Source organism: Tyto alba, unplaced genomic scaffold, assembly GCF_018691265.1.
Source record: "Tyto alba isolate M040663 unplaced genomic scaffold, T.alba_DEE_v4.0 Super-Scaffold_23, whole genome shotgun sequence".
NCBI lineage: Eukaryota > Metazoa > Chordata > Aves > Strigiformes > Tytonidae > Tyto > Tyto alba.
Window position 1 is genome coordinate 7718716 of NW_024881297.1, and position 125292 is coordinate 7844007.

At 45.8% G+C, this 125292-nt stretch overlaps 2 protein-coding genes across 3 annotated transcripts; one reads left to right on the forward strand and one right to left on the reverse strand.

The window, feature by feature from the left end:
* Positions 1–57873: 57873 nt before the first annotated feature.
* NKX6-1 (NK6 homeobox 1) lies at positions 57874–61996 on the reverse strand. The gene is made up of 3 exons (XM_042796796.1): positions 60947–61996; positions 60104–60276; positions 57874–59060 (listed from the first exon to the last, which is right to left on the reverse strand). The coding sequence occupies exons 1-3, from the start codon at positions 61545–61547 to the stop codon at positions 58809–58811; spliced, it is 1026 nt and encodes a 341-aa protein (XP_042652730.1). The 5' UTR covers positions 61548–61996; the 3' UTR covers positions 57874–58808.
* Positions 61997–78331: 16335 nt separating this feature from the next.
* On the forward strand, positions 78332–114422 carry CDS1 (CDP-diacylglycerol synthase 1). 2 transcript variants are annotated; one of them, XM_042797079.1, is made up of 13 exons: positions 78332–78726; positions 86803–86930; positions 90470–90566; positions 94634–94731; positions 97062–97201; positions 99803–99861; positions 102009–102091; positions 103588–103675; positions 104729–104797; positions 105615–105767; positions 108323–108442; positions 110442–110545; positions 111662–114422. In XM_042797079.1, the coding sequence occupies exons 1-13, from the start codon at positions 78616–78618 to the stop codon at positions 111789–111791; spliced, it is 1380 nt and encodes a 459-aa protein (XP_042653013.1). In that variant the 5' UTR covers positions 78332–78615; the 3' UTR covers positions 111792–114422. The 2 variants fall into 2 exon arrangements, with proteins under 2 accessions (XP_042653013.1, XP_032844802.1); XM_032988911.2 differs by lacking the exon at positions 78332–78726 and adding an exon at positions 83508–83559.
* Positions 114423–125292: the final 10870 nt, after the last annotated feature.

Genomic DNA, 125292 nt, shown 5'->3' on the forward strand with positions numbered 1-125292 from the left:
GAGAGGTGTCTGGATGATCGGTCCTTGGCAGCACATGGAGCCAGAACTCCAGTCAGAGTCTGGTTGAATCAAATGATAGGAAAACCTTCAGTGAGAGGCAATCTCTGCCCCCAGAAACTGAGGTCTGGCTCTGTGCTTGTGTTTGGAGGCCCTTGAGGAGGCAAAACCTCATCTAGAGAGGGAGTTGTTTTCAGCCATTCCAAGGATGCAAGTGTATGGCTTTGAATGTATGAAAGTACAGGGCTGGCTGGATAGGGGTTCCACGAGGGTTTGTGCAGGCTGGGGCCTCAAACACGGCTGACCCCTGAGACCAGAGCTTCCCACCCTTGGGAGATGTATACCAGCCTACCTTCTAGGCCAGGGGCGTGCTGCCCCCTCTTGTTGCCTGACCCTGTTCTCTTGGGCTCAGTGTCAGCGGTTTTGGGGCACGAAAGGAGTCTGGCCAGGGTGGGGAAGGAAGCTGAGAAATGGAATGAGGCAGGAAGGCTGCACGGAGAGTCTTTTATCAGGTACATCTTCGTTTTTCAAGTGCCTATCATATCACGCAAACTGCTCTTGAAGAGCCCTCCATTTACCCTCTCCCCTAATTAAATGTGCACTTCATTAATGTAAATTGGGGGTTTAATGCTCTTGTTGAAATTCTGAAGAAAGTGCTATGGCCTTGCGAAATGCTTAAGCATCATTGCAAATTAGATTAGGGACCAAGAAAGGCAGTAAAATTAGAATGATAATGGTTGATGTGGCTTCCTGACAGGCGTGACTATTCAGGGATCAATGGGATGGAGAACAGTTTCCCCCCAGCCTAAAGCGAAAGGCAGGGACAGACGTCAGCCTACAGATGTGGCTTTTGGAAGCTCTTTCAATTAGTTTAATTTGGTAAATGGTGGGGATTTAGAGGCTCTTAGCCAGTCATACAAGACAAGAATACATTGAAATGTTTTTCGCTTTTTAACATAAAATAGGATTGGCCACATTTGCATTTCTTAACGCCAGGGTGGGGAGGCGGAGGGGGAGGAGAGGAGGGTGGTGGTGGGGTGTTTAACCAACTTGGGGCTTTAAAATGGAAATATTGGGGCTGGAGCTTGTCTGGGAGCCGTCCTGGCCGCAGCACTCCGAGCGCTGCCCTGTTAGGGGCTCTCACTGTGGGGGGGACAGACCCCGAAACACAGCTTGGGAAGCGTTGAGGTGGGAGTTGGGGGGAGAAAGACAGGTCTTTAAACACGGGGGTCGATGAGGGCCTGCTCCAGGGCCCGCCGAGTGCCCCCCATCTCTTTCGAGGAGGGTCTGAATGCAAACGATGTGCCTGCATCTCGCCACTGCGCTTTCCTCCTCGTATTTCTTTAATTGTACACTTTAGCTCTGCGAAGTCGGTAAGGAAAAGGCAGCTGGAATATGCAAATAGCTCTCCTTTTTGTGGCTCTGCCGGAGCCAGAAGTTGGAGCTTGTTTTTTAATCCCCTTGCTGCATAGGTAATTGTACTTAATGATGTGGAAAACAAGTTCAACAGATATCAAGTGGCGCTGAGACTTGGCTGAGTTTGTGCAAGGAAGAGGTAAGAGGAGGGCACTCCTGACTGAGGATTTCTTTACTATAAATGTGCAAATAAAAGAACAGGAACATAAGCTTTTATGGAAAGCTAATGCCTCAGAAACAAATCAAATCGTGCAAAGATGTGCAGCGGCGCGTAGCGTGCCTCCGAGCGTGCTAACGGCCCAGTGCATGCACCAGCCCTCCAAGTAGGGACGACCTAACCCACAAAGCTGAGCTTTCACTGGGAGTCTGGCCAGTTAACTTGTCTCAAATAATATTCCCTAATCCTCCCTTGACAGAAAATAATTCACGTGCCATGAGGGTGTTTGCCAGAGGGAGAGATGCCTCTCGCCGGGAGAGTGCTGGTTGGGCTCAGGTGGGTTTGGCTTGGCTCGGGGTGCTGCCTGCTGCCCCCGAGCAGCTCCTGGGTTGGGTGAGCCTTGCCCAGGGCCACGGGAGGAGTGGAGCAGCACTGTAAATGGCATGGCTTCCCCTGTGGCTTCAGGTACTTGCTCAGCCTCAGGAAGGCATCCCTGTTGAGCCTTAGCCGTTCATGAGTTTTGGATGTTGACTGAACCCTTGCCGATGGGCTCACCTCCATCTCTTTTCAGGTAGTATTGCAGAAATGCAATACCAGATGGCAAGACCTCTAGCTGTCAAACACCCAAGTGGCAGGTTAAAGTATTGACACGTTTGGGAACTCTTCCTCTATGGTTACTCCAAACAGTGCAATGGGTAACTTTGCTCAGTGCTGAGCCTTCAGTAGCCTGCTAAATGACTGGCTTTCTCTCACTGTGCATTCAAAAAGCGATCCCAGCCAATGGTCCTAGAGAGGGTGAGGCCTGGGACTTGAGCAACCAGTTTTATACAGCTCGGGATCTAGATGCCCTGTCAGCAGCAGAAGGGAAGCTCCTGCAGAGCCTGGCAGGCCAGTGCCTTGTGCAAGCTATTGCTACTGGTCTTTCAATTTCATTAGCACTAAATTCACCTTTACAAAAATTTAATTTTTAAAAACTGCTCGACTTGGCAAGGGCACCAGCTGAAAGATCAAGTTACTGTTTGTAAATGCCAGACATGAATTAATTTAGCAGTGCGCTCATCCTGACTTTATGAAAACATATCCCAAATATTGACTTTTTCTTTCTTCAGTAAAACCTCTTTTCCTTTGACGGGTGAGGCCCCTGTCTGATACAGTGAGATGCTATTAAGTCACTCTGAAGCCTTTTCAGTGTGCCGCTCATTTGGAAATGTGGACACGAAGTTGCAAGGTCTCTGCTGCTGCCTGGAGAGTTAGGTGAGAGAATTTAATAGCTGCTTTTGGGAGCTGGATACTTCCAGTACACTTAGGGCAAGCCTGCAAATGTGAGAGCTACATTACCTTTTAAATAGAAAGAGGGAGTAGCATCATCAACTTTGAAATAAACCTTGGAATCAAGTCTGGCTGCCAGTTAGCCCAAAATGTTTTGTTGTGGAAGAGGGGAATGGCCAGTTGTGCTTTGTTAACCTTAAATGGGGGGGAAAAAAAAAAAAAAAAAAGTGGCTAAAAAAAAGTGTGTCATTTTCAAAAAACAAGAAAGGCAGATGAACTCCTTGCAGGTCAGAGGAGGGAAGTATCCAAGGGAGTTTTTCCTCTATACCAGTTCATGTCTGGCAACCTACAAACCTTACAGAGCCAGCAAGAGGCCTGACAAGCCAAACAAGCATGAAATAGGTGAAGGTAAAAGAGCAACCAGCAGGCAGAGCAGATGGAAGAATTTCAGGGAAGAGGCTAGTTAACCTCAAGTTGTCTTTAGGCAATCGGTAAGTAATTTGGTGTTGTAGGTCTCCCTGCACCCCATGGACAGCCAGCTCTGGGAAGCAGAGGCCTTCCCTGCTGTAAGGGCATGATTAGGTGTGGCCCTGTGGATCACTCTCACTTATTCAGCTGTTAAAGCAGCTTAAACCCTTATAAGAACATTAACATTTGGGTGCCAATACCAGCTTGACCTTTATTCATAAAGTGCAAAGAGTTGGAAGTAGAACAGATTGGTTGCCAGCGATTGCCTTTTATGTGCAGTTTAGAGGCTTTGATTTCTCTCCCCTTTCTTCCTTTAATCTGACATGGCTGGCTTGAATATGTTTGTGCTCTAAGTAAACAGGGCCAGTGCAGGCCTTTCTTTTTGAAGAACTGTGTGTGTGTGAGTGTGAGGTGGGGGGTGAGGTGACCTTAAAAAAAGAAAAGTTTGCCTTTGGAATTAGAGGGCTTAAGAATAGATGGAGGACACCAGGGCTGAATGGAGCTGTGCACAGATCTCCAGGCTGAGCTCCACATCAGTCCTTAGAAGCCCCAGCTATTGATTCCAAATAGCCGTGTACACGGGGAATGAAAATGTAAGGATTTATATTAACTCTCCTGGACTTTTGACTTCATGACATACACAAGGGAGAAACTCAGAGTGAAGCACAACAAAGGTGAAGTGTCTGAAGCAGTCACGCTGCCTTGTCTGAAAGCCATCTGGGAGCCCCTTGTGTTCTTGCATTAACCCTGAGGTAGAAGAGACGCCCAAGACTGGGCATGGTTTCTTACTTTTGGTGGCATATTTATGCCTGTGATCTGCGACTTTCTGTTCATTACCCATTCTGCGTACAGATAGAGTCCAATCATGGCTGATCCTTTTCCAGAAGCATAGAGGGGAACCTGAGAGGAGGAGGGTAACTGCAGAATAGAGGGAAATTAGTGTAATGTCTCAGCACAACCAACAGCGTTATTGGCTGACAGTGTTGAATCCATCATACAATTGGGGCACCCTGGCCCTAATTTCTGAGAGGTATCTGCTTCCTAATAGCTTTGGTAAAGGTAGAGCTCAGTGCCTACAGGTTTCAGTGTTATTTGGGCACTTGGCTCTGTCTTTGACACTCCTTTTAAGCCTTTAATACTGATTAAAATAGCTTTTTGATGTTTTTGTTTATAGGACACTTGTCTTCCATAGATCCCGCAGCCCTTTGTCAAAGTATGTTTTGTCAGGACAGCAGGTTGTTTATGCATAATAAATTACATAGCCTACAAAACTGCATTTAAAAAGAAAAAAAAAAAGGGGGCAAAAAAAAAAAAAACAAACCCAAACATTAGTCATCCAGCTATGTCTGCAGTGAGCCTGACAGATTGCCTTTGATGAAAACATCTTCTAAATCCAGGTTGTCCTTCCATCTTGATGTGAAAGCATCAAGAGCTGGAGACTGCCTTAGTTTACTGTTTCGATTGATACTGCAGCAAAGCAACCTTTTCTACTTTCCCCAGCAATGGGGTGAGTCTTGATTTCCCCAGATATTTGTGTGTCTCAGTTACTTGTGTAACTGTCATCAGACTTTATTCCTAATTTAAACTAAGGCTTCTGCCCAGTCCCCTTGTCCTTCATATCAGCCTACCCCAAGCCTTCTTGCCTTCTTCAGGATTTCAACCAAACCATTGCCCAAAGCATTAATTTCACCGAAAGTGCTTTTTTGTGCTGACAAAATATATCTATATAGCAGAGGGAAGGCTTGAATGAACATTTCTAGTCTTACTGTCACAAGCCATTAGCTGAATTGCTTAAAGAAATCCCCTGACAAGTGTAATTGCTGGGTTTGTGTTACAGAGCTTCATGATACTGCCCACAAGAAGAAATTCTTTTACAAAAGCCCCTTCTGTTTAATAAAGTAATTTGTTCCAGTAACAGTGATAATAAAATTGCTGAAATGAAACAGGATTGTTCAATGAGGACCTGAATCCAATTTGCTCTACTAGTACGATTACACTTTTATCTCAGTGTTTACTCATTTGTAGAATTGCTACCAGACTTTTTATATGCAATTAATAGGATTAATGGTTCCCAGGCCAGGCAAGACAGCACCCAGGAGCATAGCACCTTATTTTGTGTCAATGACACGTCAGCCTTATGTTGGGTGTTGCCTTAGGGTGCAATGCAGCGTAACAGGCTGGTTTCCTCTGTTCTTTGCAAAAGTTGGAGGGATCTCATGATATTTGAGTTGGCCCAAGACAAGGTTAGCTACATTTGTACTGCTGTAAGGTCAGAAGAGTTGCGTCTGGTTTGCTGCTAAGAACAGAAGTTTACCTCTGTTTCCTGTGGTGCATGGGATCCGGGGGGAAACTCTATCCTCAGAGTTGAAAACAACTATGGAACAGTTGTTTATTAATACTTTTTTCCTCTTTGCACATCTGGAAATTACTTATGCAAGGCTTGTGACCCACAGAAAAGCATAAACTTCATGGTGACTGAGGGAGTACCCATGCAGACAGATCTATTCTAAGCTTTCTCTGCTGGAAATCCACAAAGATGAAGATGAAGTGCCATAGTGTGCCAATGTGACCCAGGGCTTATTACACGGGTGCCTCAGGTTGCATGATCTGTCTAACTTCAGCTGAGAAAGATCAAATCTCCCCAGTTCAAGGCTTGCAGGCTAGTTAGCTTCACAGCTCACAAATGCAAGTAACACATGCCAGCTTCTGTTCCTCTGTTTTCTGGCACTCTTTAACAGTTCCAAAGCTATAGGGCTGATATTTGAGCCTCTAAAACTGGTGGTATTTGGGGCTTGAGTGGAGAAAGTGACCAATGATAGAGTAAGTGAGCAGAGAAATGGTGGTTTATTTGTTCCTTAAAGCTTGCCACAAGATGATGTTAGGTGCAAGATTCAAATGCTCCATCGCTCACTTCAATTCAAGCACAAACATATTTAGCTCCTAACAAGGGAATGCAGGCATACTCCATGTAGTTATTAATATTCGCTTGCGTCCTAGTGGCACCAGTGCCCTGCTTGCTGCTGCCCACACACATAGCCAGAGCAAATGCTGCTTCAAAGAGCTGGCCACGTAAGCAAAAACATATATAGTCTCAGGATTTGCAATCCTGGAGACAAACTGAAGGCTCCTCTGACATATTAACTGAGGGATATAAGCATATTTCACTAACATCTTAACACATTAACTTGTTAGGTTTAATTAAATGTCTAGATTGGGAGAAGAACTCACCAGCTTCCTTTTGAGCACCCCAGTCGGGGCAGGACTTTTTGAGGCCCAGCAGGCAGCTCCCAGCTCTGGAGCTGTGAATCTGGTTTCTGTGCTCAGAGTTTACAGCTGATAGTAGCCAAGTGAGCTTGGTGTGTGTGTTGGGCTATTTGGAAGAGCCTGCTTTTCAGAAGGGAGAAGAACCTTGCCCTAGTTAGATGCTTCTGCATTTAGTAAGGGAGCTGGACCTCAGAGTCAAACACTGGCAAGTATTTTATGCTGATTTTAAAAATGCGGTTATAATTAGGCAACTTCTAAAGCATTCATATCTTAACACAGAAACAAAAAAATGTAGAAGTGGCCTGACGGTGCAGTAGTAGAAAATACTAGGGGAGCAGGGAAATCATGTACATGGTGCCTATTTTATTGCAGATTTAATTAGATGAACTTTCAGAGTCTAAGCTGCTGACATTTTACTTGATGGAGATTTGAGGCCCTTTAAAACCAGTAGGAGCCTGTAGCCACAGGGGCTGCCTGGAATGCCTGCTGATGCCCGGGTCGTATTACAAGGGTGTGCTGCAGGAGAAAGATGTTTAGTTCAATGAATAAAAAGATAAGAAGTAATATTAACCGAATGAGGTTGGGAAAATTCAGAAAGTCGTTAGAGGACAGACAGAGGATAAAAGACGGGAGGGAAAGAGACAGAAAATCATTCTTTCCATTTCAGCTCACAAGTATTGCATTCTCAAAGACATTCACTTCTTCCCTTCTAGTTGCAGGTTGATCACTCCGGCTCTACTGATATAAGCAGACTTTTATCATTTGGTCAACCAGTAAAATATAAATGTTTTACTTGCATGAAAGCTAAAAAAATAAAAAGACACTCTGCGGTGGTTGACATAATATTCTGAAACAAACAAAAACTAATGTGCTGGTAAACAAAATATGTAAGATGTTACTTTACCACTAAGAAAAATAATTTCCTCCATATACTTTTAAATATAAGAGGAGAAAATGCATAGGCCTGTGAATTTGAGTGTATGTCTGGAGGTGTAAGATGCTTATGACCTGTTCAGTAGTTGTTCTTTTTAATGTAGAGATAGCATATGCATGAGGAAGAGGACTATGTTTAATACACAGAACTGCAACTCAGAATATCTGTATTAAGTTTTCACATCTCTCGTGTTCCTGTGTGACACTGGTCAGTAGTCTCTGAACATCATTTCTCCATGCAAAAATTAAAATCCTTCAATGCCAGATGGGTTTTCCCTCCATTTTTCATCTGCAAAGACCTTCGCTCAGTCTCCTGTGGGATCTGCGTGTGTTACCGGTGCCACGTGCTCCGAGTTCAGTGGTTAAGCTCTAGGGAATGGGGAGGATTATCCTGCCAGTACAGTAACCCAGTTTCCAATCTGCTAATCGTGGCTTTGGGTTGGGAGCTGATCAGGTTAGTTTTCAGAGCATCACTGGTATTTATTGTGGTAGAACGTTCCTGAGAATGTTGGCCTGAAAGTTTGGGTGACAGATAGAAGAACTGGGTATGTTGTTGCTTATGGCAGAGGCTTTGACCTGCAGATAGGGTACCTGGAGCAGAAATGCTGAGTTTTCTTGTTGCTCCTGTTGTGTTGTGACTCTGGTGAAGTTCAGAGCTGGCTTGTGGCAGGGGATCACTGTCTGCTGGAGAGGACAACTGTGCCTGAAAGGTCAGTGAGCCTGCAGGGGAGAGTCTGGAGGTGGCTTGAGTGACATCTCCTCTGGTCCTACAGAGTTTTCCCCTATTCAGTCATTAGATGAGCTGCATTTATGCCAGGGACAGTCCTGGGATGCTTTTGAGAGTGGACTGCTTGGAGGGGTTTGTCAATTGCCAGATTTCTCAATATTGCTGCTCTGACTATTTGGCAGCATACCACCCACTCCCCCCACACACACCCCTCGCTGCTATCAAGGGCCCTTTCAGCATCTTATGAAATTTGTCATGTGGGCACAAATATCTACTTTCTAGTCCTAAAACCTCAAGTTGCTTTTTCCTCTTGGAGACAAGCTGAGGAGGGTGAACAGTGACTGACTGTGGCTTCTGCTCTCCGCCTCTTCCTGAACCCCAAGGATGCTCTTCTGATGCGTGGAACAGTTTTCCAGTGCAGAGTGTAGGTACCTCTTCTGAACCCCATGGGGATTTCCAGTTTCCACAGCATTATGCTGTTCTGATCTTTACGCGAGAGACCTCTATCTCCCCAAAAGTCCTTACTGTCTTGCAAAGAGCTTTGGGATCTGATTAAGTAAGCTGCTAATAGAATAAGTAATAAATGCTAGCCTAGTCCTCAGCTGCCAGCCTTCTTCAGAGTCTTTGTTGGGCTGCAGTCAACTTATAAACCCTAAAGCAATAGATTATTCACCATGAACTGTAATGTCTTCTGTACCTTGGCATTTTGTAAGGACTCTGACACAGCCTGTCTCAATCACTTTCAGTGTCCCAATCAAAGAAGGTTTCTAACTTATTGGAGCTAACTACCAATATTTTTTCCTTTAGTGCTGTAGCAGTGTCAGCTTTGAGTGTTGATACAATGCTGGTCTATTTGCCAATGTGCTCGTATATCATGCAGCTTCACCATTGAAATAAGGTGAATATAGTCCTGTTGACTGTTGAATTTTATGTATGGCCTAATCCAGAACCCATCAATGCTTTAAAAGAGAGGGGGTCAAGGGGAGGAGAGGTTTTGTGGACTTCTGTGTCCTGTGAATTGAGCCATCCAAAAGGTCGGACTTGTTAGTGATACTGTTGATAATTCTCTTGCAGTTCCCAGACCTCTGTGCCCTATGCTGACAGCTCAAAATGCCCCCAACCCACCAAAAATAGGGACATTTCTGGCAGTGGAGCAAGACCTAGCAGAAGACAGCCACCACCTCCAGGAGGGCCTCTGGGTTTACACTAGTCTTGGAGTTTAGACTAGTCTTTATTAATCTTTGTTTCTGTAGATCTCACCCTCAGCAGGAGCTTGTGTCCTTTTGTAGGTGACAGTAAGAGGTGTTGGCTGTCTCCTCAGCCATTGTGTGGATACATTTATACTTCAGATAGCTTCCTACCCAGAGTTTCTGCACCTATAGAAAGGGTATCTAAGTATCCCCAAAGAGAGGAAAGTGGGTTTGGTCCCAGTTACTGGACAAGGGTGCCAGAGCTGGGAAAAGGCTGCACATTGAAAAGCTTCTGTAAAGCAATATCAGGCCCACTCTTGGGAGAACTGTGTGGTCAGGGCACTAGGCTGGGTGCTTGTTAACTGGTTTATTCTCTCCATGTTCACAATAAAATAAGCTTATGCTGTACCTATTGTTTGTATCAAGTGTCCAGAGGCTCTAACAGACACCAGGGCTCTGCTGCGCTCGGAGCTCTGTTAAAATGTTGTAATATAAGTTTGGAGTTTTTTGAGGAAATTTATACCCTTTTTAAATAAGATCAGACAACTGGTGAGATGAGAAACAACTGAGGAGGATGCATCCCCTGTCAGGCAGCAGCTCAGTGGCAGAAATGTGTATAGCTATGAGCTCTCTTGATCCCAGCCCTAGATTTATACACACTACACCATGCCTCCTTCATGGTGAATGGGATAAACAGGTCTAACACCCTTCTTCAGTGATATTTTTTCTTCACTGGTGTATTCACACTGTCAAAATGACTTTGAGCTTAAAAAGAGATGGAAGCTAGAAGTGACTGGACCTCTGCATATCAAAGCAGGAGGGCTTTGCCTCTGTTAAGCAAGCAAGCTCTGGCTGTACACTGAGCTCCAGCAAGCATGTGTGCTCGTACTTGAGGCCAAATCCCAGTGTCAGAAGTCCCTCCTGCTGCACCCACGCTGGGCTTTCTCTCTGCTGCCTCACACGAAATCCTCTGTTGCCCTTGGAGACTTTGAAGAACACGGCACAGTGGTGCACCCAAAGCCCAGGTATACGGGAGACATGATCAGGCTATTGCGCTGAGCCACATTAGGCCTGTTGCCAAGAATTAAGAGCATTTATTTTGACTATTTTGTTCCTTCATTCGGTTTTCCCCCTAAGGTGTTGGGGACCCTCCTTGGCCCCTTTAAGACCCCCCTCACTGTAGAGCTCCTGGTCCCTTTGGCCAGACGTGGCAGGAATGGATGGGCTGTGTGCGGCAGGATCAATTGTAAAAAGTGGAATTAGTCATTCTAAATCATGCAGCTGTGGTCGAAGGGAGCTCTTCTAAAAATCATTAAACAATCATGTATTCCTATTGATTTATTCAAAATACCTTGAGAGAAAGCAGATTAAACACAAGGTAAAAGTAAACTAATGCAGATTAAATGGATGAAGGATGGGCCGATAGTTCCCTAGGTAGTTTTTGTACTAATGAGAGGAAAATTATATGTACACTATTACCAGGATAAAAGGGTCTATTAGAGGTCTTTTGCTTGACATATTTATGTATTTCAAATACTAAGTAGCACAGTGAATTAGGTTTACTCTGGACATTTGTTATTTTTATTGCATCTCCAAGTGATAAACAGGGCTTTCTGTTGAGGGCAGCATGCTGCTTTGCTCAGAAGGCACAACCCTATCTGCATAGCAAAATGCTGAGATGACGATTGCATTTTAGATGCCATTTATTAGCAAGCCAAGTGCAGTTTTACGCCCATTTCTGAGAATTGCAGCCAGTGTTCAAAATGAGGGGTGCAGGTATATGTCAGTACTTGTAGCCACCATCACCCCATCTTCTTTCCACTTCATCTTCCCATGCTACTTATCTCAAGTGGCATTCATCCAAAAGCCACGTGACGACTGGGGTGATACGTTCACTACGGCATTTCCTCCTGTCTGTCGTGCACTCGCAGCAGTGCCCTGAACACAGCACGCTGCAGGGAAGATGACATTGTTAAATACAATGGTGGTGTCGTCTCAGATGTGCTTGCTCTAACTGCTGCTTGTGTTCAAGTCGATTGTGTTCAGACCTTGGAGATGGGTATATCAAACGCAATTGGAAACAGGGCAATCATATCTGATGCAACCAAATTCCAGATTTAATTTAGGAAAGTATCCTCACTTTTGGTTTATAAAAGTGTCTGAATGTTGTAGTATCAACCACATGGGTAATTGGCAAGGGTATTAAATGTATTAAATCACTTTGTAATTTTGCAGGATCTCTGAGCCGGAAGCCATAAAGGCTGCTACCTCCTGCAGATTCCTCCTGCTGACTACAGCCTCATCGCATTGCACAGGCTGCTTCTGGGTTTTCTGCAGAGTCCAGTAAGTACCACTGCAACAGTTTTAAAAAGAGGTATCTCAAAGGAAATTAATATTGTATAGGAAACAACATTGCCTTGTTGAGACATTCATCTGCAAAACCAAATTAACATTATTAGAACAAAAAAAAAAATACATGACCTTTATTAAAGTGTATAGTAGACCAAGTATTTGCCTATATATATGCAGAATGGTATATGAAGCAATCATAATGTTTAAGTGGATTAGTTGCATACCTCACCTACTCTTGTAATTATTGCTTTTGTTGAATAACGTATCTAAACTAAGCTACAAAACAAAACCTTGTGACAGCTGGATGAAAAGTTCAAAAACCACTCTGATGGGTAATTTCATTATATGTTGCACTTGATTAAAATATAGCATATATTAATTACAGAACTAAAAGTTTAATAAGTAACTTGTAACACGTGCATAAGCCATGAATTGTGGGCATGGTTATGGTCTTGTCAGTACAGAAACATTTGCCTGGCAGTTACTGAAGGAAAAGTACAATACATGGAGGGCTTGAAGATAGGACACACAAGGGTCAACTCACTCAAGAAGTGGAAACGTTTGAGTCAACAAAGATTTCATTAAGTATCAATTACTCAACAGCACTGTTCTGATAATGTGGTGGTACAGACTGTGGCATTCTCGTCTTTGGGAAGGGTCTCTGCCTTGTCCGAGCTGGCTAGCCTGGGTATGGTGTACAAGGAAAACCCTGAGGTGTGAACGTCGGTGGGGAACCCATAAGTATTTCTCTGCCATTGACAAGCATTGTCCTGTGTAGTTGGACAGGTGGTGTTGTGAGAAAAGTTTATGAATTTGGGTGAGAGACACTGTGGAAAGCTTTCACAGTTCGAACTACGTTTGCACATGTTGTTTCCAGGATTTGTTTTTGTGTTGAAACGTGATTAGATTTTGTAAGGTAGTCTTGAAAGTAAATACCTTTGGCTTTGAACACAAAGTGTCTGCTTCATAGCAAAATATTGTTTTCCTGAATCAAATAGAGACATCAGAATTGAGCATTGCTAAGGATATATAGTAAATTGGTGGGTTCCTAGGAGCGAACGGCAATGGAGAAAGAGATGTTCAAGCCAGCAGCAAGAGAGGAGTCCTCTCTGCATAGCCATACTGGAAGTTGCTGGTTCTGTCGGCGGGTACCTGTGCACCCCTGGCAGTGCAATGAAAGCAGGACACAGCGGCTCTTACTGGTCTCCTGGCTGCTATGGCTTGCATTCTGCCCACATCTGAACGAGTGTGTCTGCAGGTATTTTGAGTATCGCTGCCACGTCCCCGTTCCAGTGCACACAGGTGCCGGCAGGTCTAGCCTGTGCTCAGCCATGTCAGCCAAGGTGCTGGTGCTTCGGTGATCAAGTGCTGTGGGGGTGAAACCCCCAGGCACGTGAGCAGAGAAGGGCTCCTTGCCAGTCCTAGCTGGCTGCACCAGCTGAGTTTAGCTCCACAGCTAAGCCGCAACTTCCTCGTGCCTTTGTGGATAAGAGGGTGTCTGCATGAAGCTGAATTTCTTTTTGGCTGCACAGAGGAATGGGAGAAGAAAAAAAAGTTTTCCATTCTCTTCCATTCTCAGAGCTCTCTGAGAGGGGCTGGGGGAAGAAGTGCTGGCTATTTGCCTGTTAGTCTCCTGGGGCAAGCAGGGAGGAGGTGCTGGGGGCATTGCATGCTGGCAGGGCAGATCCCCAGCTTTGACTTGATTCCTTCGTGATACGGTCTCAGCCATAACCCATTCCCCAGAGGCATGATGCAACATCTTCTGGTTGCAGAGCAGAAGGGAGGCAAGGAGAGCGTGTGATTTGGAGCACTCGTGTGCCTGTGATCCCAGATTAAACTCAGGTGATTCAAATACTGCTACCCACAGGGGAAGGGAGAGGTTGCCACCACATGGCAGGGGTCTGACCTGCCAGAGAAGGGGCTTCTGAGCTGCTGCAGCTTACGTGCCATCATGTTATGCCAAACCCATGCTGACCCCTTGAAGCTGAAACTCATCACTTAGGAGCGGTTTCATGAATGTGAAATCATTTTTGTTGTACAGAGTGATGCTTTGTCAGACAGACAGTCTGACACCCACTTTAAACAACTAATTTTAATCTGTGCATGTGATTTATTTGTTCCTTGCTCGCTTCCAGGACAGCATAGCTGGGTCCTGCCCCTCAATCAGGACAGACTGAAGGGTGAATCTAGATCTCTTTTGTTATTATTTTTTTAGCCTGAAAATACTTTCTTCAAAATCCTGTTATCCATAAGGAGCTCTGTACCTCATTAACCACGTGGAGGTTTCATTTCTGTTAGTTTCCAAGTATCAAGTTTATCTAGCAGCAGTACCTAGAAGCACAGATTGAAAAAACAGGCTTTGTTTATGCATGCAAATGTTTGGTGTTTCTGGGCATTTAGTGGACTGCAAAACATAACGAATGTCTCTTTCCTTGTACCTGTGAGTGCCTGCGGCAAGACTCTCTATGAGAGGGGGAGCCGTAGCAGGAGTGAGATGTAATGCCAAAATACCTCACGGTTTAAAACTAACTTTCAGATAGCTCCAGGTACTGCCAGATGACAGAAACAGAAGGATAACAGCAATACTGTGCAACTGCAAACAGTGAGCTGGCCAATAGGCTCTGGGTCTACCCTGTTTTGAAGGAAAAAAAAACCCAGTTGAGCGCCCGCGTGTAGGTCCAGGTTTTCAGCTGGGTGCAGCCCTCCCTGCCGGCTCACAGAGAATCAGCCCCATTCACCACTGTTCCTTTTCAGAGCTCTACTGTTCACCTTCCCGTGGAAGATCTCGGAGTTGAAGAATGAAGTCTTTCAAATTTCTTTTCTTAGAGTTGACCCAACATTACCTTGAAGGAAAAAAAAAAAAAAAAAAAAGCTTTCTAGGCCCCTGTGTTCAAAACAGCAGAATTTAGTTTGAAACACTTTCAGGTTTTGCTAGCTATCACTTTCCATTGAGTCCTGTCAGTAGGATCTTGACCTCTTAAACTCAATAGATATCACTTGATGTTGGTTTGGGTTTGTTTGTTTTTTTTTCAATTAAGAGCTATGCACAGGGAAATGGAGACAGTGAACTGGAGGAACTCTCTCAGCTACAAGAGGAAATAATTCCCTGAAGAAAGCATGACAAGTGTTGGTGAACATGGGCATCACAATCATCCGTAGTGTAGAGCTCCTGAACCTGGTTCAGGCTGTGCTCAGCCCAGCAAGGAGGAAAAGGAGTGACCTTTCAGAGACATCAACAGCAAGTGAAGTATAGTGGAAGGCAGAAAGAGAAAGGAGGAGTTCAGTGAACAATCTCATCAAATGTGAAAAACCTGTCTTTCCCAATAGCAAGGGAGAGGGTTCCTTGCATTGTAACTCATGGCCAGACAAAAAGCAGTTGCACCTGGCATGGAAAAGTCTGCTCATGAGCCAAAGTAAATAGCAGAATATTTTAAATGATTGACTTAATTACCTCTTGAAAAATATTAATATAGTCTGCTTTTTAAAAAATAATTTATTGGTGTCTCAATAACTGGAGATATGTTTCCCTTGGCTGTTGCAGGGAGCTGTCTTGACTGCCAGTATCAGTGCAGCCTGGGTTTTTGTTCTGCAGGAAGATAAAACTGTAGAAATTGTCAGACTTGATCCAAGCAGGCAGTCCATCTGATCAACTAGCCTGTCACCAGCTTACTTGAAAAATAAAGGAAGGTTGTTTTCTTTTTTTTCTCTTGCTGATCTTTAGCATCTTCAAAGCCTCTCTGATCTACATCTGTTACCTTGCTGTTTAGGCTGTCTCTAGCCTGAGCAAAAGGAGAGAAGTGTCTCCAGAAAACAAGTTCATCCCACCTTTGTTAGATATTTGTTCTTGCATAGGAGTTCAGTCCCAAAACCTGGCTTCAGAAGCATAACTTCAAGTGATGATAGTTCCATTAGAGGAATCCAGGAGTAAATGTCACTGAGAGCTTGCCAAGTAAGACTAAACAGAAAATAAATACCAGTTTGAGGGAGAGGAAGGAAAAAAACTTCTACAGTCAGAGCTTTATATGATGTACAGTGGTCTGTCTTGGATAATTTCTGCATAGGTAGTGTATAGATATGATGAAATATAACCTGTCACTATGTCTGACCCACAAACTATCTTTCCATTTGTACATCCATTTTGGGGAAAAAGACCTGCATTTTTCCCCTTTCCCTACATATACAAGGCACCATTTCTGTTCTTCGTTGGCATTGTGGTAATGCAGCCTGTAAACAAAGCTAGCTATCAGCCTGTGAAGAGATGAAAAACCCTTCTGTAAGTGAAGTTGTTGCAAGGCAGTTCCCAACAGACAGACATCTCTCTACTTAACTTCACAACTGAGGAAGACACAGAAGAGTAGAATGACTTTTTTAATGAGCTGATAGTAATCCATTGGGTTTGTGATGTGCACACTTTCACAATGCACCAACAAAAACTGGGACCCAGCAAACACCTGCTGCCTGGAGAGCCACTGTTGCTAATCCTGTGCTTGCTACATGTGCCCAGAGCATCTTTTTGAATTTCTGAAGGCCTGAGCCCTGCACTTTTTTTAGGCATAAGTTAGTATCTGTTGTATCATAACAAGCTATGATGCAGTGCTGTATCGTACTGAAGTTCTCAGCTCTTGGCTCAGTGATAGAAAAATAATAGGCAGAGTTAGTTGGAGATTGACTGTCCAAGCGCCCCTTTGGACCATTCATTGTCTGCTTGCAAGGCCTGCAGTGAATCAAGATCTGAAGGACTGATGGGTATCCACACAAGAAATAAAATAAACATCTAATGATCAGTATCAGATGTGGGTTTATGCCAAGCACTTCCAAGAGCTACTGCTGGCTTCTCTGGTTTAGTATACAGTCATTGAAAGAAACGTTGCTGCAGGGTGAATTATTAGGGTACCTGGAAAGTGAGACTTGATTTGTGAGGGCTTATGTTATTCAACATTAGGCAAGCAATAATTCTGCGTGCCCATAAGCTGTCAGCCCTGGCCCTTCCCTGGAAAAGTGTCAAGCAAAGCTCAGATTCATGTTTTGATGACATTAAATGTTTTGTGCCTCTTTGCCTGAGGCCCAGGGTTTGTCACGGCCTAGACAGCAGTGACAAAAAAACATGAGGCATGGGATTTTCATAAAGAGTAGTGGTATTTATCAGTCCCTTGGATCCAGAATATTTTTAATGGGTTTAACCCCACTCATCTGATGTGCTAGAGCAGGTTAGTTTGATGCTTTTAAACTATTAAACATAGATGAATAATCTAAAATACAAAATATGATAGGTTTATCTGACTCAGTTTTTCAATTCAGGCTTCTTGATATTAAGCAGAGAGGTGTAGGTCATTGTTTCCCCTATTAGATAAATCTGGAATTGTTGCCTCTTTAGATTTTGTTATGGCCAAACCATGACTTTTTCCTTTTTTATGAGAAACAAGCAGACCTGTAAAATAACCATTGTCAATGGATTATATCATCTGATAACACTGATCATATTCAGTGGATTAAAACTGAAAGGCTGTCACGATCTGTGTGACAACGTCTCACTTCCTTCTCTTGGCTGCTCTATATATGCAAGAAATCCTGGTACTACTGCTGGATCGTGCTTGTAGCTGTGAAACTGTCCCGCAACATCAGTGCTTAAGAGCTGTGTTTGGCAGATACTGTTCAGCACTCCGCCTTCCTTGGGGGCAAAAAAAAAGATGAAAAAATGTAAGACCTATTTAACCACAGAATTTGTGAACTAAAACTCATTGACACAAATCTTGACCCAGAACCATTGAATGTACAAGGATGTTCTCAGCTGATTTCAATGAGTTTTAGATAAGACCATCATGAGCTATATGATTTTAACTGTGCTGCCAGTTATGGTTTATATTTGTGTTTATGTAAGCTTTTTCCCTTCCACACAGTCTGTCTTTCCATCCCAGTCTGACTCGGTAGTCTCTGTTTCAGTATTGACTTCTGAGGTTCCCATTCATTTTATAGCTTAATAATGTTGCCATGTGTGTATAGTTAAGGGTCACACTTGGGTTGTAAGCCACAAAACCAAATCTGACCTGCGTAAAAAACAAAACTCCTATTTAAACACGAACACCTTCAACAATGACAAATAAAATACTGAAAAATTACTGATGAAGCAAATTGCTTCTTGGATGAAGTGCTCTTACTTTAGAATTCATCCTGGCACAAAAATCCCTTTCCAAATTCATCTCATGCCTCATGTCTAAAGCAAGGAGGAGCATGAAAGAGGACTTCCTATTTGACAGAGACAAAATTCTTCATGCTTGCCTTCAGTTCTTATAATATCTTTAATTTTCTGCCTTTCACATTAATTCAGCTTTCAAAATTTGTCATGCAGATGCAATACAAACTACTGCGTCAGAGTCTGAGCTGAGGAAAATCTCCAGCCAGAACCAAGCTACATTCCCAGTACTGAGTAGCAAAACTGTACAGAAAAAACACGCAAAGCCACTCCAGATCTGCTAGGTGAGCTGTGACAGATCTGATTTCATCAGCTGAAGCTGTTACTGCCCTTTCACCAGGAGCATTTGCCCCAGATGAATCGCTAGAAGCAGACCTGAGCCCCAACCCATACTCTGGGGGACAGGATTCATGGGGAGGTGAAGATGAGTTGTGTTAGAATGCCCGACTGAGAAACCGGACTTATGTTGGGCTCTGGCTGAGCTTCCTGTGGAGCTGCAGCCCCTTCCAGAAGGTAGCAACAAATGTTTGCAAGGGCAGCCAAGATCTGCAGCTGTTTGCTCTGTAGACTAGCAGAGCAAGGGGAAGGGCAGAGCAATATTCTGCAAGGTTGGACGTTCCCTGTGTAGAAGGAGATGATACCAGTTTATTTTACCACATAGACAGAGAAAGCTACAGCAAGCTTTTCCTATTAAGAAGGCTATTACATTCGTTTGTTTCCCTTTTGCAGTGGGATTTCTGGAAGTAATAAAAGTTCCTGTGTCTCTTATTCTTATTGAAACTACTGATAAGCCAAGGGAGATAGGGGATTCTGTGAAACTACACTGTTTACAGCCTCATGCAGTCTGAATGTCACACAGGGCCTGGCCCACCTCTCATTGATGGGGGCATGGAAACTTCATGCACTGGCTCTGATTTGGCAGAAAAACTGTCTGGTCTGCATATTCATAGAATTATAGAATATGTCAAGTTGGAAGGGACCCGTGAGGATCATTGAGTCTAACTTCCTGCATGACTACCTAAAAAGAAACCATGTAACTAAGAGCATCGTCCAGGTGCTCTTTGAGCTCTGACAGGCTTGGGGCTGTGACTGCTTTCCTGGGAAGCCTGTTCCAGTGAATGACCATCTTCTAGATGAAGAACCTGTTCCTAAAGTCCAAAGTGAACTTCCGCTGACACAGCTTCATTCCATTTCCTCGCGTCCTATCACTGGTCATCGGTGAGAGGAGCTCAGCACCTGCCTCTCCACCACTCCCCTTGAGGAAGTTGTAGGTTCTGAGGAGGTCTCCCCTCAGCCTTCTCTTCTCCAAACTGAACAAACCAAGCGACCTCAACTGCTCCTCATAAGTCTTGCCCTTGAGACCTTTCACTAATTTTGTCACCCTCCTCTGGACACACTCTAGTAGCTTGATGTGTAGTGTCAGTGCATAATGGGACAATCACCTCCCTCGACAGGCTAGTTATGCTGTTTCTGATGTACCCCAGGGCACTGTTGGCCCTTTTGACAGGCTAGGGCACACTGTTGACTCATACTCAACTTGCCACCAACCCAGACCCCATGTTCTCTTTCCACAGGGCTGCTCTCCAGCCTCTCATCCCCCAGTTTGGATCTATAAGCAGGCTTATTCCCTCCCAGGTGGAGAAACTGTATATTGCTCAGTAAAATATTGGTTGTTGCAACAATGGCTTCTGAAGTTCCACCTGATGACTTTGCCTGATGCTCTGAAGGGCAATAGCCATACAGAGATGTTTAGAGAATCTCAGTGCCTTTCCTGTTTTCTCTCTTCTTACAGTGGAAAAGAATACAAATTTGGCCTAAACTAAGAACAGGCTAATTTATTCCTTCTACTACCACTTTTAGTACAGATTTCCTGGATGATGCAGTGGGGCTAGTGGAGATAATGCTCTGCTCATTCCCTCTTTTCTCTGCCCACATGCAAGCTGTTACCCTGAGCACATAGACAAGGGATACTTGTAGGTCATTTGAAGAGAGAGGCACCTCACATCTCTTTATTCTCATCTGTTTTGGTTTGCTAGCCAACTCTTCTCTTTAAAAGTCAAGAAAAGTAATTGCTGTAAGCTGTCACAGGCTGTTCTCCTCACCTACATCATATTCAAACAGGGGAACAACTTTCATCATCTTTCCAGCACAGGAAAAATAATATGGATGTTTCCAAGTGATTAAAAATCAGAAGAGGGAATGCTGAAGACTCTAGCCAGCTCAAGAAAATTCAGCTCTGTTTAAGCAAGGCTATATGTTTTTATGTTCATTAAGTTTTAACACCTCGCAGTCTCACCTCAACAGATTTCATTTTCTTGGAATAAATTGTTAGCATTTGTATAACTTTGACATGATTATTTTGGAGGCTCCTTGAGAGGGGGTTTTGCTTCAGATCTCAAACAAGAGTGTTTGAGTGAATTTTTGGCCCCAAGCATGGTTGTTTTTTCCTATTGAATGTGACTGTCAAGACCTCTGGCATCCTGTACAAAAACAAAGTGATGAGACAGACTAGCTTTCCAAATCTGCAGTATCCTCACCATCATCCAATAGATACTCCTCAGAAGGAGCATCTGATCACTGTGTATTCACGTCCAGAACAGTCTGAAGAAGAAAATTGGACAAAGCACGGGTAGTTCTTCACTAAAAAGAAGTTGTCTTGTTATTGTTTCTCTCTCTGCCTCTTGCCCTTACCAACCTTTCTTTGTTAGTTTGTCTGGATGTTAGCTTGAATGCTTCATCTGAATGCTCTTCTAGCATGTGGAAGGTGCTTGGCTTTGGAAAACCCCACATGCTACATCAGTTAGGACTTTTTCAAGTAAAATCCACTACAATTTAGCCACAGAAACGACATGGGAGACAGAGGATGGAGTACAGGGATTAATTTTTACTCTGAGAGAAAGAAAAGCCAAGTTCTTTATTACTTGTGAATTTAGTTCCTTGAGTCATAGAAAAAAGAAGTGGCTCTTAGAATCTGTACAGTGGTTCATCAAAATGTACGGCTCTGGGTGATGTTCTAGGAAATGAAATGGCACTTTCTATTTCCTATTGGAAAGGGGCCAACACAAAAAGGATTTTTCCTGGGTGATCACCCTAGAGAGGTCAAAGATGGAAAGAAAACACAAACTCACTCCAGATTGATACCTAAGTGTTGTTCGCATGAAAAAAAAAAAAAAGAATGGAGGAGAGATAAGATGGTATAAGTAAACTGTCATCTTGTGGATGAATGGTAACAAGCTGAAAACACAGTGAAAATGAGTTGGATCCAGCTGGAAATGCAGCAGTACCGCTGACGTTGAGCAGATACCTCTAGAATGAAAGTGTGTCCTGAAATGGCTTGTTGAGCAGTGTTGCTTGAATCCAGTGCGATAGGCGATGCTTTAGGTGCTCCGTGTTGTCAGGGGCTTTGTGGCTTTGTTCTTTTCTGCTTACTCTGATTACCCGCTCCTGCGCTTCCTTATTCTGGAAGTCGTGTGCCCAGCCAGTACTTGCCTCCTGCACTGAGAAACTCTTTCAGACTCCTTTCCTCCAGCCACCACACAAGCCCTTTTCCTGCCTTCTCTCCCCAGCTCAGCTTCCTGCAGGGTCTGGGACAAACTGTTTGCAGACCAAGGTAATACAGTATTTGTGTTGCAAACAAACCTCAAAGCTACACACTTGGCTCTTCCTTGCCTTTCATTTCTCCCTCTGTTTTATATGCGTATAAAAAGGTAGATTCTTAGCTTTCTGTGACAATGATTAGGTGTAATAATGCCTCCTAAGTGTTTAATAGTATACTAGAAGAACAGGGCATAGTGATGGGGTCCTTCAACTACAAGAAGAGGATGCTGATTAATAGTAGGGACCTAACTGACTTAATTTGAGTTTGTGTTTCCTGACACTGGTATATTAAAAATCATTTAAGGGCACTGTGGTGGTTTTATTAGTAGTATTATTTTTATTATATGGCACCAGACTGTTCCATAGGTTTTTTAGATATCTAGCCAAAATCTCGCTGTGCTCTCAGTGGAATCAGAGAGTTCCCCAGCACTTATAATGAGGACAGTTTTCGGTGTGGTGCTGCCAGTTTGGACATTCACAACTTAAAATTTAAAAAGTCGGTAGCGGGTCAAAGTTGGACTTGTCTTCATGAACTGCAGGCCCTAATCCTTCATGTGTGTGAGAGACTGTTTAATGGCCTCAGCCACGTGCAGCGAGTAACTCATTTTGCCTTACCGGCTAAAATGGCAGCAACTCCAACTTCAGGACTAGCCAAAGGAGCACAAAGTAGCAGAGTGCACTTTCAGATGTCGTCTGTGGCTTTTCTAAGCAGCAGCTCTATTGTCCTTGTCTGTGTGTCTAGCTGGAACTGTATCACTAACAGATGGATGCGACGTGAGGTGAAACAAGTCTCAGCGTGCGCTCTGACTGCATGCACCTAAGAAAAACAGAAGAGTAGCGTGACAGAAAGCTGAGCTGCTAATACAGTCATAACTTCCAAATGGAAAACCTATTCTTTAAAATGTTTTCACAGAGGAAAAATGGAAAATATTGTGCAACTATCTGTAGTACTTAGAAATGTGAATGCTTATTGGAGTAAAAGGAGCTTGACAAGATACAAAATTCCTGCTCATGCATTCAGTACAGTTACAGTCCTAGCACACACGCTCACACACGTATCTGCAAGCAAAAAAGATGCAATACGTTAGAGAAGTTCTTGCTGTTTGCCAGAGGTCTTAAGAGGATCTTCTATTTCATTCGGTAGTAATGCCCTTTTTGTTGACAAAAGTAAATTGATGACAGGCAAGAGGGAAGCATTTGGTGGAAAAATTCTGTTGACCCTTCTCAGATTGAATTTGACCACAGAACAGGATACCAGCAGTTGCAGAAATGATAGATTATTGTAATGACCGGCAGAATGGCCTTTTGGCATGTTTAAATGGCAATAAATTTCACTAGGAAGAGGGCAATTTAACTACTTTCAGGCAGTGAGGATACTCTTTGTTTGAGGTGTAAATAAATTGCGGTTCATTAACAGTGCACATGTTATGTTCACGGTGCAACTCTAAAGCAGGGGATGTTAATATTTAATTTAATTTAAGCAGGTATGCTTTGCCTGTTTGAGGTTTGGGTTTGGTGGGGTTTTTTTTACTCCAGACTTCGGTAACTTTGGGCAACAGTTTTTCAGGGGCCCTTTAACCTCCTGAAGCCAATGCGTGCACGGCTCCAGTAATCCCAAATAAACCAGGGGGATAACTGCTTGGGTTGACTTTTCCAGCCAGTATAAATAACTGTGTCAGGTGGTACCACTTTACACCAGCAAAGCCTCCAGCTTTTGGTATGTTGTAAGTACTAATTGAGTAGTCATAAGAAGTGGATGGAGCCAAAGCTTTACTGGTTATGCTGGTGCAAAACCGAAGGAAAGGTATTGAATGAAGCAGGTGGCGGCAGAACCACAGCGATGTTACTGCTGGTAGAATTTATTTCTCATCTTTTACCTTGACTCTGAAATTCCCCCTCTCCCTCGCTCATTGTTTTGGCACGGTTCCTTGCTGAACTCTGCTGTTTGGGGAAGAGAAGGGGGGCAGGGAGGAGATGTACCCAATGCAGTTCGACATTTTCTCAAAAAGATTGTATTAAAATCCACTTACATTGAGAGCACACTCTCATTTTGGAATGCTAATAAGACATCGTTTCATCAAGGTAAAGGGAGCAAAATCTAATCAAGCCAAAGACCAGCTCGCCTCGCTGTTGACTATGTTCCTGAAACATCATTTTAAAAGGTTGCTTTTAAGCGCAGCTAAAGATGACAGACTTAACAAAAGTTTATAAATAACCATATCGCTTGGCTACTTACCTTTACCCACAATAAGTGAGCCTTATTTCTTTACAAAAGATTTTGGGGCTGACTGTGAGCTCATATGCATGCTGCTGTTTACACCAGCAGGCAGTCGTTCCCCCAGGATCACAGTTCAAGTGATGGGAAGGCAAGATGATTTCGCCAGCTCTTGGCCACTATCTCAGATAACAGGAGCTTGGCCATGACTTCTCCTCTGGCTTTTTAAAAACAAACCTCAATGGAGGAGTCATTTAAAAATTTAGTTGTTGTAAAGCCAAACAAATCAAGGAGAAGTGCTCCCTAACAAATGTAATTCCAGATCCAGGTTTATAAAGAAAGGACTAAGGATTTGTTTATGGGGAAAGATGTCTTGAGATAGTGTGGACAGTCCTTTCAGCAACACATGTAAAATAAAAACTGTACATCCAAATTCAAATAATGAAAGTGAAGTATTCAACTCCAGGCAGCTCAGGGATCACCATGGAAGAAATGTGGAGTGTGATGGAAGGCGTGTATGGCAGACGAACTGGCATACTATCATCTTGAGATGGTAATTTAGGGGGGAAATAGGGCAGGGCTAAGCACAGTGCTTGGAAAGTGGAGATAAGTGCTTTAGCCCTGACATAGCAAAAAAAGGATGCAAGAAGGGAAGTGCTGAAAAAGATGTGTAGGACTCACAGCTGATTAAAGCCGGTGCGACTGGGATTTCTGTTCTGCAGAGAATATTTTTTTAACACAGCATCTAGGTGCCTTGTAGCACTGCATGAAACTGTGACTGATGTGCTGCTGGCTGCTTTACCTACTCCTGGCATGGGAAAGCCTGCTAGCAAGGAGGAACAGGGGCACCGTAGCAGAATTGGCTCCTAAGTGGGGCAGTTCTCATCTAAATTCAGTCATGGCTCTGATTAATTGGCTTTGAGCAGCTACTTTAGACAAGGCATCTCCCTGAGAAAGTCTCCATCTGCACTGCAGCCTCTCAACAACCATCTACTGTTCATAGATATGTTCAGATTGGTAGGGGGACCAGAAGATTGGCTAAGATAACAAATGGGTTCAAAGGCCCAGACATAATGGGGTAATTAAGGTATGGCCTTTGGGTGTGACACAGCAGGTTACTTATCTAAGAGAAACCCAGAAGGCTGAGGCATCATGTAAACAGGGAGCAAATGTGAATTCCTTCATGGAAATATTCCACATTTTCCTACATGCAGGCACCTGCACAGTCTTAGGGCAATCATTCAACTTGCTGTAAGCTTCCATCAGTGTCCCGTGAGTTGCTTGTCAAGATGCCCAATTAATACTGAGCCCCAGTTTAAGGAGAGAGCTCCTCCAGAAAATTTCCCAAGGGTGATGCTGGTTTCCATACATGGTAGGCGTGAGAGTTTTCTGGGGGAGGGTGTTAGATCAGTCCCATCAGGTTACAGTGGTGAAGCTGATTTTTGCTGCTGTGATCCAGTACTGTGCTACTGCTGCTGTGCGCAACATTTCTGCTGGGTTTTGCTGTCTTTATCAATGCTAAATTGTTCCTTATTAAAGCTTGTAATGTACAGAGACAAGACAGGAATCGAGAATTTTCTCTTTCTATTATACTACTAGAAAAAGATTTGCAGAGTTGGTTGACTTGTCCTTTCTCTTGTGTAAGACGTACCGAACCCAGAGGGTGCATCTGCACCTCTTATGTCCCCATCCAGCTCAGGCTCTTAGCCGCAGGAACGTTTCTGTCTCTTGTTTTATTTGTTTGTTTCCTCTCTGGAAGATTTCTCACCCTCGCCTCTGCATTTAATGTTTTACATGTACAACCAATAAAACTATTTTAGCTTTTTTTTTTCCCCCAGTGATTAAAATCTGCTGCTGAAGGTTGCATTTAAGCAAACTGCAATTACAGATGGCTCACACAAGTGCCTTCCTTTCAGTTCTAGGGAAGAAAATAACATTATTGGCAATACATTCTTCTGGTTCATTCCTTTTGTGCCCATGGCCCGTTTAAGGCTTGTACCCTCTAAAAGGTCAAGATTGCTATTTTTTATTACAATAGCATATTGTTGAAATGCTATCAGTGCATGTTGAAAGAAAAGGAAGCACAGCACACTGCATTGTTCTGGTTTTGATAGCAGAGAATAATACTATTGGCTCTGAAAGCTTTTTGAGAGACCAAGCAGTAGGAGGGAAAACCATTCAGTCGTTGATTCTATCACATCACCCTCTTGAGCTTATGTTTTATTATTTGTATTAATGATTATTTATATTCACTATCATTTATACTTATTGTTTATTTATGGTTATAACACACTCATCATACAATATTAACCAATCTATAACACTGTCATTGACGTCTGTTTTTTCATTATCCTTCATCAATATTTCAGTATAGTCTGCCCAATTCTTCTATTTTAGAAAAGCGTTCAAAAGTGCAGCACTGTGAAGGCCTATGAATACTAAGATATACATCCAAATGCCATTCATTACATCGCCCCAGGTTGATTTAGATTCATGTTATGACAAACATGTACTGATAGGAAGAATCAGCCGTACTTGTATAATGATGGTGTTATTGAGTAGCCTATGGTATAATTACCTCTTACTTGGGATATTAAAATCTGAGAGTTGAAGTTTGCTCTTTTTTTTTTTTTTTTTTTTAATTTTAGGAAAAAAATGGAGGCTTTGATTTTATAATTGAATTTCCTATATAGTTTCCATATCTTAAATTATCTGGTACTCACTATTACACTTCAGAAGGCAGGCTTTACTGGATCAAACTTAATGGGTGTAGTATCTTGACAATGCAAGAAGACAGGAAAAAACTTTGTGGTGAACAGTTTAGAGATGTGCTAACTCCTTTCTGTTAGAAGCTGGATAGCACCTGAGGCGGGAGAGTTTGTCTCTTCCAGAACTGTTAAACCCTCACCCAGCATCAGGTGCAGAGAGATTTCTGTCCCGGTGCACAGCAGTACGGTGAGATGACTGTAGCAGCCGCAGTTATCTGCAGCGCAATACTGCTTTATCAAACTACAGGTTATCAAAAGAGCTCATTAACCAGAAGGCTGTTAGTCTAGTCAATAGTTGGAGGATAAGGAGGAAAATAGTTGTTAAAAGGTTTCTTCTCCCTCCCTGAAACCACTCCTGTGCCTGTTGCAACATAAAGAACCCTCTAAATTACCTAAACTTCTCCCAGCTAGAAATCCTTTTCCCTGCTGCTCTCACATAGGGCTGTCATCCTACATGGTGTGAGTTTTCGAGCAGGGACCATGGTCAAGACAGGCTCTACTCCTCCTTGGGGGATTTCCAACCCTAAACCCAGGGTATCCTTTTCTGATGCTACTTATCCTGCACGGGAAATTTTTCCTTCTTCTCCTCTGAGAATACCTACCAAGAGCAGTAGCAGCCCTTCTAATGACTAAGCCTCTCTCTCCAGTAAAATACTGCGCTTCCATTATCACGGCACCATAAGCTAACCACTGGGGACAGGATCCTGTGGGGAGCCGGGACTCTGCCCTGCTGTTCACGTCGACGGTCGAGTGGACTTTGCTGGGAGGCTGCTGCAGAAACGAGGGGGAGGAGCACCACACCATTCTCAAGGCCCTTTGAAAACATGCCACGGTCGAAGCGTGCCAGGCGGATCGGCGTGATAGACCAGATGTGTGTTTTGCAAATTAATGAAATGCCTTTTGAAATGCTTTTAAGTAAATGAGAGTTAAATTCACCCTAATTGCATTAGCCTCTGCGGACAGCAGTGTCTATTCAGAGTCACATCGGTCTGGTTTTTCAGACACGTTCGGCACCTTGCAAACCAGGCTCCTCTCTAGGGAGAGGCGGCAGGGCAGGTGCAAGGGTGCCTGAGCAGAGCCCCAATCCCGCAAGGTGCAGAGGGACAGTGCTGGGCACCCACTGGAGTCAATGGGAGGCTCATCTTTTTGCGGGCCGGGAGCTTTGAGTCGTGTGGGCAGTCAAGCAGGGGGCCAAGGCTGGCCCCATGGGATGCTGCGTGTGCTGTTGGGGGCCCGGCAGCGCTGCCCAGCCCTGGGTGGGGGTGGGAGGAGCGGGCACCGGCTGGGCAGTGCTGAGCATCCTCCGGGACCCGGCACCCGCAGATCTCGTGGGGACAGAGGGACAGGCAGGGCGACAGGGAGAGCGAAGGCGAAGTGCTAGACAGCTTCTCCATCACCAGGGCTGCCACCTTCATCTTCGTTGTGGTCTGCTCTCTTTTTTCAGATGGCACTTTGACAGAAGATTAATTCAAGTCAGCTGCTGAAAATAATTATTGCATTATGGGAGCAGTAATCATTATTTAGAACATGATTAAATATGTCTGCGTCTATTGACTCTGCCTATGATTTATGTATTTGTTTAGTCAATAGTCTAATGTAAATGATGTAATTAATTATAGATGGTGGTGTCAGGTCATTGGTAAAAACAATCTGATGAGAACAAGGGCTCTGTTTTTTCCTGACAGATGCAGAGGGAGGGCGGGAGGGACGGGCAGAGTTGAGGGAATTCCAGGGGAACTTTTTCATGTGTGAATGGCGGCTGGGATCTCAATTTGCATGTTGTCTTTCTCTTGTTCAGCATTCGTTTAGAAATTGAAATAACTTGTTAAGCAAAGGGGAAGGGAACACATGATTGCAAAGAGGACACCTGGGAGTAGTGACGGCGAACAGCTAAAGAGCCAGCTGCTCCCTAACACGAGAGAGCGTGCCACTATCATTTACCGCTTCATAAAATTAAATGTTTTCCAAATTAAATCAGTAGGCAGCATGCAGGAAGACCTACTATCTCTAATAACAATTTTTCAATCAATATCGGGGGCCTGGCTGATCTGGAATCGGAGCGGAGGAGTCTGGGATTGGCTGGGGGGAGCAGGGAGACAGGGAGAGGAGGAGGTGGGGGGGGGATGCTTGAATACCGCAGCCTTCAATCAAAGCAAAAGTTAAAAAAAATATATATGCATGGTGGATTCTCCATCACTGTGAGTCTATTCCCCATAGATTTTTCTCTTAACTGATAATTCGGTCAGTCACATTCCTCAGAGGGAGGTCACGGGTCACCCCAGCCCCTGTCAGGCCTCAGAGAAACCATTTCCATTTTAATGCCACAGCTATAATCTATCAAAGATGTGATGTACAAGATACAATGAATTTAAGTGGTCTTCATATATCACTGAGCTTTCATGCCTTCACCTGGGTAATAGTCTGAATTACTCTCCCTACCTCACAATCTGTCACCCCCAGTAAAATAACTGCCACACGGGTGTTAATGGCAGGTTTGTCCAAATTGGGGCCGTAGTAGCCCAAGGCATTACACATCATAAACTTTAGCATTCAGTGCTTAGCCTGGCGGTGTCAGCAATTGAAAATTATTCTGTAAATACTTCCGCAGCACTGTTCTGCTCATGTTTTTATTTATGGCAGCTAAAATAAGCGTAGCAGGACGGCACAGAGCACAGCTGCTGGTGTAATTGCACACCTCCCCGCGCAGCTCCCCGTGCCTGCGCACACACGCACGCACGCAGCCTGTGACAAAGCTATGGTTTCCCAACCCTACTGAAATCTTGCAGCTACACCCGCTAAGCACCGATGGACCTAGGCATAGGTGGGCTGATAGTTTCCATAGCAGTTAGACCATGAGTGCTTCAACTAACGGCAAAGCCGGGTTGTTTATCAGTGCCTAGTGGCAGAGTTGTCTGTGTCCATATCCGCTAATGCCTGCAGGTGAAATGAGACACATCCAATTGCCCTTCCATAAGGAAATACTACAAGTGCGACTCTGGAGCACCTGGGTTGCCCAGTATCCACCATGACTGAGGACAAAGTCGCGAGTCCCAAATCCGCTCTTGTGTTCCCAGGTCTCAGGGAGGTTTCCTGAGCCAGAACTGCAGTAGTGATTGTAGTTGCTGGTGTAATTATGTCTGTAGGAATACGGATTTCTTGCTTTGCTTTGCTTTAAATGAGCTCTTGTGTTAAAGCGTGGTTCCGTCTTAGCAAGCTTGCTTCACCACCCCAGGCTGCACAGTGGGCTGTTTGGCTGAACGTCAGGAGATACCTACTCACTGACAATAAATTTAAAAATAAGAAATCCATTGTCCTGGTTTGGGCTGGAATAGAGTTAATGTTTCTTTTTGGTAACTAGAATAGTGCTGTGTTTTGGATTCAGCATTGGGTTTGGTATGAGAAGAATGCTGATGGCACACAGGATATTTTTGGCTGCTCCTGAGATTTTAAGGACTCTCCAACTCCCCATGTCCTGCCTGTGTGCAGGTGCACAAGAAGCAGAGAGGGAGCATGGCCAGCAAAACAGACCCAAGTTAGACAATGAAATATTCCATATCATGGAACGCCATGCTCACTGCATAGAGGAGGGGTGGTCAGGAAGGAGCTCGCTCTCGCTTCCAGGATTGTGATTGCAGGATCTTGGTATTTCGGGATCGCTGGCCGGGAACGGGCTGGGTGTTGGTCAGCGGGTGGTCAGCAATTGCATTGTGCATTGCCCGTTTATATTTTCCATTGCTGTCATTGTTTTCATTTTATTACCATTATTAAACTGTTTCTATCTCAACCTGTGAGTCTCCCTTTACCCTCCATTCCCTCCCCAGTTCCCAGGTTGGGGGGCAGGGTGGGTGAGCAGGCTGCAGGGGTGGTTGGCTGACAAACAGGCTCAAACCATGACATCCATCCTATTAAATCATATGAGGCCAAACTAGGCCTATAAGTGAGAGCATCCATGGAGGAAGGAATGGGAGAGGAGGTCTGAAGGGCAGAGTCCTAGAGAGGTCTCCCAAAGTTGTACCACTGCTAAAGTCTCCCTGTGTTGAAGGCTGTGATAGTACTTCATTTGGGGAGAATGGTTAGAGGAAGACACTGAGCGCCTGGGACTAGGAAGGGGGTGGTGCAAGGTCCCTGACAGCCAGGGAAATGCCTCTGCCATGTGTCTGCAAAAACACCTTGCTTGATTCACCTCTCTAGTGAAGCCTGGTCCAGACATAAGGTCCCATCGCATAAGAGCATCTACTTTGGAGGATGCAGGTATGAATTTTTTTATCTTGCTTTGTAGCTGTCTATTGTATAATGCTCAGAAACTAGCATAGGGAAGATATTTGCACATTAGATATTGAATTACTGCATTGGTGCTCTCATCTGGTCCAGTATTGGTGAATATGGGTTGTTCTCCTCAAGTGTGCTGCAGGGGAGGATGCAGCTGTGTGTGATCCTTCCTTGCCAATCTAAGCCTGGTGCAGACATTGCCTCTCCTATCCTATTCAGCTCCATGGCTGTCAAGCACTGTTAAGGGGAGAGGGTATATTATTTGAAGGACATCCTCCTGTGATAGGGAGATAGTAGCCAATGGCAATATATTGGTCCAACTTAGCTTGAAAAAGTCAGTGGGTGTGAATCACACCTTTTGCTGCTGCCATAGAGGTGGTAAAAAGATTTGTAGATTTTTTAAATTTTTTTTTTTTTTTTTTTTGTGCTGTGGGAAGCTGCTGCAAGTCAGACATTTTCATTCTTTTTTATCCATTCACCTTTATCTACTGACCATGTTCTCCTGGAAAACACAACCTGTACAGCTCAGAAGGCTGCCTGCCACTTGTTTTGTTTCTTGAAATCTAATGTCAAGTTATGTTCTCTATCCTGGTCTTGGGTACTATGTAGAGCTAGAAGAATTATTTCCTACTTCAGTTATCTTCTTATTGTAAATTAAAATAATGTTTGCTGATAAACTGTTGCGAATTCCCTGTCCTGATGCAGTTATATAAAATACTGTTTGTTTCTATGGCAGACGTAGCTGTTTTGCTATATGCAGTTAGCAATAGACTCCCTTTAAATTACAGCTGCTCTCCACAGGCTTATCATTGTGTTTGTTTACAAATAGCAGGTTAAAAGTTACTGTGTGCTCTTGGTAGCTGTTGTCTTCAGTTGGAGACTTTCACTAAAGTCTTCCATCCCTTCAGTCCCCCAGCAGATATGAAAAATAGCTGAAGTGATACAACACAGTTTGTGAAGATTGTGCTCTGCGTTTTCCGCAGTAAATACCCAGGTTGACAACGACGACAGTGCACAGTGATGAAGTGCGAAACTTCCAGGCGAAATTTTTCCTGTGGGAAAAACCCCTTACCTTGTGAAAGCTAACACAATGACCACGGTTCTTCTGTGACCCCGGTGTTTGCTCACTTCAGAAGGCACAAAGCTCTCCTCAACCTTTCAGGGTCAGATTGGGCAATAAAAACCCGACTACACACTGGGGTTTCAGCCCTGCTCCTTGTGCATGTTGCAGCCCCACAAGCCATCTCCTACTATCCTGATGTTAAGGCAGCCCAGAAAATATTTGCAAAGTTGCATTTTGTCCTAGATATTTCCAGAATATTTTATAAGGGGGATAAAATGCCACGCTGTCTCCATTAGCGTAACATGCGTAGTGATAAGTGCAATGCCAAAGAAGTGTCTAAACAAAAGATATTTTTTGTAATCTTTTTAATGGAAGAAAACAATTACATCCTTTAGCTTCAGTAGAACTTAAGTATATGCTTGATTTTTAAGCACATCCTGGAGTACTTTCCTAAATCAGGATCTTGATTTCTAGCATTGTGCTTTTCTCTAACCTGGATATCATTTACAATAAATCGAACTCTTTTCTCTTCTGACATATTATGCTGATCTATGGCTTGGCTTTCATTTTGTCCTGTTAACTAGAAACCCACTTCATCATGAAATATGTCCCTCATACTTTCTCCTACATAGTGAGAGGAAAACATTGATAAACAACAAGTGCCAGACATTTCTTGAAAGCTTCCTACAGATCGCAGAGAAGGAAAATAAGTACTAAGCAAACACTACTTGTTAAACTATAAGCTGACTATAGGAAGGAGTAAATGGGAGTGGACATTAGAGGGGACAGACTGTGGCAAGCCGTGCCTCTGCCTGTCTTACATCTACCATGTAGGAGGCCGTGGAAGAAAAATCACTTGACTTCAGTTTAGGTGGAGATGGAATAAAGCGCTGATGCCTCTCACATCTAACCATATTATGTTGTTTAAAGTGTGGGGCTTCAGATGAAATGCTACAAGTGGTAGCGACCTTTCCCCAGCGCTCCTCCTGAGGGTAAGCAATGGACGTTTCAGAGTAAATAGTCTCTTGTTGCACTAACATCAAAGTTAAAATTTCCCCCAGAATTTCAGGTGAAACTTGTTTCCTTGGAGGCTTTTAGGAAATAGACCTAAGCCAGCTTTAGTCGAGTTGTAAGTCAGCACATGGTAACGTGGGCTAACAGCCATAACAGTACAGCAAACCAGACCTGGCGGTGTAACCTCTGAGTCCGCTGCAGTTGGCCCCTGCCTAATCCTGATGCATCCCAAACGTTGGGTTCAGAGACACTGAAATCTGCTGCCCATTGCACAATGGAGAAGAGCTGTTTGAGCTAAAGAACAATATTGGCAGAGGAACAAATGGCTTTGAACTGACCATGAATAAATTTAAGCAATTACATTATTTCTAACTGCCAGAGGAACAAGACTCTGGAAGAGTCTTCTAATAGGAAAAGAAAGAGCTGAGCCCTGGACAGCTTTAAGAGGAAGCTTGATGTGTGTTTGAAGATATGACAGAGTCTTCCATAGCCCTCTCAATAACTGCAAGCTGGGTTCATGGGCCCCAATGTCTATTCTACCCCGAAGCATGCCCACGGGGAAAGTTGGTTTTGGTGGGGTCTGTACATGAGGTGTTAAATTCCTGTTGGTGCTCCCAGGGGCTCTCACAGGAGGGCTGCAGGAAAGCTTCACAGGCATCCCCCATTTCTCTCAGCCCGGCTTTCCTTTTCCCCTTTCTTGCTCAGGAGGCACATCTCCTGGAGACATTTTGCACGTAGCCACGGGCATCAGTAGACAAACACATGGGCAGCCGCGGCTGGTGGGCACAGTCCTGATAACTCAGGACCCTCATCTCTGTCATCCTCAGCAGATGGGGAGATGCCTACCGCTCTGGCCATACAAAGTAACCCTGACGCTGTGTTTTCTGACAAATGAGGGCAAAAGCCTCCGGGGGTCCCTTCTCGCGGCGATTAAAAAATCCTGCTGCGGGAGGAGGCGGGTGGGCAGGGATGCTGGAGGTCCTTGCCCAGGCTCCTGCCCCAGGCAGGGCCCAGCGGGGCGGGTTTGTACCACTGGGAGAGGCATGGTTTGCCACTCTGGGACTCGAACTTGAAGTCAAGGTAGCGTTGTTCCCCTCTGTTTTTCTCTGTGCCTGCGTTTTTTGTTGAGCGAGCAGGGTCACTGGTGCTTTCTGAAAGAACGAGAGCTGTACTGGGAGCAGGAGTTTGTAGTTTGGGCTCCCACTTGCAGTTGTGTGCCTGGAGGCTGATGGGCCCCTGCTGTCACCACTGGCAGCAATCGCGAGGGACCAAACTATGCCTTCTTTTTTAACCCTAATTATGGGAACTTCGGTAACTTGGGAGAGATCCGTGAGACAGCATCACTAAAGCAGGGAGTGAATAGGTGGTAGCAGTACTATGACTTACCCCGAGGTATCGAGCAACCCAGATTCCCTGTTCCAGCATTAAATCTGTGCTAGGAAGGACGCTGCATATGCTTATTTACCTTGTGGGTGCTGCAATTCCTGCTCCTCGTCACAACGCGTGTTTTACGGTGCTCGTGCATGACTGTGGGGCTCCAAGGCCCCGTGCTTTCCAAAAGCTCGGTGCCCGCTGCGAGCAGTCAGCATTGCCTTTCTCCTCGCCTTGCTCTGCCGAGATGCATGTCAGCACCACGGGGGAAGCCTGGGAGAGATCAGAAATGATGAGGCAGCAAAAATACGGGTATGGAAAAATTAGACCAAGCTACTGATAAAGAAACAAATTTAGTTTTCCCCAAGTCAAAGACATTTTTATTAGGAGTTTAGTATTTTGTTATGGTGCAGATATACAGCATATATGCTCTTTCCCAGAATTTCACCCTCAGTTCAGATGAGAATTTGCCCATAAAGCTCCAATAATGTTTTTCTTTTAGTAGTGACACTTAACAAAATAATTAGGCAATTAATTGCCTAACTCCACAAGGAGCAGCAATTATTTCTTTTACTTAAAACATGTAAAAAGCTGTGTCATTTATTGATAGAGAGTCGCATAATATTCCATGGCAGAACAGCCCTCTGGAGACATTACTCTATATGCTGCGAATGCATTTTGAGAATAATAAACAAAACTCAGCTAAATCTTAAATGGGCTCATTCCTGTATTTAAAAAATACTGCCATTCATTACAATTATTTATTGTTTATCAGTGCACAGACGACCGCAGCCCGGCAAGAATGACCCAGCCTGTACCCCCAGGAATTTATAGCCACAAGCTCAGTTCTCATACCAATACCTGAGCAGCACTGTGAGCTCAGATTCAGCACGAGCACACCAGCTCGGATTCAGCAAAGGGCACGAGCACGTGCCTGGCTTTCGGGAGGGCAACACACTCCCAGACGCCGAAGCTTAGAGCAGGCACGCATTTCAAGGAGCTTGCTCGGTCGGAGCCTTAAATACTTCTTCCCCAGATACAGGTGAGAGAATATGTGGACAGCAGTTCTCCCAGCCAGTAAAGGTGGTCACAGGTGCCTAACTATTTTGATACAGAGCTTTAATTGCAGGGTTAATGCTTATTTTCAGATCAAGAGTTTGGCAAAGGTAGAAGTGAAGGTGGTGCCGGTAACGTTAGTTTGCTTATCTTCAAGTACTGTCTGACTGCGAGGTAGAGTCAGGTGTGAAGTCCTCATTTATACCGTAGGTGCTCTCCTGGTTTTGTTGTTGCAAGTAGATGGACGTAAATTCCTTGTAAATTACACATACCAATTTAAAGCCCCCGTAAGACTTAATGTTATATTTCAGTGGTACATTTTCTGCTTTTTGCTTCTTAATTTAGTCTATATGGTTTTCACCCTAGCAGTAGCTGAGCAACAAACCTTTTGGGTTAAGGTAATGCCATTGTCAATATATTCAAGATACTGTTTTGATGGGCAAACTCAGCCAAGATCAAAGGAAAACAGTCTGCGATCTGAAAAAGGCTTGGACTTACCGCTTCCCAGAAAGGGAGAAATGCCATCACTGTGAGTCTGCCTGTGCTCCCGAGGTGCCAGACGCACATGTGAGAGAGATAAAATCCCCAACTCGCAGCTGGTGGCAAATCTGAATATTGGAGCTGGGTGGAGGAGGCACTGCAGTTGAAGTGCTGCTGCTGAGCCGTGCAGCTAGCAGGCTTGGAAGCAATTTAATTATCGGCTGATTTTTGCTTTGCAAGAAAACCAGCAGAAAGCCCAGTGTTGCCATAACATGCCGCTGCAACGTTCTTTGCATGCTGCATTTTCAGATTACATTTTGAAACTCTTGGAGTTTTTTTATTTTATTTTAACATGCTTTATAATCTGATACTGAGCTTTTAAAATGCAAGTTGGAACATTACTCAGCATGCTGATCAAAATGTCACTTTGTCAGATATGAAACATTTTGATTAGATCATCCTTAAAATAATTATTCTGGAGCTTTATTTTGCAAAGAATTTGGCAGCGCTTCCTCCTACATTAAAGAAAAACCAAATACTGAAGCCCCAGAGCCTTTACAAACTATACATTTGTCTCCGTACAACTTCGACAGATATACAGCTATTCTTTTTCCTTTCTCCCCAGATAAAGAGGAATTTTATTTTAAGTGTGGGTTTTTTAATGCCTGAGAAAATAGGGCAGTCACAGAGCCATGGCTTTAAACAAACTTTATTTGGGCGCTTGACTGACTGGCAATTGTGGGCAATCATTTTAGCTGTCACAAGGCCCAGAGAAATGTGGGAGAGCTCTTCCATGAAATGTTTATATTTCATAAACAAAATGATGTGCTTAACAGTCAGAGTGATGGGAGGGTTCCGGCTAATGCATTTTCCAATGTGTGAGGCAGATTATTAATGCGCTCCAGTAGCTGTTAATTTCAGTTTGCCGGAATGATTTATGGGGAGGTAAAGGAGAGAGACATAATCTAATTGAGATCAGAATCGCTGTTCTAGTAGAGGAGCACCAGCATGGACCCTGGCCGCAGCAGAATGATTAATATCTAATAAGCAAATAATCCGTTAAATTATTATAAACATTACTTTTGACAACTCTTTTGTTGCCAGGGGAGAAAGCAAAACAAGAAAACAAGATTAACAAAACCCCTGGTAAATTTTGGGGGTATTTCTCTTCCATTATGCAAAGATAAATGTTAGATGCCGAGGAGAAAGAAAACACAGGGTTAGGAGGGAGCGTACGTCCTGATCAATTGTAAGTCAACAGGGGAAGCATTGATGCTGTAATATGAACAACAATTGAGCGATCAGAAGAAAATCAATCTTGAAAAGGAAGAGAAAGACAGGGAAATCTCCCGCGTCGTCGGCGTGATCCACGGCTGGGTTTGCAGCCGGCGGCTCCCTGGTCATTACTGCCCTCGTTAGTATGTCCTGCCCACCCCCCTGCCTGCGCTGCCCTTTGTCTTAGCAACGGGGATGGGAGCACTCCGCGTCTCTTTATGGCACGCTCCCAAAAGGGGTTGATGGCCGTGCTAATCTCACTTCTCTTCAACGCCCTGCCTTAAATTTTGCTCTTATGGGGTTGTTTGCGTTTAGGTTTTTTCACCCAGCAGGTGCCTGGGATTTAGTCCTTTACCAGCCACACACAGGCGAAGCTGCAGGTTATTTTATTATTATGGTGTCAGCGTAAATTATTTTGGCTCTGTGAAGGATGGTGGCGGTGCGTATATGGGTGTGTGCAGGTACCCCTGCAAATAGTTCAAATTCATATTCAAAAATAATTAAAGGAGGCCCAATGAATCTGACATAGTGCAACACAACGCTCTGCGCAAAATACTTCTCTCTTCAGTTTCTCTTCCAGAAGGGCTGTTTGCAGGAATAAATATTGTGGGTAAACTATGCACCTCACCTTTCTTCAATTCCCCTATGCTGTAGAGTATTAAAAGTGTATTTTGGATTAGTCAAAAACAAAGGTACTATCTTTTCAGCAGATGAAAAAAGATCTATAAAAAGTCTTGTGGGACTGAGCAGAAGGTTTTTCTTGACCAAAAATTCATTTCATTTGTTATTAGGCTTTTTGTAATCAGATGAAATATGTTTTAAAGAAATAAATATTTCCAATTTAAAAAAAATGTGAGCATATTGAAAAAAATTAACCAAATGTTAACCAAAACTTTTCTGTGAGTTTGACATGGATTCAGGTAATATTTGTCTGGAATCAGGAAACAATTTACCCAAAAGGATCTTTGGGGTTATACAGTCACATGCTCAGAGCAGGGCTGCCTCATCCTGTCCAGTAGCCTCTCCACGGGTGGAGATCCCACAGCCTCGCTGGGCCCCTCTTCCCACATTTGACCCCGGCCGTTGCGAGTCATTTTCTCCTTATACCAAAGAGGGATTGCCCTTGCTGCTACTCGTGTCTGTCGCCTCTCACCTGTTCACTCTGGGGTCCCCAAAATCTGCTTTGGTCTAGCGAAGGAAATTCCCCTCAGATACCTGTCTGACTCTGGTTTAGGAACTGCCCTGTCTGTGGGAGCCCTTGCTGGGTCATCTCCGCCTGGGGTTGGGTTTCCAGTCCAGGTCCAAGTCCAGGTCCCATCCCAGGTTCCCTAAGGATGTGGTGAGCCAGTGTTGCTTGGCTGTACTCCCCAACGCTGCACCACCTCACCCTAGGGCAGGGACTGGCTCTTTGTTTTCACACTTCCAGGATTCTTCCAATTCATCTAATTCATGATGTTCATTGGTTTCAATGGGATTTGGCTTTATTTTGATATCTTTCCTTTTTCCGCTTCGTCTCGCTCTGCTTTCCCATGGCCTAGCAGGGAGAGAGTAGGTCTGGAGAGCACATGAGCAGAGATAGCAAGGCCATGGCCAGGGCTGTGGATTCTGCTCTCTGACACGAGGCAAGCTCTGGCAGGAGCAGAGGAGGACACAGAATGTGGGTAGTTGAAATCTGTGAAATGTTTCCCCCCGCACTGTATCACAGGTCGGTTTTGAAAAATCAGACATGCTGTCCTGTCAAGTGCTTTCTGTGGAGTCCTTTAAAGTCCTCGTGCAACTCTGCTGGTCACATCACACAGGGCTTTCCATGAGGGTTAGCAAGCCCAAGATAGAAGAAAATACTGTTTGTGCCAAATACGGCCGGGAAAACTATTTAAGATCAGTTTGTCTGTTGAAAGTACAGCCCTGGCAACGCTGCCAAGATCAGGAAGTGCTAGTAGGTGATTGCTCAACTGTCTGAGTGATGGCCACAGAAGTTAAAATTTCTTTCAGGCTGGTAAAATTAATCCACTGGGATTAAATAACCGCTAGTGGAACAGAGGTGTACCTCTCCTCAGTACAAGAAAGGGGATGACTGGAGCAGTTTTACATTTTACCCTAATGTCGTGTACCTGGGAGACTTTCAGCAATGAGCCTTGTGCTACTGTGATTTGTCATTGCTTCCCTACAGAAAAATGGCAGTTTAAGCACCACAGGACTTGTCCAATAAGACCATGCATCCTACCCTAGGTTGAACTTCTGAGAGGAAGCAGTCTTACATCGCATGTTTGTTTGTTTGTTTGTTTGTTTAAATCATGCAAAAACCCCAAAATAGACTCTGGAGTCAGATCAGTAAAGAACCTAAAACAATCTGCAAAAGAGGAAGTAGCTTGATTCCAATACTAGAAAAAATTATGTAATCCTCAAATAAAGGATAACAACACAAGCACTAGAGCTTTTCTTAAAAAAAGTCTGCTTTACATTAACCAGATTAATACATGCAAAGAATGAGCTGCAGGCTTCGAACTGGAGTGTGGGAATTTTTGTTTTGAGTTGATGTTATTAATCTCATTTGCAAGGAACTTCCTTTCCTTTGCTAATCTCCCCATTCTCACTGTTAATGATTATAAAGTAATCATTATTATAATTATTATTAATGATTACAAGATAATTATTATGACATAATTATATTGATAAAAATATCATTGTTGTAATTATTACAACATTAGTAGTAGTAGCAGTAGTAGTATAAAATGCATGCAAAGTCTTCCAGCTGTCTTGGAGAGACAAACCATAGCATATCTCATTTTCTTGCTCGAAAGGAAGCCTCTCTGGGATGAACCCACAAACAGAAGGTGGTTCAGCATTTATCGGATGCAGCAAGAAATCTCCTGTTGACTCAGCATCTCTGCTATCTCTTTGTGTGCCCCACCTCAAGCACCTCTGAAGTGGGTGACAGAAGGATCGGAAAGGGTCTTTATAGACCTGGTTGTTTTTCTGTCCAGCTTCCTCTCCTTGATAGAAAACTTTCATGGCCATGAAAGATAATTTCTTCTCATGTTTTCACTATCGGGCTAGCAGAACTAGGGCTGAAATTTTAGGGCTGTAGATCAAAGCTGAAGGTTAAGGATCCAGTTGCGTCCCTCTCCATTCTCCAGCCAGACCCTGCAGCCTAACAGGTCATCCTGTAATGGTGCCCCTTTCTGGAGGCTGACACTGTAAGCATGGGGCTAGTGAGCAAGCAGCACCTTTTGTCATCAAACCGGGCCGATACAAAGTCCACTGAAGTCAATGGAGAGACGGGCTCTCCCTCTTGGCTCAAGGTTTGAACTCTTTAATGAACAACACTGTTAAACGTGCAAAAATGACATAAATGACAAGGATGTACATATTTTCCCCAGAATAGCAGGGGCATTGAGCTGTAGTCAGACACTGGAAATGTTATTTAAAATCCTACCCCCTTTTTTCTGGGTTAACTCAGCCTGTGACCCAGTGTGCTGCGCATCCTAATATTAACTCTGAGAAACTTTTCTTTTAATCATGTGGAATCTCTGTTTGTTATTCTGGCTGTTGCACTTGGCTCCGTTGGCTGTCCCACAGCCTCACAGATCCTGGCGGTTAGCAGGGGAGAGCACCCCTCCCCAGAGCCAAAGGGATTTTGCAGGGTTCATTCTGCTCCATTTTTTAAAACCTCTGCCTGAGCTGTACCGCAGGCTAAGAGTAACGGAGGAATTTCTCAGTCTGCTGCAGAAACAGTAAATGTGTTGGAGAGAAGTCATTCTTGCAGCGTCTTTTCCTCTGTTGTGGGGCACTGATGCGGTTCAGGCTGCCACCAAAACTTGGCACTGCCTGATAACGGTGTGGTGCCCCATGGCAAAGGCGTTGAGTGCTGTGTGAAGAGTGATCTGTGTTTGTAACAAACAAAGCCAGAACTACCGGCAAGTACAAAACAAGCCCCACTGTTACTAGCTTCATATTTTCTAGTAGATAAAATGTGAGGCTGGGTCCCCCTCCCCGTCCTGCCTTCATCACCGCAAAGCTCAGAGGCAGCATGCGTTCAGAGCCCCAGCTGGCTTGTGGGCAAGCCTTACTGAGTACAAGGGAACTGTAGATGCCTGCAATTTTAATCTGGCCCTAAAGGTTTGGGTCTCATGGATCTTAGCACCACCTACTATAAGCCCCGTATAAGTGATGTTAAGCAGAGATCATAATTCTCCTGTGCAAACCATGGACGTTAGCAAATGCTCTGATCACATCCCCGTGCACCTGGCCAGAACTGCCTGAACTGATGGGAAGTGCTGCAGCCAGTTTAGTACTAAAAACAGCTGATGGTGAGCACAGACAAAAGGGAATGGACATCTCCCCCAACACTGCTAAGCAGTGCTGCCCTTGGAGGCAGCCTGCCCACAGACAAGCCGGACAATGTCCCCTGGGTTCAAACCTAGCTGGGGGGAGCCATGAAGTGCAGATGTTGATCCCAACCTCCCACAAGATTGCCAGTGCTTTTGAATCTACCCCATAAGGCCAAAAATCTTCAGGTGCTCTTCAGTCCTCCTTGGCAGGACTTCATCTTCTTCCCAATCCTCCTCCAGAAATAATGGCACAAAGAAGTTGTTTAAACAACCAGCTGCTTCAGGGAATGCCAAAGCCTGGCCTCAATTCACTTGTGCTTTGGGAGGACACAGCCATCTTATCTTTCACGTTAAAAATCCTGGAATTAAAAGTTGCATAGGAGCAGGCTTTTATGTTATGTAACTTGGGATCACTGGCTTTTCTTTGCCAACCCCTGAAGCTCTCCCAAGTTTCATTTCCTAGGTGTAGGCTATTGACCTTCGGTCCTGTGAAAGGTGCATTCTTCTCTTATCTTCTTTTCAATATTCCCTGCAGTGTGTGTGACACCAGGAAAAAGAATGTGTGAAGTAATGGCACCCTTTGGCTTATCAGACCTCGGAATGGAGGTCAGTTTATTTGCAGTGCAGAGCATTTAACTTTCTAACACTTACGTTTACAGAGGCTGAGGAAATCATGTTCGAAACATACACAAAGTATTAGCACGTGGCCCTTTAGGATGAATTCCTGATACGATGACACATGGAAATAATGTTTTAGCTTCAAGGGCATCAGCGAATTAAACACCGTTTAATATTTGACCCAATATATTGAGGAAGGCTCTGTCAATAAATTAATCTGCCAGTTGCGAAGCTAAGCTGTGTTATATGGATTTATTTCAGCACATACACACAAACAGTATTTAAGCAGAAGCAATACAAAGTATGCATTGTTTTAGCTTAGTAGCCCAGAAGTGACCTGCTGAACGCAGCTTGGTTTAATAGTTGGGAAATGAGTATTTGTTTATGTTGCGCAGACGGCAGAGGAATACCCAGTATTTCCAACAAGGCCTCTGATGCGCTTCCTCCTGTAAGCAGGGCTTGAAGAGAGGGTTTGAAGAGCGTGAAGAGCATGCCCCCACATACACACCTTTGAAAGCACTTAATCTCATTTCATCTACCTGCATCTATCTAAGCCATAATACAATACCGGTTACTCATTGCAGTAGGTAGCTTTACAGTTAATAGCTGATATTTGCAAAGTGCTTTGGAATCTGAGTCTGACCCTGTGTCCTGGTTTGGGATCAGGAGGGCGACACTGAACATGGCACCGTTCTGTGTTCTACCAGCTATTTCTACTGCACTTGCTAATAAGCTTCTGAAATTTTCTCCCTTTGTTTCTCGTGCAAATATGTAGGTAGGCAGGCATATGTGAATGTATATATCATTGTTAGCATATAAAGGTGCGTGCACGGAAGCACACACATACAGCTTCTGCTATACATTAGATACATTTAATTATTTCTTTGCATTTGTGGGAAAATGCATGTAAGAGTAATGAAATGCAGTAATTAGTACTTATGTTTCTTCACAAAAATATAGAACCTATATCACATCTGGGTGGAATTTCAGTTATACCCAAGGATAGATAACTCTAACTGGCCGGTTGCTTTTACAGGGGTCACCTGAGCAGTGCTGGGCAATGAAGCCTCTTCACTGGGGTCCAGCTGGATTTCCCGTGAGCGCCTTTCTGGCCCGTGTGTCCAGTTCCTTCCGATGGAAACGGCTGTGCAGGGAGCAGTGCTGCATCCCGCACCCTCCCGCTCGCTGGCCGGGAGTCCAGAGCTGGGCAGAGGGTTTTCAGTTGCACTGCAGAACTGCGGAGGCTGTAGTTTACATAAAGACTTGGGTGTTCTTAAAAACATTTCCCTTAGCTCCTTAGATCCTGTAGAAGTAAAAGTTAAAAGAAGCAGCTTTGTTTCTTTGCAGTCACTCATTGTCTCCTAACAGAAGGGCACTTATTTAAGTCTCTGCAAGTTTGTCCTTGCAGAAAGTCACGTGTTTGAAACTCAGGTTGGCTAGAGATTGGCACTGCTGAGTTTCCCATTTCCATTCCTCTGGTATGCCCCCAAATGCCCTCCTTGCAGGAAAGCAGAAGCAGCTAAGCAGATGCTGAACTCCAGTAGGATTTAGACATAGGCATCAGGGTTTTTCTGAAAGAAAAATTTGTTAGATTTGGTGCCATGGAAATTCAGACCTATTTCAGGAGCAAAGCTGGAGGCAGGTGCGCAGATTTAACAGTACCACTTCTGATCTGGCCTGGGGAAAAGACCTGTTCCTATGCTAAGGATCACATGTCCCATAAAAGTCATTCTTGCAGGAAGACTTGAAACTCGTGGCTGTGTGCATCAGCACACAGCATCATTTTCAGACCAGTAGGGTCTCTAAGAACCTTAGAGGAAGCTGGATTTGACCTTCAAAATCCAGAAATACAGTTTCTACAAGTATAATTCTTCTTAAACTGTTCCCATTGTAAATTATGGGGCTAACAGCTGGCTTCCAATGAAGTCAACTATTAATTGTATGTTCACTACCCTGCCTTGTGTAAATCAATATGAGAAATGAGCAGTCTCCCACTATGCAGCACAGACATAGACACTCTACACAGGGAAGTAATTTAAGGGTGGATGTCAGCTCGCTTGGAAAGGCTTCTTTACTGCAAACAAGACAATGAAAAAACCTTGCTCTAGGGAAAGCTCTCCTTAGTCCCTGTAGGTGCTGACAGAAAAATCCTGTGGCTCTGGCAGTGAAACACAACTGGTGCCATCATTCGTGCACAAATATCGGTATCAAGATAATTTATTGTCTAAATGAGCTGACTTTGACAGTGGTGACACTATAGATGATGTGCTATATGACTAGGTATGACCTTGAATCATGGATGTAAGTTTTCAAGGATTTTATATCTTGGAGGTTTTTTCCCTCATTTGGACTCACTTCACTATTCGCATTATGCTAACAAAGTTAGAGGGATTATTTCAGTTTTTACCACATGTGCCTCAAATCAGGATGTAAGGCACTTTGTGCCTGAATATGTGCTAGAAAATTGAGATAATTGACTTGGATGTCTGGTAGGGCTGGCAAGTTGAAATCACTGGCCCTACCGCCAGCTGTCTTGCTGAAGAGCTGAGCATCCATTCCTGGGTTGCTAGCGCCCTGTAGTTATTTCCCACCTGCACTAGCAATGAAAGAACTATCCATTAATTGAACAGCAAAAACTATATTGCAGGCCTTTTCCTGAATGAGCAAACACCAAAAGTCACAATTCTGGTTGTGTTCCTTTGGCTTTTCGGTGGGAGCAGACCCTGGCTGTCAGACCCCTGACCCATTCCCAGTCCTGCTCTGGGACCCAGCAATGGGACTTGCTGCCCTGCCCTGCCCTGCCCTCAGGGACATGTGTCAATCTCACAAGCCAACCCCCTGTTTTCCCTAAATTTAATTCACAGCCCCCATGTAAAACCTCAGAGAGTTAATACTCAGAAGTCAACAGTTATTTCCTGTCAGCTAGGACCTGCCCAATCCACTTTTTCAGTTCAAGGAGAAAGAAAATATGAGAAAACTATCAAGTTTTAAGTGAAGCATTGTGAAGTAGCAGAGCATATCTGCACAAACCTTGTTTTCAGCAGTAGATTGGATTATCTGTATATTGTACCATAAATGGGTTAGGAGTACAAGCAGGAGATGCCCTGATCTTTTTTTTTTTATTTTATCTTTCTTTCTCTGCCTTTTTTTTTTTTTTTGGTGGAATTCATGTGTCAGGAAATCTTTGACAAACATTATTTCCATACTTAAATTGAGCAATGAATTGAAACTGGCAAAGGAAAAGGGGAAGAGAATATATTCTATAGCTGTGTCTTTTAAATTGCTTTATCTATTGATAGTTTTGTCCCATGCTAAATGCAATTTCAACAATATAGAAAGCACAGACTGAAAAACTGAGCTCTAATTAAATCAGTAATGTTTCATTATTTCATGTGAACAATGCGAGTCTGAAGTGATCTTTCCACAGAAAAATTAAATCAAGCACCATGTGAAAGTCTGCCATTTCAAATGTATTTCACATCCATCGTTCAGAACAGGTTTGGGTTGCACAGAAGAGGACCGTTAGCTGTGAGAATCCCCCCAGAAACAGCATTCCCACTTCCCCCTTCCCACCTGCACCCACCGTGAGGCTCGGGAGCAACTCGGGCTTTCCAAACACAGTGCCAGAATAACATCTCAAGGATACAGGAGTGATTTCCCTGCAAGAGATGTAATTACAGCCTCTGATAAGATAACGAGTAGGTCTCTTTGGGTGTTTAGTCAGAGTGGAACGTATCTAAAAGCTGCTGGCTTGTTGTGAAATTCAGCAGCAGGCGTGTGTGCTCAGGGAGCGGGCACCGTACCCCAACGTGCTTTGATGGCCGTACTGCTGGAGCGAGTCGGCGCGAGGCAGGAGCCAGTGGGTCCTTTTGCCAACACGTTTCCCCCTCTAACACCACCCGGTTCCCTGTGTGGTTCTCAGGCTCTCATTCCAGTCAGGGTCTCCTGCGTCATTGACATCACACTGCGTACAGGATGCCATAATCATCCTCATCTGACGCAACCCCTCCGTGTGCTCTTACAATGTGGGGTTTTTTTTCCATTACTGTTTTATACAATCCTACAGTGAGGTGGAATAACGTTTCCCATTGCTTCGGGTAACTTTAATTTCAGAGCACATCCCCCGCGTGGCACCCTGACACCCACACAGCGCACGGAGCTCCAAGGAGCCCAGCAGTGGCCCCGTAAAGGCTGCTGCCCTTTCCACAACAGCCACCATCTTTGCAACTGGCCTGTACCTGCCTGCCTGTCAACCTTGAAGGGGGTGGATTTCTCCCAGTAAGCCGACACTGGTTTTGACAGCAGCTTCAGGTATTTGTAGTAGCTGGCAGGGGAGGGGAGGGACACCTTGCTGTGGGAGCGTTCCGCCAATCCTGCTGCAATTTTACGCAGGGCACATTTGCTTTTAAACTGGATGAGAACAGCTCATGCTCTTTAGTACCTTTCATGCAAAGACTGGAACTGCCTGTGCCCGTTGCATTCAATCCTTTTTGCAAGTAACGTGGTTATCACTGTCACTGGTGAGGAAACAGCTGTGGTAGTGAAGCGGGTTGGTCGGGACAGCAGAGCTAGCAATGTTGCGGCTGTCCTGCTTCTCACTCCTCTGCTAACGAAGCACACACACACACAAATGCCAGGCAAGGGAGGAAAATACACAGAAAACCAGAGAGGTACATTAACAAACTTCAGTGGTTGGGTCCCAAAGTCACCCAAGCACACTTGCCTTACTAATCCGCAATTTGTGATTCTGAAGAAAAAGACAGCGACGACAGTGAAGAAGGGGGAGTTCACAATTCACAAACCAATTTGTGTTGTTTCTGCAACACTGCAAAAGTGCGACTCATGAATATGCTAATGAAATTGCAATGAGAGTTTTGGCACCGTTTCATCACCTCAACTAGATTAGGGAGCAATCACACTATGGGTTTACACGTCTTTGGGAACTGCTGGGGTGGGGGTAGGGGAAAATAGATTTGTAATTCAACAAAAATTGCACTGCCTCTACCATAAAATAACAATAATGACTGTGAATTGATAAGACATGGCTTCTGGGTTAGCCGAAGGGCTCGCTGTTAAGACCACTTTCCATGCTGCTACGTCAGTACAAAGGTCTCCTGCCACAGAGGAGAAGTCTGTGCCTGGAGGTGCGTGGTGCTGTACCCTCATGTCGAGTCCCATCCTAGAGCAAGCGAGAGAGAAGGGCACCCGCAAGAGTGCAGAGAGAGCCGAACCACGGGACGGTCCAGCTCTGCTCGTGTCTTTCTCTGGGGCAAAGGAACAGCAAAACAGCAACCGAGGGAAGGTTTTGTGTCCCCTTCAACTGGGGCAGGAGAGAAGCAGCCAGGCTGGGGTGGGGAAGAAGATCCAGTGGAGTATTTTGGATACTGTCGCCTTCGAGAAGTTTTTAAGCTGGACTTCTGCTGGCCCTGATTTGCTTAGGGCAGTACAAGATCTCTGAATTGGGAGAGATCTGGTAAGTTGGCTACCGTCTGTGTTTCAGGAAACAAAATATAGCGATAAACAAAAATTACTTATCTCAGAGTCCAGTTTTGTATGTGGCATGTCCCAAAGGAAGAAGCACACATGTTTTAAGTTCTTTCAGGCAGCTAAAGCTATGAGTCTCAGAAAAAGTAATCTCTTGATAAGTGGTCTACATGGAAGTATACAGCTTCTGCCTTGTTATTACTCAGCCTGTTCAGGACCCTGTATGATTGCATTCATGTAAAAAAAAAACAAAACAAAACAAAAAAACAACAAACAAACAAAGACAAAGATTAGGCTTCAGTATTTGTATTTGGATTTCACAATTAAACCCTAAAATAAACACTGCAGATATTGTAATATACCTCTGACACTTTGCAGCCACACGTAATGTCTGTTTAGCAACTGCAGGTACTAATAATCCTACAGTTGACCTCGGTAGGAGCAAGAAGAGTCACAGAAGGAAGGACAGGTATAGGAATAAGCCTGAAGGTCAGTTCCTCCTTGTTTGCTCCCATGAATAGTCCCACCATGCTAAAATCTTTCCTTGTGCCATTTCAGGTGAAATGTGGAATGCAAAAGTTGCATTTCCCACAGCAACCTTCTGGAGTTTTATGCTAGCTCCTACTCAGCCTTTCTTCTTGCTTTTTTATAGGCAGTTATAAACTCTCAGTAGAGTTGATCCCATCATTAGCTTACCTCTTTTATTTCTGTGGCATGCATGTGCCAGGTAAGAAAGACTTGGACTTTGGACCACCTTTTTAAATCTTAGTGCCTGCAGCTGTCATCATGATTAAAGAATATGCTGAATGAGATGGCACTGATTTATACCAACTGAGGATTTTGTCCCAGAAAGTTCTACAGTGACATTTTCAGAAGTGATGGCTCTTTTAAAAGAAACTTCAGAAATGAGGAGGCACAGAACCCGTGGCCACTCATGGAAATTTGCATCTAATTTTTAAGGTTACACGGATTTGTTTAGGGTTTTACGTGTACAGCCTAGCACTATAAAAACAAATGGCATTGCATCAAACACACGTATATCGTATGGGAAGAGGGGAAAGAAGTTTCTCAAAACTGACATAGAAGAAAGTATCAATGGGTGCAAAAGGGTATAAAGTAGCATTATTCATCCTGAGAGTCACTTACCTGTTTGATACCTGGTAGGTATTACCCTTGCTGGTTTATTTACTAACCATCATAGTTATTCTTTTCATTACCTCCACGGTGTAATGGTTATTTTATGAAGGCTCATTAAATTTAATGAGACACCACCAGATTTTATTGCCTTCTAATAAAATGGGTAGGGGGAGCTGTTTTCTTTCTGATTCATGCAGCTCCAGAGTACCTTAAATAGTCAGGTATTCAGCTGGGTTATGAGCAGGGCCCCTGACATTCTTTCTGGTGGCCTCCTTGGGGAATGTCAGCGATTAACAGCTATTCAAATAAAGATGTGTACAGGGATATGCCTAGATAGGTAAAGGCTTATTTTACATACATGTCTATTTTATACATATTTTTATTTATGTATCTATATACACAAATAAAAGACCTGGGTCTATTTTTTTTCCAATGGAAGACACATTTCTGCCAGAATTAGAAAGACACTGTGGGAGCATCTGGTCAGGAGCTTGTCAGACCCAGAGAGAAGACACTTACCAAGGTCCTCAGCAGGTGACCTGACAGAGCAAGGGTAGTTTCTCCTGTCAGGGAATCAGGTTCACAGCTGCTCAGCTCATTCATTTATTTATTACACAATTGTTAATTACAAGTATTAATTTTATAATTATTATTTTATTTTTAAATATGGGAGTTAGTGAGATTTTGGAAAACCTTGTGCTGTGAAAAAATGCTTAAAACCAAGAGAGAAACCAAGTAAATCTTCTACAAGTACCGCCTCAGGGTGTGAGCAAGAAGATGGTTCACAGAGCTCCTCTTCCAGAGGCCCTTTGCTTAGGATCATCGTATCACTGAAAAAATAAATAGTGCAGTGAGCTTCTTGATAAGCTAAGGCGGCTGGGGAGGAAAAGTCCAGTGAAGGTGCAATCTGTGGCTTGTGCCTGAATCACCTGCGCTATAGGGAGAGGGGAAAGCGTGGCAAGTGCTTGTTTGAATTAGGCCTGATGGAAGTATTGGGGAAGAAGGTGGCTGGCCAGGTCAGAGCTAGCCCTGCTCTGCAAAGGGTCTGCACGCAGGCAGTGGCAGGCTCTGCGGGCAGTCTCGGGGTGAGGTCCAGTGGGCGGCTGTGGGAGGAGAGCATGAGGAATCAGTGCTGTAGCGTGCCGTGGCAGCAGCAGGCCAGCAGCCCGTACCGAGAATAATACCAGTTTTAATAAAGCAATACATTTAAAAATGCAGAGCAAAACCCAAAAGTGCTACAAGAGCAGTTCTTTCTCCTATTGATGTTTTATGCTGTGGTCTGGAAGCCATGAGCGTCTGAAATCACGGTATCGAGACCAAAAAAAAAAAAAAAAAAAAGAGATAAATAGCTTTGAACTTGGTGATTATATTGTAACTTCAGTAGCAGAACAACCAAATTTAGGAATTGAAGGCTCTCTGAAAAATGTGTTGTGATGCAACCTCACTGACTCCCAAGTGAACACCCCAAGCAAATGAAACTCTTCCATATAAAACTGGTTGAATTATTCATTATAAATAAATTATCCAATAAACGTAGACCTTTCACTGACCATACATAGCCCACAACCTCATCCTGATTTCAGTAGATGTCTTTGGTACCCAGAAATATGTGAAGAAGGGGCTGTTTTCAGGCTGTTCCTCTTGTGTGTACTTCACTAGTTATTACTGTGCTGTTCATGCTCCCTGCTGTTAAGCTGAAAATAACATTAGTGACTGGGTGCTGCAAGCCGGGAATTCACATTTTCCATTGTTCTGTCTGGCACCTCAGCTCTCCAGCTCCCTCTTCTTCACTTCTTTCCCTCTGGTGACTTGCCTGGGGTGCCGACACAGTGCTGTGTCTCTGTATCTCTCAGCCCTGGGATGGCTCGCCTTTCCCAGTGACTCCAGTCATGCTCCTGGGGCAAGTCAGACTGGGAGATTTCGAGCGTGTCCAGCCCTGGCTGCCTTAGGCAATTGTTCAGGCGGACTGATACTATTGCAAACGTAAGTCAGACCATTATCCCTGTGTGTCAGTGATTCACCCAATACCCATAGTCTAATAATCAATATGAACCCTTATTTCTAGCCTGATGTTATGGGATGTTTTTAAATGTTAAACTGATTAGGAGTTTTCATTACAAAACAGATTTTTGCTGGAAAAATATCTGTCTGGCCACATCTCTCCTCTAGGAACTGTATTTTGGATTAAGTTTTCCCCTATGAAGTTTCTCCGAAGGAGATTGGAATTGCACATCCAGTTTGGGAAGAGATGAGTGATTAGAGTTGTGCTTAGCTAGAGGCCCAGCAGCAAGGGTATTTACCTAAAAAGAAGGGATGCCCGGCCTCTCTGCTCAGCTCTGATGTAGTCACTGACTCAAAGCTGAACAGCTCCATCCAGAGAGAAGTCCACACCAGAGCAACCTGCAGCCCCGCAGCAGGGTGTTTGCTTGGGAGGAAGGACACACGAGTAGAGGTCCTTGCTTTTCCTCAGAAGTGACAATCAGGCTTGAACCAAGGTCTCTCCTTTCCACGATCTCTGCTATGTGGATTTTTTTTTTTTTTTTCCTGCAAATAAACTCTTTAAAAAAGTTTGGATTTGCCCTGGTGCAGAGTGCAAAGTATTATGAAAGCTCAGTAAAAATTTCCAGATGGGAAACTACTTTCCCGTTTGGTTCAGCACTCATAAGTACAATATTGTGATATTTTTCTAACGTGGAGAGTTGTCTCTGTGAGTTGGCATCTGAGTATCATTCTCAGGCAAGCCCCTCGCCATCCACGGGTTCTGGTGGCTCCGATGATGATGCCTCCACGGTGCACGTTTAGACATTGGGGCCGGTGGTTCTCAAAGCAGAGCAGAGCAACCCTGGGCATTCGGGGGGGGGGGGGGGGGGGGCGGGGACGGGGAAAAGAGTGTTGAGAGACCCAGAGGTCCAAACTCACAAACAAAAAAAGAATTCAAATGGACCAAGCACTGCGTTTATGCCTTACACTGGTGCAAAACCAGAGGAGCTCCTGTAACTCGATTTGTGGGACTGACATCAAGATTTCTTCCCTGATATATACCCTATATCCTTATCATAAAGGGAGCAGTTAAGAGGTATATAAAAAAACCTGTCTGTCCTCATTAGAGTAAAGTTGAGTATAGTCTATTCTTGCTTTAATGCAGTGATCTAATTAACCTTTAGCCAGAATTAAAATGACCTTGAATTGGCCTTGTGACCTCCAATGCTTAATGTTGTTAACTTTAAACAAGCTTTTTGGGGTGGTCAGGAGCAGCATCTGTTATAATGGGCAAAAGGTCAAATCCATTTACTTAAATACACCTACTGCACACATTGCCGGTGGGTGCGCTGCCTGCGTTTTTTAAAGGGGATAGAAGATGGAGCTTTGAAGATAAAGGGCAGCCCCTCTATGAGAAACCACGCGAGGATGGAAAAGCGCTCTGAAGACGTGTTTGCACCTTCTCGTTATGCTTCCTCAGAAGAGAGCCTCTTGGGGTTTTCATTTTAAGTCCCGCTGCGTGCAAAACGTCACAGAGGGTGCAGCGCAACGCGGCGGGGTGGGCTCCGCAGCCCGTGGTACCGGTGTCACGGGTGGGCGCGAGGCCGGCGGCAGCTCCCACGGCTGCCCGCCGCAGCACCAGTGTCACCCCTTGGGCTCAGCTTTTACGTTCCGCAGGCGCCCGGGAAATACGTGCTCGTGTGTGAAAAGAAGGAGATGCCCAGTTGAATTCCTGGATCACAAGGTCACTGATGGAAATTACTTTAAAAATATATATATTTATAGAGGGCCAAGAAAATATATATAAAGAAATATATATACTGTCAGGGCAAAGAAATTCAGAGGCAACCTGTGAGAATTTAGATGCAAACAGTCTGTTCAGACATCTCCGGCTGATGCGGCGGCGCCGGGTTGTTCTGTACAGAAAATCGGTTTTGGCCGTAGCGCCGGGTACCCGGCCCGCGGGGGGGTGAAGGGGGGGACCCGCCGTTGTTGTCACCATCACCCGCGGTGGTGGGGTCGTTAACGTTGTCTGTACCGCGGTTGCGGTCCCGGTTCCCGAAGCGTTTTGCGAGGCTGCTCCTTCCTCCCGCCGCGCAAAGTCGGACCTTAAATGCCGGCTATTTGTAGTACATTAACATAGTGCATTAACATTTGTAATGTGGCGATGATTTTACATAATCGATACCATCAAGTTCCTTTTCTTGGGGAGCCTCGTGTTTATTTACATTTATTCCGCACACGTCAGGTTCCATCAGGAGCAAAACCGATTTTCTTGTCCTACATCTGCTCTCGGGATAACCTTAATTCACCGTAAATCCATTTGGCCGCAGCGAGCCCGGGCTGGCGGTGCCGCCGTGGTGGGGGAGCTGGAAAACTGTCCCCGAGCGCCCGCCGCGGGGCTGTGATATTAATTGTTGTTATTATTAATTAGTATTATTTATTTTTTGCGGCAGTTTCTGTTTATGGCGTGATGCATTTGAGCCCAAACACATTAGGTGCATTATTCATTGGATACATTTGTCAGAACATGCATGTGTATAAAGAACTAATGATCCATATTAAATTAATGACGCTATAAAAAAGAAAAATACCCCATACATGCAGTTTATGACGGCAACTCCCGACTTTGATAAACCATAGAAAAGACCTAATCAGATGAAGCATTGGACTGTTCCGTCTCCAAAATTACATTTCTCGAAATGTGCTTGTACACAATGTTGGTTTTATTAAAACAAATTAATTCAGTCATTAAGGAATCATACGGCAAGTGTCTCATAAGTCAGGACCTCCAGTGTAACAAATTGATTAAATGACTGTGTAATAGTCTCTTTAAACAAATCTAGTGTAACAAGTTAATAGATCTGCTCAATTACCATGCTGGGGTGATGAGGATGTGGGCAACTCTCTCATTAAATCCGGGATAGCGGGGGGGGAGGGGGGGGAGGTTGGGGGGGTGGGCAACGTGGAGGTGCGTGTCGGTGGGTCAGGGGTGCGGTCCCGCAGTCCCCGCGGGGATCCGGGATGCGGGATCCGGGCTGAGGGATCTGGGATCCGGGATCCGGGCTGAGGGATCCGGGATCCGGGCTGAGGGATCTGGGATCCGGGATCCGGGCTGAGGGATCTGGGCTGCAGGTTCTGCCGCCCCGGGATCGCTCCAGCGGGATCCTCCTGACACCCCCAGCGCCGGGGGCGCGGGAGGAAAATCTATTACCCCGCTGCCATTTTGTTAAGTGTTTGCTCCCCGTTGTGACCCTGCCACTTTATCTGTTGATTTTTATTTTCTGAGTGCATGTTGCCCATATGTTACTCTAATAGTTGCTATAATTCTTGAGCAATAGGGCTCGTATTTTACCGAGCTGAATTAAAAAGAATGCACTTTAATAAAAAACCCGAGCAATACACTAATGGCTTGACATTGATGTATTTGCATAAAGATGAATTATATGGGCTCGCTTGACACGACTTTTAATAAATGATCGAGGACGTTATTCCAGGGATGCACTTGGGCGTGCGGCAGCGGGTTCTTGCCGCAGGGCCGGCGCCGGGCGCTCCCCGCAGCCCGGGGGGCACCGACCGGCCCCGCCGAGCCCTCCCGCCGCCCCAGGGGTGCGGAGCGGCGCGGAGCGGTGCGGAGCGGCGCGGAGCGGTGCGGAGCGGCGCGGAGCGGCGCTGCCAGCCCGGGTCGCAGGGGTCTCAATAACTTCTCTCTTCTAAATCACGTTTGCTGGAGCGCGGAGGAGCTGCCGGCCGCCCGGCAGGTGGGGGGGGGGGGGGGGTGGTGTTGCGGGTGGGGGTACGGGGTGCGGGTGGGGATATATCCCAATCCCCGGCAGATGTTTGAGTCCCTCCCGGAGCCTTGCAACCGCTGTTGGAGGCAGCTGGTGCGCGCCGCCAGAAGCATGTCTCTGGAAAATACCTACGGGTGCAGGAGGTAAACGCGGAGCTGCAATTAGGAGGGAGCAGTTCAGCTTACTTTTTTAATTTGCGTGCGGCGACGCCGGCTCTGAACGCGGGAGCAGCCCGCGGGCGCCTGTCTCTCTCTCCCAGCGGCCTCCACACGGGATGGGGAGCTCGGTGGGGTGGGTCTCGGCCGGGAGTGGAAGCCCCACCACCCGCATTTTAAACCCCGGCTCCCCTGGAGTGCGGAACGAGTCCTGTCCGGGTGGAGGGGGTGCCGAAAGCGAAGCCCCGGAGCGGCTGGCACGGGTGGTGTAACGAAAGTCTTGCACGAAACGCCATCACGGCGGGAAAAAGGGGATGGGGGGGGGGGGGGGGGAGTGGGGGTGTGGGGGTGAAAACGGCGTGTGCGTGATATGGGAAACGTTACAAATTAGTATCACTGGGAAGTGACGAACGATAGCGGGATTTCAGGAGTTCATAGAAGGCGAGCACGCGTGAGGGGAAGGGTGGGAGAAGGACGGCGCTCGCTGGAACGGTCGCGCTGCCCCGACGTGGCTGTCGGTCTGGGTGTCCCTCTGGCAGGGGTGCAGGCATTGCCTCGCCTGCTGCCCACACCGGGGGCCACGGTGGGAATCGCTGCCGGGATGAAAGAGCCCGAAGGCCCCGAGGTTGTGACAGCGCTGGTGTGGGGGCCGTCGGGGGCCGGGTGACAGTGGCCTACGGACTGGAAGCTCCCCTCCCCCCCCCCCCCCCCCCCCCCCCCGCACATCATGCCCCGGGGTGAGCGGCCACTTCGTTACCCCGCGGGGGAGAGAGCTCCTTCCATCCTCCCCCGCGGCCGTGGGCTTCCCCATGCCACCCGCGTCCCGCTGCACGGCCTCGGGGCCCTGGGGCACGGCGGTGTGGGTCTTGCCCGCGTCCATATGTCCGGCATCCATATGTATATCTCCTGAGGGCAGCAGTTGCCGGCCGGGAGCGGGGTACCGGGCGACCGGGGCTGCTCCCCGCCCCTCTTTTCCCTTCTCTTTCTTTCCCCCCCCCCCCCAAACCCCCCGGTGCCGGCGGCTGTGGTAAGGCGCGGAGCGGGGACCTGCGCCTGGTACGTTTCTGCGGCCAAAAAAAAAAAAAAAAAAAAAAAAAAAAAAAAAAAAAAAAGTTTCCTCCTCCCGCGGTGATTCGCGTTGGGACTAGAGAGGGACCGCAGAGGGTTCCTCGGCAAAGCCGCGGCGGTGGGAAAGCGGGGAGGATGCTTTCGGCACCTCGTTTCTCCCGCGGTATCTCCGGAGCCCCGGAGAAGGCACATGGCATGGGACCGAGGCAGGGTGAACACCAAACCAGGCGCCTTTATTTCCCCCGAGCCGGGAAATCCCGCGCACGCCCGCGGAAGGGAGCGGGGTTTAAACCCGAGGGCTCTGTCACGGGAATAAAGGAGAACCAAAAGCCCTTTGCGAAGGGAATCCTCAGGCCCGGTCCACGGTGGTCTCTCACCTCTTGGCCAAGAACCCCCCCACCCGCCCCGCTCCGCGGCCGCGCAGCCGGCGCCCGCCGCTCCCCACGCGTGTGTGCGGCTGGTTACTCCCCGCGGAGATTTCGACCCGGACCCGGGCGCCGAGGAGCGGCTCTGGTGCCCCCCCCACCCCCCCCCCACCCCCCGTCTCTGCGGCCACGGCTGTGCAGTACTTTTCTAGCGTCGTTTATCCGTGAGTTTACACGGTCACGCAACAAACTCCTGCGTGTCTGAAGGACTGAACTGAAAGTGCGGCTGATCTCGGCCAGGCCCCACGCACGGGGGGAGCTTCACGCCCCGTGAAGCCTGCTGACATTTTGTCTCCTAATTGTTCGCCGCGATGTCCGTGGCAGCGATCCCGGGATTAGTTATTGGATCCGCTCCTAAAAAGGTCTTCTCCAGGAGGAGCGGGAGGCTGCGCCGGCTCTGCCTTCCAAAACCTGCTCCAAAAAGGGGGGCCAGCGAGCTCATGTGAATAACCTGCTCTTTTCTCCAGCGCCCCAGACAAAACCAGCCTAACCAAGCGATCAGAGCTGGGATGATTTTTTTTTTTTTTTTTTTTTTTTTTTTTTTCCCCCTGCGATTCCGCTTTGACGGTGCCAACTTCAACCGGTGGCCAGCTGGGTCTCTGTGCAGAAGTAAATTAACTGGAAAGCCTCAGTCGGTGCCGCAGTCAACTGGAAACGGGGCCGGGGCGGGCGGTACCGCCGGCAGCCCCCCCGGGCACACGGGCCGGGCCCGGGCCCGGGAGGGGCTGGTACCCGCCGGGCTCTCCGAGCCATCCCCGGTAGCGGAGCGCCGGGACCCCTCCGTGTTTTCATTTCTTTCCCATTGTCCCGCAGAACCCACGGGGAAATCGTAACGGCGAAGAGCCGGCCAAGGCTCGAGTCACTGCTCTGGAAACCCCCCGGCTTTTTCCCTTCCCGCCTTCCCAACGCCTCCGGGAAGGTTCGGGGTTGGGGGGTGGGCGATGGGCAGCCCCCGGCATCCCGGCCCGGGAGAGCTCCCTCCCCCCAGCCCCAGCATTGTCTGAGACGAAGGAGGAATAAAACCCTGCTCCTTTTTCTTTTTTTTTTTTTTTTTTCCCCCGTGTAGAAAATGTTTCACAAATTTACGGAGGAATACTAATTTATTTATTTATTCCTCCAGAATAGTTGGCCCTTTTCTAGTCTCATATAAGCGCTTCTGTTTGCTCTGCTGCAGCCGTAGAGGAAAAAAAAAAAAAAAAAAAAGAAAAAAAAAGCGATTGTTTCTGGTCTGTTTAGATATGGAAATGATCGCGCCTAGATAATGAGTTTCAATTTAAACCAGTTGTTTCGGTATTGAGTCTAACTATTTACTCTAGACTCTTAGCCGGGCTCTTATTTTATTCACCGTTTTCTTCTCGGAAAGCAGTTTCTTTCCCATAATAACGGTAACACTGTGCCCTCGATAACAGCTTGCGTCGCCCGCCGCTTAAAAAATTAATAGAGCCTGATTTAGGCTGAGACGAACCGCTCCGGGGCTCGGGTGGGAACTGCCTGCCCACTCACGGAGGGACCGGCGTGGGCAGGGGCCGCCAGCCCTGTCCCCAAACAAGCCGCCGCTTATTTTGTTTGTATCCTTCTCCAACTCCCACACCAAAGTGGATAACTTCCAGCCTCAAAACAAAACAAACCACAAAAAAAAAAAAAAAAACAACACACCAAACAAAATCGCCCCCCAAAACCTACAACTAATTGAACAAAAGATCCTGAAAATTAGCTTTTCTTTTTTTGTTTTCCTCCTCCTGCACCGTGGGTTTATTTTTAATCTTTGATGAGATCAGATTATCTGTACCCTTTAGTGAAGGCAGCAAACGTCTTTAAACTGGTTTAATTGATTTATCGCTTGTTGGTGGTTTTGTTTGTTTGTTTTTTTAAACAGAAAGTGCATTACATTTAACTGGTCTTGCAAAGGGCTTTTCTTCTCTTTACAAACCGAATTATTTTTAATATAAATTATTAAATGTTATGCTATATCACGATATATCATCGTTATTAGCTTTTTTTTTTAAAAAAAAAAAAAAAACAAAAAACAAACAATTTACATTCTATAGTATTCCGTATGATACAAAAGAAAACACACTTTAAATTCAATTACAGCAACTAAATGAATTTTATATTTTGACGGAAAGTGGTTGTGACAATTACCACCATCTACTTTTTCAACACGTGGTTGATTGGAAACGGTGTAAAGTGAAAGCAAACCCTGTCCCCTTGCCCTCTCCCCCCTCCCTCTGCACGACGACCGCAACGGAAAAGGGGTTTCCAAAAATCCTAATAAATAGCACGCGGGGCCGCTGCAGCTTCGGCCCGAGGGAGGCACCGGTGGCAGCCACTAGTGTTTTTTTTCCTCGGGTGACCCCGCTGCTGCCCGTCTCGGGGGTGCGGGGATGCCCCCGTCGGCGGGGAGCGCGGGGGGGGGGAGCGGCGCCCCCGCTGTACAAAAAAAAAAAAAAAAAAAAAAAAAAAAAAAGAAGGTATTTTACATTTTAAATATTCACAGTAAGGAACGCCTATGGTCGCGGGGACTCGCGGTTTATTTACAAAGAGAACGGGCGGCCGCCGCACCACCGGGAGCGGGACCCGGCCCGGGGCGGCCCCCGCCGCTCCCCGCGACCCTACAATAACACGGGCGCGCCCGCTGGGGTCCTCTCTGCTCCCCCTCCTCCTCCTCCTCCTCCTCCTCCTCCCGGGCGCGTAGAGTCTAGAAAAATAGATCTGTACATCTCCGAAAGCGGCGGCGGGCGGAGCGGGCTAGGCGGAGGCCTCCCCCTCGGGGGGGTGCAGCAGCAGCCCGCCGCCCCCCGGCTTGTGTTTCTTCAGCAGCTGCGTGATCTTCTCGTCGTCTGAGTTGGGGTCCAGGGGTTTGTTGTAGTCGTCGTCCTCCTCCTCGTTCTCCGAGGCGCCCTTCAGCCGCTCCGTCTCCGAGTCCTGCTTCTTCTTCGCCGTCGCCATCTCCGCCGCGTGTTTCTTCCGCCACTTGGTCCGTCGGTTCTGGAACCAGACCTGTCCCCGCCGCCACCGTCACCGCTCGTGTCGTGCCGTGCCGTGTCCCCCCCGTGCCCCCCCCCCCCCCCAAACACACACACACACACTCCCCGCCGCCCCGTCCCCGTTTCTGCGGGACTCACTCCCGCTTCGCCGCCCATCAGACGCCGTTCCCCGACAACGAAAAGCAGCCGAGCCCCGCCGCATCGCGCTCCCTCCTCCCACCCGGCGTGGGCGAACAGCCGCCCCCAGCTCCCCCCTGCCCTCCTCCACGGGTGGAACCGCACATTTCGAGGCTCAATCCTTCCTCAGCCGCCCTTGCCCCGCCAGATGTATGTATTCTCCGGCCAGAGGAGGGGGGGGGGGGGCGGTATTTTCATTGTAGAGGCTGCAATAATTTATTCGCAGCCACCGGGACGTATTTGCGGTGACAAAGGAAAGTCTCCACATCAGTCTGAAAGCGTGGGCACCGCCGAGAGGCCCACCCCGCCTCGCGTCCCCGCGCCCGCGGAGCAAACGCCTCCTCCACGCGTGTCCTCGCAGGGTTCAGCCCGCTCTCCCAATTCCACACACACACACTCCGCTTTGCTCAGAGTTTAAACTAAAACGGGGACTTTGGGGCGGGACAGTGCGAACAGGGTGCACGGTCCCAGCCCAACAGCCGCAGCGCAGCCGGAGCCGAAGGGGCCCACGCAGTTTTTGTGTGGGGTGCAGGCCGGAGAGGCTGCGCCCTGACACACTCCCCACACACCACCACCTCCCCCCGCGCTTTTCTAACACGGCGGCCACCCCCGGGGGCGTTCAGCCTGAACGCCCCGGGTTTCTCAGTCTTGCTTGGGTTCGTTTGTTTTGCTTTTTGGTGTGGATTTTTTGTTTTGTTTTTGTTTTTAAACGAGAGACGCTTTAAAACACCCTTCTCAGCCCCGCCACTAAGGTAACGAAGGGCCGGGGAAGACCCCCCGGCCCGGCCCGCAGCATCCCCGGCCTCTTTCCGCGGCTGCGTTCCCCGGGCCGAGCCGGGGGCTCCGCGCCCCCCTCCAGCCCCGCACCGCTCCGCTCACCTTGACTTGGCTCTCCGTCATCCCCAGCGAATAGGCCAGCCGGGCTCGCTCCGGGCCCGCCAGGTATTTCGTCTGCTCGAAAGTCTTTTCCAAGGCGAAAATCTGCTGGCCAGAAAAAGTGGGTCTGGTATGTTTTCTCTTTCCGTCCTTATCCAGCAAAATTGAGCCTTGATCTGGCGGGGGGGAGAGAAAGGGAAGGCACGGACAGACACGTTAATCTACGGATTTAGGGAAAGCGCTTCGCTCTCGAGCGGCCCTGGGGGACGGGGGTTTTCCCTCCGCGGGGAGGGGGGGTCTGTAACAAAACTGCAGCCTGGACCCCGCGGCGGCGCCAGCCTCCCGACTCCCCCGGATTATTTTTCCCTTTAAGGGTCGGGAATCTGAGCAGGCAAACGATATTGTTTTCTAGAGAAACTGCAGCCGGTACAAGCGGGAGGTAACGGAAAGTCCTGCCCGGGGAAAGTTTATGCGGGCCCCTAAAAGCAGCCCCGGCCCTGCGAGTTCCCCCCTCGGGGATAGGGAAAGGTGGCGGCAGCGCGGCTGCCTTGCCCCGAGTGGGCTCCCTCTTTCCGCCGGCAATAACCGACCATTTTACAGAGTTTCGCGCTGACCGAGGGGGATGGAGAAAGCAAAGCGAACTTAACACAACAACGAAAAAAAAAAAAAAAAACCCACAAACAAAAAAAAGGAAAGCGAGACAAAGCTGCGGGGAGGGCCCGGGTGGGTCACGCCGCGATGCGGGGGCTCCCCAGCCCCGGGAGCGGAAGTCCCGGCGCGGCTCCCCGGGCCCGCTCCCCCCTCCGTCCCACCACCCTCCCACCCCCCCGCGCTGTGGGTACTCACGGGGGGCGCAGGCGAGGCGGGCGTCCCTCCAGGGCGGGCTCTGCATCACCCCCGGCCAGAAGATGGGTGTCCGGCCGGGCAGCTCGGCCAGCGGTTTGGGGTAGCGCCCGGCGGCCACGGCGGCGGCGGCGGCGGCGGCCCCGGGGCTGAAGTAGAGAGCGGGCGGCGGTGGCGGCGGGGGGCTGAGGCTGCCGAAGCGGGGCAGCCCGGCCAGCAGCCCGGCGGGGGCCGCCGAGGAGGCGGAGGGCGAGGCGGAGGCGAGGGCGGCTGCCGGCAAAGGCATGGAGGGCCGGCTGAGGATGTCGTTGATGCCGTGCGGGGTGGCGGCCGAGAGCTGCGGAGGGGCCGAGCCCAGCGCCGAGAGCCCGCCGGAGGCGGCGGCGGGCGGCTTCAGGCCGGGGGAGCCGAGCGGCGGCGAGGGCGAGGCGGAGGCGGGCGAGGCGGAGGCGGAGGAAGAGGAGGCGGGCCCGGCGGGCAGGGGGTACGCGGGGTACAGCGGCGCCTTCATCTCGGCCATGCTGTGCAGGGCGGCCAGCGGCGGGCTGCCCAGCAGGAAGGCGCCTTGCCGGGGCGCGCCGTCCATCTGCCCCAGCGCCAGCATCCCCGCACCGCCGCCGGGCCGGGCCGGGCCGGGGGGCCCCTAGAGCCGCGGGGCCCCGGCGGCCGGCCCAGGGGTGCTGCCCGCACCGGCGCCGCGCATCCAGCCCGCGGGGGCCGCCGCTTTTAACGGGGAGCTGCGCGCCCGAGCGGCGGCCCCGCCGCCCCGCCGGGCATCGGGGCTGCGCCTCGGCGGCCGCTCCCGCGGAGAGAAGCGGCGGCTGCCTCCTCTCTCTCTCTCTCTCTCTAAATAATATCTATAGATATAGAGAGGCGCAGGGGCCGCGCGTATAGCTCCTCTACGCCTGCGAGGGGCCGGGGGCTCACAGCGGCGCGGGGGCCGCCCCTGCCGCCTCCTCCCCGGCGCCGCGCATCCCCCCCGGGCGCGCTGCCCGCTGCCTGCCCGGGGCTGCGGTCGGGGCTGCGGGCGCGGCTCGGGGCGCACTGCCGCGCCGCCCCGCTCCCCGCCGCCTTTAGCGGGGGCCCGGCCGGCAGCGGGCGCGGCGGCGGCGGCGGCGGGGGGGGGGCGGGGCGCCGGGGGGGCCTGCCCACCCGCGGGGGGCCCTGCCCACCCGCGCCGCGCCGCGCCCGCCCTGCCGGCAACTTCGGCCTCGCCGCAGCTTTTCGCCTCTTCTCGCTCTCCTCTTTGCCCTCGCTTTTCTTTCCCCTTTCTATTCTTCCTCTCCTTTTGCCTTGCCCCTTTTCCCTTTCCCTTTTCCTTGACCCTTTTCATTTTCCTTTCCCTTTTCTTTTTTATTTCTCCTCTCATTTTCCTTTCCCTTTTCTACTTTCCCGTTTTCATTTCCTTCCTCCTTTCATTTTTTCCTGACCTTTCTTCTCCTTTTTCCTATCCTTTTTCAATTGTTTTGCCGTTTCCTTTGCTTTTCCTTTCCTACCCTTTCAGTTTTTTTTTTTTTCCGTAATTTTTATTTTTTCATTTTTATTCTTTCTTTTTTTTCCTTTTTCTCTCTCAGTTTCATTTTCTCCTTTCCCCCCTTTCGCTCCCATTTTCTTATTCATTTCCCCCCTCTCTCTCTTTTTAATTTTCGCTTTCTTTCCCTCTCTCCTTTTTCTCCTCGCTCTCTTTCTCTCTATGTCTTCTTTTCTTTTCTCTTTTCTCTTTTCTCTTTTCTCTTTTCTCTTTTCTCTTTCTCTTTTCTTATTTCTTTTATTTCTTTTCTTTTCTTTTCTTTTCTTTTCTTTTCTTTTCTTTTCTTTTCTTTTCTTTTCTTTTCTTTTCTTTTCTTTTCTTTTCTTTTCTTTTCTTTTCTTTTCTTTTCTTTTCTTTTCTTTTCCTTTTTTTTTTTCTTTTTTCCTTTCTCCTTTCTCTCCTCTCTTTCCTTCTCTCTCTCTCTCTCTCTCTCTTTCTTTCCTTCTCCCTTTTCCCTGTCTCTCTCTTCTTTCCTCTGTCCCTGTGCCCCGGGAACGTCTCCGGGGAGCTGAGCCGCTCCACTCCCACCCGGGCCTGCCCCGGCGCCTCCCCCGTGGGGCCGCACTGAGCCGGTGGCGGGCGGCGCGGCCCGACCCGACCCTCCCCGCGGGCTTCCGGACCCGCGTGGGTGCTCCCTGTACCCACCGCACCTCGGATCCCCGTGTTCGCCCCGCCGGGCCCCCGGCCCCTCCTGCCCGGCCACCGGCCGACACTGTGTCCCCGGGGGCCGCCGCAACGAGCTCCCCCGACACTTGTCCCCGGCTGCTCGCGGCTCTTCCCGCCGCCTGGGGCTGGACGGGAAAAAAATCCCGCGTGGCGCCTAAAGAGCGTCCCACGGAGAGAAGAGCCGTGCAAAATCACCCTAAACAATTTTGACCGAGTGAGTGTGCCTGTGGGGAGCACTTATTTCCTCGAGCGTGGAAAAAGGGGGATGGTGTGGAATTTCGATTTTTATTTGATCACAGATCTGAGATAAAGCGGAAGCATGTTGATCCTCGACCTGCGACGGTGTTTCCTTCTATTTCTAAATATCCCCTGTTGCTCGGAATTGGTTTAGTTTAATTTACAAAGCAGCGAAAAAATACAATTGGAGAAAGGGCGCAGAGAGCAGGATCCTGCCTCGCCGTAACTTTTGCACAACCACACAAACTGCGCCTCCCAGAAGCTCGCGTTTAGGTCTCCGGGTTTGATTTTTTTTTTTTTTTAATCTTCCCGTCCCCCCCGCCTTGGGTCATTTCTCCGATATTCTAAAGGAAAAAATAAAACTAAAAATGTCCGTTTCTGACGGTTTCAGTGGAGCCAGGGAGCGCTTGGTCGCGGCAGTCCCGCACCGCCGGGGCTCGGCTCGGTCAGCGGGAGTGGGAAGGGGGGAGCCTGGCTCTGAGAGTGACCGATTTGCATTTTAACTGAAGGCGGGGGGGAAGAGAAAAAATTAAACAGGGTTTGGAAGCACCGAGGCAGGCGTGGGGCGGCCCCGCGGCGTGGGCAGCACCCGGGGGAGCCGCTTTTCCCTCCCGCCTGAGGAGGAGGAGATGCGGGGCCGGGGTCTGCCCCGGCCTGGCTCGAGAGGGGGGGGGACAGGGGCTCCCCAACCTCGCTGCCTTCCTCCTCGGAGCGCCCCGAGGGAGCTTGGCCAGGGGCGGGTGCCGACGGGGAACGGGGGCCTGAGCCCGCAGGGACTGATCCGGCCGCCCTGCAGCCCGGGCTGGGGGCTGCTGCTCAGCATCCCTCCCTTCCTTCCCCTCTTCCCCCCCACACCCCCCCCCCCCTCCCGGCGACTGGCAGGCCCCGGGCCCGGCCGCTTCCTTCCCGGCCAGAGCGGGACTTCACCGCCCAGCACCTCTGGGTTTGTTTTCTAGGGAAAGCAAGACAAACCAAGCCCTCCCACACAAGCTCCTTCTTCTTCCTTCTGTAACGAACGGGCGGGAATCTTGGGAAAGAGCCTTTATATTTGGAGGCCGCCTTGTGCAACTTCTTTCCTAAAATTAGCATCGCAGGTGAGACGGCGCCAATGGGGCTGCCCCGTGCTGGAGAAACCGTTGGGATTCAAAAGCAGCCGTCAGCATTACCTCCTCTCTGTGTCTTTCATAACTGTCACCCTGAAATATTTGAGAATGTCGGTTCCTTTTCCAGAGCCAGGTTTTGCTTTCCCCCGAAGCACAGCCGGCGGCAGGCGAAGCTGCTCAAGTCGGGGGCTGAGCCCGGCAGCTCAGAACCGGGGGGTGGGGGGGGTGGGGGGGCCGGGAGCACCCCGGGTAGCGGTGGGAGTAAAAACCACCCCCGTGACAAACTTCACTGAAGGGTTGAACAAACCGCAGGCCTGAAAACGCCGCAGAAAACTCGAAATTCCTCCTTGAGCACACAGGCGGGTCCCGAGCGGGGCGGCGGCGGCTGGGGCTCTTCGTCAGCGCTTCGCCGCCTCGTTGCGGATAAAGCAACTCCGAGTTTTAAATAATAAAAGAGAGAGAGTAGCCGCCGAGCGCTCGAGGGGGGGCGGGCAGAGGGGAGGAGGGAGCAGCCGGGCTGTGGGCCGGGGCAGTGGGGGGCAGGGGGGCGAGCAGCCCCCCCGGAGGGACCAAATCGAAAAGAGCAGTTTTCGCGAAAACCCCGCTGGGCTTCGGGTGGGGGGGAGGTTGGGGGGGGGAGCCCCGGGGACGGCGGGTGAGGAGGGGTCCCGGGCATCGGGGGGTCAGGGGCTGGAGGGGGTGGGGAGGGGGGTCGGGTTGCGGTGGAGACCTTGGTCACGCAGAGCGGGGTTTGGAGGGGGGAGGGGGTTCGGCGGGGGAGATGTGGATTAAGAAGAGTACAGAAGGAGCGTTGTCAGAAAAAGCTGTAGTTATTCGTTTGCTCGTTCGAGGTGGAGGGAGGACGAGTGCTGGGGCGGCCGCATCTCTGCCACTGGCGTGGGCTGAAGTGGTCCCAGCATGTCTGAAAGGCAGAAAAAAAACCCAAAACCAAACCAACCAACCAAACAAACAAACAAAAAAAAAAAACAACCCAAGCCCCAAAAAAACAAACCATGAGAACACCTAAAATTAGAAGGTCCAAAGTGCTGTGGCATAGCTGGGTCAGATATTCTTCAAGCTGATAAGACGGGGACCCAAACTGTCCAGCTGTGCCCGGGGGGTGCCTCCAAGGCCAGGGTGGCTCCGACTGTGGGGACAGATGCCAGGGACCTCCCCTTGCCCAGCCTTTGCCCCGGGAAGTCATCGTGATGGAGAGAGGGGTCTGCCTCAACTAAATCAAGGAATTGCTTTATTTAGCAAATAAAATGCTTTGCTATTACCGTGTGTTCTTCATTGCAGGCAAGCAAGTCCGTTACTTCCCTAAAGTGATGGATAGGTGTTTAGACACCTTTTTGTTGTAGCAGCACTGTAAAGGCACTGAATCATTTGTTGCCTGCCCTACATGGTGGAAAGGAACTGAGCCAGGAAAGCCTAATGTTCTTCTGGGTGCTAATTCCAACTCTTAATCAAGATCTGATTACCAAAAAGGAAGACAGACCATAAAAATGCTATAAAGATTTAAAATTTTTCTATCTCGCCTATAATTCATGCTGCAAATGTGTCCATTATGGCATTCACTCTAGCAGGAAAATTGTGATGTTGTTGCAAGATTCCCTACAGCAGAGCTCCTGCCAATGATGATGAAAAATCTCGGACCATATGCTAGCTCTATATAGCTCTATAGTACCAGCGTGCTCTCATTCTCTTTCTGCTTCCTCAAAAACATGGAATATCTGAAGAACAGTAAAAGCTAATTAAAAATAGTTAATAGGTTAATCAGACTCGATCTTATATTTATCTAATGCAGAGCACTGATTCTTTAGTGATATAGCTTTGAGGCATTACCACGAGCCAAGAAAATGAATCAGACATTTAATGGAGATGTGGAAACGGAAATTTCTTGTAAGACTACAAAATCACAAGCCAATAATACACTAAAATATAATAAAGTTATCATTAAAATTCCATGCATGAAATGCCATCCTCTGTGTCCTCTCTCTAGGCGATAAACCGAAGCAAAGCTGGCCAGAAAATTTTTCAGGAGCCAGGTCTTTGTGTACACCTCACCTGCTTTTTAGAATTCTTGTCCCAGAGTGTCTGTCTGCCTGCAGCCAAAGGCAGTCGTCCCTTCACGAGAGACCCCACTGCAGACCCTCTGGTTTGCTCTTCAGAGTGCCAAGGGCCATGAAACTCTGCTCGCTGGAGCAGGGGGGTGGACTGGACACATCAGCCTAGGACTGGTATCGCTTTGGTCTGACCGCCCAGGAATGGTTTCTGTGGGTAACAGCTTCCCCGTCGCAGCCGGTGGTGGGTGCTGTGAGTTCTGCCTTCCCCGTCACTTCTGAGGGCACCCTCATGTCATTTTGCTGCTCCAACGCTCTGGTCTCTACATCCTGGCCGAATTTCTGTTACCATTTACACCAAAGCGGATCCAGAATAACTGGGAGAGAAGGCTGAGAATGTGATGAGACTGGGTAGAAACAGGACCCGGTCACTGCCTTTTTAAAACAGCTGCGAGGACAAGGATGGTGTTGCAGGCTGCTGCTTACAGTCACCTCTGTTGCCATTTCAATGTTTCTTTTGCTTTTCTTAAGTATGACAATATTTTCCGTATCCTTGGTAAGGCAAAATATTTTTTCTCCTTTCTGGAGCATTGAAAATACATGATGCTGGAGCAGGGAAGTTACTTTTACTTTTGATTTGTGATCGTTGGTCCAGCCTGACCCCTGCTGGGGGAAAACCAGGAGGAGAGGATTAAAAGTGCAGCGTGTCTGGGATCTGCAGTTTCCCCAGAGACCTTTGCTGGTGCAGTCCTGCTCCGAAGCCCTCTCCCACCCCCAGCCCCGTGCCCCTCACCCCATCCTCCCCTCTAACCGGTACAAGCCTTCCCCGAAGTTTGTTCAACTTACACCTCTGTCGTGTGGCTGATCGGACATAGCCAAGGAATCTCTTTTAGAAACCTGTTGTTAACAGTCACGCTGAATTCGCTGCGTCGTAGGCTGGATGTGTAACAGCAGGGGCAAGAAGCACTGGTGCTCCACCTCCCTTATTTATCTTTACCTAAAGGTTGTGAAGGTGCCACCCTTCCCAAGTTACCTTCCTTTTTCTTTCCACTGCGTACCACTGCGCAGAAAGTTCCCGCTGTGCAGTGCATGCACACATGAGCTGTGGATGAAGATACCAATTTAGACCCAGCAGAGGTTCACCCATCATCCCCTGGCCCCACTTGGCCAGCCGAGCCACCCACACACAAGCAGGGCAGTGGGTGTCCCCACGGCTGCAGTTGTTGGGTACGGGTCCGGGCACTACCCTGGCATTCATGTGAGCCCTTTCTTGATGCAGACAACCAGGTACGCTGTAAGGCTAAAACTAATGTCTGGCTTTACTTTGGTTTCACATTAACAGCAAAAATGTATGGAAATTTAACTGGCATAGCTGGAGCTTTTATACAGTTTCTTTCACTCTGTGAGACAAATATATGTACGGTAGGCCACCGCCGGCTATCGATCTTTAAGCAGCCCCCCATGGAAATCAGTGGAGAGAGCTTTGCTTAGAAATTGTTGGCACAGGGTGGTCCAGTGTCAGGGAACTGGAAATCGTTAAATTGATGATCTAAATGGGGATGGGAGGGAGAAAGTGGCGGCAGTAGCTATCATTATGTGCATATTTTTATGATTTTTAGAAAACCGTATTTCAGCATTTTCCATCATATCAAAAGCTGGCATTGATTAGCAGATTCAGACTAAACGATCGAGAAAATTACTGAGAGCAGTGTACTGCGTAACACGACTTTGTTTAAGAAAAGACCTCGCTCGCTTTGTTTTCGTTTTAGTGTACTAGCACACGGAGGGGCATCGGTGATGTGCGGGCAGAGGGAGCGCAGAGAGACCCGGCGGGGGTACGGTGTGGCATGGGGGTCCCCGGGTGGGTCCCCCGGGGGCGGTGGGTCCCCGGGGCTGCAGCCCGTCACCGGCGCGGTGCTCGCTCCGGCAGCTCCATCTAGCGAGGAGCGCTCTCCTGGCTGGCTGTCCCGGCTCTCCGCTGGCTCTCCAGCGCTGGAAACCACAGCGCTGTGTTCACAGGGCAAGGCAGGTCTTCCCTGTCTTCCCCGTCCTCCCCAGGCCTGGTCTCCCCACCAGCCCAGGCTCTCCTCCAGCCCTGCAGCAGCAAGGAGCACCTCGAGCACCCAGCTCTCCTGGCCAAGCCTCCTGAGGAGCAAGGCTAGAAGAAAAGGGAAGCCCTTCTCAGGGAAGGGCACGAGGAGCTAGGAAGAAGCTTGATGCTTTCAGTCTCAGTCTTGCAGCCCACTGAACAAACAGCTCAACTGGCCTACCGGGGTTTTAGCTCGATAATGAACTTCATCTGAACTGCAATCCTTAAACTCTTTGTGAATCACCGTAACGCACTCAGGTCACACCAAGCTTCCCTTGCGCTGAGCGCCTTGCCTCAGCTCTTCTCTGAACCCCGGCAGGCTCAGCAAGACCCTGCTGTCTTGGCCATGCTGGTCCTGGCCTAGCACAAACCAGTGACAAGAGGACAAGCAGCAAGTTAGTCTCAGCACGCTGGCAAATATTGAGGGGAGTCACTATGCGCTGCCTGGGCCAGTCCCCCTGCCCCAGCGGAGCAGCAGAGCGGACCCTGGGCTCTCCTTCCCACCACCATAAAACCTTACCATGTCACGTCCTGCACAGAGGCCAGCTGCTTGCTTTGTAACTTTATTAAAATATAATAAAGGGGAGATAGAAACCTATTTGTAGAGTTGTGAAGGACACGATGCTTCTGCCTGCCCTGTGCCAGCAGAGGCTGCTGTGCCATCACAGAAGGGGCAAGAGTGTTTCTTCCTGGGGTGGCCAGGGCTGTAAGGTTGCACCGTTGCTTTAGGTGTGCACCACTGCTTTCCTTGGGATTTGCTGGAGCAGAGCAGCCTGCCTGCAGGCCAGGCAGAAGGAATTAGTCCCTTCCCTCCCCTCCATCGACACATGGCACTATCCAGCCTTGCAAACTCCAGGTTTCCTTACTGGCCCCAGCAGCGGTGCGGGGTTTTGTGACAGGAGCGGTGAGCACCGCGCCATCCAGAGCTGATGGGCACCGTCAGAGGCCGCGGGGGATGTGGTGGCCCCTGCCAGGCTCAGCCCCGTTCTCCGGGGGAGAGGACGAAGTGCTTCGCGTGACACAAGTGGCAGGCCCGCAGCCGCTGGCCCTGCAGCCCTAGGGAAGCACAGGATGTCTGGACCCGCTCTCCAGGGGTGTGATGGGGAAGGTGTGAGGGAGAATGCTATGGAGGAACTGCTGAGGGATGCAGGAAGGCTGAGGGTCAGATTTTTCTGTGATAAGCCGGATCCTTAGGAGAGAAGAGTTGTTCAGGGTTTTGGATTTTCCCCTGTGCTTTCCTCTGTCTAGAAAAGGATAGATGCGGACCGCTAAAAAGCCTGTGGCCAGAAGGGGCAATTTCCTACCATGAGAGTTTGAATCCAACTTCCCACCCCAGTTCTCAGTGGCATTGCCAAGTACTCCTGGGGTAAAGCATGCTGCCATTTCTTGCCCCACAGAGGAAACTCATTTTTCTACAGACTTCTCAGCCATCTCTACCGGCTCCTGCTCTGTTCACCCTCATGCTTTCCATCTCATCTGTCATAACCAATGGTGTCAATAGGAGTCATGTTCTTCAGCTTGCATGAACTTCTGGTGGCACTGGTGACAGGGCAGCAGGGAATGCTTGGCTGCAGTAAGATCCCCAGGGTTTTTGTCTCTTCTACCTCCAGGCTTTTCCTTGACGCTTTGCTATTTTGAAACAATTTCCTCCAGTACTAGCTTTGGTTTGCTGTCACGGTGGCATGAATGGTGTTGTTCAGAAAGCACCTTCTGAACAGTTGGTACAGCAGCTGGCTGAAAGTGAGTCTTTTTGTGTTGACGGACAGGGAGTTTCTTTAGTTTGAAATTGCATGAAAAAAACCTGGATTGAAGAGTGACTGAGCCTGAAGATACAGATCTAGACTTCTTTCTCTTGTTTTGACTTTGCACTGTAGGCTTCAGGTAAGCAGGCAGCTGTCTGGCACAACGGTAGAAGCAATTGAAAGCCACTTGCTGTGGTTGCTCTCCATTCCCATTTTGTCTCTTGCTTTTCCATTAGTACCTGACTGAGGACCAGCCAGTTTGGCCAGAGCCCCAGAGGGAGCTAAAAACGCTAAGAAGCAGAACTGGTGCCTCTTTGGGGCAACCAATACCCGATCCTTCTGGTGTTGCAGATCCCTCCTTCACCATGATCTCAGCATAAGGCAGGCAGCCAGCTGAGGGGTTTGGGGGACAGGTAGTAGGTTGATTGACCCCCAGCTTCCTTGGCCCATTTAGCACACAGAGCATGTCTCTAGAAGATGTCTGTTCAGGTCAAGTGCTTTTCCAGTAGATCTGGCAGCTCCAGGTAAGAAAAGGAGGCATAAGAACTTGCTGACAGCTGTCAACACTTCCCGTGTCTGCTGGCAACTTAGGGAGGAGAGAAGTGAGAACTGGAACAGGAGTGCTGAGGCATACATCCAGAAGTCACTAGTCAACATTTGCTGAGGGGCTTTCAACCACAATCCTGAAAACTTAAAAAAGAGGAGGCCTCGAGTGTCTGTCATTTGTAGCTCATGTCTTGGCTGGTTTTAGGTGAGGGGAAGACACTTATCTGAATCTGCTGTACCCCTAGTAAAGAGCTCAGGGTCTCATGCAACACAGTTCTGGTACACAGGGTCTGGAGAAAGATGGCAAATATGCCAAAGGTATAGCCAGTTGGTAATTTCTAGTGCATTTTTATGACTATAGCACTGGAAGATAACTCTCAGAGAATTCACCTGAGTGAATATGTAGGAACAACTTTGTAAAGCACAAGATGTACTTCAATCTGAAGACTGCCACAACAAAATGGCAGCAAACCAGGACTTTACAGGGCAACCTTTCCAGATTGTGACTGTAATACTTGGCTTAATTGCATCCTGCTGACTGCTTGCCACTTATATAAAATACACTTCAAGCATGCCATAATGCTCTGCCTGTCCCTTGAGATAAGATAGTAAGATGGTTTTGCTGGCAAAACAGAGTGATATTTCATAAACTGCTAAAAATCAATGGTGATATGCCTGCTCATACCTTAGATGAACTTTTCTTATGAACTGGAAAGTAATAGGGTGGGTAATACAATAGAGATCAATTAAATGAAATGACATAAAACTTCTTGAAAGCAATATAAAAAGGAGGGGAGCAAATCCAGTGACAGAGAGCAGAGACAAGTGCAAGACACGCTCCAGGCACCACAAATCAAATAAACAGTAAATACTTCACATTGGAAGCGTTACTCTGACCTGAGAACAGGAGAAGATGCTGTTGAAACTGCAGAACAGCTTTTGCCTAGGCATAAGAAGATGGCAAAATACCCACTGATGGGACAGGCTTGGCCTCCTATCTGGCATGGGGGGAGCAAGAGGACAAAATGGGGATTGCTCACAGTGAGGTAGGAAAGCCCTTTCCCTGAGAACCCAGCCATCAGAGACCTTTGTGGTCAGTTACACAGAAAGAACCAGAATGACCTGAGACTGGAGAGGAACTGAAATCTGGGCAGAAGCACAGTTTCCTGGAGATCATACAGAAGGGATTATCTCTTGCAGATGAAGACATCTGGCTGTTAGATGCAGGCGCTTGCAGTGTTAAGGCTGGTGCCAACCATATATATGTTAATATAAATGGTCTCCACCTCCAGTGAGACCACTGGGAAGTGCACTGGGAGCAATGAGTTTGCTTGGCCGGGTTTCTCGTGTCAAGGAGGTTTTGCCAAACAGAGTGGTGCAGACTCCATAGGAGGCAGTAGGTCTCCTCTTCCTCCCTTCCGCCCTGCCCGCTGCAGGCTGTGGGTTAGGCTTCCCACCCTTGTCCTCTGAGGGACCAGGTGTCCCAGCAGCCACTGAGTCTTGGCCAGACTGGTACCACTCTGAAGGTGCTGGTGGGCTGCCGCGCACCAGCCCCAGCTGCGAGGTCACCTGAAGGAACTGTTGCGTATCTAGTGAGGCCTTTTTAGAAGCATCTTATAGAACTTTAGGGAGAGCAGTTTGCTCTTCAGTCTTGCCCAAAACACACAGAGGTAAGCTAATTTCTCCAGACTTTAGACTGAATTCAGTGGAGAACAGCTGGTTCTGTCTGTGCTATGTTTCATCGGACTTGTCTAGAATTGAGCCAGCTCCTCTTTTCTCTCTGGCAGTCACTTGTGCTTTGACAGAACTGGTGCCGTCAATGCCTTTAAATAATCCAGTGATTACCCCTTCAGCCTTACCCAGCTGGAGTTGCAGATCTATAGTCTCTACCCCTGGCATCAGCCAGTCTGTTGCCTCATCAGGCTTGTCCCCACCTTTTTCCATGCCCACACACTCCTTGCAAAAGAGTGCGAGTGAAGTGAAGCAGTGAAGAGTTGCAAGTTGATAAATTATGGTATTCCAAACACAGGTTTGCATTAAAAGAGAGGATCTGCATGGGTAATATAACATACAGTGCATGTGAAATCACACAGAAAGGGTGTGTTGCAGATTGATGGCATGTTCAGACAGCCGCAACAAGTAAGTTCAAGGATTAATTTCACATTTTATATGAAAACAGCAGCAGCTCAACAAACACCTACCACATACGAACCCTTTTTTTGGAAAAAGCAAGAGCATCCCAAGGATTATGGTAGGCAGGAAGGATCAGTAACTCAGCATCTGTGCTGTACTCAGCAGCTTGGACAAAACAGAAGGTGACAACTGCCTGGTGCAAAGGTTCCTGCAGCCAGACCTTTCACAGTGGTCACTAGATTATGTTCCTCAGACTTCGGTGCTTAATTTGGAAATAATGAGGTCAGTTTGTTTTGTTGTTCTGTTTTTTCTGGCATACAAGTGGCCTACTTTATAAAGTTCAAATGTGCAAGTAATAAACAAATAATTTTCGACCACAAATACCATGGACTATGATGTTTTTATGCCAGACTAGCTAATGTAAACAGATTACATGACATGTTAACTAAACACAAAAGAACAACCCAATGCTGTCAGTGGATTTAAATTACTAAAATACAGATATGTAGGCTCTATTCAGGGTGCCTTAGCAAAGCATCATTGGCTTGTGACCCATGTTAAACCCAGACAGACAGTATTAGAGCTCATGCTGTATTCATTTAGAGGGGGTGCCATGGGCCTCTTGATTAACTCATACATTCCCATATCCCAGGGCGGCGTTTCTTTTTTTCAGCATCTGAGTCTAGTGCTTAGAACTGGAGGAAGATTCGTCTCAGAGTGCACAGGTTGTGTAACAGCGAGCTTCTGACCTGGAATTTCAGCTTCAAGCGTATCTGGAGCACCTGGGCTCCAGCGCCCTCCTCCCACACGCCGTCTCGAGGCAGCGCCAGGCAGCGTTTTGCTGCTCTCAGTTTTGTCTGGGGAGCACAGGGTATTAATAGACTGCCTTGTGCTCTAGAGAACAAACACCCAGCATGATCTGAGGCTGCTGTACCACTGTTCTCTCTGCTTCTTTCCGGCTTGGGGTTATCCTCTTTATAATGACCTGGGGATGCAAAAAGTTTATAAATTGATTAAGTGCAGCACATTACAATATTGTTCCTAATTAATATTATCTGAGGGGATACCGAGCCATTGCTGACATCGGTTTGACATTGCTGTCTATGCTGACCAGTAGGTATTGACATTTTCCACGCTTCTCACTTGTTCTGCGCACTAGTAGGAACCCATTAAAAAAAACCCAAAAGCTGCAAACCACTTCTGTTTCCAAGACTGCCAGCAACAGGGCTCCTCAGCATTACGTCTGCAGATGTGCCGCTCTTCCCAGCACATGTTTTGAGCTGGGTACCTTCCATTCCTCAGCTTCCAAATGGCCAGGGGACCAGTTCCTTCCATTTACTTCTGACAGCAGCAGCAAGGAAGCAGTCCCACTTCTGCTTCTCTCCTGCGTAAGGGGGTTTTTGTTGGCCAGCGGAGACCACAGCAGCCCCTAGCTGGCTGCCTTGCTGTCAGGAGGCTGTAAGTGGCTTATGTAAGTGCTTTCATGCAGGGCTTATGTAACTGTTTTAATGTTCAGGGCTTTAGTTTTGCGTCTGCCTGAGAAGAACTCCCCCTTCTGTACATAGGTCGAGGCACACAGCAGAGAGGCAGCTCCCGGCCAAGCGGGGAAGGCAGATCTGTGGCTAACTGGAGCATGGGGCAAGGAGGGGAGTGGCAGTGGCAGGGGATGCATCTTAGCTTTGGGCACCTGGGAGAAGTGCAGGGACGTGCTTGACAGGGGCTCTCCTGCACCACAGAAAATGTTGCGCCAGGTTGCTGCAGTTTGGGTTGTTTGCTGGCAGCTTTGAGCCACTAAATTCATGTGGGAATACAAGGAGAAGGCAAAGCAAGACAGCAACAGAAAACCCCTGAGGCCTCACACATGAAGATATTGAACTCCCATACAAGAGAGGTGATCATATTTGCATATCAGAAAAGTCGGCAGCTGACATGCTAATACCTTTGTGCACAGAGAACTTGGCGGTTTCTGCCACACATTGTGAAACCACGCAGGGTCACAGCAGTTGGGAGAAGTGATGTTACTTGCATTCCAGCCAGTGTAGTTACTTGCCCCAAAGGAACCTGAGTAACAGGGTGTCGGTGGAAAATTCCCATCCGACCAGTCTAACCAGCTGGGACTCAAGAAACACACTGGTCTCCCATGACTACAAGGGACTGCTACGGAGAAGTGGGACAGCCACACTCCCACTCGGCTTGCTCACTGTGCCCCCTGCCCTGCAGCTCTTTGGGGATACCCTTGCTGCTTTCTTCTGGTCTGGAGAGGCTTGAAACCCTTGGCTGTGTTACAGCTATTTCCCGGGCCCTACCTGGCATTTCCAGGTGCTCTGCAGGTGAAAGGTGGGTGGCAGCAGCAGGAGCCCCCAGCCAGGAGAGAGAAGGAGCGAAGCTGAGGCTGGGTGCGAGCCTGGTCCTTGTTTTTAATTCTCTCTCTCCCAGTGGCCCTGCCCAGAAGATTGCTCATTCCCTCACCCCACTGTCACCAGTTGTTCATTGCTTGCTCTCTTTCTTATTCCCCAAATGCAGTGACTCATCTTCTTGCACTCACCTTGCCTCTGCTCATTAACATGTTTTGAGTACTTCACCTTTTCCTTCTTTGCCATTATTGTTACTTTCTTCCATCGCACCATTTCCTAGACAAATATTTTTTTCCTCTGAGCTTTTCTAGATTAATTCTTTTCCCTTTCATGTTTAGGTTAAGGACGGAGCAAAGATGTAGAAGAAATGGCAGCTCCTACTCCTCTCCTGGATGGGAGGTGAAGAACTGCTTAATGATCTTCGTGCAGCTATTGAAGCATTTTCTCTGTTTCGACAACCACAGAAGGGCCTTTTCTGTGACAAAAGTGTAGCATCTAGTCATTCTCAGCCCTGTATTTGTTAGACCAGGTTTACCAGGAAGATCCATAACAAGACATGTACTTCTTGAACAAGACCCAGCTGCTTCGTGGTGGCTGTAGGGCAGTCGGTGTCCACCCCACCCCAGGCTGCTGACCCGCATGTGGGATCTGCGCACAAGGGGGAGCAGCCTGGATGTCTGCTCCACACGCCGCAACCACCACAGGTGGCAAAGCAGCGGGGACCACACAAACCACTTCTGATTTTCTCTGCACGGAGGAAATGAATTTTTATGCTTCCTTATAGACAGCTAGTCCAGTTGCAGGGCCAACAGAGTAGACACGTCTTCCACTTGAAACGAGGGAAACCATGGTTTCTTCTGAAAGTTTGGCTGGAGAAACATTTGCAAGGGGAAACTCAATAGTAGAAACATACTGAAAGAGGAGAGAGAGGAAAGGATGCCTTGTTACTCATTGGGATCTACTCTGCGCCCAGCTTCAACCTGTATAGTTGGGATTTCTTCTCTGTGGGGGAACTGTTTCCCACCCTCACGTATTCTGAGGAAGGAGAGCTGTGTTTTGACTCCATTTCCCCCCATAATATTTCACTTATGGAGAAATACATTTAAAATTGTACTTAGTAAGAGGGAAGTGTTAGAGGATCCAGGCCATGTGGCTGTATCACTGATGTGCAGCGGGCTGCTGCTGTCACCTTTGTGCGTAAAGGGCCCTGATGGCAGAAACTGCCTCTGTGGCCTTTCTGGTCTGGTGTTGGGTCTCTGGTTTGCTCTCTGCTGGAGCAGCCCTTCTCTTTGCACACCAGGTTTTTGCATGTGCTTGGGGACACTGCAGGCATGCTGCCTCCTGACACTGTCAGCAGTGCACGGGTAAAACATTTCACAGAAAAGGCTGTTCTTCCCGAACACCAGAGTGTCCGTGCTTCTTGGCAGCGAGGTCGGAGTCAGTTTATCAACGCTATAATCCATGTCCGCTCACGGCAGCTTGCTCTAGCTTCCTGAATGGCAGCATTGTCATTAAAAACATGCCGAGCATACCTTGTGAGGGACATAGCCATAATGTTGTTTACAGAATAAAACTAAATCACGAAATAAAACCGATTGAGCTCAGCGAAACCGGTCACCATAGGGATAACATAAATGAGCGCAGATGTGGCTAAGCGCTGCCTTGCGAGAGGTGCTGGCCCTGTGTTTGCAGACACAGTAAGGCCAGCTTGTGGACACCAAGGTGACATCTAGATGGAGCTTCTTTGTGGGAATGCTCGGGGGCAGCCGGCTGTTGCCACGGCTGGACCGTCAGCAGCCATGCAAACGTGGTGGAGTGGGGCTGGCACTGTAACAGGGCGGCCGGAGGAATTCAGCGGGCTTTGAAAAGCGAAGGCAGCATTGGCTCTCTTGATCACCCAGCAGCAGTGGGATAGAGCTGAGAGGCACTCTGACATGGGCAGCTGAACTGGGCCGGAATGATGTGAAATCGTAGCAAGTCTCAGCAGACAGGGATGCTTTCCAGACAGCTTGCTGGGTCACAGTGTTCAGCAGGGTCTGCTTGTCCCTGCGCAGGGGATGCGTCTGGCTCCGCGCAGCTCCCGGGGTAGCCAGCCTAAGCAAACTGTGGCTATTTTGAGAGGAAGAGGGAGCTGAAGGGTCAATATCTGTTACAGAGCATGTCTAACTGCCCTCACAGAACGTTTTTCTGGCCTGTGAACTCCTAGGCAGCTGCACTATGTTTCTGTCCGGGCCGGTGGCACCGCGCCTGGCAGGCTGTGGGGCAGGAAGGGGGCAAGCACCAAACCTGCCTTCTTAACTGGATATAGGGCAGGTGGGCAGAAGTATCTCAGAGGAAAGCAAAGCACAGCACTCCGCAGGCAACCATCGACGCCCGAGTGGGCTGCAGCACCGGTGTCCGTGGGCAGGGCTGCGTGGAGATGCCTGCCCCCCATCTCCCTGGGGATGTCACTGGTGGGCTGCAGGCACGCAGCATGACGGGGCCGTTCCGACACGCAGGAGAAAGCGCCTCTGAGGCCCCACGAGCCGGCGTTACCGGGGTTTGCGGGGAGGTACGGAAGGCGGCGCACAAGGGGGGTGGGTTGCGGGTGCCCACCGCACCAGCCATCCATCCCCTGGCCGATGGGAAGCATCCGGCCGGGAGAACCGGGGGGCTGGAGAACCGGGTGTCGGGAGAACCACGGGACCGGGAGAACCGGGTGTCGGGAGAACCGGGGTGTCGGGAGAACCATGGGGGACCGGGAGAACCGGGGTGTCGGGAGAGCCGGGGGGCCGGGCCGGTCGCTCCCCTCCGCGCCACCCGCCGCCGGGCGTGGCCCCGCCCCTCCCCGCCCCCTGCGCCGGTGGGGGGCGAGGCCAGTGGCGGCGGTGAGGGGGCGTGGCCAGAGGCGGGGGCGGGGCTCCGGGCGCACCTGGGCGCCAGCGCCCCGCCCTCTCCCCCCCCCCCCCCGCCCCAGCCGCCGCGGGGACGCGGGCGCTTCTCCGCTCCCGGGGCGGCGGGGTCCGGCCGCGGTCCCAGCCAGAGCGGCCCCCTCCCCGGGGCGGGTGTAGCGCCGGGTTCCTCAGGGGAGGAGGAGAAAGAGAAGGAGAAGGAGGAAGAGGCGGCCGGGCTCCGCGGCGCGGCCTCCGCGCCCTCCCCCGTCCTCGATCGGCCCCGGCCCCGCCTGCGCCCGCTCGCCGCCGGGTGAGCGTTGGGCTCCCGCGGCGCGATGTCGGCGCGGCGGCGGCGGCGGCGGCGGGCGGCCGCCGAAGAGGAGGAGGAGGAGGAGGAGGAGGAGGAAGATGAGGAGGAAGATGAGGCGGCGGCGGGTAGCGACAAGGTGAGAGCGCGCGGCCGGGGGCGGCTGGCTGTCGTTGGGGCAGGTGTGCAGGCGCGCGCCGCTCCCGCCCCGCGCGGCGAGGGGAGGGGCGGGGCGGGGCCTCCCCACCCCCCCCCCCAAAAAAAAATTCCCCACAGGCGTCGGTGGGCCTTCGGGGGCCCACCCGTGTCCTGCGCCGCTGCTTTTACCCCCCCACACCCCCACACACACACACCCCCTCCGCGGCGGCGAGACTGAGATGGGAGCGGCCGGTTTCTCTCCGGGCCTGCAGCTGAAGCCCGACGCTGCTGACCCGCGGGGCCGTGGGCGGTTGTTCGCCCCACGCCGAGGCGGCTGGCCGCGGGACGGGGGATCTGCCCCGGTTAAAGGCTGTGTCAGCACTTCCCCGGCGACTCTTTCTGGTTTTATGGCCTTTTAGGTGATAGGCATTCACCTCTGGCCCGGGAAGGACTTACAGTGTGACATTTCTGCTAAGGCGAGAGGTTTTTGAAATACTACGTCTGTGCATCGGGTTCATTATAGCGGCAAAACGGCCACGCTGCGGTTCTTTTGTTTGTCGTGGAGTTAAGGCTTATCTTCTACAAAAGCTAAGCACATGGTGGTTGCTAATGGTCTGAATAAAATGAAAGAGATGTTGAGATGTTGTCATTTTGGTAACTGGATTTTTTTTTTGTTTTTTTTTTTTTTTTTAAAAAAAGCTTTCTGATTGCTAAATTGAGTTTGCAATACATGGTGGAGGGGTCCCAAACCAGTGACTCTCTCAACCTGCATGGATGGTGGAGTTGCAGAGTGTGTGATCTGCCTTGGCTGTTGTGGCAAGGAATTGGAAAGTGAAACTCGATAGTCAGTTTTTATTCTGCGCTTTGGTTGTCCATAAACGCAAATCCAATGAACTTGCAGATTTGCAGCATTGTGCTGCACTGGGGGCTGTGATCAAATACAGTAGTGTTTAGCTGTGCAGAGCATATGTCTCTGTAGATGAGATTTAACTTTCAAACGTGATTTCTTGTAGCTGTGTACTCAAAAAACTGGTTTTCCGTGGAGTTGTTCAGGTTTGCTTTATTTTGTAGCCTAAGTTCATTTCTGAGTTGTGCAGTGAGCTGCCTTCAAATAATTCTTCCCATTCAAAGCCTGTACTCTGGACCTCAAAAAGGTGCGCCTAAAACATGCTAATATTATTCTTGATTTATCTGCGTGATTTCCAGGGGGGGAAACGCTGTTCTTGCCTGCAGGCCTACTGCGTTTTTACTTTAGCTGCTCAACAGTCCAGTGTTTCACCCAGTTTCAGGTGTTGTTGAACAGAAGGTATGCAGCTAGGATGTTGGTTACAGGAGATGCATCTAAACATGCATACGTTTGTGATAAGTGCCTGAACTGTTAAATATGGAAAGCCTTTTCCACCCCATAGAAGACTTTTTGATGGGTTATTTGGGGGACCCTCCTTGTTCAACCTATCTGTGATGTGCACAGCACTTGTCATGGCTCACAAGTGACATTAAGGATTGATCTTACATATTAAACTGTCTTTAGTGCTGTTGGTAACAGTAAAGATAAAAAAGGCATTTTGTACTGAGTTTTCTATCAGTGGGTCACAGTTAGGGTCTCTGTTTTACATATGAGGATGCAGTAATGTTTGCTGCAGGTGATTTGATGGGAAGTATCTGGTCATCTGGATTCACAGATGCCACATTATACACCTTCTTAGATGGTTATCTCTCTGCCCTACCTCTTGCCTGACCTTTACAAGTGGATAGCTCATTGTCCTTTGGCTATTTTGAGATGACCTATTTGACATGGTAATTGTGTATTTGGACCCAAAACTTGTTCTTCTGTTCCTAAATACTCAGGATGACCATGATGCAGTGGGTTTCCATTGCTTCCTAGGACACAGCTCAGAAACATCATCCTCTTCCTCACTTGTAATGAAGGAAAAAAACTTGGTGTTCTGTTTTCATATGGTAACTGCTTTGTGCTGCTTTTGCTCTGGCTGACCCAATTAATTCAGACTTCCAGATATCTAAAGGTGACATGCTTTAAAGCACCTTGTTTGCCAAAGTAGAGAAGTGCTCTGTTTGCTGAAGAACTCCACCAACACTAAATGTGTCTAGAGAGTTTTATCTTTTATACACTCAGTCCTGTTTTCAGTATGTAATCTGATATTTTCCGTGTTACGCTTACTATGTCCATAGATGCTAATTTCCTATGGAATGTAAGTGAAGCTGTTTTGTTTTTTGTTTGGTTGTTTTCTTTTTTTTCCTTGTTTCCAGTTACGGGTAAAAAACCATGCAAATAACTGGTAGCCATTTCTACATCTATATGAGTTCAAATCAAAGTTAACTTCCTTGGTTTTGTGGGAATATGGTATGCCCTTTGTGAAGCTTCTTCCTGAAGTTGTCAAGATTTGCAAGTCTTGGTGTCTTCACTTGCTCACTAGCTTGTTGAGCCGATGACTTTTTGCAAAATTCCCATGAACACACCTTTGCCCTGTACGGTTTTGGAATTTCATGAGTTTGTTGTTCCTTTGCATTGTCCTGTGGCATGCAGGAGTGATCTTTCAGTTGTCCCTTTCTTATTTGCTGCTGCTTGTTCGGGACATTCTTTTCCTAAGAATGTCTTGTCAAAGTGACTTCATAAAACTCTGCGGCACTTGGGAGCAAAAGGAAGGATTTGGCATTCAAATACTTAATGCGTTTAAGTTAGTTGAAGTTTTACAGATTGATCTGTGTGTTCATGATTCTTGTAAAATTTCAGTTGTTTGCATTCTTTACTAAAAAACAAGTAACACTGCTTTCAAATGCTTAAAAAAAAAAAAAAAAAGTGTATCCTGGAAGTAATCACACAGTCATTCCTCTTTGTACTGTGCAGAGTTGTCAGAGTAGGATGGGGAGAGGGTAGTGGAATCATGTTGCGCTTCCGGCCGTTGGAACAAGTGCCGGTTTGCCTAGGGTCATTGTTAATTATTTGTAACTAAAACAAGCCCAGAATCACGGACCGCTGTTTCTCCTTTGGTATTGAACAAGCAGTTTGTTCCATGGGACAGCCCTTTCAGGGAATCAGTTGTTAGATAAATTGCTTAGATGTGTGAGGCCAGGTTTGGGACTTGGGTGTTTGATGCCCAAAACCTCCCAAACCCACTTGGAGATAAATGAAATTCCTGTTATAGTGGAACAGTAGAGTCTGTCATGGATCACATAGTTACTTCATTTGACTGACTTCTTTTGAAACACCCAAGAAATGGATCTGTTTGGTTTTCACAGAGAAGTCTGACCTCTGTGCTGTCCACTACAAGCGTGGTAATAATAATAAGGGCTGACTACTTCTAAGCCTATGTTTTCTTGGAAGTGGTGGTGAATTAGTACTAATGCAAATGGTAAAGGATCTGTACGTTTCAGTCCTCAATTCAGTGTGTGCAGTTCTCTCACCTGTGTTTCTGCATATACCAGACTTTAACAGTTCGGAAAAAAAAAAAAGGTTTCATTATTCAGGATCTTCCGACACTGTGATATCTTGACTTCAGAGGAAGGTATCAAGGTACATCTAATTAAATATGCTACTGTACTATTGACTTAATTGTAAAACTTGTGAGAGACAGGAAGGTCAAAGCTGGAGGAGAAAACTTACTTTAAGTAACACTTATACAGCTCAATAACAATAATTTAATTCTTTTGCTGGCTAACTTTTTTCACACAAGCTGTTGGAAAACATCTTCATTTTCCCAGTTGCTGTTCATGTAGATGCTGCATTCTCCAAAAAAAACATATTTGCTGTCTACTTGGGTGTTTCTTATTGTGTCATGGAAAAAATGTAGTACAAGCAAAACATTGCAAGTGCCTTTGTAACTAGAATCATTCTTGTGCGTGGTTCACTCGGCATGTGTTAATTGTAGTAGACGGCATATGGTACAAAACAGCAATTCAGATGTGTATGTCCTTTTAGATAATGAAAGGTTGACATGTCTGTTTTTTTCTACGTGACACAGGGTTGTATTCTGCTAGCTGTTGCAAAGTAGCCAGCAAACAGAAATCTGTATGGAAGCTTAATTTGTGACAAGATGTCACGTGTTTTGAACTTCTGTTAGGGATGCTCAGGCCCCTGACTGAGTTCCTCCTTTATATTTGTTTCTCTAAGTATTTGTAGTCTTGTACTGAAGATTTAGCTTGAGGATGAAAGTCTTGTCTTTAAGAACACCAAAATTAAAACAAACCAAAGCTCTACAACTAAATAAGCCTTTTCCTTGGAGTACTTTGGAAATGATGAAAACTGATGAGCATCACAGTGTGTCAGATAGGTGTGTTTATTATGCGCTGAGCTGTTTGTAGTTTGTGGATAACTGTCATGTTTGCCTTCTTCCCTGTATTTGTTAGGCCTGCATCATCTCAGCCTTGTTGAACTTGTATTCTATGAGCTGATCAGATAGGTTCTCTTTAAGGAATGTGCCTTCAAATGAGGAGAAGCAAGGCAGCAACCTCATTGCAACATCTATCTCTTACAGCCACTTGGACCGTGAATCAAGGAGATGGGAGTGGCATGTGTTCTGCATGTAAAAGTCTTTCACCTGCAGTTTGAGAACTCTAAAAAAAATGGAAACACCTCAGATCAAACATTTAGTTTAGAGTTGGAGTTGAAAGGTGTACTTAGGACAGGACAAGTTCTGCTGTTTTCAATTAACCTTTGAAAATCTTGTAAATACCTGCTCTGAAACCTGTATTGTTTTCAATTAATACCCTTTCTTGTTGTTACTGTGTGTTCAGCTTGGCCAAATCCCAAACCTGAAGATCAGGAGAAGCAAGGGCTGCTTGGTTTTATACTGAACTCCAAAACTGCTTCTACAAGGTCAAGCTGAAGTGGGAAGAATCTTGATTTTTATTTTTTTTTTTTTTTTTGGGGGGGGGGGGGGAAGGGCTTTGATAATGGATAACTTAGTGTTTCCTTCCATAATGATTGTTGTTATTCATGCCTATAAATTGAAATGTTTATAATCCATAACGTAAAATAATTAAGAAAACTATTAGCAAGAGAGACTTGTCCCCCAGTGATGGGGGTCATACACTTCATGATGCAGCAGACAATTAAGTAGCTTTTATTGAACAACTTCCTCTTTGGCTTCTGACTTCACAAATTAAATGCCTTATTCAGGAAATGGTTGTGGCCATTCTAGCAATTAACTGGAAAATAAAGTATTCAGGGTCATTTTTAAGTTATGTTTCAAAGGGAAGTTGAAGATAGTTGGAGGTTTACATTCCACTGGTTATTGTAGCAATGTAAAGCTAAAAAAATTATCAAATGCGCCAGGTTCCATGCAACTTGCACCTGGCTGCACCAGCCAAGCTCCCAGTTGCAGCAATATGAAGTACAAGCTACTGAAAACCACATTGGATAAACACAGACCCCTTCAAGGTGTTCAGATACTCTGAAAAATGCCACACAACTGGGAATTCAGATGTTGGAAACAGGAAATCTAAAACATTGCTTCTAGTGGGTTTATGATTGCATAAGTGACAGCTGTGTGCTAAATACCAGAGGAATAAAACTAAGTATGAATTTTTAACTTTTTATATTTTTTTTAATGTTTAAACTCCAGCTGAGTATGGAAACATTTTCTGCAACACCAAAAGCCTAAAAATGGAACAAAATTTTGGGGGTATTCTTAGTTCTGAGTGCTTAAAACAGAGAACATCTCTGCCATGTGCAAGCAGGGATTAATATTAAAGACGCTAAGTCATGGTTTTAGGGCCAGGATTACTGCCCATCATTTGTACAGTGAGTAGCGTCTCTTGAACTGTACAGATAGCTTGCTGCATTCCTGTGCAGGTCACAGTAGTTGGAACACAGCTTTGGGAAAGACCTCTGATTTTCCCTTCCTCACACCTCCTACCCCGCATCACATCTATAGTTGATTTCCTAAGTTATGGTACGACACTGAGAAACACTGTTGAATAACAAGGTTGCAAACACAGTATTTTATTTTATTTATTTTATTTATTTTATTTATTTATTTATTTATTTATTTATTTTATTTTATTTTATTTATTTTATTTTATTTTATTTTATTTTATTTTATTTTATTTTATTTTATTTTATTTTATTTCTGTGCTTTTTCAGGTGTTCTACAGACTTTCTGAAGTCTGGACCACAGTTAGCATATTTGCTCTTTTTACTTGTATTAATTATAGAGAATGTCTGTCTAACAATTATTTAACTGTGGGGCTTCAAGGAATAGGGAAAACATTGATCACCTTTTTCAAATAAGTAAATGATGTAAAATCCATTCAAGAGCTTCATCTTGGGCATGAGTGTGGTACAAAAAGTGAATGAGAAAAACAGGCCTAACACGTTAAAAAAGGCAATTACTCTTCCAGTTATTACCTCTTTCCCTTGCACATATGTGTAATGCCAGCTCACGCTCAGGGGTTCAAAAAAGATAAAACCATTTTTCAAATGAGAAGGGTGGTGTTTTCCCTCGGGCCGGCGTCCTGGGAGAGCATGCGATGGGAGGTGAGTGGGGCTGGGGGGGGTCGGCGGTGAGATCCCGCCTGCAGCACCATGGTCAGCGCCACAACCCCCACCCTGGCCGCCCCGGGGCAGATTTGGGGTGTAGGCTCAGGCCTTGGCTTTGGACAAGGGGGTCTGAAAAGCCTTATCTCTTCCACCCATGCTGTTTACTGAGGTCAGACACTGAGGCAGTCATTACACTGAAGTGTAACTTCCTGGAAAAGGGGAAAGCCATCGCGTGGTTACTCTGTTTAGCAGCTGGCATTGTAGGTCAACTTGATTCTAGGGTGTCTTATGGAGGGGGAGAGAAGAAGGATATACCTCTGCTGTCTTCCAAAATGCCAGAAATACTCGGAACAAGGGAAGAAAATAAAATTAATAAGGAAAAGTGGGAAAGAAAAGCAGTCACATTCATGGAAGTACATTAAGGAGAAAGAAATAAGATCTGCAATGAGGAAGTTAGAAAGAGAGGGAGACTGAGGAATAGCAGTATAGTGGTGGTGAAAAAAGTTTTCAAACACAGTTACATCACAGTCTCCAGAGCTGTTAAGAGCCAATGAACCTGAGGTGGCAGGGCAGGCTGGAAGCTGTTTGGGACTGTGAGTAGGTGAGGTGAGTCAGGGAGGTCGGGATGAAGTTCAGGTCTCAGGAGAGCCAGACACTGAGATAGAGACAGCTCTCTGCCTTGCTGCTGCGCCAGGGCTGAGTGCAGCCTTCTGACTCCCTGGAGCTGTGCTGTTTGTAACATTAGAACGAGTGAAGTAAATCATCAGCACCCTTAGTGTTGGCTTTAACTGAGGGGAGGAATAGTCTTGACAGTCTACTCTGACCATTGGTGACAATTGTCACCAAAACCTGTAATGCCTATTTTGCATTTGGGCTAGACACACAATCTGTCTAGAGGATGTCTTCCTGAGTGGTTGTTAGTGAATACTGAAGAAACTGCAGTGTTGGAGTCATACAAGAAATTATTCTGAGTAATATTGTGTCCATAGGACACTTGGTCACTTCACAGGTCATTTTTGGATCATTCTTTTCAAGACAGAGGGTTCAAGTCCTGACGTATGTATGTATGAGACTGACAGCAACCTCTTTTCATTGTACAAAGGGACTTTTTTCATGCATTCCATTTCCTTTTTTTTCTTAATGTTACATTAAACCACCAGAAGACCCTTATTCCTATTCCATAAAAGGTTAGTTTGAGATGTAGGTGAGGGAATGTTTCAGAGGGTTGGGGATTTCTGTTAAACTTGTGTTCTATGTCAGCCATAGTATTTCTGGAAACATATCCTCATACTTATGTATATGGGTTGAAAAAATGCCTAGAATGTGAAGTTTCTTGAGCACAGCAGGTAATGTCACAACATTTGAGTACTGGCCTTCTTATAAACATTTATTGGGATATATTTGTCTCCTACAACATTTACAGTTTCACTAGTACACCATTGTTATCTTTTTTAGAAGATACTGTAGATATCCGTTCCTAAAGTATTGTTTATGACTGTGAATACTGTTTTCTGAAATAACTAATAACCTTGTGTGTTGTGTTGGTTTTATTTTTTTGTTTGTTTGTTGTTCTTGTAGGAAGTGGATTTGGAAGAAAGATTTGGTGAGTTGGATCTTAGATGTGATTCAGATGTTCCTGATGTCCCTCCACCAACCGACAGCACTCCAGAAATCCTCAAAAAGGCTTTGTCAGGCTTGTCTGTCAGGTATAGTAGAACAAACAGCTCTCAAATTTAATAGCTGCAGGCTAAAATTCTTAACGATTATGTTGCAGTTTTAATTCTTACAGTTCGTACTGCAGTTTTAAATTTCATATGAAACACATAAAAATTCAATGATAATTTTTTACTGGAAATCACTGATTTATTTATGCTTTGATAGGCCTTTCAGTGTGATATTTTTTGCATATACCTGAAGATTGCTCATTGCATGCATTTCTAAGTAAACGACTTAATTGTTTAGCTACAGTGTATGTAAACATTTGTCATTGCTCAGCCTAAGTATTGCAGCAAAATGGGCTAAGGAATAGTCACTGGGTTTGATATCCAGAATAAGTATTTCTTGGGGTTCTAATAAACTGATTTCCTACATCCAAGGTTAAGGCGGGGTGGTATGCATGTAGAAATGAAAAGGGAAGAAGTGTAAATTCTCTGAGTGAGCTTTGCTAGCTTTTTGTGACAGCATTTCCACTTCTAAATAATTTTTTTTACAGTTAAATACAACATAGTTTTTATTTTCATACCTTTTAAAGCAATATTTAAGCTTTTCCTGCTGTCTCTTCAAAATTAGGTTTCTGCCTCCTCTCTTCACAGGAGGTTAAAGACTAGCAAATGTGTGATCGTACGCCCTCTTTCTGAAGTCCTTTCCACAGGACATGTTACATGTCCGGGGGTGTGTATGTGTATAGATATTCATGGAGGCTAACAAATAAAGTTCCTGGTATAATTTTTTTTTATACAGTCCCTTTACAACACTTGATCAGTCAAACCCTTTTGGAAGTAGCAATTCGGATTACATTTTTTTCACTAATTCAATGAAAGAGCATTTAGGTGTGTGATAGGTCGCATACCAAAAAACTACCTAGTAAAATGAATGTGTATATCATATACCTTATGCTCAACATAACAAACGAAAGAATATACAGTGTATATTTTAGACACAATTTAGGACTTGCAGGAGTCAGAAGGACGTCCAATCCAGGCTATAATTAAAAACTTACAAGTCCTTGTAAGAAACCTGATCTCCAGTAGGTATCTCCAATAGCAATGTGAAACTACAGGTTTTTGACTTGCTTCTTTTCTAATCTGTTGTCTGGTTTTGTTGTGATGTCTGGGAGCTACAAACAAATGTATTGTTCCCAGGTTTCAAAAAGCATGTTTCTAAACTGCACCAGCTGTGAGCAGGATGTGATGTTCTCTGCTGCCATCACACTGCAAGGAGTGTCTAGTTCCTATCACTTTCAGAGTTCTCTTACTATGTTAAATATTGTGGAAGTCTTAGATCTCCAAATCAGACTTGTTCCAAAGGACACTTCCATGGCGATACCTCAAAGCCTGCAGCTGAGAGGTGCAGGTGAAACCTTTCCTGTTTCACATGCTTGAAATTATCTATTGGAGTGTTTGCACAAAGGTGCTTTGAGTGCATAATTAAATTCTTGGTGCTTTATGAATGCTAGAATCAAAATTGTCTGTAAGTTTAGTAACTGGCAGTCCCACCAGAACTGTTGTCATAATGTGCAAAATTAGTGAGTGGCACTTCAACTCCCAGAAAAGTGTTTCTCTTTGTATATGGCATTTAGAGGACATAGTATCCATAACTTGCCAGTGGAGATTTAGGAAACAGTAAACTTGTCAAGTGGCTTCCTAGATCATGGAGCTTGTTGTCTTTCTTACTGAAGCTGTCTTTCCAGTGCTGCGCTTGTCAACACTCTCAAGATACTAGGTAGTATTTTAACATTATTCTTAGGGGAAATAGAATTCTTCTAAAGAAGTTTTTCTTACTGTAGGTATGTCACTAAGAGCAAGCTGCTACTCTATAGCCCACGTCACAGAGGAACATAAAGCATCTCTTGCGATAAAGCCTGTCATGCCTTTGTCCTGATGCTTAAAGTAAATCCAATTCATGGCTTTAGTTGCCATTAACCTGCCAATGAATAACATCCTTGAAAATCAAATGAATATAATTGAAGTTTACATTAAAACTGGAGTATGATGAAAAGCTGACAGTGTCAGGTGTATCTCCCAATGCAGCAATGAAACACAAGTGATACAAAACAAAACATTAGAAATACTTTATTTAAGCTATATTAGGGTTTTTTTCTGTCTAGCAGTAACTTGTGATTAGTTGGGTCAGTGTACTTTTAGAAGCAAAATTCTTGGAGAGGAGAAAAACTTACTGAAAAATAATATGAACAGTAAAATACAGGCTATTGATAACTAGAAAAATTTTCATGGCAGAGTGAAGCATGTGATGAGTTTTTTTAACTTTTTTTTAAATGAACTGGGCTCTTGATTTTTTCCCGATAGTGATCTTTGGGGCAGGGAGTTGGGGGTGTAGAGGTTGTGGGAAATAACATTGTGGTTACTCTAGAAATTAAAAACAAACAAAACCAAAACCCACAAAAAACCAAGCACACACTCTCCCCCATCCCCCCCAAAAAACAAACCAGCAAAGACTTCCCAGTTGTTTGGGTGTTTGTAAAACAAACTCTTATTTTTTTCAAAGAAGGCATTCCACACCTCAAATGCTGTGTTCAGTTTTGGGCTCCTCGTTACAAGAAAGACACTGAGGTGCTGGAGTGAATCCAGAGAAGGGCAACAAAGCTGCTGAGAGAACTGGGGTTGTTTAGTCTGGAGAAAAGGGGAGACCTTATTGTTCCCTACAACTACCTGAAATAAGGTTGTAGAGAGGTGGGCGTTGGTCTCTTCTCCCAAGTAACAAGTGATAGAACAAGAAGAAATGGCCTCAAGTTGCACAAGGGGAGGTTTAAATTGGATATAAGGAAAAATTTCTTCACTGAAAGAGTTGTCAAGCTTTGGGACAGGCTGGTCAGGGAAATGGTTGAGTCACCATCCTTGGAGGCATTTAAAAGGCCTGTAGATGTGGCACCTGGGGACGTGGTTTAGTGGTGAATTTGGCAGTGTTAGATTAACAGTTGAACTCAGTGATCTTAAAGGTCTTTTCCAACCTAAATTGTTCTATGGTAACAGGAATTCCTATCTGGCTTTCCTTGGGTAGCCACAAGCAACTACAAAGGTCTACAAGGGCAAAAGAGTACAGCTAGTTTGTCCCATCACCCTTCATTGTCACATGTTTTCCTGTCCTGGTTCTAGTGTTCACAGGAGCACAGGACTGCCTTCAGTAGATACCCTCTACCTGATAAAATAGCTACCTACAGAAAGTTGTCGATTGCCTGGTTTTCTTCTCTGTTACTCCTCAAAGAATTGTATGCTTTTTTTCCTGGTAGCCTGTTTTTCATATGTAACCCTTTACATGGCTGGGCCCCCATCAGTCCTACTGATTGTGTAATGCTTTTTATTGTGTATCCTGTTTAGTTGAATAGTTGGTTGATTCTGTGTTTCTTGCTCTGTGTTTTATAAGCACAAAATTTTCTGTAACTCCCAGTGTTTCTAATACACATTCATCTCTAGTTAGTAAAGGAAGTAGCACTTGTTTTCATTTATAACTGCTTGCTTTTTATTCTCTCTCTCTCTCTCTCTCTCTTTTTTTTTTTTTTTTTTAATAGATGGAAAAATTGGTGGATTCGTGGAATTCTCACTCTAGCTATGATTTCTGGGTTTTTTCTGATCATATACCTGGGATCATTTATGCTGATGCTTCTGGTAAGTTTGTTTAAATACATTCTGTCATGCAAGAGTTACTTGATCTTTTCATTCATCTTGCCTAAGACAGCTGGAAGCAAACTACACAGACAATTCAGAGCAATTTATCTCTTATTTGTGTAAATGTAAATACTTTCGAAAAACGCTGGACAGTTTTACAACTGGGTTTTAGGGATTAAGGACTTCTTATATATTATATTTAATTTTTTTTTTAAGTAAGAGTTAAAGTATCTCTAAGAAGTTAAATGATTGTTGCCTTGAAGTTTACTAAGTTACTGTCATCCATTTCCTTGTCCAGTTTCCATCAACTACTGTTACATTCTTTTAAAAAAACAGACCAACCAACCAACAATCCCATACTCTACCCCAAAACCAAAACCAACCCTAAAAGCCAAAAAAAGACACAGGAGTTTCATTTTTGAGACTGAAGAAAGCAGGCAGCTCTGGTCTGCTGTCTGTGATGGGCACTGAAAGGCTTTCCTCAGGCATGCTTTACTAATTCCCTACTTCTCTACAGGGCTGCCTTGTGGCCTTGTGTTTATGTGTAGAATGGAGCTAAATCCCTTTGCAAGATACAGAGGTAAAATGCATTTTTAGTTCCTGAAGTGAAATGCTACTACTAGTACTACTTATATTCATATACTTTATTGAATAATGGTTTAACTGTCTTTCCCAGTTGTGGCAACAGGCAGGGATGCGGCTTCTAAAAACACTGAAATTTGTACTTCCGGGTAACTGCTTTGATTTTTGACTCTAAGTTTCTTTAACTGCCAAAATGTGCTTTTACTTTTTTCATGGCTTCCTGTGAAACACATTTTGGATTGTATTCATAGAATCATTTAGGTTGTAAAAGACCTTTAAGATCATTGAGTCCAATGGTTAACCTAACTCTGCTAAGTCCACCACTAATCCATGTCCCCAAGTGCCAAATCTACACGTTCGAGGTGCGGCCTCACCAGTGCCGAGTACAGGGGGACGATCGCTGCCCTAGTCCTGCTGGCCACACTATTGCTGACACAAGCCAGGATGCCGTTGGCCGCCTTGGCCACCTGGGCACACTGTTGGCTCGTATTCAGCCGGGTGTCGACCAACCCCCCCCCAGGTCCTTTTCCACCGGGCAGCTTTCCAGCCACTTCTCCCTGAGCCGGCAGCGTTGCCGGGGGCTGTGGTGACCCAGGCGCAGGCCCGGCACTGAGCCTTGTGGAGCCTCATACAACTGGCCTCAGCCCATCGACCCCGCCTGTCCCCATCCCCCTGCAGAGCCTTCCCACCCTCAAGGAGGTTAACACTCCCGCCCAACATGGCGTTGTCTGCAAATTCACTGAGGGTGCACTTGATCCCCTCACCCAGATCACTGATAAAGATATTAAACAGACCTGGCCCCGGTACTGACCCCTGGGGAACACCACTTGTGACCAGCCACCAACTGAGTTTAACTCCGTTCACCATCACTCTTTGGGCCCGGCCATCCAGACAGTTTTTCATCTAGTAAAGAATATACCCGTCCAGGCCACAAGCAACCAGTTTCTCCAGGAGAATGCTGTGGGAAATGGTTTCAAAGGCTTTACTAAAGTCCAGTTAAACAACATCCACAATCTTTCGCTTATCCACTAATTGGGTCATGTTGTCACAGAAGCAGACCAGGTTAGTCAAGCAGGACCTGCCTTTCATAAACCTATGCTGTCTGGGCCTGATCAGCTGGTTGTCCTGTACGAGCTGTGTGATGGCACTCAAGATGATCTGCTCCATAACCTTCCCCAGCACTGAGGTCAGACTGACAGACCTGGAGTTCCCCAGGTCCTCCTTTTGTGTAGATGGGCATCACATTTGCCAGCCTCCAGTCAACTGGAACCTCCCCAGCTAGCCAGGGCTGCTGATAAATGATAGAAAGTGGCTTGGTGAACAATTCTACCACCTCCCTTAGTACCTTTGGGCAGATCCCATCCCACCTCATAGGCTTGTGAGTGTCTTAAGTGGTGTAGCAAGTTGCTAACCATTTACCCTTGGATTGTGGGGGCTTCATTCTCTTCCCCCAGCCCTGTCTTCCAGCTCAGGGGGCTGGGTACCCTGAGAACAACTGGTCTTGCTATTAAAGACTGAGGTAAAGGAAGCCTTAAGTACCTCAGCCTTTTCCTCATCCTTTGTTGCTATGTTTCCCCCTGCATGCAAGAAAGGAAGGAGATTCTCCTTTGCCTGACTTGTGTTGCTAATAAAAAATGTATTTTTTACAAAAATTGTCTTTTACAGCAGTAGCCAGATTAAGTTCTAGCTGGGCTTTGGCCCTTCAAATTTTTTCCCTACATAACCTCATGTCATTCTTGTAGTATTCTTGAGTTTCCTGCTCCTTCTTCCAAAGGTCATATGCTCCCTTGTTTTTCCTGTATTGCCTTGAGAGACTGGCATGCTGTTTCACCAGTATTATGGTCTGCATGACAGTCTCTACATCTGAATTAGTCTGGTTTATATTTCCTATTTTCAGCTGAATGACAAAACAAACTAGTAATTAATTGTTTCATTAATGGAGGATGTTGTTCTTTGTATGTGAAGAAACAACAAAAAAAGCCCCTTTAAAGTATAGGTGTTGTAGGGTGATTTTTTTTTTTTTACAATCCTTCCTTTAGTAGTCTGTTACACTTAAGAATGACGATAATAAACAACAAGGAGCTAGTCAGTTTTCATTGTGAATAGGTATATTCATGGTATACTCTGAGTTTGGAATCATGGTCAAAGCTATCAAGAGATGAACTAAAAAGTAATTAAAGTTAGTATGGAGTTCTTCCTCTGTTGTACCATAAAGCAAAAACTCTGTCTTCTAGTATAGTAAACTGGTCATAAAGTTGACACTTGAGACTACATAAAAAGAAGAAAGGAGGGGAAAAAACAGTTTTGTTCATTAATTATTTAATTTCACTGGAATCAAATAGCTTACATTTAAACAGGAGTTGTCGTGCTACAACCAAATCTTAATACTGAGACTGAAAAGGCCCAGAGAATTGTAGGAAGGGTGTTCCAGTGAAGTTTGGAGGACAACCCCTGAGACTGCTCTAAAAATTTGGGAGGCAAGTTTTATATTTGCCTCCTACTAAGGTAACAGGCAAAAGCTTCCATGCCTTTGGACCCCAGCCTCCTTTTCCACTGTAAGCTGCAATCCTGTAGCGTTGTTCTTGCACGTAGCATTTAAGTTTTATAATGTAGGCGAAGCACAATAAAGAGCACCAGATAGGGGAGCTTCAAAATTGATTCACTGAGGTGGTGTAAGACTGTTTTAAACTGTGTTCACACATTGAGCAACATGAAGTTTATTCATGAATGCAGGTGGTAAGAGAATACTGCAAAGCCTAGCATGCTGACATGCGCAGTTGGCATGGGCAGGTTCTTATTCCTGACCCTGCATGGGATTACTGGTGACCTATGTTTGGCAGTACTTGATATCTGGGCAGGGAAATCTGCTTGGTGACTCTGGATTAGACAAAGCTGGCCAAGAGTCCTTTGGAGCCCAAAGACAGACAGAATGTACTACCGGACTTGCATGGGCAAGCACTGAAGTAGTGAGATCAGCAAAACAAAATGAAGGCTGTGGAGGGTGACATTCAGCCATGGGTTAGATGAGATTTGCTTCTAATCATTAATGTTAATTGCCTTTAATGAGATGTTTGCAAGTGGAAGACCTGGGTGTCCCAAGTTGTGTTGCACAGCTAGTTTTTTCCATTGGGCCTAGAAAATCTTTCTTAAACTAAATTTAAATATAAAACTTAGCCAAAAGAAATAGAAGAGCCTGCTACCAAACTTCTAATGAAGAAAAGATGGGAGCTTTCCCTTCTTTCACAAGCATATTCTTGAAGCTAGCCCAATGTGTTTTTTCTCAGCATGCCTAATGGTTTTGAGTTTTGGGGGAGGGTTTAAATGGAGCCTTAGTTTTCCTTGGACTTGCTTTGAAGTTGTCTGTTTTCTGTGTGGAATTTGAGTTCAGAATAATTTCTCCACATAATGCAAGCTGTAATACTCCTTACTGCATTTAAGAAACAACTGCAGCATATTTACATAGTTTTTTATTTCTCTTACTTCAGGTCTTAAGCATCCAAGTGAAGTGTTACCATGAAATCATTACTATAGGTTACAGAGTCTACCACTCATATGATTTACCATGGTTTAGATCCCTCAGCTGGTGAGTAGCAAGCAAAAACGTCAATAGATAGGGATGTGAAACTTGAATCTTCATGTTCTTCATATCCTGTCATGGTGGAACGGTAGCTTTGTAGGTTATGTGTGGACATAAAACTTAACATCTGTGTCTTAATACAGGATTCTGTAGTTGTCCAAGTTCACAGGTGGAAGACAAGTCAGTTGGCCTTTTACTACTTCATTTTTTTTCCTTGTTATACATACATACGTATGCGCACATATATGTATGCATGCATATACGCTTTAATTCAGAATTGAGCATGTGTAAGCATCTAAAAATGTGCATAGCCAAATAATCACCTGATATGTGTTACCTGAACTGCTTTGATTTTTTTTTTTGGATGTTAACCTTGCACAAGAAATAAATGGAACAGGCACCGTAAAGGCTCCTCTTCACACACACAGAGAATTAATATAATAACATACAAGTTTTAAATCCTTTCCAATTGTGCACTTAATCACAGGACTGCATAAATACAGTGTTGGGGAATCTCCTGGAAGCCAAAAGATGAGATTAATTTTGCTGGCAAATCCCAGATACTTGTGACAATGTCCAGCTTGTATAGGGCTGTATGGAACTGGGGAAATCAACTCTTCCGAGTTCTGGGAGGAAAAATAAAGGCTTTTTGTTAGAGTCAGTGTTATGGGAAGTTGTTGGGCACAAGTAATCTCTAAGGTGCTTAAGGACATAATTCTTCAGACATGACCTATGTTGTGTTGTTTGGGTTTTGTGATGGGTTTGGTTTTTTAAGGAATTGAAATATCTAGGTTATTCCCTGTCTCTTGTCAGATTGCTTCTTCACTTCTAGAAGTAACTTTACTATATAACATGGTGGATTCCTGCAGTGGGCTATTCTGTAAATGCTAATCAGTTCCCCTCTGGTTACTCCTGGATTATCCAGGGGACTGATCTATTGTCTACTTTATTCCGTGGGTCCTAGATCTACAGTTAGAGTAGTCTTATGCATGAATGATTCTGCAGTCTTGCCAAAACTTTTAGAGGAGGTGTGCACTCTACCACTTAGTCTACTTTGGCAGCTGACCACCTTTACTTTCGTATGTGGAGCTCAAAATCAACTTTTCTGCATTGCCATACTAGTTAACATCAAAGCTTCTTTCAGTCCATCTTGACACTGAGACTAAATGTTAAGACACTTTAGTGAGATGAGAGAACCTGTTAGTAGTCTGAATGTCAACTATTTGGCTTATTTAGAGATGTGACACCTCACGAAGTGAGCATTAATGTCTATTGGGGGGAGGAGAATGAGTACTGATTGCTCTGAGACTATCTAAAGATAGTCTTGAATCACAACTTTTTATCTTCTGTGGCTGATTTTGGTAATAAGCCAAAGAGTATGTTGCCTAAAGAGGTCCATCTCTTAGTGGGTTTGGATTTGTTATTTGATTTTATTGATGCCTTGGCATTTGAGGATCCCATTGTGACTTAACTCCAGAAAGCTGAGTAACTGAACTTGTATGAAAACCTGTGACAGAATTACTTGTGTACTGACTGTTTTGCCTGAAAGGAATTTCTTTGCAGATCCTTCAAAAAGAGGTGGCTGAAAGTGACATTTCAGTTCAGCTGAACTTTAGGTGTGCATATACTCCCACAAAATTGTTTTCAAAAAGTTGTAGTAATAGCTGCATTTAATAGTTAGTTGATGGATTTAACCCTGTACAGTTATTGCTTAGTCAAGAAAGCTAAAAGGCAAAGTGTATGGTGGAATGGAGCATGAGATGCAGCAGTAACTCTTTCAGATGAGAATCTTCAGACCAGATGGCAAAGGTATAGTTACGTTCAGATCCTCAAGCCCCATGTCAGATTCAGTCTCCTATAACCTCAGAGGATTCATTATGCAAGTACCTTTTTTCCTGTTTGTAAGGCAGAAATCACAAACTATACTTACTGGGATACAGGGAAGGAATATGCATAATTGCTTGTGACAGTATTGATAGCAGATACTTATTCTGTACTTTTAGAATAACTGAAAAGGAGTTGCATGGGTGTGGAGTATTCAACACTGTAGTTAAGGATGAAATTAATTTTCCAGTTATATCCTGCAAAATGTGTTTGTTTTTCTACTTGCTTTAGAAGAAGTAAATTACAAAAATTGTATTGTCAGAAGAGACACCAACCCAGAAGTATAAGACTGGATTTGTACTTTAATTCCATTTTTATAATGTTTTTTCTACCCTTCTGATTTTTCTTTTGTGTGATGGTGTTTAGTGTGGTTTTTGTTTGTTCTGTTTTTAAGAATGACATTTAATATATATTATTTTGTTAAAATAACTGCTAGTTGTATTATGTTGTAGGTACTTTTTACTCTGTGTGAACTACTTCTTTTATGGAGAGACTGTAGCTGATTACTTCGCTACATTTGTTCAGAGAAGAGAACAGCTTCAGTTCCTAATTCGTTACCACAGGTTTATATCTTTTGCACTCTATTTAACAGGTAAGTGTAGAAAATTGCAAAAATGAAAGAACTTTGTGCTGCATTTGTTTGTGTGCTTATTTATTTAAAAAAAAAAAAAAAACAACCAAACCCAAACAACAACAAAATAATTGCTCACCAGCTTTATGCACTTTCAGTTTATTTTTCCTCTTGATCCGTCACAGAATGGTTTGGGTTGGAAGGGACCTTAAATATCGTTTAATGGGCAGGGCCCCCTTCCCCCAGCCCAGGGTGCTCCCAGCCCCGTCCAACCTGGCCTTGAACCCTTCCAGGGAGGGGGCAGCCACAGCTGCTCTGGGCACCCTGGGCCAGCGCCTCACCCCCCGCACAGGGAAGAATTGCTTCCTCAAATCTGATCTAAATCTATCCTCTTCTAGTTTAAAACCATTACCCCTCATCCTATCCCCACACCCCCTGATCAAGAGTCCCTCCCCACCTTTCCTGTCCCCCCTTTAAGCCCTGGGAGGCCGCTCGAAGGTCTCCCCGGAGCCTTCTCTTCTCCAGGCTGAACCCCCCCAACTCTCTCAGCCCGGCCCCTCCCAGGGGAGCTGCTCCAGCCCCCCCAGCATCTTCGTGGCTCCTCTGGGCCCACTCGAGCAGCTCCGTGTCCTTCTGCTGTTGGGGGCCCCAGAGCTGGACCCAGCACTGCGGGGGGGTCTCCCCAGAGCGGGGCAGAGGGGGAGAATCCCCTCCCTTGACCTGCTGCCACCCTGCTCTTGATGCAGCCCAGGGCACGGTTGTCATTCTGGGCTGCGAGCTCACAGTGCTGGCTCACAGGCAGTTTTCCATCCACTGCTGCCCCCAAGTCCCTCTCCGCAGGGCTGCTCTCCATCCACTCCTCGCCCAGCCTGGGTTTGTGCTTGGGATTGCCCTGACCCACGGGCAGGACCTTGCACTTGGCCTTGGTGAACTCCAGGAGGTTTGCACGGTCCCACCTCTCCAGCCTGCCCAGGTCCCTCTGGATGCCATCCCTGCCCTCCAGCGTGTCCCCGCAGCACACAGCTCGGTGTCACCAGTGAACTTGCTGAGGGTGCATCGATCCCACTGTTTGTGTCACCATCAAAGATGTTAAATAGCGCTGGTCCCAACGCCGACCCCTGAGGAACACCACTCATCACCGTGTTCAAGGAAATTAGGTGTTTGCAGTTCTATTTTTCCTGTGAAAACACAAATATAAATTTTGGGTTCATTGAGAAGAACAGCCTAAACAAGTAGATGATCTTGAGAAAAATTGAGCTAATAGCAGTCAAGAGAAGTTGGCCTGAAGTCATTTTGATTGCTGAAAAACTGTGCATCAGTACCTGAATACATGAGCTCTATTTTGCCTACATATACCTAAATATATGTGTGTGTGTATACATATATATATATATATATTTTGGCATCTGTATTTTGTGGAGATGACTTGTATGTGTAATTGCTGCACTGGTTTGATGCTTTGTTTTGCAAATGTTCTGCTAAGTCTGAAGCAATATGATTTACTAATACGTTTTTAACTGATTATTAAAAATGCCTGAGGCTTTATTTTGTTTGCAAGATATTCAGATGCTTGCCTCATGGGTAGGTTTTCCTCTCTATCCAAAGAAAGAGTTTTTAAAAGTCTCTTCTCTAGGAAGAAGATATATAAGCTGGCAGTCTTGTGAGGCATTGCTTTGTGAACATGTAAATATAGTCCACAGTGTTTTCAGCAATGCAATTAATATTACTTTAGCCTAAAATTAAGTCAGTTGAAGACTCAGATTGACATAAGGGACAGGAGATTGCTATGCTACAAATACTTGTAAAATGTATTAAGAAACCTGATCTTCTTGATGAACTGTCAGTCTCTGTACTGTTATTTTTTTTTCTTTAACCAGATAAAAATTCTACTCAGTGCTTAAATGGCAAACTTGAAACCAGCTTTGCAAGACTTGACCTTTTTCAGCTGGCTTTGGCCTGAGGAATCTAACTTAACTAATGACTCATTACTGTTGAAGGGTGGTGAGGGGAGAGGTGAGACAAGCCAGCCATGGGCAAAAGCAGGAGGCAGAGCAGAGCAGAGCCCCTTGGCAGCTGTTGCATTGGCATCGTGGGGTCACTGTGGGGCTATCCCTGGGGTTAAGGGTCTTTTGAGGGCCTCTGATCCCTGCTGATGCAGGAGGCTGCCTTAGGGGAGGAGAAGTGCCTGTTTGCCACCCAGAACTTTTCTTTCAGCCAGTTGAATTCTCCAATGCCTGCACTTTATGCTTGTGTTGTATGCAGCCTTATGCCAGTCTGGAGGAAAGAGGCAAGCTTGTCTTTTCCATTCAGTTATTTCTGTTAATTAGTCAAAACTAGCTTGTTGACCTGGTTTTTGAGTGTTTTTTGGAGGTGATGGTCACCTCCCCTAGAAATTGATGTCTGTGATGGGACCTTGTAAGTAATGAATGCTCTTTACTGAGATTAACTAAATCTTGTGCTCTAATGAGAATGATTCTGTACGTACACTTAACTGAATATAAGAAAATGCTCCTAGCAGCAGAGGGATCAAAAGCTGCTTCAAGAGAAGAGGATTACTGGTATATCACAGTTCATTGTAATTAAATATAAGATGGTACAAATTACACTTGCTTTGTTTTACAGGCTTCTGCATGTTTGTTTTGAGTTTAGTGAAGAAACATTATCGTCTGCAGTTTTACATGGTGTGTATTACCCACTTTGCTGTGTTCACTCATGTTATGAATGTCACTAGAAGCAGTCATGTCCCTACGTTCATAAAATAGCTTGGAAGAGGGGTGTGGAAAATGTGCTTAAACTGACAGTGACATGAAATCAAGTAGTGTTGGGCTGTTTGGTATCTGATCACGTTGCAGCTTATTATTATATCATGGGATGTGGCCTTTATGTTAATACAAGCTGTCACTGGTGAGGCCTTGTGCATATACGTGATACATTTCCCTTAGTGATAGGCTCATATGAAGGATTCCTGGAGAAAGGGGTGTGTATCTTTCTCCCAGGTCTGAAGCCAAATAGTTCAGCATAGTGTGGGAAGTGGTTCTTGAGTCCCTGCTGAAGTACTATGAAGGGAACTTGAGCTTAACCCTTATGTGGAAGGTTTATTCTGTGACACTTAGCAGCAGTTCTGGTCTTCTGTTCTCCTGTGCCTCAGTAGATCATTAGTCTGTTACAAGATAAGAGAACACTGGTTTATCTGTTCACCTAATAAACAGCATAGTAGTTCATCAAGAGTATGAACCTTTTTCTTATATGTATCTCATAGGTCAAAAACTAATTTTGTAACATTACAGGTAAAAAATAAAAAAGAACAAAAAACCCACTGAAAACCAAACCAAAACAAACCCTCAACAGCCCCCTGAACCCTGCACTTCTATACAGGAATGATTAGCAGCAACAGTAAAACAGTAATGTAGTACAGCTTCTGTCCTTAAAGAACTTGAGCAGTCAAGGCATTGCACAGCCTTCAAGATTTCCTAAAAGTCTGGGGATGCAGTTAACCCCTCTGTTTCTACAGTGCTTTAGGTAGCACTTTTACCATTGAGGATCCCTAATTCTAGACTAGAACTTAGCTGAGCCCTATATGAGCATGTAAAAAAAAAATATTTCACTCAAAAAATTTACCCTGTTTGTGGGAGAACTTGCCTGACAGGGAGATGCAGCTTTTCTAGGAGAGGTGGTCTTTATCTTCTAATCTGCAAAAAGAGTCCTCATCTTCAGATTGGCACAAGGTAAATTCCACACACACCCCCCCCCCCCCCCCCTTTCTGGAAAGAAGGCAGAAAAAATGTGGTGTCAGTCATATGACTTGGTGCCTGCCCAGAAAACATTAAGGTGTGACTACCTAAGAATTGCAGTAAAACAGAGGGAAGCCATGTATCCACTGTGTGGCAATACAGTGTTTGAACAGACGAGGAGAGTAGCCATCTGGTTTTAGGTAGTGTGCGAATATCACTGTACAAATACTAAAAAGTTTGCTACAGAGATGCTTTAATTATCCAGCAGATAATATTTTCAGAAACCTTGAGTCAGTTCTTGCACCCCCCTTTCAGCCTTCTTGAGTTGTCTTAACTGGAAGTAGATGCTGGATGCCATAGGAAAACACATGATAAGAGAATTATAGTAGTAGTACATTCCAAGTGTTAAATCACCCAGATATTTAGAGTGCTTAAATTTGGTGTTTCATGGGAAAACTACCAGTTCTTGATTTAAAAGTCTTTTGAAAATAAAATCTGTTGTTGGATCTTTACTGGTAAGCTGTTTGGAAACCACTCTTGTACACTGGCGCTACAGAATAAACACCAAGTACGTACAGTAATACTGAGGCAAATGACTATTTAAATGGCCATGCACATAAAAACTAACACTTTGTTTCTGCTAATACTAAGAATTTTCATGTTTCCTAAGAGGACTGGTATTCTGTTATGAGAGATATCCACATATGTGTAACATGACTCTTCCATGAGTAGTTCATTGCCATTTTATTGTTACAGTTCTAACATGTGTGTTATATGTATATACAGAATATCACATTGCTTACATTTCTTTGCTGCTTTCATGCTGAAGGTGTATATCTTATTAAATCAGATGTTAAACCTCACATTAAAAAATTCTGGGTGGAGGTAAGTGATGGGGAAACCTGTTAAAGTTTCAGTACTTGCTTCAGAAAGCTAGCTAACTTGTGATATACTGTATGCACACATCTCTTGCATTATCACTAGAACTGGTCTTTCTTGTGAGCTCCTAAGTAGCTCCTCTAGCTGACACACCGGTATTTATCAAGGTGTATGGATTGGTGTTTTCACTAACTGTTGTGTTGTTGCATTGTTAACAGTTCGCATGGACTCATGTCACTTTGCTGATCACTGTAACTCAATCTCATCTTGTCATCCAAAATCTCTTTGAAGGCATGATCTGGTAAGGGGACAGTAATAAACTGATTTGTAATTATTGCATTGGAACGTTGGTTCTTTTATATAGATCTGGTTAGGGAATAACTGTGGGAACAGTTAAAGCATCACAAGTTAAAGGAGCATTCATGTCTAGTTGGGAGTCGAGGGATTGGGAGTGATGAAGTAAAGCAAACAGGAGAGGAAGCAGAAACCTCTGTAACTAGATTGGTAGCCACAAGTATAATTTTGAACAACTACTTCATTTGCTTGCAAGGAACAGGATTGCTTGCATGCTTGCTGAAATAGTTTCCATAGCGTTTTGTCAAATGGATGAATATCCAGCAATTCTTTTTCAATTACTTGAGAGCTTCAGGTTGATCGGAGCTATTGAGGTTGGACCATGTAATTTGAAATGCCCAATCTGGCTGCCTTTCCTGCTGCCTTCCCTGCCATGATATGTTCGGGTTACTTACAATATTTTAAGGGTTTAAATCTTGGGTATTGTTGGGTCATCTTAATGCCCCATTTCTAGCAATATATTAAATTGTGATTATACAGTTAAATTGTTTACTTAAAACTGCTCCTCAAAGAGAGGGTGTGTTTTCCCACCCCTCACTTCTTTAGGGGCAGGGTAAATTGAAAGTTGAGGAAGAAGCGCATGGAAGATGATTTGTGGTCTTCCAAGGACATAATACTGCATGTTCTCCTTTTCCTGGTATATGTACAACTGGGGAGATCATTGCAGAAAAGATGTGCTTATAGTTAGAAAGAAAACCCAAAACCTTTGACAAAGTTTGTATTAACAAATTCCTTTCATAGCAATTGTGTTCATGTGCCAAAAATTGAACATTGTTGCCTACTATATATATCCTACTAATAGCCTACTATTCCTTATTTCCAGTGGTGCTAGGCAATTTGGCAGATGATCACAAAATCTGACTTCTAGCTTATCAATACATCCCTGCTTTGAAAAGGAAAAAAAAAAAAAAAAAAAAAAAGATATACAGGCTGGAGTAACAAATTCAGATGCTGTCTGCATGCAAAGGACACTTAGAAAGCTAACACAGGCTGCTCCAAACTGACAAGAGGAAAAAAAGGAAAACTTTTTTTTTTTTTTTAATTTAGATATCATTAACCTTTACAAGGAATTTGCTTGCTTTGATGCTACCAATAACATTAACATGTTTATAACTGTTGATTTCTTCTTAACTGCGGTACCAGTCTTCAAGCCTGATAGGAAAAAGCCAGCCTGTTCACATTTTAAGCTCATGCGCCAAAATCATATTTTAACTTGAACTAACATGGATCTGTAATGGTCTTGATCAGATGAAGACTAAAACCAGTATAGCTAAATATACTGCTCGGGGGGGAACTAGGTGAACATGTTATGAAACATGATTCCTTCTAAATACTACAGAAAAATTTCCTAGAAAGAAATGCTGCTGTTTCAATTTCTGTCCTGTGTTTAGCTTTGGGAAACTTTTATTTTTTTTCCATTAAACTTTTAATGTCTTTCTCTAGGTTTTTGGTTCCAATTTCAAGTGTTATCTGCAATGATATTACTGCTTACATTTTTGGATTCTTCTTTGGCAGAACTCCATTAATTAAGGTACGTACTTAGGCACTTCCTCACTAACAAGCTTTTACAACTTACCGCATTTTTAATACTTGTTCAGAAACATGTTAATGGAAAAGATACTTTCCAGTGTACTGCATGGCATGCATCTTTGCTGAAAAACAAATTGACTATCCTGTTTTTGAAAATTTGCAACTGGAAACTGAAATTACTGTGAATGTAATATTGATGATACAGTATAATACAGTTCAAGCCTATTGCATCATCATTTATAATCTCTCCCTTTTTGGATTTCATATGCAGGTTTAACTGCATGCTTACTGTACAGAAACTGTAATTTGAAATAAGCACTAGGTCATATATACCTATTCCTCATTTGGTCTCGTTGATGTAGCACTGAGAAGGGCTCAAGTAGTAATCTTCCTATTCTGGTAGAATACATAAGACCCCACAGAACACCATTATTGTTACTTTCATGATGTTGCCATGTTAACTTTTGGGTATTTAGTTGGTTCTGATATTAAAGTGCTCCTAAGTTGAAAACGTAAAGAAGTTGATAAAGGAAATAGCTTGCTATGCTGGTCCTTCTCGGCCTGCAGTTATTTGCTGTATTAGTTTGCCAGTCTGTATGTAGGAAGCTAGTGCCTCCTGAGGAGCATCCTCAGCTGTAGCTGTCCAACACCAGACTTCTGTTGCTATCTAAATGTGCCCTTGCTATCAGAGGTCTCCAACAGAGCCATAGCATGCTCATGCAGGTTTCCAAGCCTTCTGCTTGAAGTTGCTCAGCTGCTCAGTCAGGGTCAGCTTGGCGGGAGGCAGGCAGCAGCCTCCAGAGGCAGCAGCAGACAGGAATGGAGCTCTCCGTTCCCACCAACCAAACTGTGGCACTTTCCCTCCTTGCCTGGGACAGGCCCTAGCTATGCTCCTCTTATTTATCATGTTCAGTGGCTTCAGCTGCTGACATTCAGCATGTCACACATACCTTTGAAAAACCAAGCAGGAGCTTAGTTTTCACAAACAAGGTCCAGAAATAAAGAAGGATTTGGTGATGCAACTGATAAGGCTAACAATCTCTTTTGTGCCTAGCTGTCTCCCAAGAAGACCTGGGAAGGGTTCATTGGAGGCTTCTTTTCCACAGTTGTATTTGGATTTATTGTAAGTAACCACAGGACTTTCCTCGTATAGGTTCAGTGTTCAGCATCCTGTTTTTACCTGAAGTAAAATTACTCACAAATTTGATCATCTCAAACTGTTGAAAGCCTAAGACTTTGAGGGTTTTTGTTTGGCTAGAGAATTCTGCCAATTTGTAACTAGCTGGAAAAGCTGGGCAAGGCTTGTACCTCTTCTGAATAGGTTATATTGACTATTTTTGCCAGTACTGCTACTATATCTGAAATTGTTTTATCTATTAGTTGCATCCCCGTTTTGAAACTGAAGTTTATTGATAGCGTTATGTATGCTTTGTAAAGTGGTACTTTTTTATTGCATATTCTATAATGATATTTGTCATGAGAAGTAGTTTACACTGATGACATGCATAGAAGATAATAATGATATACACTAACTGTTCTGATAAGTAATTTATCACCGAGGTTAGCAGAACTCATAACTGCCAAACTCGGCAGAAGTGATAGTTCAAGTTTTAATGGAGAAGTGAACTGCAAAGAAATGATGAGTGGCTAACATTTGGGGATTTTATAATGCAGAAACATCCAGTAGGTATGCATCTGAGAGATACAAAAAGGAAAACAAGTTGGGAAATCATCACGAAGCACATTGAACGTCCACATTTGTCTGCCTTGTTAAGGCATTCTCTAACTTAAACAGGCCAATTTTAATCCATTCTGGGTCTCTTTGTTATTGAAAAGATTTTCATTTTCCTCAGCTTGTGATGACAAAATCATCCATTAAAGTATGATTTTTGACTGTAACAACCAATGCCTATTTCAGGAATCCTTGTTTTGCTTTTCAGTTTTCCTATTTTCTGGCTCAACATCAGTACTTTGTCTGCCCTGTGGAATATAACAGTGAAACCAACAGATTTGTGACAGAGTGTGAACCTTCAGAGCTCTTTCAGATGAAGAAGTACTCTGTGCCACCATTGCTTCAGGCTGTGTTGGGATGGGTAAGGGAGAAACCAAGACTTTGGTTAAAATTGAAATCATACTTCCCATGTTGAGTGGTTTTCTAAACCTTTTCAGAAAGGTGTATGAATGCTGGTAAGGCTTGAAGGGTAAGAGCTGAATCGATACCATGAGCGTCTCTGTTGTTCAGATGGGGGAGGTACTCACCCAGGCAGAATTGAAATGCGTTGCCAGAGTCACCCGAGGAAACCTGCCTGTGTTCTTGGGGCTTGTATTCACTTTGTGCTGGAAATGGATGCCACTTAAATGTTTTGCAGACAGACCTATTTTTGAAGAGCAGCTTTTAAACTATTGTGGAAGGTGGACAAAGGCTTGTTATGGCCCGAATTAGTAGCAAATTTAAATAATCTCACAGAACTTTATTCCGTTTTCAGCTAGTGTGTAGCTGCTGTTAGGATTGCACTTGTACTTTCTTCACCACATAGCATCTTGTGTGTTAGTGCCGTTATTTCTATGCTGAGTGAAAAAGGAGTAACAGTCATAGTTCCATGTAACGTAGTCACCAACCCTTTTCCTCACGCCCAGCCTGCAAATTCTTTTAAGTGAGCTGTTGTATCTTAACCTGTCAGGAAATAGGTCATCAATTATCCTACTATACAAAGCAGTGCTTCTGAAGTCACGTCTCCAGGGGCACTCCAACAGGAAGAGAATACCGAAATGAAACGAAGCCGTCTGCCGTTATCTTTCCTTTAGGGCAAAGAGGAGGCGACTGGGATAAGCGCAGGACAAGCGGGTTCTGCAGCACTCCCCTCACCTGGGCAGTGGCTCAGCCCAGAGAGTGAGTGCACAGCACTGGGGAAGGCAGTGGGCTTTACCGCTGGTTACATGGGTGTAACACCCAAGAAGGAAAGTTGATGTGGTTACAAGAAGAAAGCACAAACTGAAAACTGTAGCAACCAAACTCAAGACTAAAAGCAGTGCTTAGAAAAGCAAGATTGCTTCTAGAAGGAGCTCTGGTATTTTCACACCAAATGAATGTAGTATTACTTCAGGGACCGTGGAGTTGATTGTAAATTTAATAAGGATTTTTCTGCACAAAAACATAATGTGGACTGAGCAGAGAGAAATCTTACTGTGTCCAGCTATATTGTGTACTTTAGTAAAGAGCAAGGAGATGGGAACACCCAGCTCTGTGCCAGTCTAATAGAGAGCTATCAGTTAACCCTAAAAAGAGATGGTAGTTCCACGTGCACTTCCGGACTACTTTTGCCAGGCTCTAACAAGCCTTTTTAGGAGACAGTTTTAGCACTCTTCATAGGAAGTCAAATTGTATCGACTTATTTGAGCAACAGCCTGTTTTTGGTTTTCCCTCTGTTACTCAATTCCTGATGTACTCTCTCAGAAATATGACCACGTTATGTTTGGAAGATGTTTTGCTTGGTCTCAGAAGATGTTGAGCCTTGTGTTCTCCCCAAAGAATTGACTTAATAATTCCAACTCATAAACTTTTCTGTTTGACCAGCTGAATAATTTAGCCTAAAAGAAAGGTGTCTTAGGATAACACACAAAGTAGTCAAGAAGTTAGTTGGTGTTGGGCAGCTGTGATGCAAACCAGAAACACAAGGTACAGGATTTTTCAGCTACAGATGGTGTTTATCAAGACTTGCCAGGTGAGGAGCGCTCTGCTCTCAGGGATGCGGCCAGCATAGCATTCCCTCAAAGGCTGGAGCTTGTACCACTGACTTGAAAGTGCTCAAAGCTAAGTTACAAAATAAACCCCCAAAACAATTCAAAACTCCAAAAACCAGAGAATCCAAACAAACCAAAAAACCTCAATCAAAAAAGAAAAACCCTAAATACCACAGTGAACCAAAAAACTTCCCTTTTTTTCTAATCCGTGTCAGGAAGGAAAAGAGGTATCTGTTGCCAATGGAGTCTCTCTTACCTGTAAGAACTCAAATGGGTCAGAACAAATTTCAAGTCTGTGAAGAGGCTGAGGGGAACAATATCTGTTTAAAAGCAAACCCAAAAGTATTAATGGGGGTAAACCTTTTATCTCCTGTTATTGCTGTATATACACAAAGGTGACGGTATGGCAGACAGTGCAAAATTCATACCTATCTTTTGTGAGAGCAGTTGAAAGAACTGACAGTGAATTGAGTGAAGGTGACAGGTTTGTGGAGAGCATTGGGCCACTTACTAGAGCAATACTAGGAATTTGTAGGAAAGCTCCTTTGTTTACAGGAAATGGAGCTGGAAAAGCAGAGCCAGGAAAAGACTGGACAGCCCCATTGTACGTTACGGAATTAATAGTTATATTCCTTATGATCATCTAAGGGATTTGCTGAAAACCACGTCATTTGTTAAAGATAACTCCCCTGGCAACCCCAAATACTTCATCCTGTTCGCGTGATCAGACCTTTCAGCAGCTTTCTACAGTGTGTCTATTTTTCCTTTCTTTATAGTATTACTTTGTGTCAGGAAGGCTGGAGTTTTGTGAAAATTTGCTCTGCAACAGCCCCATTTTAAGATATTTAAGCTTAAAATGCCCACAGTCAAACATATTGAAATACAGTGCTAATTATTTTTATTGTAGGAAACTGTGAATATGTACCCATTTCAGATGCACAGCATTGCACTGTCAACATTTGCCTCATTAATTGGGCCATTTGGAGGATTCTTCGCCAGTGGATTTAAAAGAGCTTTCAAAATCAAGGTATGTAATGACTCCTGTAATCTGGTTTTGTTTTGTTTTTCTCTTTGAATTAGACAAATTGGTGGGTTGGGTTTGTTTTTTTTTTAAATCATTCACTGTAGTGTGTAGTCTTTCTATTAAAGTGTGATGTTGTTTGAGCTGTTTTTTAGCATCAGCAGCAGTACTTAGTTTTATCAGATATAGATATGTGTTATTCTCAACACTTTGTGTAATCAGCACGTGACTTTAGCGTTGGAAATCTAAGAATAATTTGGCTTCCTGTTTTGGTTGATAATTACTCTTCCAAGTCATGTTGCAGAAGTGGTTTAGACAAGCCGGTTGTGAGATACGCATGACATGAAAGGCAATCTGTAGACGCCTGAGAAGCACTGACAGTGGTTTGCCCTTCGGATCGTGGCTTGGCTGTGTTTTACCAACAGCATCTGTGCTGTACGCGGGTGCCGATGTGTCAGGCTCACCGGAGCACGAGCGGTTTGGCTGCCTCTGCCAATACAGTGCCCCTCTCTAACCAGGGCGTGTGTCGGCAAATGGTGTGATGTGCTACCCCCTGTTTATTGCAAGGCGTGCGCTGCCGCTTGTGGCAGCCTTGTCCCTGGCTGCTATTAAGTGGCAGCAGGAGTATGGGAAGAGGGCAACCCCAAATTTTCTCCCAACCTTCTTTGTCTTGGTAGGATTGCTGTAATTATTACCCTGTTGCTTGTTGTTGCTCTTGCTGTTGTTCCCTACGTCACCAGCTCTGGCCTGTGCTTTGCACAGAAGCATATAAACCTCTCTGTGCTGAACTCCCATACATGTGCCTGTACTTACATCTCTTTCTTATGCCGGTTGGAGCAGCTTGTCTGGCATTTTGCTAGTTACAGCCTCATGTGCTGTTGTACCTGTACATCCAGACAGTAAAACACTGTTTGTGGGAAGAAGGGCTTTTTGGGGAAAAAAATGCTTCTGAAAAGCATCATTTATTCTTAAAATAGGACATTAAAAAGTAGAATTTTTTTTTTTTTTTTTTTTTTTTGGTAATACTTCTGGGCCCAAGGTGGTGACCAAAGGACTGTTGGGAAGACAGGGATATTGTGGAGTTGTTGCTGAAGGCAGCGGGTAGGTTAGGTTATATTCCATCAGCTGCCCTCCAGTGCTGGGCAGGTGAGTGGCACCGGTTTAACTTGCTAGCACTTGCCCCACATGACTAAGGTTGGGATTTTCACCCAGAGAATACACAAGTGAGTGTGGATGACAAAAAGGATCTATGAGGGTAATTTGACCGATAAAGTTGTTCTACAGACAAGGTCAGGTAACACAAAGGTGGTATATCGAGCTTTGTTTGCATCAGAAATATTTCTGTTTTTAAAGCAGTGATAACTTTTTCACTGCAGATTTTTTTATTCTGTTAAATATATATATGTATATATAGTATGCACACATTATGGTTTTTAACTGTGGTTACCAAGAACCCATTAAAAAAAATAGCAGGTGAATGGGCAGTATGACTTGCAAAGCCAGTGTTAGATGGTGGAAGGAGTCTTCAGGTTCCTGCTTCTCTTGTAGCAAATACGTATTCCCTGGTAACAAGTGCTTCAGCAGCAGCTACCAATAGAGATAAAGCAATAAAAGTATTAAAGAGGAGAATTAGATTCTATAGAAGCAAGAAATGACAGCCATTAGCTTAAGAGGCTTGCTATAAAATGAAGTATGTATAGGCACGCAAGTGTACTCAGCACTGGCAAACCTGCACCTGACCTACCGCTGTCCTCTTGTGTGATACTGTGGACAAGTTGCTTCATCACTTCTTTTTCTTCTCGCCCCTTGACTCACCTTTGCAGTTAAAAACTCCTTTAGCAAAGGAGGCTCTTGCTAACTTCTGGCTCAGTGCAGTGAAACTGTAGCTTAATTGCAGCCTTAATGCACTGATGTCAAGTACATCATAGTGTGTTTCATCAGAATCACTGACCATTTTTTTTTTTTTTTTTTTTTTTTTCTCTCCCCTGTCCTTCACACCCAAAAGGATTTTGCAGACACTATCCCTGGACATGGTGGGATTATGGATCGCTTTGATTGTCAGTACTTGATGGCCACATTTGTTCATGTCTATATCACCAGTTTTATAAGGTATGGGCTTTTTACAACATTAACTACTTAAGCTTGCATAGGAGCTGTACCAGAGTTATTTCATATGAGTTATGCTTTGCACTGTTAACATAGCAGAGATTGCAGGTTTCTAAATCTCATTTATACAGTGATTTCAAATACAGAACTATTAAGCAAACATATGTCACTGCCTAGGATTTGCATCAGGTTCAAGCTGTGCCTTAAAGTTTCTGTGACTGCCGTTAAAGGTAACCTGTGCACCCTAAATACTGTACAGTTTTGTGTGGCAGCTTCTTAGAAGTTTTACTAGAATTTACTGATTACAGGGGGGCATGAGGATGAGGTTTTGGGCAGGAGGATTGCTGCAGCATCTGCTTTCCCTGCATGGCTCCTGAGGAGCCTGTAGGTTGCAGTTTTCCCTGTAAGTTCTGGTATTTCTCAAGTCGCTTGACTTGGGATTTTCTGTTAAGATGAAAATGCTATGGTTAAAGAGAGGAGACAACTTCTTAAAAATACTGCTCGTCTTCCCTGAACCACACCAGCTTTCAAGAAGAAATCATAGGAATGGCAATTCTCTTACAGTCAGTCATTTTAGTTCCTGGGGCGGGGGGGGATTAAGGGGCTGTAGGTGTACAAACTGATATTTGCCCTTAGTTTTGTAAATGCATATGGCTAAATAATTATTAGATACCCAATGAGGCTGGTATTTAGAAAAGCTTGGTTTAATTTGTGTTTTTTCTTTACCAACTTGGCCAACTTTCTATTTAGTTCAATAGTACACAGCTTAACTGGCAACAGATACTAAACTAGAAAAGATCTGTTGATGAAAAATGTTAACTACAGTGATTAAGGATGAATCAGTGAATCTTATTTGTCATAAGCCTTTTTAATATCCCCGTTTGACAGCAAATACAAGGAATGCGTTATAGGTTCTGTTCAGATTGAGCTAAGGAGTGTGCTTTACCAGTAATGCTTGCCCATGCATCCTGAGGAGATAGACTGGGAGAAATCCAGAACTTTTTGTCCCCATAAAGGAAAAGGCATTGTTTGTGCAGCAAGAGGAAAATGGAAAGCTGTTGAAAAGTTTCTTTAGAGCTGCGGCTCACAAAAAAAATAATGTTCTTTTTTCATTGACAGGGGTCCAAATCCCAGCAAATTACTGAAACAGCTTTTGATACTTCAGCCTGAGCAACAATTAAGCGTGTATAAAACCCTGAAATCTCACCTTGTTGAAAAAGGGATCCTCCAGCCATCTCTGAGAGGGTAGTTTGTCAAAACGGAGGACCAGAAGAAACCTCCTTTTACAAGAAGCCTGTGGACAAGCATTGCAAATGTGCACATAGATAACAGGTAGAAGAAGAGTAGTTTGTGGTCTGAAAGAGGTCAGTGTTTCCTGAAATGAATGTGAATGCTATGACTTCCTATTAGGACACAGATCTCTTACTCCTAAAATAATGAAATTGCTTGCAAAGTAACAGCACATGTGCTGTATATTTTAGTTCCTGAAGTGGATGGCAGCAGTCTTCCTTCAGCACCCAGCCTGATAGGCTTTGTATTGAAAAAAAATTTTAAAAATTCACTTTTTAATGATTTAGTTAATATTGTATATCTTAGCAATACTTTTCTGGTCTCCAGTGGTTACTGAAGCATAAACAGATAAGGCAGGTGGTCACTTTTATGTAGCCCCATGCTGAAATTACAATTGGTCAGAAAATACTTGGTAGCCCAGTCAAAGAGGTGCTTACAGCCTGCTCTGCATCTGTATACTACCTGTATTTACTAAGTCACTATGAAGGTTAAACTCAGCTCTGTTTTTAATTAAACAGCTTTCTAATGAATTTATTTCATGCTTGCAAGAGAAAAGTACCTTTACTGAAGTATAGCTGGGCTGTTTGGGCTGTGGAGCTGCTATTTTTTTGGTTAATGTTACAGATTATAAACAAGCGTCTACATTCAAAAATAGAGATTACTTGAGAAAGTGGGATTCTCCAGCCCAGTAAAGAGATTGGGGAGAATCTGGAGTTTAAGCTCTTGGTTTCCACAGCCTGGTCAGTGTCTGAAGACAGTAATTCAAGCCTTATTCCTCGTGCCTCTTAACTACAGTGTAGAATGGGGGTATTTCCTTCTTTTTAAAAGCACTTTGAGGTCTTGAGTAAAAAGTGAAGTTTAACTGCTGTTTTATTAACATGTTACTCAGTGAAAGCAGAAACTTTTGTCTCATGGATATGCACAGTGCAAGACAGGGTGCATGGTTCTTCCGCTGTGTGTTATTATTTATTGAGAAGATCCTCAAGCAAGCTTGGGTAACCACATAGGTGTTTGAATGGAGAATTTTTATAGAAAACAGCTTTTCTGTAGACTTATTGGGACATATGAGGAAAGCTGATGCTCTGTAATTCTCAATCCTAGCTGTTTTCTAACTTTTTTCATCATGTGACATGTCCTGATACAAATAAAAAAATAAACTTTTTTTGAAATGACAAAAAATACTCCTGTACAAACAGAAAGCACAAATGCCAATTTTGTTTTGGTATACTGTATCTTGGTACAATTTAATTTTTCCAACTAATTGTAAATAAGTTTCTCTAGCAATGAATGTACCAATGCCACATACGTGTGTGTGTGTGTGTGTGTGTGTGTATAAAAAAATATTAAAAGGTGTATGTGTATATATATTAAAGGTGAAAATTTTAATTTGGTTAGTGCTACTTGAGGATAAAACAGTGGAGAAAATCACTAGGGTGGGTGATAAGCTGTACCTGTAGAATTCAGATTGCTTTTCGTTGGACCCCATGCAGTGAGACCACCGTACACTCTGTTTTGCACTTAGGCTGTGGTAGCATGTGTACAGGTTGTGTATGGAAAAGCACCCCTGTTCGTGGCCATGAAGTGTAAAATAATTCCTGCTGATGTCGGGTATTTGACAGTATGGAATTGTGTCTGACCTGGAGATTGCAGTACTGTACTGAAGGAACACTCCAAGAGGTGAAAAATGTTGCCAGCTGCCTGTCCGTCAGTGGCCGCGCAACTTGGCTGCTTAATTGGAGGGACTGAATTTCAGCCCTTTCACCAGAAAGGCAGCATAGCCTGATGGTAAAAGGGAGCACAGCCACAGCGTGGAACATGTGGAAAGGTGCTTTAAAAAGAAGGGAAGGGAGAATGAGAAGGTGAGCAAAGTAGCATACCTGGAAAACTAACTTTTACATGAGGCTTTGGTTATGTACAGGACTTTGGTAGATGCTTATGAAAAAAACACAGCCATACTGGAGCTGGTATAGCTTTATCCTGGGTATTTAAAAAAAAATAATATATATATAGAATATATATATATAAAGGTAATTGTTACTTTGGAAAATTGAACTTTTTAGTGTAATTTTATAGCATGTATAATAAGGAAGTTAAAATATATTTTGACATTTAATACAACAGAGCATTTGAAATTAATTGCTATCTATTTGCACAATAGAAAGTTCAACACTGCGATTCTGCTGTTCAATGTTAAAATGAAGAAGGGATCACTTGTGAACTCACTCATCAATTTTCTGGATAGAGTAATAGCTTCCTGCTGGCTTATGTTTGGTGTAAATAAAGCTCAGCAGGATCTGTCACTTCACAGTGACAACCAGGCTTGCTTACTATGAAGTGCATTTACCCCACTTGTTACTTCTGTTAGTTCAAGTGTTGCACCATGATCAACAGGAAGGTTCAAGTTTTTACACCAGTGGTTCTTTTCACTTGCACTTTTGTTCCAAGTTGCTAGAATTACCTGTCGAGCAAAAAAAAAAAAAAAAATGTATATTATGTAAATACTGTAAATGGTATGAGCACATAATGTCTGTTTTAGTTTGACTGTTTCAATCTTGCACTGAAACAAATGAAAATAAAACTGGGACAGAAATCCTCCTGTCTTGTATTTCCTATAGCATGCACAGTAGGTGGAGATTTCTTAACAAGAATTTATATTCCTTTATATTATTCCTTAAAGTTGTGGTCTTCGTAACAAAGCTTGCTATTCATTTCCTACCTTTTGCCCCTCGAGATTTCAGGCCATCCTTGACTCTTGCTGCAAGAAACTTCTGCAGTGTGCCTCGTCTCCAAAGACATGCAAACTTGTCATATTTTCCAAAAAGTGCTCACTTCAGTATCGTGTGGGGTTTTTTTGGGTTGTTTTTTTTGTTTGTTTGGTTTTTTTTTGCATTCGGGTACAATGCAGTGTGGCTACTACAGTTACCTGGAGCTGGCAGAAAGGAAAAGCAATTACTGCCCTCCGTGTAGGCAGTGCTGCTGCCTGCGGCCTCTGCGCGCGCCCGAGGGAGGCTGGCAGAGGCTGCCACAGGCATGGAGGGGCAGGTGTGGCAACGCCAAGACTAAATCTCTTGCTCAGGGAGGACTTGGTGGCTCCTTTTCCAATCCTGCCACATTCTGCCTCTGGAAACATGAAGAATTTTTCTGTTTTCTTGGTGTCAGGGGTTGTGAAATATTTTTGTTTTGGAAGCCCACTTCCAGTTCATTATTCCTGGCACTGCTAGCCCAGGCCTGTCCATATTCACCGTGTGTGCGGATGATGGGGTGGCAGCTGCCCTCCTCCTGCTTCCCTCTTCCTTCCCTTTTAAGCCTCGGATCCTAGGCCCTTCAGCTCCTGCAGCCCCAAACAAACTGCATAACAAATGCATCTTGCTTCTAAATTACAATTGTAACATCTGTTAAACACTCATCCTCAGCAAATCATGTATGTGCTGCGCACCTCCTCAGACTGTAGAAAACTACTGGAGAAGCACAGAAGGAGCTATCATAGAATCATACAATGGTTTGGGTTGGAAGGGGCCTTAGAGATCACCCAGCTCCACCCCCGCTGCCACGGGCAGGGCCCCCTTCCCCCAGCCCAGGGTGCTCCCAGCCCCGTCCAACCTGGCCTTGAACCCTTCCAGGGAGGGGGCAGCCACAGCTGCTCTGGGCACCCTGAGCCAGCGCCTCACCCCCCGCACAGGGAAGAATTGCTTCCTCATATCTCATCTAAATCTGCCCTCTGTCAGTTTAAAACCATTACCCCTCATCCTATCCCCACACCCCCTGATCCAGAGTCCCTCCCCACCTTTCCTGTCCCCCCTTTAAGCACTGGGAGGCCGCTCTAAGGTCTCCCCGGAGCCTTCTCTTCTCCAGGCTGAACCCCCCCAACTCTCTCAGCCCGGCCCCCCAGCGGAGCTGCTCCAGCCCCCCCAGCATCTTCGTGGCTCCTCTGGCCCCACTCGAGCAGCTCCGTGTCCTTCTGCTGTTGGGGGCCCCCGAGCTGGCCCCAGCACTGCAGGGGGGTCTCCCCAGAGCGGAGCAGAGGGGGAGAATCCCCTCCCTTGACCTGCTGCCACCCTGCTCTTGATGCAGCCCAGGACACGGTTGCCATTCTGGGCTGCGAGCGCACAGTGCTGGCTCACAGGCAGTTTTCCATCCACTGCTGCCCCCAAGTCCCTCTCCGCAGGGCTGCTCTCCATCCACTCCTCACCCAGCCTGGGTTTGTGCTGGGGATTGCCCTGACCCACGGGCAGGACCTTGCACTTGGCCTTGGTGAACTCCATGAGGTTTGCACGGTCCCACCTCTCCAGCCTGTCCAGGTCCCTCTGGATGCCATCCCTGCCCTCCAGCGTGTCCCCGCACCACACAGCTCAGTGTCACCAGTGAACTTGCTGAGGGTGCATCGATCCCACTGTCTGTGTCACCATCAAAGATGTTAAATAGCGCTGGTCCCAACGCCGACCCCTGAGGAACACCACTCATCACTGCTCTCCACTCGGGCATCGAGCCGTTGACTGCAAGTCTTTGAGTGAGACCATCCAGCCAATTCCTTTTCCACCAAGTGTTTCATCCATCAAATCCATGTCTCTCCAATTTAGGGACAAGGATGTCATGCGGGACAGTGTCAAACACTTTGCACAAGTCTGGGTAGATGAAGCCAGTCGCTCTTCCCTTATCCACCAACGCTGTAACCCTGTTGTAGAAGGCCACCAAATTTGTCAGGCACGATCTGCCCTTAGTGAAGCCGTGTCGGCTGTCACCAATCACCTCCTTGTTTTCCATGTGCCCCAGCATAGTTTCCACTGGGATCTGCTCCATGATCTTTCCGGAACATAGGTGAGACTGACTGGCCTGTAGTTCCTCATACCCTCTTTATTTTTATTTCCCTTTTAAAATTTCCTGTGGCCTGCAACTGCTTCCTGATGCTCTTTGGAGGAAAGGAAGGGAAAAGTTAGTGGTGAGTTTTCTCCTGCTAGACAGATAATGTTTTGTACCGTTACTTGCACAGAAATAGGAAAATTTTACCTTCGACAGACAAAACCCTTTCCAGGCATGCTTGCTGAGGCAGTTGGGAGGAGCTGCTTTCAGGGATACTAGCATAGCAGTGGACTGGCCTGACAGCCAAAGTAATCCTCACTTGTGCAGTTGTAGCAGAGGGAATTAGTGACTTTTATTCTTTTTTAAACATTAACTTCACTTGTCTTACATGACATTTAAGCCACATTGTGCGGAGTCCCTTTGTCCAGCTTGTACTAGAACCTGTACGTAGCTAACATAGAATTGCCCTTTCTCTTGCAAATAGTTTAATTATAAAATGGATATTCAATTCCATGGCTTAGCAATTTCAAGTTGCATAAACTCAGACTTAAGTCCTGTATCTGACAGGATTCCAGAAACAGGTGGTAATATGTCACCCATAAACACAAAATCACAGAATCATTTAGGTTGGAAAAGACCCTTGAGATCATTGAGTCCAACCATTACCCTAACACTACCGAGTCCACCATTAATGTGCCGCTGAATACCACAGACACTATGATTTGTTCATTGCATACATATTGCAGCTGATTTCCAATACTGATGCTTGCTCTGCGAATTACAGGGACACATTTTGATCTCTGAAGGAACAGATGATAAAGATGGGTATTATTAGGATTTTGTTAGCACGGATATATCCTTTGGAAGTGAGTAGGAGAAGGCAATATATTCTCATAGGGAAGACAAGGTACAAAACTTCAGTCGCTTTTAATTGCCACCAGTTCACTTGCACTTGCCTAAATCAAGGTGCAATAGCAGCAGTTTGCTTCCTCAAGCGGTTGCTGCTCCCGCGCAAAGCGACCAGGCCAGCTGCCCCCCGCTCAGCCGGGACTCCAGTTTTGAGCTAATCCCACACACAGATTTCTGAGGAAGAGGGTAAATTTTCACTTCTGCTGTCAGGACCCTGCTCTTTGATCGCAGGAAATTAAATACTTGTGCTATCTGACAGGAATCGTGCACGCCTCTAAAGAAAACATAGCAAGAGCTCTAATTGTACAATAGTGCCTTATATTAACTACCTAACGGTGGCTAACTGTTGGGGTTTGTATGTACTTGAAGGGCGTGTGTAGCTCTGTGTACTTTGACCTTGTTTCTAGTGTGACAGACTATCATACCCCTCCAATGCAGGCTGTCCTGAGACAGGGAGGAGCAAGCTCTGCCAGACTCCGTGCTGTGCCACGTCCAGCTATACCAAAACAAGCTTCTGACCTCAAATTCACATGGAAGCTCTGTAAAACTACAGGGCAGGTCCTTTCTTCCTGCAGCAACTAAGATGCAGGCAAGCCGCTGGGCAGTTGACTCATATTTGCTTCGAAGCAAAAAATCAACTTGAAAACCAACATGTCTGCATTTAAACTAATTGTGCCTAACTGTGCACAACCTTTTCCTTGTACAGCATCCTTCGGGCTAACTTTCAACCCCTGCACAACTGGCAGTAGTGATGCTTTGAGGTATCTCCCCTACCACATTGCAATCCTCCTGAGCTATACCTGAGACCAGCAGACAAGGTCCTACCTGCTGCCTGATTTTCTCAGCCACCTGCCCCAGAATATTTAAGGCCTGGCAGGCAAGGCCTGATCATCCCTCTCACTGCCTTTCTTGCAGAAGCCTTGTTTCAGCGTGGGTCTGGTTGTGAGCTGGCTGCCTGTGCGGGGTCACTGGACAAGTCTGGGCTTTTCCTCAGTACGTGTCTTCCTAAACCCCCACCTGGGTAAGTGACCAGGCTCTAAATCTGGATGAACCTCAGGCTTTAGTCAAGGAGCATAAACAACTTTTTTTTTTTTCTGGAACCATTGCACCTAGGGACCTCATAGCATGCACCAGGCAAATTAACTTGGTTTTCACATCCTGGAGTAGAGAAGCATGTTTATCTTGAACACAGCCAGAGAGACCAACTCTAAGACACACATAAGCAAAAGACGGAGGGAGAAGCTGCCATTCCAGAGCAAGTCCTTGCCAGAACTGGGGTGAAACCCTGAACACCAAGTTCACTCAGTGCATGGGTGGCAACACAACGTGACCGGTGGGAAGGCCCCGTCCCCTTGTTCCTTCTGTCCCTCTGTGCAAGGCAAGGAGCTGTGATGGGAGGAGGGACTGAGCCCCGTGACGTTGGGAGGCTCCTGGGTGGCACAGGGGACACGTGAAAGGGGGTGGATTGGGCTGGGCAGACGTGAACCAGGGTGTCCATGCAGTGTGGCCAGGCAGCAAGTTTCTCAAGTCTCTCAAGGCGATGGCTTCTCAGCCAACTGACAGCAAACCTCCACGACTTCTTGCCAAAGGATCTTCCGGGTGCATAATATTTACATGGGTTTGAGACAAGTCTGGACAACACTGAGGTTTGTTAAATAGACAACACCGGTATGTGGCCTACGATGAGCTGAAAATTATGGGAGGCCAGAGGAGTACTTGGAGTGTCCTAAACACCTGCTCTGTCCTTATGCTTTTGTTGCCACCTGCCTACGGTCAGTGTTGGACACAGGACACTCAGGTGAACCTTTGGTCAGATGGAGTACAGCCCTTTTATTCACTGACCTTCCATTTGCTGTCTAACTCTCAGTCTCCCTTTTTAGGCTCAGTTTGTAAGACTCAGACAGCCTTAGCTGGGTCAGGCTAACTGACAAATGTGTGTCACCTGCAAACAGCCTCACTTTGTGGACCCGACTGCAGAGGTTTGCAGACAGTGCTCCCTCTGCAATACATGGCCACCACTCCCACTGAACTTGTTTTTTCCCTCTTTTAAACAAAACAGAACAGGTAGTCCAAAGAAACATGCTTTACTTTTTCCACAAGCATTTCACCAAGTATCTATGCAGAGCAGCAGGACCTTAAATCATGCCTGGGCTGGATGTGCTCACGCCAGCAGGGCCAGGTGCGCCACAAGACATCCCTCACTGTCTGCCTCGTCCTGCCCCAGGGCTCCCACCCAGGCACTGCCGCTGGGCTTGCAGCTCTCGGGTCGATGGGCTGAGGCCAGTTGTATGAGGCTCCACAAGGCTCAGTGCCGGGCCTGCGCCTGGGTCACCACAGCCCCCGGCAACGCTGCCGGCTCAGGGAGAAGTGGCTGGAAAGCTGCCCGGTGGAAAAGGACCTGGGGGAGGTTGGTCGACACCCGGCTGAATACGAGCCAACAGTGTGCCCAGGTGGCCAAGGCGGCCAACGGCATCCTGGCTTGTGTCAGCAATAGTGTGGCCAGCAGGACTAGGGCAGCGATCGTCCCCCTGTACTCGGCACTGGTGAGGCCGCACCTCGAACGCCGTGTTCAGTTTTGGGCCCTTCACCACAAGAAAGACACTGAGGTACTGGAGCGCGTCCAGAGAAGAGCAGCAAAGCTGGTGAAGGGCCTGGAGAGCAAGATTTATGAGGAGCGGCTGAGGGAACTGGGGTGGTTTAGTCTGGAGAAAAGGAGGCTGAGGGGAGACCTTATTGCTCTCTACAACTGCCTGAGAGGAGGTTGTAGAGAGGTGGGTGTTGGTCTCTTTTCCCAAGTAACAAGTGATAGAATGAGAGGAAATGGCCTCCAGTTGTGCCAGGTGAGGTTTAGATTGGATATTAGGAAATTTTTTTTCACGGAAACAGTTGTCAAGCGTTGGGACAGGCTTCTCAGGGAAGTGGTTGAGTCACCATCCCTGGAGGTATTTAAAAGCTGTGTGGATGTGGCACCTGGGGACGTGGTTTAGTGGTGACTTGGCAGTGCTAGGTTAATGGTCAGACTTGACAATCTTACAGGTCTTTTCCAACCTAAATGATTCTGAGATTCTATGATTAGAGAGGACAAGACTGACAATTTAGCTAAAATAATAATGTGGTCGCTGTTTGGAAAAAGAACTGGCAAGCCTGGACTGTGAAAGCAGCTTTGGTTAGGGACACGGCAGCAGGAGGGCCAGAGCTGTGAGGGGGAGCCCTGCCAGGTAGAGTAAAACCAGCACCTTTGTCACACCTGCACCGGGGCATCAGTGGTCGGCTTCTCAAACAACTGCTTGTATTTGCACAAAGGGATGTTTATGGACTCTATAATCCCAAATGCTTGATCTCTTCAGGAAAAGGACATATTTGACTTCATGGGGATTAAATGCAGAGGTTGCTAATGTAGAAGTGAAGATTTTAGGAACAAAATCCCTTCTACTAATATCCCCCATGATTTCACAAGTCACAAATTAGTACCTCTGCAATGACTGACAAGAGTAACACTGTGTCCTGCCATGCGTCCAACCACCGGTTTCTTTTCCTCTTCCACGACCTCCCTGTAGCCTCCATCTCCATCCTCCTTGCAAGTGGACACACCTGGAAGGACCAGCTTTGCAGAGGCATCTGCTGCAGAGCACTGACCCCTTGCAGAGAGCACCTCCCTGCCCGTCTAGCAGCGTGCACATTGGGGTGTGACAAAATTCATGTTTCTAGTAGGGGAAGTGGTTATGGTCCCCCCAAAAGATGATTTGTTGCACTGAAGCCTCCTGAGGTCTCAGTAACAAAAAGCAAGCAGCTGGGGAACACCGGGGAGAATATGCAGAGAACTGCAGCTTCCTGGCAGACAGGGCGCTCCCCTGCCAGGGGTTGTGGAAACACTGAGGGCTGGGCGTGCACAACCAAGGGTGGCCTTAAAAGAGATGCTGCAGCCTCCTGCCGCTCAGTGCTGGAGAGAGCTACAGCCCTTTAGCTGAGGCAGTCTTAGATTATGATTGCCGAAATGGGAAAAAAACCTCTCATATAACCCACTTAAAAATAGAGATGCTGTAACAGTCTGGAGAGTTGTGGCATCTGTCATCCCAGCCAGTCTCCTATTAATACCAACCGGAGCAAGGACCACACGGTCAGCTGGCTGGCCACGCAGCTGGATCGCAGAGCACAGGAACGAATACTCTAGCTGATGCTCAATGCTGCCCATTGCAAAGTTTGCCCTCAATAACTTGTGATTTTGTTTTAGTCCACATTTTCTTATTGATTTATTACTTTGAGTTAAGAGCTAAGATTGAACCAGTCTGCAACAGCATTTCCTGCTGCTATTTATTTTTTCTGAGTGTGGGCTTCAGGAAAAACCCAAGACAACAATGTACAGTGTAAAACAGGCAGTGTTCTGGAAACCCTAATTCAGTAGTGCAGAGTAATCCACTAAGAGCTAGTCAGCAGTTTCTAGCATTATGATCCTTTTCCATGATCTGAAAAGAGGTGACGCTGACAATCTGTGCATTAGCACATATCCTTAGACTGACATTTCCATTGCTACTGCAATCTCTCTTCCTCGTGCCCTTCTGCACACCGTGTGCTGGAGCCATCGACTGCCAGCCCTAGGACCCTCAGCCAATTTTCGCTGTCAGTACTATGAATGTTGACCTTGAAAAACCTGATCCTTGCATAGCTGCCTTTTGACCTTGAGAGCTAAACAGAACAAGTTTTCACCCAGATTTTTTCCCATTACATTTTTGTAGTTGCCCATGAGGTTTCTGCCTTGCATAAGCAAAGAAAGAGTTGGAAAAAGACTTGTGGAAGGGGATGTGCTGACAGGAATTGGCTGTATAACTGCCCACTGTCCTCCTGACATGTGCAAACCCTGCTGTAAGCCCTGGAGAACATGCAGTGCATTGCACTTTTTTGAGGTGCTCACACGCGTGTGATATCCTTTCCCTGTTTCGTATGCCATGTCTTCACACAACTGGATGGGAAGACTAAACCAGAAAGGTGTGGCTGTGGTGGTGGGGAAGCAGGAGGCAAGGATTAGGGTGGGGAGACATGTCTGGTTTGGTTTTCCATAAGGAGAATACTTGTAAGTTTTTAATAGTTTTATGCCCTTTGGAGTGACAAGTTTATGCCTTGGTTAAATGTGGGAGGCACTGCTCCTCATCAGCAAGCCAGCTCTGAGTGCCATGGGTGCTGTGTGCTTGAGGTGACTCATCCGTAAACACTCTAGCAGCAAGTAGCTTTAAGAAGCTGTTGCTTATAATGATCTATTTTTTTTTTTTTTTTTTGTGAGGCAGTTTTCCAAATCAAATTTGAAGAAATAGTTGCTTTCTGGACCAAGGACACCCATATGGAGTTGAATAAATATCCAAGGCTGAGCTCGTTCAGAGCAGACAAAGATCCTAGCATTGGATGGTCTCCACCTGAGGCCTGTTAGTTGTTGACCACTTGGTTTTACTTCATTAATGTGAGCAGCAAAAAGCACCTGTGCTGTGCTCTAAAAGAGGAGCTTCCCAATTACTCATGTTTGACTGGGCGGGGAGGTGCTAACACATCAGTCTTTAGGGGACTAGAAGGGCTTGCTTCAGGAACTGTACCCAGTAGGCTTTAAAAACATTTGGTATGGTGGTATTTGAAGCTAGCTGAAACTCAGGTTGAAGATGAGTCTTTTACTGTACTTCTAAGAGTGTGTTTAATGCTCTCTCATCAGAAGAAATGCTTTATAAAACTTGTGGCTGGCTCAATTACATGCTAGTAATTTTATTCCCAGACCTGATGTGGAACAGCTGCAAACATCAACAAAGTGATCCGCCTGTCAATTTTTTTGTTAACACTCAACAATTTGAAGTCCGATGTTTAAGTGGCAGCAGAGGGGAAAAAATTAGTTCAATTTCCTGGCAGGGATATAAGCCTTTGTGTCATGAGATCTTCTCTGCTCCTTTGAGCTATCGTTTGTTACAGGTTTCCTGAGTGCTTTTCTCAAAACAAACAGGAGGTGGAAGCTGAAGAATAGCTGTCATGTGGAGGAAAGCAGAGCAGGTGAAAAATGCTAACCAAGTATGCTGGCTTCAGCAGATAGTCAGATGATTTGGGCTGGAGGATCCATACCCAAGTGAATAAGCCCTGCTGAAGTTCAGCATCTTCACCCAGGTTGCCTCCTTGGTGCTCACTTCCCCAGGAGACCAGCCTTCCCTGGAAGAAAAGACTGCCCTGCCATGGGCTCTCCTTAGCAAGCCCAGCAAGGGACGGGCAGCCGTGGCACAGGTCACAGGCAGAAAGGAGAGCTTCTACCTGGCAAAGGTGCGTCTCAGCAGACTCCTGGTTTCACCAGGGGTGCACAGCTTTAGAGCTGGGAGGCTGGATGTCCAGATGTATCTGAGGGCTACAGGATAATCTTTGCATACGGTAATTTTTGAAATGTTTGTAAGGATTAGGTGTTTCAGACCTGGGTGGGGGGTGAGGCTGGTGAAGCCAGCTACAGAGAACTTTTTTTACGTCTTGGAGAACCTTAAATTTCTGGTCAGAATACAGTGCCTTTTGCTATTGGGGTTTATAGTGAGGTACCTTCTGATGAAGAGAGAGAACAAGTTCCTCTCTCTTGAGAGCCAGGCAAGGACCATCATTCCCCCCAACACCCAGGAGAGGGGGCACGGGTGCAGCCATTACCCCTCCATGTCTACTCCAGCATATAGCAGTGGAAGAGTGGTTGCCCAGCTGAGGGTTTGGTCTCCTGGCTGTCTTTGAGAACGCCTTTGTGCTATCTCAGGAATGAGACCCTCCTTATCTCCCATGGTGGCTGTTTGTAGCTGACATCTTTGATGCAAAGATTGTCTGAGAAGGAAAACACATGTTTTGATCCTAAAGAGCAAGGCATTCACCTCCAGAGCTGAAGGTCTCAGTCCCAGCTCCCAGTGCTGTTTCTGTACTGGGAAAACATCTTCCTGCTTCTTTCTGGAAAAAGTTGGCATTGGCAGATGCTACATGCCAAATACCTCCATAGTGGAGGATGTGGAAGGCCATGTATGCAGGCTTAGTGTTCAGGATGAGCACAGATCTGCAGGCTAATTCTCAGGCTGAAGCAGATCCATGTTCTGAGTACTCCCAGAAACAGAAGTTGGTGAACTTAAGGAACTTCAATGTGAAAGCATGTAGGCATTAACTTTTTCAAAAAGCTTCAGGGTTAGTAGCCGAGCAGGTATCATGCAGAGAACAAATCTGGATTTGGGTATTTAAATCCTCCATAACCTTTCTATTTGTCTGAGCAAAAGAAACTTCAAATGAATTTTGAGAATAGGGCTTCCCAAACATGCAGCAAAGGCTGCTAACTCTAGCTCTCACACTAACTGAAATAGGCTTAACCAAAGCACAAAGTGTTGATCTGAAAGCTTTTGGTTTACCTTGATGGATATTTCCTAAGGGCTTTTATGCCCAGGCACTTGAGCAAAGTGACCAAATTGCCCCCATGCAATCATTAGTACTTCAAAGCTAAATACACTTAGTAAATAAAGGAAAAATTAGGTTTTCAACTTGGGCTCAAAGCAATCTGATGCCTTGTTATTAAACAGCTTTTCCCACACTTGAATGACCCTCCTCTCTCCAGCAAACACACATTTCCCAACCAATCCCAAGCTAGCTAATTTCCCCCTCAAACAAGAACAAGGGAGGCCACTCAGACATGTGAATGGAGGTGAGGGGAATGTTTTCCTTCATCTTACAGCATCCTTGCCTCATCTAATGGCAGATGTATTTTCAAAAGCAGAACATAAATTTGA

Coding starts and splice junctions, on each gene's coding strand:
- NKX6-1 (XM_042796796.1), bottom strand. CDS start 61,547: ATGCTGGCGCTGGGGCAGATGGACGGCGCGCCCCGGCAAGGCGCCTTC. Junction 60,277..60,946: donor CCGCCTCGCCTGCGCCCCCC/GTGAGTACCCAC, acceptor CCCCCCCGCCAG/ATCAAGGCTCAATTTTGCTG. Junction 59,061..60,103: donor TGACGGAGAGCCAAGTCAAG/GTGAGCGGAGCG, acceptor CGGCGGGGACAG/GTCTGGTTCCAGAACCGACG.
- CDS1 (XM_042797079.1), top strand. CDS start 78,616: ATGTCGGCGCGGCGGCGGCGGCGGCGGCGGGCGGCCGCCGAAGAGGAG. Junction 78,727..86,802: donor CGGCGGCGGGTAGCGACAAG/GTGAGAGCGCGC, acceptor TTGTTCTTGTAG/GAAGTGGATTTGGAAGAAAG. Junction 102,092..103,587: donor CTCTTTGAAGGCATGATCTG/GTAAGGGGACAG, acceptor GTCTTTCTCTAG/GTTTTTGGTTCCAATTTCAA.